The 121,896-nt window shown below is 41.6% G+C and overlaps 2 protein-coding genes across 6 annotated transcripts in view; both read left to right on the plus strand.

Annotated features, from left to right (window-relative positions):
- The window catches only part of KIF5C (kinesin family member 5C), a 68,761-nt gene extending 17,331 nt beyond the window's left edge, over nucleotides 1-51,430 (plus strand). The window contains exons 3-25 of the mRNA XM_083706632.1: nucleotides 5,569-5,642; nucleotides 13,749-13,853; nucleotides 17,963-18,011; nucleotides 20,283-20,338; nucleotides 22,453-22,540; nucleotides 24,852-24,976; nucleotides 25,473-25,577; nucleotides 25,878-26,026; nucleotides 27,311-27,459; nucleotides 31,961-32,136; nucleotides 33,096-33,164; nucleotides 35,327-35,533; nucleotides 37,378-37,524; nucleotides 39,290-39,478; nucleotides 39,603-39,720; nucleotides 41,964-42,040; nucleotides 43,477-43,586; nucleotides 46,234-46,335; nucleotides 47,327-47,387; nucleotides 48,168-48,239; nucleotides 49,436-49,540; nucleotides 50,642-50,858; nucleotides 51,329-51,430. Coding sequence (XP_083562758.1) covers nucleotides 5,569-5,642; nucleotides 13,749-13,853; nucleotides 17,963-18,011; nucleotides 20,283-20,338; nucleotides 22,453-22,540; nucleotides 24,852-24,976; nucleotides 25,473-25,577; nucleotides 25,878-26,026; nucleotides 27,311-27,459; nucleotides 31,961-32,136; nucleotides 33,096-33,164; nucleotides 35,327-35,533; nucleotides 37,378-37,524; nucleotides 39,290-39,478; nucleotides 39,603-39,720; nucleotides 41,964-42,040; nucleotides 43,477-43,586; nucleotides 46,234-46,335; nucleotides 47,327-47,387; nucleotides 48,168-48,239; nucleotides 49,436-49,540; nucleotides 50,642-50,858; nucleotides 51,329-51,423 — 2,645 coding nt within the window. The 3' untranslated portion in view covers nucleotides 51,424-51,430. The remainder of the gene's footprint in view (nucleotides 1-5,568; nucleotides 5,643-13,748; nucleotides 13,854-17,962; nucleotides 18,012-20,282; nucleotides 20,339-22,452; nucleotides 22,541-24,851; nucleotides 24,977-25,472; nucleotides 25,578-25,877; nucleotides 26,027-27,310; nucleotides 27,460-31,960; nucleotides 32,137-33,095; nucleotides 33,165-35,326; nucleotides 35,534-37,377; nucleotides 37,525-39,289; nucleotides 39,479-39,602; nucleotides 39,721-41,963; nucleotides 42,041-43,476; nucleotides 43,587-46,233; nucleotides 46,336-47,326; nucleotides 47,388-48,167; nucleotides 48,240-49,435; nucleotides 49,541-50,641; nucleotides 50,859-51,328) is intronic.
- Nucleotides 51,431-61,030: 9,600 nt separating this feature from the next.
- On the plus strand, nucleotides 61,031-121,687 carry LYPD6B (LY6/PLAUR domain containing 6B). Of its 5 annotated transcripts, XM_083715376.1 has the most exons (7): nucleotides 61,315-61,573; nucleotides 92,852-92,935; nucleotides 114,662-114,762; nucleotides 115,380-115,531; nucleotides 116,412-116,510; nucleotides 117,436-117,566; nucleotides 119,752-121,687. In XM_083715376.1, the coding sequence occupies exons 4-7, from the start codon at nucleotides 115,417-115,419 to the stop codon at nucleotides 119,914-119,916; spliced, it is 510 nt and encodes a 169-aa protein (XP_083571502.1). In that variant the 5' UTR covers nucleotides 61,315-61,573; nucleotides 92,852-92,935; nucleotides 114,662-114,762; nucleotides 115,380-115,416; the 3' UTR covers nucleotides 119,917-121,687. The 5 variants fall into 5 exon arrangements, with proteins under 5 accessions (XP_083571503.1, XP_083571501.1, XP_083571502.1 ...); XM_083715377.1 differs by lacking the exon at nucleotides 92,852-92,935 and having other exon boundaries at nucleotides 61,031-61,573; nucleotides 114,662-114,766; XM_083715375.1 differs by lacking the exon at nucleotides 92,852-92,935 and having other exon boundaries at nucleotides 61,031-61,573.
- The last annotated feature ends 209 nt before the right edge of the window (nucleotides 121,688-121,896 follow it).

Here is a 121,896-nt window from a genome sequence, read left to right on the forward strand (position 1 = left end):
TGGAGTGCGTAGGAATAAGAAATGGCCAATATACACAAACTGGTGGTCATTTGTCTTTTTTACTGTGGCTGTTCACAAGGGACATCTGGAGCCTTGGATAAAGGCAAAATGATATTTTAATGATTTTCTTCAAATAATTGCTTACTGAGACATCCTCAGTCCACAGTGAATAAACTATTGACCGACTCCTTTGGGTTATATTATTGCATGACCATTGAATAATAAAGTGCAGGTATATCTATTTTGTAAAATGTAGAGGGAGGTGTGTGTGTGTGTAATTTTGAACTGAACTTGTGTTACAGGAGTAATATGGTTGCTATTTTATCAGTGTAGAAATTCATGAACAGAAAAGAGCAGGAACATGTGGAGTCTGTCCTTGATTTTGTTTCTCCTGTGTGAATTCTGCATTCCTGTGTTATGATTAGCATGAAATGGAAACATGGCATAAGAATCTGCCCTAGTCTGTATCAGGGATTTCCAAACTTTCTTTGCAGGAGACCATTTGAAAACTGCTGAGAGTCTGGGCTTTATGGTTTTTCTGAATGTTGTATTAATTGTCATACACTGTGCTAAATGCTGTATGATGTTTAATTGTATTTTTTATTATCTTTTGTTTTTCCTATATGTGATAGTTTATGGTTTGACAATTAAAATTCCAAATTGTAATACAATAAATACAATATAAGAAATACAGTGGTGCCCCGCAAGACGAATGCCTCGCTAAACGAAAAACCCGCAAGACGAAAGGGTTTTCCGATTTTTTAGCAGCTTCGCAAGATGAATTTCCCTATGGGCTTGCTTCGCAAGACGAAAGCCCATAGGGAAATCTCCGGGGACAGCGGGGAAGTGCAGCGTGCCTTCTCCTCTGTTCCCGGACCTGTCCTAAGGCTTGCGGTGGGAGGTCCGGGAACAGAGGACAAGGCGCGAAGGGCTTCTCCTCTGTTCCCGGGGCTTGCGGTGGGAGGAGGGTTTTTCCTCCCCACCGCCAACATTCAGAACAGCATTCTGAATGTTGGCGGTGGGGAGGAAAGCCCTCCTCCCACCGCAAGCCTTCAGGACAGGTCCGGGAACAGAGGGGAAGGTGCGCAGCGCTTCTCCTCTGTTCCCGGGGCTTGCGGTGGGAGGAGGGTTTTTCCTCCCCACCGCCAACATTCAGAACAGCATTCTGAATGTTGGCGGTGGGGAGGAAAGCCCTCCTCCCACTGCAAGCCTTCAGGACAGGTCCGGGAACAAAGGGGAAGGTGTGCAGCGCTTCTCCTCTGTTCCCGGACCTGTCTTGAAGACTTGCGGTGGGAGGAAGGTTTTCCTCCCCACCGCCAACATTCAGAAGGCTGTTCTGAATGCTGGCGGTGGGAAGAAAAGCCCTTCTCCCCCGCCAGCCTTCAGAGGAGTTCCCGCCTAGGCTGCAGGGCTCCCCAAGCTGCGAATGTCTGCCCCGCGCGAGGGGCGCTCTGCTTAAGAGCGCCCCTCGCGCGGGGCAGCAGGCTGCTATCCGCAGCTTGGAGAGCCCTCTGGACCTCTTCTGAAGGCGGGCGGGGGGCAAAAGTCTTTGTCCCCCCTGCCTGCCTTCCCGGGGGCTTTTAAATCGCCCCGGGACAGCGGAGAATTCATCCGCTGTCCCGGGGCGATTTTAAAATGCTGGCGGGCGGCAGCGCTGCTGCCCGCCAGCATTTTAAGATCGCCCCGGACAGCGGAGAAGTCCTCCACTGTCCCGGGGTTTTTAAAATGCTGGCGGGCGGCAGCGAAGGCTTTGCTGCCGCCCGCCAGCATTTTAAAATTGCCCCGGGACAGCGGAGAAGTCTCCGCTGTCCCGGGAAGGCAGGCGGGGGGAAGCAAAGACTTTCGCCCCCCCGTCGGCCTTCAGAAGAGGTCGGGGGACAGACTGTCCCCGGACCTGGTGTGAAGGCGGTTTCCATAGGAACGCATTGATTGATTTTCAATGCATTCCTATGGGAAACCGTGCTTCGCAAGACGAAAAACTCGCAAGACGAAAAGACTTGCGGAACGAATTAATTTCGTCTTGCGAGGCACCACTGTATAAGAAACAATGAAAATGCAATTACAAATCAACATGAATATTTATTGCGATGGATGTGCTGTGTCTGGTCTTCAGCCACATATCCGCAGACATGTCATAGACCACCTGAATGAAGCTTTTGGACCACAGTTTAGGTAGCCCTGGTCTATATATAAAGAAATTCTTCAGTTTGGAAGAAGACAACACTCCAGGATATTGATGTAGGTTTCGACAGTGCCTTTTTAGTACACAGCCATCAGCACTATTCCTCTGGACAGCTCCGTGGGTGTGATAGAACTCAGGAGGTTTTTGATGGTTTCTTCCTGAACTGCCAGCTTTGATTGTAAACCTAACAATCAGCCATTCCAAATTCTGCACAAACATCTTAAGTTTCATTTCAGAAAAGAGCAACAATTTTACTGATTACCTCAAAGCATATTGACCTAGTAGATTAGCAAATCTGCATTAAAACATACAAGTCAGGACATTGTCTAATTTTTGGAAAAACTGATTCTTAATATCTTTGTCATTTACCTTGTTTATTTGCCCTAAGTTTTTTTTTAAAAAAAAAACAACCAGAGCTAAATTAAATGTTAATTTTCAGCCTAAGTGGTTTCTTTTGAGTGAAATACAGTGCATGGATGGTTAAAAATCTGGTTCATAATTATCTATTTGAAACCACAACTGATTGCTCTACCAAAGAAAGCTGCTGTCTCAATAATATGCAAGTCTTGTTTCATTGAACTGAAAATCAATATGATGTTGCTTTTAGGAAGGCATTCAGAATGAGACTTTGCAATTCCACAAGCTTGTAATTCCTCCAGCTGTTTAGGGACCCCTTTGCTAAGAGCAAGAGGCTGGCCAGAAACATAAATTATTGTGTTTAAAGGCTAAACCTTTGGTTCAGTCCCCCCCCCCCATTTTGTGAGATCAGTGCTGTCAGCCTTGCAGTAGGAAAGGAACAAGGTTTATTATTATCAGTAATGTGGTTCTGTTTTTATGTTTGTGATGCAGAAGGACAGGGAAAAATTTCTGTGTCCTAGTATTCATTGTTTATCTATGCCAGTATTTCTTTGTTGCTCTTCAGTGTTTTTGCATAGTAGCATGGTGATTTAAGGTTCCTAGTAAGCTAAAGAGAAAACTGAAGCTTTGAAATGGGGTTAAGAAGGAAAGAGTCACTGGATTTGTATGATTTCTTCCCCTGGGATGGTAACTGCTTATAGAAAACTGTAGACGAATTAATAATTCCACAGTCACTGTGTCTCTCCCCACGCTTTTCAGATACATATAAGCTTCTTCTCCAAACAATGATTAGTTATTCTAGTATTTTCTCTCTCTGCCTTTAGCATTCTGTAGGATTTGAAGCTCACATAAAAAATACCTTTCCTGTTTTCTCTTTCAAATTTATATACTTCTGCATACCCAGGAAATCCTCTGAGCATATAGAAATATGTTTTGGGGTGACCCAGTTTTACTTCCAACCTGATAAGCACTTCCAACCTGATAAGCACCCTTGTTTGCTATTAAAAGCATGCTGGTTTGTTTTTTTACAAGTTGCTTTGAGGCTTTTATAGTCCACCTCAACCTCCATCAGTAAAAGTTGTTGTAACACCATCTTCTTTAAGAGGGGTATTTATTTATTCTCACTACCCTACTGACTGTCACTTGACTATACCAGCAGCTTAGGTAGCCCAGTTCAACAAACCCTAGTGAGCCAAGAGCTATGCGATAGTAGCCTGATGAAAAAAGGAGGGCACGGTTCCTGCACTTTTAACAGTTGTGCAGAGGAGGGAATTTTATCAGACATAGCTTGTATGACAATACACTGCTGCTTTTAGCCAGTATGTCTCCAGTTGCTGAGAAACACAGATGCAGGAGTATGTTCTTCTGCTCAGGTCTTGCCCATGGGCATCTGGTTGGTCACTGTTGAACAGGATGTTGGACTAGATAAACCTTTGTCCTGACCCAGCAGTTTGCTCTTAGGTTTTCACACAACTATTAAAAGGTTCAGGAGCCCTTCTCTCTTTTCCACCTGGCAATTCCAAAATGCATTCAAGTCCAGTCATTCTGTTTCTTGAATGGACAGCTCCCTTTGTGGAACTGAGAGTAGGTACCTGGAATTTCTGCAACAGTTGTAGGGATTTTGGGGTGGGTGGGGTGGGACATGGTTTCTCTTGTCACAAATCCTTGAAGCTATTTGTGCTACAGGGTAGACTCTTAACAGCAGAAGTTGTGCCAGGTGAAGAAGAGTGTGTGTCAACCTCACAACATGTTGTGTGGGAACAATGTGGTCTTACTGGCTGTTAATTACATTTCCCCCCTGTATTCCTAACATCCTTGTTTGGTGAATTTTTGGGTGGTATTCAGTGTGGTACTGTGGTAGACATCCCGGCAGTGCAAGCATTACAGCTTTCTTTATGGAGTGATTCTGTCCCCTCCTCCCCCTGCATGCTGCTCTGGGTGTTCTCCTGACTCCGTGAGCCAATTTTGGGGAGCACTGTGGGAAAAGCGGGAGGGAAAGCCCTGATGTGCATGCAGAAGCCCTTGTGCAGGGCTTGCACTGAGAGAACTCGTCAGGTGAATCCAACTGCTTATATTTTACAAGCCAAAGTAACTTTCAAGAATTTGGCAGGGGGAGGGAAACATAATATTTTGTGTTCTTTATTATAACTTTTATTCCTTCTGATCTTGAGAGTCATTTCCTTCCTAAAATAAGTATGCGCTGAAAGTAACTTTCTGTTCCAGCCTAATTTCTTTCGCCATATGAGCTCTAAGATATAATATTCTGTCCTCAGTCTTCACTAGGTTACTTCCGCCCATGTAACAGGGTTTCTCCTTCCTCTTCTTTCCCCTACAGCTTCCCCATATGCTCCAGTGAATCCCTCAATCCTCCAGAGCAGATTTTATTGGGGTGCAGGTTGGAAAGAGAGGAAGGGAAAGTCTCTTTGCTTGAGTGGAAGACCATTCTGGTGGCAGACGGACACCACTGGATGTCCCCCATAATGTGGGAAGGAGGAACTCATTGTGCCAAATTTACTCTGGGAAGTATTCTAGGCTCCATATCTTTTCAAGAGAGTAGGCATTGGAATCAACTTTCTTACACCTTTCCCATTAAATAACAAGAAAAAATGAATATAAAACAATCCTATGTTGAGAAGAAGCAGTAGGCACATCTTAAAACGGCCATTGTTCCCTTTCCTATGGAACCAGCATAGCTCATGATTCATATAATTATCTTCTTTCCTTATCTTCCTCAATTAGTAAACTGGACAGTAACCAGTATCCAAATGATATTTATTCGGGGAAGCAGTAGGAAGTCACAACAGATGCTATTTTCTAAATTTGATCTAGCTGGGAAGAAATCTGGTTTCTTTATGTTATCCTGCACGGTACATCTGTACATTTTCCTGCCAGATACCTCCTTCTAATTTCCTAGTTCCTCCCCCCTACCTCCCCCCTATCTTCTGACTAAATGTTGGCTAATGGCATCTTCCTTGATGAATTATAGTATCCTATATAAAAAAAACCAAATTCATTCTTTCTCCTTTCAGATGTTCTTGAGGGATACAATGGTACAATTTTTGCTTATGGTCAAACATCTTCAGGAAAAACGCATACCATGGAGGTAAGAGTGATTTTTCAAATATAGATTTATTTACAATATGCTTATTAGACAAGAACAACAGCTTGAAATCGCTGAAGTGGATTTTGCTACTAATAGAGAAAGAGTTGGTTGTGTCAAATTATGTCCGTCTTTGATCCTGCAGAGGCTCCCATGAATGGAAGGGGAGATGAGGTATCTGTGGATTTTCTCTCTGTTACTCTATAACACCTTCCTCTAATCTGCTTCAGAGAGTTGGTGAACTCCCAGGAACATGTAGGTGGTACTGCAGAGGGCTGCAGGGGAAAAGGGGCATTTTGCAAAAACCTCTCCCTCCCACCTTTTATGCGTGTAACACTTTGCTAGAGTATAAAGCTTTCCACAATTTGAAGGATACAACCGGTAGACTCCACTAAAATTAAACTGCATTTTTAGAAGGGTAAACTTTCATGGTAAGGTTTTTTTTTTAAAAAAAACCACAAGCAAACAACTGTGTTGTATGTATAATATAATATATTGCATGTGCATGTTTATGTGTATGCATGCACACATCCATTTTGAAATTTACCCAACTCAAATGTTCTAGTCTGGGCATAAATATGTGTGGTTGTTTCTTAGCATATATTTGACTCTCTGCTTTTAGTAAACCAGTTGCATCTAGAAAGCTAGAATCTCTCTCTGTGTCTTAAGCCGACACAGAATAGGAAAGTGTTCTGTAGGTTAAAAGCATCCTACACTAAATAAATGGGGCTTCTTCTCCAGCTGAGGTCCTTTTGCCATGCTACATATATACTGGGTAGAATTTGATCATGCATGGCAAGGGCATTGCAAGGTTGGCTTATCAGAAGGTAACTTTACTCTTCTCCTAAGCAATAGCACATTCTTCAGTCAAATCTGATAACATAATCAGAGTTTTGTAACTGTATTTTGGGTTTCCTTCTATTCTTATTAGGGTTCCCTCAGTTAGAAAATTGATAACAGCCAAGGATCCGCAAGCTGTAACTGGGCTTGTTAGCCAACAATAGTTTCTACTGGCAGCCAATTTCTTAGATTGCCTCTGTAGAACAGAGTGAATCCTTTTTATACCTTTATAGGAGAGGAGTAGTATGTAGCAACCTCTAGTGCAGTGTTTCCCAACCTTGTGCCTCCAGATGTTTTTGGCCTACAACTCCCATCATCCCTAGCTAGCAAGACCAGTGGTCAGGGATGATGGGAGTTGTAGGCCAAAAACATCTGGAGGCACAAGGTTGGGAAACACTGCTCTAGTGACATACAGGAGCATAGGAAGCTTCCTTATACTGAGCCATACCATTGGCAAAGGTAAAGGGTAAAGGGACCCCTGACCATTAGGTCCAGTCTTGGCCGACTCTGGGGTTGCGGTCCTCATCTCGCTTTATTGGCCGAGGGAGCAGGCATACAGCTTCCAGGTCATGTGGCCAGCATCACTAAGCTGCTTCTGGTGAACCAGAGCAGCACACGGAAACGCCGTTTACCTTCCTGCCAGAGTGTTACCTTTTTATCTACTTGCACTTTGATGTGCTTTTGAACTGCTAGGTTGGCAGGAGCAGGGACCGAGCAACGGGAGCTCACCCCATTCGAACTGCCGACCTTCTGATCAGCAAGTACTAGGCTCTGTGGTTTAACCCACAGCGCCACCTGCGTCCCTATACCATTGGTAGCCAGATACAATTTACACTTTGCCAGTTCATTTCTGGGCCCAATTCAAGGTGCTCGTATTCATGTTTAAAGCCTTGAATGACTCAGGTCCCAGATACCTAAAAGACTGCTTCCTTCCATACAGACCCTATCAGGTGCTGAGATTGACAGAGAAGGCCCTTTTGGTAGTTCCTCAGAGGCTTGTGGGGTGATAGCCCAGGAAAAGGCATTCTGTGTTGTGGCCCCTAAGCTATGAAACTTCCTTGCCACTGAGATGCATCTGGCCCCTTCAGTGTACAGCTTTTAGAGAATGATGGGGATGAGCCTCTTTATCCCAGCTTTTGACACCTGAGGTGTATGTATTTGGGACCTCCCCCCACTTGTTTTATGGTTGTGGGTTGTTTCCCCCCCCAAAAAAAAAGTAATGTTGTTTTTATTGTTATAACCCTCCCTGGGAAGGGTGGGAAACAAACAACTGGCAGAAGCTTAGGCAGCAATTACAGGCATATTTTTCTGACTTGTACCCAGAAAATTGCAGGCTTCCAACTGAATGTCTCCCCTCCTTCTCTACAGCCCATCTGCTGCCCCCCAAACCCAGTGCCTGAACTCCTCTCCAGTCCACAACACTTCTGAGATGGAGCATTGCAATCAGCCTGATGCCACACATTTTGTGTCTTTAGTTTGCCTATTGGCTTTAACAAAACGAATATTTTGTTGCACTTGTAGTAGAGGTACTGCAAGCTTATCCTCCATTCTAGTCACCATGGATGTGAGCCCCTGGCAGTGGCAGATAAGCCCCTCTGCTCTCTTTGTAAATGAACGTGCAGCTCAAACTAAAGAAGAGAATAACATGCTGCAGGGAGGACATGCTAGCAGTAGACTGCAAAATAACTCTACCAGTATTTAATAATGCACAGTTCAGCTTTTAGTGTGCATTAAATGTGCATTATTTAACATACTTGAATGTGGTTGTGGTGGCACATTTGCCTGGTCTAGAAGCAGCCTTATCTGTCACACAGTTGCCTATTTTCCTTCCAAATGCACATCTGTCAAAAACGACTGACTGGCTTCCTGCTGTGCTGATTTTCTAGGTGGTTTATAACCCTCATGAGTCCTATAGAAAGCTCCGAGCTGCTGCTGCTGATTCTTGTTAGCCAAGGACACGATGACCATTTCTTATGCAGTAAAGTAGTGTAGTGTTCCAAAAAAACATATTCCTGCTTCCTTCCATTGTTCCCTTGGTGTTTTTTTCCCCTGAGGAGCCTCTCTCTCCCCAGCTGCATTAAATAAGGCTAAAGGCCACATGTTCTCCATTCCCAGGTGGTTAAAGGACTGCTCCACACATTATGTGAAACATTCATGTGGTTTGAAAAATGCAGAAAAATAGCAGCAAGCTCTAATCAAATTGCTGGTTCCCTGCTCTATGTAAATCTCTTGTAGGTCAGTGTTAAATTAATACCTTCCAAAACCTGTGATTGGCCTTCTTACATGTTGTAGCATGTAAGGTGGAGGCCTTACGGGCACACATAGTATTTATACAAGTTTGAATATTAATGTGTGTTTACTTACCTAGAATGCCACTTAATTTGAGGCTATCACATTGTCTGATTCGCCAAGAACATCTTGGTCTATGGATGTGTAGAGAGGCCATCTTGGTCGCTGCTCTGCCAATATGGAATTCTTTCCATTTCATCAGAAATGGAACACTTTCTACAAGTGCTTCAAGGCTCCTCTTTTTAGATGTGATATGGCTGACTGTATTTGGTGTTTTAATTTTTAGATGAAATAGTAATAATTGTGTGGAATTCCTTGAGCCACTGGAGGTTGGATGTGGTGAGAATCCAAGTGACTGTGTAGTCTGTCATAAGAAGGGAAGTGAGAATTAGCTTTTTGCTTCTTATAAAATAACCAGTTCCCTCCGCAGCTCCCACTCCTCCCCCTTTTAAGTTTAATGATGGAATAAAATGCCACCTCTGCTTTAGTTAAGTCTTTACCGCCTTTTTAGAGAACAGGTTCGGGGGTGGAGCAGGCAAGGGGAATCACTCACTTGTTGTGTGCAGATGGTGGAATGACAGAGTAATCCACCAGCTTAGAATTTAATTAAATCAAAATGTCTGTGGTGCTTGAGCTGGTGGATGGAAAAAAATATATTTGAAAGCCAATTTGCATTCAGAGTTACAGGCTCAGATTATTGTAGGAAAAGATGGGAATGTTTGCTACCCATTGTTAAATCATGCTTTTTATGATGCTTTAAATGCAGCTCCAGGCCTTTACTAAGTTTTATTTTAATCCTCTTTTTAAGCCCTCTTATAGTACTATTCGCCTGCCAACCTAGCAGTTCGAAAGCACCTCCGGGTGCAAGTAGATAAATAGGGACCGCTTACCAGCGGGAAGGTAAACGGCGTTTCCGTGTGCAGCTCTGGCTCGCCAGATGCAGCTTTGTCACGCTGGCCACGTGACCCGGAAGTGTCTCCGGACAGCGCTGGCCCCTGGCCTCTTGAGTGAGATGGGCGCACAACCCCAGAGTCTGTCAAGACTGGCCCGTACGGGCAGGGGTACCTTTACCTTTACCTTTATAGTACTATTAAGAATATGTCTTTATTGGGGGAGGGGAGTTGATGTAGAGAGGAGGAGTCATTAATTCCTGGAAGTAAACATTTTAAATGCTTCAGATTTGAAAATACTTTGCTAAAAGACAATAATCTTTTTACAGTTTGCCACTCTTTTCATAATCCGCAGTAAACTTATTCCTTTTGTCCCCACATCCCATTTCTCATGGCCCTTGGGGATTGCAAGTTGTATATGTATAGACAACCCTTCCACAATTTAGTGGCCTCCAGATATTTTTGACTACAACTCCTATTATTTTTTACCATTGGCCATACTCACTGGGGATGATGGGAGGTGCAGTCCAAACTACAGGATTGAGAAGGATGAGATAGACTTGTCCATTTAATCACAGTGTTCCTCTTGATGCATCTTTCTCATCTCCTGCTTGAATGTAGGAAGTTGGGAAGTTTTAGTGGGCACAGTTCTTCACCCACTCAATATATTCTAAGTATTCAGGTGCTGAAGTTGGGAGCAGGACTGTAGACAGAATGTGCTCTGCAGAAGTTCAGGATTTGGTTAAAGAAGAATACATAATTTTATTGCATTATATATATGAATGTGACATGGGTCAAACATGAAGACTTTGAAATGTCAATGAAACATGTTTCAATGAAGTACATATGCAGGATACGTCATCTTCTAAATCTTGGACCTTCAAAGTATTCCTGAATGTATATAGTCAGTAGCCAGTCATCTGTCAGATATTTGCAAAGATCAATTAATTTTTGCCATTATTGTGGCATAATATGTGATCCAAGTATAGCCAAGTGGTTCTTTGTTAGGGATGCCTTCTGAATATCATCCTTCTCACAGCTTTCTTTCTCATTTCTGCCTCCTGAATAGCACTGGTAATTGGAGGATGGAAAACTTTGAAGAGAACCCTTGAGTCAGGCAGCTATATATAGTCTGCTGGCTTTTCATTTTTCATTTCCTTCTGACTGGCTTAAATGTTTAAACTGGCTGCCATTCCACCAGTTCTGTTGTGGCGTAGTACAGCACATTATGCCCAAAGGGAGATGCAGCTGAGAATTGTGATGAAAACTGACTGGATTTGCCAGTTTCCTTGTTTGTGAAGTGGCACAGCGAGGCAAAAAATAGATGGGCTGTAAACATATTATTATTTACTTTGATTAAAATTATTTATAGACCACCCTTCATTAAAAAAAAAAGATTAAAGGGCCTTTCGCTGTAATATAGGCCTGGGGAGCCTTTGGACTGCAACTTCCAACAGTCCCATCCATCATGGAATAATTATGAGGGATGAGGGATGGGCCAAAGGTTCCCCAGCTTTGCAAAAATCCAGATGTAGCAGCAGGTCATTCTAGATTGAATGCTGGGCTTCCAGTGGGTAGAGAAGTGGTATCCTCCCTCATTTTCCTGTTAATTCTACTTTCCCAGTACTTTTGATCCTCACCAGTATGGTGCTATACGGTCAGAAAATAATGGCATAAGGCCTACGAATCCATCCAAGGCAGCGTCTTGGATTGTGTCAGGGGACTGCCATCGGAACAGGGGAGGGAGGCAGAGCCTCCAATGCTTCTGAGGAGCAGTTCCTCTTCCAGTGAGGGGAAAAGCCACGCCTCCAATGGAGAAGAGAGGGAAGGGGCCAGCCAAGGTGGGATAGGGCTTGAAGATGCTGCTGAGAGCCCCAGCGCCTCACCTAACTGGGCTGTGCAGGAGTACACACAATAGACTGATATGTCCCTGGTAATGCAGAAGCAGGCTTCATGTATTCTGGCTTTTCAGTTCATATGTGTTGTGAAACTGTGAATTGGTCTCCCTCGGGAGGTTGTGGACCTTTTCTGTGGAGCTTTTTAAGCAGAGGCTGGATGGTCATCTGTCATGGATGCTTTAGCTAAGATTGCATTGCAGGGGGTTGGACCCCATAAACTGTGGGGTCCCTTCCAGCTCTATAATTCTATGGTTCTATGATCCTTTCAGGAGTGTCCTGAGGTTCATAAAACCTTGCCTTCTTTAAGAGCACATGCACCGCAAGACCTTTGTTATGAAACCCTTTGCTGTTCTTCAGAACCATTGCAACCCTTCACATCAACATCCCTGGGTAATGCTTTCAGAGCAATAGCTTTACATTTCAGGCAGGGTGACCACAATGTGGCCCTCCTCAGTCACAAAGTATTGGTTGAAAGGGCAGGTTGAATGTTTCATATTCATAATTAATCAGAAGGACCACAAGTCCACTTGCATTATGTTGCACCTAACAAAAAGGAAAGTGAAGGGGGATGCTGGTTCATTATTGTGGCGCTGACTAATTTTTGTTTCCAGAGGAAAAGTGAAAAATGACATGCCGTCAGGAAAAATGTTCTTCTCTTTCATCTTCAGAGCTCCCGAATAAAGCAAAGGAAGCTGACTGTGCAAGCTACCAGCAGTGCTGGCAAAGCAGCATTTGTTGGCATTAGGCCCAGCAGAACAATCTGCAGACTTATTACAGGCTCATCTCCCCCTCTTCCATCTTGCAATAATTTCCATCTATGTGGTAGCTCAGTCGCTGGTGCATAAGCTAGAAACTGCCTTCCAAGTATTAGAAACTGTGTTCTGGAGACATTTGCTCTGCATTCCCCAAAAGAGATTTGTTTTGATGTTAAATGGCCATAAAGAGCTATTTGTTTCTATAGAGAATCCCAAGAAGGACAATTAAATTGAGGAATGAGCATACCTTAGTGATAAAGTGTATGCTTTGAATGTGGAAGGTGACCATCCCAGAGTCAAGTCTCAGGCATCTCCTGTTCAAAAAAATAGAAAAGCAAAAATGATCAGGTAGGAGGTGATATGGAAGTCCACTTCATGAGACTCGAGAGCCATTGCCAGTCGAGGAGATAATACTGAGCTAGATGGACATACAGCTTGATTTGGCAAAAGGCAGCTTCTTACGTACCTAATTTAGTACAGTATTACAGAGGATGTTGAGGTGTAGAGTTGGGGCTATGCTGCATAGTCACATGATGACAAGTGTTTATATCCCTGCTGGCTAAGCACTTTGCAAGGATATAAGTATAAATAGTCTTTTCTGCAGGCCTGCACAGTAGAAGAAGAGGTGAGGACGAGAAAAGGGGTCAGCAGGGAACTGGGTAAAGAGATGTACATTCAGCAACTTCTCTAAAAATGGTTGTGGTTTGGGCAAGTTCTAGGATAAAGCGGGGGGAAGCTAATAATAATTAACAGTATGATAAATCATGGTTGTAGTAATAATACATAACAAATACAAGCATTTGTATATTGCTTTTGAGTGTTGAAAGCATTGCACATGGACTATCCTGCTCTTGCCTACCTTACAGGGCCCACTGTATATTCCAGGGGTGTGTCCCTGAGACAGAAAGCTTGTGGCTTGGCTAAGGCCACCTAGTAAGTTCATGGCAAAGGTGATCTACCTGATTTATATCTCAGTCTCTTAACTACCCTGCTGCACTATTGACAAACAGTACATTGTGGGGGCAGAAGTAAGCTGAGAGTTGGAGTCAGATCTGAGTCCATGTCCCACCCTCTACCATCAACTACAGGGAATAAGACATATGGTGGGGCTATAACCATAGTGTGCAAAATAGGCAATTAAAAAAACATACTATTACTTATTTACAGCATTTGCCACATAGCAGGTACATACATTGGTATCCCATCTTGCAGGACTGTTGTGGAGAGAAAAACATAGTAAAGTTTGTGAACCTGACAAATTGAAAAGGAGCACTATATGAATTATTAATACTTGCAATTGTGTACGTATCTAGAAAATTACTGGAAAGCAGTCAGCTTATGTTTGTTACGTGAACATGCATTTTGTGAAGATTTGCCACATGTATGCACATGTTGAACAGTCTTCTGCAATTTACTTCTTACCTTTTGTGTCTTCAGGGGAAGCTACATGACCCACAGCTAATGGGTATAATTCCAAGAATTGCACATGACATCTTCGATCACATCTATTCCATGGATGAAAACCTAGAATTTCACATAAAGGTAAATGCAAAATGACATGTCATGGTCAGATAAAAAGAAGCTGAGCGAGGTGCCAAACCTCAAAGTTTGCACTTTTCCCTTAAATGAAAACCTCAGAATAAATTTGGGTCTGCAATATTTCACTTTCACAAATGTTGCTTGTCAAGATTTCAGTATCTCAGATAAAATTAGCCTTTCTTTTTTTATTTGAAATAACTTCTATTTCTACATACAGGTCTTTATGAGCTCTTATGTGCCTGCATTTATTTATTTTTCTTATGAATTGAGAGTGGGAGCAAATAACTGAATCAAATGTGATTTGGAGAAATGTGAACCAAGTAGTGAGCTAAAAGTACATATAGGGTTGCATGGTTTGGGGGTGGGGGAAGGTTGTAAAATCCTATAAAACACATCCCTTTGAGGCACAGTGACCAGACACAATCCTATTTTGTGCTGGATTCAGTCTGCATTTTGCTGTGGAAAGAAAGTTGTTATATGTCACTCTTAATGATATGATCAAGATTTAAGAGCTTAGCACATCTTAACACCGGCTGTATTTAAAAGCTTTAAGTGGCTCCTGGATAATCCTGGAGTGAGCTATTGAGCCAAATATCGCACTTACGGCAGGATTAGTTGTGTACCAGGCTGATAGCTTTTTCTTCAATTGGCAAAGTTTTGAGTTAATCAGATGTGGCACCCAACTGAAATATTGTATAGTTGTAAGCATTTAAAGGGATTAAAAATGCTACTTGTAGACTAGCATTTCTTAAGAAGCTCCCACTATTTTTGTTGCTTTGCTGGAAAATTAAGTGTTCTTGTTACTGACTGACAGATTAGAAATGATTCACAGATCCTTGCATGCCGTAGTGACTATGTAAGGTGCTGCATTTGAAAAGATCTACATATTTACACCTACTGTAGGTGCTGTCAAGCTTTGTTTTTTGGGGGGTGGGGTGGGGGTAGGGACCGGATACCTTGATTTAATTATCACACCCCCAATGGGTGATTTGCCTGATACACCAGTCTTGGTGCACACAACTTGGGTGTTGGTTAAACTCACATATCCGGAGGCATCTTTTACCTCTCCCATTCCATTTGACAAAGCTGGCAGTGTCAACCTTCTTTTAAGGATGTGGTTAGGAGATTTGGTGTGTGCTCCCTGCCCTCGCCCTTTCCTCATTAACTGCAACATTATGTTCATGTTTACTATAGTTAATGCTAAACAAAGTTTGCTTTTCAACCAGGGCTGGAAGTTGGTTTGCAAACCCTGATTAATGCTAACAACACCCAGCTTGTTAGCATACCAGACTCCATCTGTTCCAAGCTATAGATTCTTGCAGACGCAGGTGATGCACATCACTGCTGCTTGCAAAGATCTTGCATGCACCTACCACTCAACAGTTGGCACCATCACTCCCCAGGTGCTGCATATAGCGTTGTGTTGTCGTTTTAAATCACCACATTGGTCATATTCTTCTCTCTCTATAATGACACAGAGCTTTACTTGTTTATGTGGATAGTCATTCTTGGATTGAGGTGATTGACTAGAGTTTAGATCTCTTTTGGAATTTAAAAAAACCCTGCAATTTGAATATAAGATCTCTTCAGTCATTGTCTAACGTTAGACATGTAAGGAAATAGTTTTCCTTCCCTTCGTGAGTGCACAAAAAAAGGAGAAGATGAATACTTAAAATTAGCCTACTCAACTACTGTTTTGTACTGCTGTGACAGCAAATGTATTTGAATGGCATTGAACAAATTGTGCAAGCTGATTACGCAAGAGAGGTGCTGTTTGGAAATGGCAGGCATTCTGGACATGGAGAGGGGAATTCCATCAAACAGCCACATGGCTTTCTGATAAAATATTGCTACTGTCAAAGCTTGCTCAAGCATTAGAATGTTTTTATTAAAATGTTGAGTCTTGCAGAGACATGCTTATTTTTAACTGAGACGTGGGTGAAATGCACTCCACATACACAACAGAGAGAGAGGGGGGATTTTTTAAATTCAGCACATGTTGAACATTGGAGGTAAATATAATGATGATTATAGGTTTAGCTCTAGCATTCAGTATGCCCCATATTTGGGTGTCTTTTCTCCCACTGTTTCCTTGTGGAAGTATGTCCTGAGTACCCTCTCAGGAGAAACAAAATAAGCAAAGTATCTTATTTTACTTACTATTATTTTTGTAAGAATAGTGATTTTTTTTAAGGGAAAGGTTTGATTTGTAGCTCTGGTATGAATGTAAATGGAGTGTTATTCAGAGTTATGTGAGGATGATTTAGGTCAGGTGGTACTTTATTCAAAAAGCGCCCTTCCTTCTTTAATTACTTGAATAAAAATCCCGGTTGATTTCAGACTCTGCAGAGTGAGTTCCCTCTAAGTCAAGCTATCAGGGCTGCCAAGAAGGGGAAATAAGCTATGTTTTATATCAACAAACATCTGAATCAATGTAAATCTAGAATACAGTTGTAAAATTCAAAAGGATAGTGGAGCATCTTCATATAGAAATGCTCAGCTTTCATATCAATAGTGGGGTGTTTGTGTGTGTGTGTGTGAGAGAGAGAGAGAGAGAGAGAGAGAGAGAGAGAGAGAGAACCTTTGATTTCAGTAATTTATCACCTTTGTACTCCTGGTATACTCCTGGTGGCAGAAAAAAGAAGAAGAAATGAATGAAGTGCAAGCAAAATGGTCATGCTGCACCAGGGGTGATTAAAAAATTTGTTAACACTTCAAATGTACCCAGTCCTCAGCCCCTCTCCTCAATTAAAACTGGGTTAGCTTAGAAGTTAGTCACTATGGTGCTTGTCAGTATTGGTAAGCATGGTTTTTTTTTCTTTTTTCTTTTAATGCAATAAGGCTACTTTGTAGTCTGGCTTCAGTGAGCAGTGAGAACTAGTCAATTAAAGCCATCATTACATCAATAGCAAAAGTGTTCTGCCTGAGTAGCTCATGTTCTGAGAGTCTAGCATAAAATATTTAATATTTAATGATGGAAACAAGCAAACAAAAGCTCTCAGATGGACTGTAGCTTAATACCCAGTCAAACATTAAGATGGAGCATGTTTGTATTTAGTTTAATAAGCATAAGTGACTGATTCATGTTATGGTTGCTTGGGAAACAAATGCGAAGTTGTACATATTTGTTCCTTAGCAAGCTGCGAAAGTAAGACAAAACGTAACTAGACTGCAGTACAGTCTTGGATGCTTCTCATTCATGGACAGAAACAAAAATATAGGAGTCTAAACTTGAGGCATTGTGCATTTATCTCAATCAGTGCCATTTGCTCACAAGAAAACAGCTATCCATTGTTTTTGCCATATTAGAAAAAGATGAGAAGGGAAAGAAATATGTATGAGGAGACATATAAGAAGATCCAGTTAGAGATAATGCGTTGTGGCATGCAGTGGAATGGCTATATTAGTTTACAAGTTTCATGACACTGAAATTAGAGTCCTGCGTGATGAATTTTTACAAGTAAGTTCAATAGCTCTTCTGGACTATATAAGCATGCTAGTAGGGAAGCCACCTTTTCATGCATTGCCTGAAGGAAATTCTTTTAGAACTGAATCAAGTGAATTTTCAGCCCTACGAAGTTTTTTTTTTATTTTAACCCCATCAGTCCACTTTTAAGGTATAAACACTCTGTTCTAATAATGTGCCACTCATGGAGTCTGTTTTAATCAACCTGTGTTTTCGCCCTACCGTTAGTGATCCTAAATACCTTTCATTTCCATTGAAATTACTGGGATTGATTTATTTCCTTAGTCTGTTATTCTTTGATATATCCTCTCAGTATCCTTGGATTTTACTTTCTTAATTCCTTGCTCCGCCCCAAATAATTAGAAGTGGTTTCAGTAGTTCTTCAAGTAATCCTTTTACCCCCCCCCCCCATTTAGCTAGCCTGTGGATTGTGCAAATATTCTTTGACTGACTCTTGTTTCAGCCTTTACACAATACAAATAAAAATGTAATATGTAAATCCAACCCTGGCAGAGAATACGCAACAAAAGTAGTATGCATAGACAGCATAAAATGGTTGTTTGCAACAGATTCAATCTTTTTGCAAGAACCCAAATTGATAGAGGTTTTTGAAAACTTGTTAAATTTGTGTGTTTCATTTCTTTAGGTTTCCTACTTTGAGATTTACTTGGACAAAATAAGGGATTTGCTGGATGGTAAGTAAAGCAGCATCTCTCTCTCTTTTTTTTTACTGTAGTTGTAATTACCATAATTAGTATATGTTATCTTTAAAAATAAAATGGTTTTCAGGTCAAGGACTGAACCCTGGACATTTGGATGTGTGCATTTCCTGGAGTAATATTCATACAGTGCAGACATTAAGGCCTGATAAGACTGTTTTCACATAAAATTTGGGTTAATAGACTATATCACCCTTTTAAAGTGGAGGGTGTGGAACTAAACCTTTGGTGCTCCAAAGGTTGCTGCCTACAAATTCTATAAAAGAAGAAGAGTTTGGATTTGATATCCCGCTTTCTCACTACCCTAAGGAGTCTCCAAGCGGCTAACAATCTCCTTTCCCTTCCTCCCCCACAACAAACACTCTGTGAGGTGAGTGAGGCTGAGAGGCTGCAGAGAAGTGTGACTAGCCCAAGGTCACCCAGCAGCTGCATGTGGAGGAGTGGGGAATCGAACCCGGTTCACCAGATTACGAGTCCACCGCTCTTAACCACTACACCTTATTAGCCCTGGCCATTGAACATTCTGGCTGGAACTAATAGGAGTTGTAGTTCTTCAGATGCAATGTTGGACCATCTTGAGCCAACATGGTGCAGTGGTCGGAAATGATAGGACTTGCAGTTGGGCAACATCTGGAGGGCTGCAGGCTAGCCATTTTTATGTAGTTCATTAAGGCATCCCTGATTAAAATATAAACTGTACTATAGAAGTACCTCCAGAAGTACATCCAGAAGCAAAGGCTGGTTGGGTTGTCCATATCCAGTTTTTGAAATGTCCAGAGACTGTAGTCAATTGCCCAATATTTAGACTTCTGTAAACAAAGCACTACTTACAGGAAGAGAACGGGGGCAGATAACATATAACAGACCGGAGAGCAAAATGTCAAGTTTGTGTTTGCATCCATGTCCCCTTCCCACCAGACTTCCTGGGCTTTCAAGGGTTGTTGGGTTCCTTTTTCCTGGTCTTTATGGTGGTTGAAGCAATAATCTTCCACTATTTTTCATACTTAAAAAAAAAAATTTGCTGGGAATACTCTTAATGTTTTGTTTTCGTTTTTAAAAAAGGTATCTTATGAATTGAGAATCATGTTATACGTGTATATTTAACAAGCCTGAGAGCTTTGAAAAATAAAAGAGCTGAAACAGTTGAATCATCCTTAATATTTTGGTTTGAAGTACTTTGTACAGTAAAGCCTAGTGCATGTGGTCCAAAAAATTATAGTTTGTTGGACTGGGAGCAAACAACAATCTCATGCTGTCATGAGCTTTCTTTGCCATGACACTTTTATTTATTTCACATTCTCCAAGCAATTTACAAAATAACAAATACAGTATGTATATGTAACAAACAAAACTGAAAACCTACAGCACAATACAATGCAATACAAAATAATAATAATAATAATAATAATAATAATAATAATAATAATAATAATAATAATAAATAATAATAATAATATAAACACAATGGAAACACACCTGAACTGGGAACATACAAGTTGACCATTTTCTACAAACCAGGATTGCAAACCATGACTATATACTGTTGCTTGGTTTCAGAGTCATGGTGAGCTTTGGTTTAAGAATTTATTTATTAATTAAAATTTGTATACCACCCTTCATCCAAAGATTACAGGGTGGGTGGTCCCCAACATAAAAATACAGAATGAAAACACAAAATGTATAATAAAACAAAAACAAACCAGCAACCCCGCTTCCACAAACACATTTAAAAGGCCATAGAACAAACAAGAAGTCTTCTACAAAGCATATGATGATGGGAACGTAGTTTGCTGGAATGAAAATGTGACCTGTGAACTGGGCTGAAGTGGCACCATTATCACTTTGGTTCTGAATCTGGTCACTTCTAATTTTTAAGACGATTTTGTGCATTGACCAAGTAGTTTTTATCTTGGTAAATTCATTTGGGAGAAATTGCACTGCAGACATATATCAAAGCTCCCAACTTTTTTGTAATGTATGTTTTTCATGAGCAAGTCAGAGTAAAGTATGTGTGTCAGCATTGCTTTTTGGGGGAGTTTAGTTGAGTATCATGTCTTGTCATTTAATGTAGAACTAAGCAATGGCATTGTATGCTCTAAGTACATCATGTGGCTAACTCTTGTGTAGATTAAATTGCTGCTTTTCTCCATGGATGGATCTGCTTGTGTTATTCAGATTATTCTTGTTGCTCATCAAATTTGTGCACTTTCTTCATCAGTGATTCTTGATGACTTTTCCTCCTTTTAGTTTCAAAGACAAACCTTGCAGTTCATGAAGACAAGAATAGAGTTCCATATGTCAAGGTAAAAAACATTCCTTTAGATACAGAAAAACCTTTAGAAATTGTTCTGGTCTAATGATTGAAAATGGTTTGTGTGATCACATGAATGTGCTTTATTTTTAAAATTTGCATGCCACCTTTTTTCAGACACCATCAAGATAGCTTGACAAAAACTGTGGATAGCACTAAATAAAAAAATTACAGAATACATACAGGTGAAACTTGGAAAATTAGAATATTGTGGAACAGTGGCGTAGCGTGGGTTGTCAGCACCTGGGGCAAGGCAAGTAATTTGTGCCCCCTAACCCGTGGATTTGTGCTCCCTAACCCATGGATTTGTGCCCCCTAACCCTAACAACCAGATGTTGCGCCTGGTGCGTCCGGGGCCCCCTGCACCCCCCACGCTACGCCACTGTTGTGGGAAAGTTCATTTATTTCAGTAACCTGGTTCAATGCCCATGGGATTACTGTGCTTGATTGGCCGGCAAACTTGCCTGACCTGAACCCCATAGAGAATCTATGGGTCATTGCCAAGAGAAAGATGAGAGACATGAGACCGAGCAATGCAGAAGAACTCAAGGCTGCTATTGAAGCTTCCTGGTCTTCCATAACACCTCAGCAGTGCCACAGGCTGATAGCATCCATGCCACACCACATTGAGGCAATAATTGATGAAAAAGAGGCCCAAACCAAGTACTGAGTACATATGCATGCTTCTACTTCTCAGAGGTCCAATATTGCTCTATATGCAGTCTTTGTTTTGCTGATTTCATTTCATATTCTAATTTTCTGAGATTGCTAATTTGGGGTTTTCATCAGCTGTACGCCATGATCATCACAATTATAAATAAAGGCTTGACATATCTCGCTTTGCATGTCATGAGTCTATCTCATATATTAGCTTCACCTTTTAAGTTGAATTACTGAAATAAATGAACTTTTCCACGATATTCTAATTTTCCGAGTTTCACCTGTAGATAATTCCAAGCAGCTTTCTCTGCTCTTCCTGCACCCCTCTCTTGCCAGATCTGCTCCAGAGAATTCCCCAACCCTTTGGAGCAGATTCTGAGGGTGCATGGGGTGAGCTTAGGAGATGAGTTCTGTCATGCAAGTGAAAGTCTGCTATGTGAGTGGAGCAGCAACTTGGGGCACAACCCCATGTATAGAATTGAGGCCATAAAAGCAGTCATACCATTATTTAACTACTGGAGCCAACAAAACATACATATTACCAAAAAGAAAATCAGTGGGTAAGAAATTCTAGGTGGTATCCAGCTAAGTCATGACTTACTTAATTAGTTTATTGGTCTGTTCAGAATGTGACTCATTCAAATACCAGCCACCTAAATGAACCCTTCAAAATATGGTAAAATAAAAAAGACTGCAATCATTTATGTTCCCAGTGGATTTTTTTTATTTCCTGAGAAAAGACCTTGTGTAGGTAAATTTTGACAACTTTCCTCATACACATACATACAAACAAACAAACACACACACATCCCCCAAGCAATTGTCACAAAATAATTTGCTGGTTTTTTGTTGTGCAGTGGATATTCAGATTCAATTACTTAGAAACATTTTTTCCTTGTGCTGCTCTGAATGTTATCTTTAACAGTACTTCAGTAAGCCTCTCTTACACTAAAGAATGGAAGGGAATAATTTCTCATCAACCGAGAATTCTAACCGTAAAAATTCAAGCAATGCTTTTCTGAAATATTAATGGACTTTTCCTCCTTTTTAAATGGTTTCGTTTTGTTAGTCATCCTATTGAAATGAAACATTTGCATTTAATATTAATATTTAATAAATATGGAAGACACTAGAAGGAAGTATTTTATTCTCAATATTCATAGAAGGGAATGGTGTTTTTAGGTTCATGTTCCAGGGAAGTAAAGGTCTTTTTCAATCTTTATTATTCAGAACTCGGTCTGTTAGCCTTCTGGAACTGCGTATTAAATTGCACTGTAGAAACTGCTCTTCTGTTGTTATCTGGTATGTTTTCTATGGTTGTGTCCAACATAAATTTGAGGACAGAATTTTGGCCTTGATTTGGGCCAAGTATATTGACTATTGGTACAAGTTCCTTACCTCTCCCGAATTCTCTTTATCTGACAAGTGCTGAATTTGAATTTCTAGGGCTGCACAGAAAGGTTTGTCTCTAGTCCTGAAGAAGTTATGGATGTAATTGATGAGGGGAAAACAAACCGCCATGTAGCTGTTACAAGTAAGCATTTATGTACTGCTAACCCTGTAATTAGGTTTTAACTAACTGCAACCAACACCATGCTAAAGTCCAGTCAATGTTGTTGCATCACTGCCTGCTATAATGCAAAAAAGGTACAATTAATATGTGATTAGTCTCTTTGATTTTACTCCGCTTTCTTATGCTGGAGTTCCTAATGTATAATGGTAAAATATATTACTATTTTTGCAACTTGAAAGGCATTTTGAAAATTATGATTAACATTTTCACGAGAGATAATATTTTAGGTCTTTAAATTTACAATATACCGAATGAATTCCTACCTTGTTGTTGATAAATGATAGTTTAAAAAATAAAAAAATAAAAATCCTGTAACTTTGTGTTATTTAGCAACCATGAGTATTCACATTTATAACTTGTGTAAAATGTAGCCAAACTCAAGTGTTTGCAAATATGTGGCAGTTGTTTTTGTGAACTATAAGGCAAACAATGTTGCTCAGATTTAATGCAAAGAGCAACAATTATGTTGCCTAGCATAGTCATAAAGTCTCTAGTACAATGAGTGAAATTTAGCCACCATTAAACTTTGTGGGTTTTTTTCCCCTTTAAATGTGCTCAGTGTAATGGGAGATAGCCTCATCATTCTGATGACTGCACAGCTTTGTGCCTTAATTAGTGTAGAATGGGGTTTTTTGATACACAAGTGTTTGTAGAACCATTTGTGGTTCACTATCAGTAGAACAGAGAAGACTTAATTTCACAAGGTTTCCACGTTATTATTTTTTCTAAAGTTAGCTTTCAGGACTTTAAGCCTCCACTTGTTACTTTCTTTGATTTGCATTATGTTTTTCTTTCTGGTTGCAATCTATTTTGATATCTTGTCACCCATGGTCTAAATTGTTTTTAGTTTGTCCTCCAAAAAGGGTGAATAAGCTGTGATCTGCTTTAAATGTCTCATGGACATACAGTGCTACCTCAGGTTACATACGCTTCAGGTTACATTCGCTTCAGGTTACAGACTCCGCTAACCCAGAAATAGTACCTCGTGTTAAGAACTTTGCTTCAGGATGAGAACAGAAATCGTGCAGCAGCGGTGCAGCGGCAGCAGGAGGCCCCATTAGCTAAAGTACTGCTTCAGGTTAAGAACAGTTTCAGGTTAAGAATGGACCTCTGGAACGAATTAAGTTCTTAACCCGAGGTACCACTGTACTTCCCACTGCAGAAAAGCCTTTAGTTTATTCAAAATGGTCTTACAATATCTCACACTTGGTTGTTGTGACCGGACCCAGGAATAAAAAGGCAAGACGCAAGTGATGACTTGAACTAGGGTCACATTTTCCATATAATATTTGCAGGGGGAATTAGAAGAATGGGAAACTAGCTTAGGTTCATCCTTGGGCAAACCCAACCCTGCCAATTCCAAGGCCTTGCTGCCCCATCCCCTGCTGGGCCCCACAACTCTGGGCAGGTGAACTTCAAGAATATTCCATATCCAGGCTGAGGGCCCCACAACTCAGAGCGGTTGAGCTCTGGAAATGCTCTTCACCTTCAAAAGTGCCTAAGGGTGCTCAGTTATTACCTTATCTGACCTTAACCTTTCCAGCAGCTCCCTGTTGACAGTGCCAAGTTAACCACAAAACCAAGTCATTCTATTTAACAGCACTGACCCCTAAACTCCCCGAAATCCAATACAGAGTAGGTGAAGGGACCTGCTTGACTAAGTTGCAGGCAGGCAAAAAATTACTACAGTCAGACCTTGAGTAACAGACGTTTCAGGTTGCATTATTTTGGGTTACGGACCCGCCGAAACCCGGAAGTACCGGAACTGGTTACTTCTGGGTTTTGGTGGTTGTGCAGGTGCAGATGCGCCGCTGTGGGTTTTGAACACTGCGGGTTGTGAACGTGCATCCCATTCGCAACCCAAGCATCCACTGTACTCAGGTCTGAAGTGCCTGGTGAGCCTATACTGGGATAGAGGGGTGGGCCAGAAGATGGCCAAAGAGTCTGTCAAGGGCATGGCCAAGGCTTATAACCGTGGGTGACTATGCTCCTCAGATACTGGTGCTGTGTGTGGGTATCTCCAAGCAGTTAGGTTCCCCCGCCCACATCATGGACTGGCCACAACAACGTTCCCATATGTAGCACAGTTTGGCTGGTGGGAGCAGACTTTTGTTTACTTTCTCTTGTGGTCACAAGTTGTTTTAACTTGGAGGGCTTCTTGTTGGCTTGTCTTAGCCCGTTAGTTATTAATAACAACCCTCACGACAAAAGAGGTTTTTGAAGAGATGCATAATATTTTATATAACTCCTCACTGAATTTTCTTTTTCGTAGACATGAATGAACACAGTTCTAGAAGTCATAGCATCTTCCTAATTAATATCAAACAAGAGAATGTTGAAACTGAAAAAAAACTCAGTGGGAAGCTTTATTTGGTAGACTTGGCTGGGAGTGAAAAGGTAACAGAAGTACCTTATTACTCTACATAACGTTATTGATTTGTTAGTGGTGCATGATGGTGGTAGCTTTATTTCAACTCCTAACTAGTCCTTTTAAAGTCACTGCATGACTGTCTTGTATACAAGAGGGGCCAGAGAATGATCTGGAAGTAGAGGACACCATTCTGTTGCAGCTAAGCAAATCTGCCTCTATAAAGGGCCAGAAAGGTCACTGAGATTTCATATGAAAGCTGCCTTAAGGTCTACAAGGGAAATTTGAATATAAGTGAAATAAAGTTTTTTTATTATTAAAAAACCCCACTTGTGTGTTGTGTTTATATATGGTTAGCAAAGAAAATAACTGTTACAAGTGTTATGAAAATTTTGTAGCTTTGCAAACTGATAACTTCTCTGGCTCAGGCAGGATGGGGTAAAGCTACTTTCAAGTATTTAACCTTTTTCTTATTTTGCAATGATCAGAATTTGAGCTCACTGAGCAATATCTGCTCTCTGGCAGGTCAGCAAAACGGGTGCAGAAGGCTCTGTTCTTGATGAAGCCAAAAATATTAACAAGTCTTTGTCTGCTTTGGGCAACGTGATCTCAGCACTAGCAGAAGGAACTGTAAGTAATTCATACTTTTTAAAAATAGTGACCGTTTGATGGCTTGGTACTTTCCCAGTTCTCTACCTCTTGGTGCAAATTAATAATAGATCTTCACCTTAAACTCAGAGGAGAAAAGGTATCTATCCCCTTCCCACCCACCCCCACTTTGCCAGCTGGCAATCTGTTAGAAATTATATGAACCTGCCTTAGCAATATGAAAACAGTTTTACATATTCTAGGTTGACTTACTTTTTACTTATTGTCATCCCTTTTAAGCAATTGTGTGTATTCTGATCCTGTATCATCCTTCTTAATTAGAAAACACATGTCCCCTATCGAGACAGCAAGATGACCAGGATTCTTCAGGACTCCTTAGGTGGAAACTGTAGAACCACCATTGTTATCTGTTGCTCCCCATCCATCTTCAATGAAGCAGAAACCAAGTCTACGCTAATGTTTGGGCAGAGGTGAGCAGGTGCACCTGTCTCTTGGGAGAGATTATGGGTTGGATCCAGTTGTGTCCCTCCTCTGACACAGGCTCTTTAATCTAGCAAATGTGTTCATTAGAAGAATGGGAGCTGAGTTATGGGCAGAAGTGAGGCCAGCCAATTATGGCTGGATAAGAAAACATTGCTGGGGTTGGACTTGGCATCTTCTGTCAGCAGACAACAATGATATTGCAGTAGTTCCATGATAAGGCACTCAAGAATAAAATTGCATATGCAGCAAAAGAACTTGCTTTGTGCTTAATTTTCTGCATCGGTGCTTTGCTGGCTCATAGCCTGATGTGGCTCTATTGATCTTCCAGTGACTGCGTTGATGTGGATAATGTGCATAGCTTTCCTCACAGTAAATGTGCAGATCAGATAAGTGAATGTAACTGGACATATTAAAAAAGCCTTTCAGAAGGCTTCACTTCTGATCTTTAAACCCCAGTAGTGCTACTGGAAGCTTAGTAGTATTTGTATCCAAAGGTTTTGGTATAGGGCAGGGGGGAAAGATTGTTGTAAAAAGCTTGGATGTGACAGATTATTGCTCAGATGCAATAATTCAGGCGGCCTAGTCTCCATCACACTTGTCTTTTCTTGTTTGTTGACTGGGTCCTTTTCTGCATTAGCATTTATTTATTTTTAATAAAAAGGATGGGATTTTCATTTGGAAGTCATATCCATTTTGCAGCAGACTGAGCCAACATAGTGTGGTATAGCCTTGGCTAATGAGAGCTATGATAGATGCTACATAAATAATGAATTCAGGGATGTGTGTAAGCCATAAAACTGGAATCAAATGAGTACATTAAAGTCTTGCTATGCTGGGGTTGTTTAAGGGGGCGGGGGGAGAAAAAAGAAAAACAGTGCAATTTGGTATCAGCGGAACAGAGTCTGTCATTTCTCTTATTAAAAACAGAAATGCCAGCCGAGACTGGTCGGAAAAGAGAGACTCTGAGGAAAACTTCAAAAAGGAAGTACAAGCCAGTTATCCAGAAATAAAGACTTATGTGGCTCACCCTGCTGTAAAGGATGCAAAAGAAATATTAATATTTCATTTTCCAGGAGAAAGATTCTACATTTGCTGCTGTTTGTATTTATTCTTTTGCAGTGCAAGCCTGTACATATCTACCCAGAAGTATGTTCCATTCAGTGGAATTTACTTCCAGCTAAGTGTGTATAGTATTACAACTTTCAGACCACAGAGAAGTTAATAAGATTAATGTCAGTGCTTGTTTGGTGTGTTGTTGTATTTCTGTACAGAGCAAAGACCATTAAGAATACAGTCTCTGTGAATCTTGAGCTGACTGCTGAAGAATGGAAGAAAAAATATGAGAAGGAGAAGGAAAAAAACAAGACATTGAAGAATGTTATCCAGCATCTGGAGATGGAACTGAACAGGTGGAGAAATGGTGAGAAATAACTCTGTTGTCAATTATTAGGCAGCTGTTAAGGTATTAAATTAAAGAAGCCAAATAGTTGCAATAAAATAAATTATGATATACTTTACTGTCCGTTAAGGCTCTGTTACAATGATGAATCATGTTCTTCTGTTATTTGCACAGACCTATTCAACTTCAGTTCATCCCTAAACACAGTCCTGGTTCAGGACGTCACAATGCTGGCTTCCTAAACCATGGTTTATAAAGCTGAGAACCAACATTAGGCCCACACAGTCCTCCCCTGTGGTCTGCCCTCTCCTCCTCCTCTTGTATAGCTTTGGTGTGGAGAATCCTGGCTTGCTTCTCTTGTTGTCTGAAAAAGGAAGCTCTGGTTTAACCAACTAGAATATTAACAGAATGTCTCTATTTTCAGGCAGAATGTTGGAGGGTATGGGATGTAAGTAGGAAATATTTACAATTTATGCCCTGTTTCCTTAGGCCACTAGCTGTCACACCCAACTTTAAAATGATAATGTGTACGTGTTGCAGGGATGGGATTATTCACAGAGATTGCTCATCAATAGACTTGCAATTGAGAGGAAGGAAAATTGCAAATGGAACATTGTGCTGTTGCATTCTTAACTTAAAATGCTGAAACTATTAATTGAGAAGTAAGTCCTATTGAAAACAGATGAATCTGAGTAACCTTAACATGCTTGTCTGCTCATTAATTCTATTGAAATGAGTGGGACTTACTCCCTGGTAAGTGGAGTTAGGATAGCAATCTAACCAAGAAATGAAATGAGAGTCCACAAAATGGTTAAATAATGCCACAATTCCATGCAGGTATGATAACATATGGTTCAGGTTTTAATGAATGAACTCCATTTGTAGGAATTTAAAAACTTGGGGTGATATCCAACTGAATGGTACCACTAGCTCAAGAACTTTAAGCTTTGCATTGGAACTTCATCTCCTCACACGACAACCCCAAATCTGAGGGCAGGGAAACTCTATTGTGTAGCTTGAAGTCCTTGCACTTTTTTTACTTGGATACTTCCCTTGATGAGTTTTATTTTATTCACCACCATGTCGTCATTCTGCTTATATGTTTTTCTCTGTCGGACAGAAAACTATTGGACCTACAGATTGATAATATAGAAGAAGTAAATGCTTCACTACTTAAAAGAGCAATACCAGTCTGAGCAACAATAAGTCTGAAATCACAACTTTCCCCCTAAAAGCATTGTTTGTATGTTGTAAATATTATAGATACATTATTATTTTTATTTTGTCTGATGTTGTTAGCCTCCTTAGTAGCATACAATGTGTTGTTGAGGGGGAAGGGCTTCAATTGCAAAAGAGTTCTTCCCCCCCCTATAACCCAGATACGTGAATATTGGTTGTATGTTACTCAGTTGTGAAGGGGGATAAAGAATATTCTTTTTGTTTTATTATACCCGCCCATCTGGCTGGGTTTTCCCAGCCACTGTGCTGCCATATGACAGGCAAGAGAAACATATGGGGTGGGTTCCTCATATATTGTTAGTTTAAAAAATAAATATAACAAAAATGAAATTACATATACCAGGAGCTAAGATTAATTTTGCCAGGACAATGTAGCAGTAAATTATTTTCAAGCATGAACAGGGAGTTTTCCCCCTCACTGCTGAGTAGCCACCACCACCTGCACACATCTTGGATAGGCAGGGAAAGCTTAAAGGGCAAAAGATAATGACATTTGCAAATATATACCAGAGATGGGGAATGTATGGGTCTCCAAAATTTGTTTTGATATTATTCCCAACAGCCCTGGCCATGGTGGCTGGGACTAATGGGAGCTACAGCCCCTGACATCAATATTATTATTATTATTATTATTATTATTATTATTATTATTATTATTATTATTATTTTATTATAATACCACCACAGGGACACAGCTTTGCTTTACACTTCTGCCATTTAAAAAACTAACATTGGGAGCAGCCATTCCCCCCCCCCCCCGCCCAAGGCATTCTACCGATTGCCACTGTATACACTTGTGAAAATGATAAGCAGCTTATTTTCTTTAGTAGCAGAAAGCACACACTAGAACAAATTCTGAGATTGTTTGTGCTTAATTAAACCTGATTCTCCTCTTTCATTTGAAAGCATTTGTATCCAAGACACTTGCAGTGACACAGACATGCCACTCTAACTTTTCTGGTGCTTTCAAAAATAGCAACATAGCCTCCAGAACTGCTGCTCAACTGTAAAGAGACAGGCATTCTTCTCTAGTGTGACACCAGAACTGCCTGTAAGTGAAATATTGCAGAAGAAACCTTGGAAATAGACCAACTTATTTCAGTTGGCCTAGCAGAAAGTGGTTCACATGATTGTGGTAGGGTTTTCTGCCCAATGTGTAAGAAGAAGAAAAAATAGCATATAGGAAAAGAGACAGCAAGCAATAAAGGATCTTAAATAAATCAGGATTGGCTAAATAATATTTTTTTTGCTTTTTTGAGGCTGCCCATATAATTATGCAGCGGCATATTGGATAATGTGGAGTGCAAAGTACTATCACCTTTCTAATTGCATTTAAGGTTAGAATTGGCAGAAGGAAGGGCTGTGCTTTCCCCACCACCTTGGCCTTTTTCTGTTTGCAGCCTGCACTTTTTGTATCTGTGGGTTGGTTCATGCAAGGCTTCAACTGTGTTACTTGAGGTTTCCCACAGGCATCTGGACTGCCATTGTGAGAACAGGATGCTGGACTAGATGGGCCATTGGCCTGATCCAGCAGTGTTCTTATGTTCCCATAGTAGTGAGGGCATGGCATTGTACCTCCCTACCAAGTCTTCTCAAAATTGTTGGTATGTGCTAAATGGATTGGCCATGAACATTTTTTCCTCCCATTCCAACGTTCCATTCAACGTGTGAACATCAGGCTGAATAGGCATGGCCAGTGGGAATGTGTGAGAATCTTCCTCACCACACACTCATTTTCTCTGTGTGAATCAGCCCTTGATCTTGGGTAGTTGGAGCATCAGAGTGAGAGAATATTGCCAAGACTTCAGCATTTCCAGAATGAAAATAAGCATTCTGTTTTACATTTTCCTGGGGTGTGTACTGTGAAGTAGTGGCTATTTCTTAGGTAGGATTTTAACATTTAGGTTTAAATGAGAATGTTTAAATGAGAGCCAGTGTGGTGTAATGGTTAAGAGCGGTAGTCTCATAATCTGGGGAACTGGGTTTGTGTCTCCGCTCCTCCACATGCAGCTGCTGGGTGACCTTGGGCTAGTCACACTTCTTTGAAGTCTCTCAGCCCCACTCACCTCACAGAGTGTTTGTTGTGGGGGAGGAAGGGAAAGGAGAATGATAGCCACTTTGAGACTCCTTAAAGGGAGTGAAAGGCGGGATATCAAATCCAAACTACTCTTCTTCTTCTTCTTCTTCTTCTTCTTCTTCTTCTTCTTCTTCTTCTTCTATCCTTCACTACAGGCTGCAGCCCACAATATTTCCAACTCACAATTTCCCCCCCTGATAGAACTTCAATACATAGGGAACAGCAATTCTGTTGCTAATAGTAACATAAAGAGCAATTATTGCTGTGCACTCTGGATAAGAGGAAAATAAGGTAATTTTGGGGGTGGTGATCATGTCAGACTTCAGTGAGCTAATGCTAACGGATTCACTCCCTGCCCCCCTTATTCCAGATGGCTGCAAAGAATTTCATTTTTAATTATGAAATGCAGAGAGGGCTGTAGAGGATTTTTTTTAAAAAAAATAATAATTTTAAATACCTATAAAAAGTATTGAAAATTTTGTTTCATAATCATAGGTCCCTTAAAAACCACCTTCAGTTCTGTTTCTAGATCTTTTCAGTGAGTCAATACTCTAAAGCTTAATTATATTCATTACTTAAGCAAACACAAAATTCTTAGTTGTAGTATGCACTTGTGATTTAGCACTTGACTTAAAATATTGGATTTTTGAACACAAGTATGCTCTCTTTCCAAGTGAGTTGCCAGTCATCATAATCGGGCATGTTTGCTACTGCAGTTATTTTTTTGTGCTGCCCCTGTTTGTATGATGGTGGGGCAGAGACTTTAGTACGGAGAAAAGGTTTCACCATGAGACTTTTTGAATATACTCAATGTTAATTTTGCAGAGTAGATGACTGTTTTTAAGAGCTTTTGTCACTACCTTGATATAGCTCATAGTAACCAGATGTATAGGTTCTTTGGAGGAATAATGAAATGTGGTCTGAAACATGGGGCTGGCAGGATGGCTGCCTCATGTTGTTCTGCTATTTCTGTATATCTACTCCATCGTAGTTCTGATCACTACTTCTGACAACGTAGTTATGATCCTTAAGGTAAACTGATTTGTTTTTCATTTCAGCTGGTTCTGAGAGACCACTAGGCATGGAGGCCTGGAATTATAAGGACTGTAGATTTAAGTCACCAAAGGACATTGAAGATTAAATATTGATTCCTTGCTTTTTTGGACTTTTTGTATTATCACTGATTGTATTGAGATGTGTCTGCAGGAGAGGCTGTTCCTGAGGATGAACAGATCAGTGCTAAGGACCAAAAGAATTTGGAGCCATGTGACAATACACCCATCATCGATAATATTGCACCTGTTGTTGCCAGTATCACAACTGAGGAGAAGAGGAAATATGATGAAGAGATTACTAGTCTCTACAGACAATTGGATGATAAGGTTTAGATATTATTTCCTTTCAACTTAATTATGTCTTGACGACTACTGTAGATTTTGTTTAAAGAGTGTTTTTTATTCATCAAAACCACCACATGCTTCGAAGTGTGCAAAATAGAAAACTGGTGGTGTAAAATCTCACACGTTTTGTGGTCATTACAGTTGAAAAATGTTAACCGAACTCCATTCCTGTCACTTTCGAACAACTACTAATGTATTGTCCCTGCCATATGTACAGTTATGCGATTTGGAGGTTCCAGTCCCCTCTTGAATCCCTGGGTCCATCAGTTGTTAAAAATGTAAGCCAGGCTAACTTCCTATGTTGGGTTAATCACCTAAGTGATGGGCCATTAAGAGTACAATAGAAAGGTGATGGGCCATTAAGAGAGCAAAGGAGAGGGGGTGATTTTGTTGGCAGTGGCGCAGGTATAATTATATATTGCACTGAACACACTGAAGTTCTTTATTGATTTTGGATAAATGTTCAGGAATCTACGGGAAGCATATGCTTCTCTTTATCTCTGCAAAAGCAAGAGCTTCTGCTAAGGAGGGGGAAACAATTTGTTTTAAACAGCAAACAACAAAGGAAAATAATATATGTCATACCCTATATGAAACAACTTGGGTGCTTTACACTATCAGCAGTTTTATTGCATGAATTCTCACTTAATAAAGTAAGGGAATTTTTTGTTATAAATCTGTAGTGTATTTATATAAAATGGCACTGTTACTAGAAGCAGATTCCAATTTCAAGCAATGTTTACAACCACATTATGCAGGTGATTTAAAGAAAGCAGGATGAAGCCACTTACAGTTTTGTGTCTGCTTTGAAGGATATTTCTTTCTTCTGTGGAATATTTATTTCACTCCAATATTGCATCCATTTTGTGTTGGTTTCAAGCTTTAACGAATGTAGAAAAAGGGGAAGAAGCTCCTGATAGTTTTTTTTCCACCTATTGCAGGATGATGAAATCAATCAACAGAGTCAATTGGCAGAGAAGCTAAAGCAGCAGATGTTGGATCAAGATGAGGTAAATATTAGCCCAAAACATATTATTGTGATATAATTATTATGACCTTTTAAAATGGGCATTTCCCTATATCTTCTCCCTGCCCCACCATCCTAACCCTCACTTTAAACCTAATTCAACTGATGTTTCATTTGCTATTCATGGTTATGTTTGCTATTAGGCAGAAGCTCACCCTTTCCTCAGTTCACCTTGCTCTGCGACTGGGAAGATTTTTCTTGGTTTTTTTTGGTTTTTTTTTAAAAAGAAAATGATACCCATATTAATAAAGTGCTACTAGGTTTAAAAATAGGAGGCAGTAACACTGGAGACCCCTTGGTCAAATCCAGACCCCACTGAGAAATTCCAAATGTAGCCTTCTGGTTGCTAACCTAGAGACATCAGTGCTTCAGTGGGTGGAAATTAATGCACTAGACCAGGGTTAGAAACCCTGTTCCCTTCCATATGTACTCCCACCAGCCCCAGCCAGCATGACCAGTAGTCAGGGATGATGGGACTTGTAGTCCAACCACATCAGGTGGGCTCTCCATCATTATACTATGCTCCTCAAACAGTCTGCTAGGAAAACCAGCTGTTGACCAAAAGCATAAAACCTTTGCCATTAATTTTTGTAAGGTGGCACTCTGTTCTCTGCTTAGGGTTGGAGCGTGCTTTTGCTTAATTTTGTTCCCTGTTTACTGTATTCTCTAGTGCTTTCTGCCGTTCTTTCTGATGCGCTCAGTGATAGATGGGCTTCAGGGTATCTGCCTTAATGATGGCTTTCCTTAATTAGCCAGCACACTTATTTCTGGCTGATTAAGCTAGCAGATTCATTGCTAGCATAAGTGTTACAAAAAGGGGAACATGCTGTTCTAATATCTTTCACATTCTAGTCCCACTGATTAACTTTTTTGTGCATCACAAAATCATTTGCTGGGACTAAATAGACCGTATGTTGAATGTGAATGCCTTCATTTTAAAAATTGCTAAACCATGTGGGCTAAAGTTTTGTGTATATGTAGAAGCTAGATATAATGGATATGTTGATGTGGTCTGCTTTTTAGTCTTTTATGTTCACTTGGCGTGATCACAGTTCTAACCCTTATTTTGGACAGATATTTAACATTGTGCTGATTAATTCTTTTGATATCTTCCCGTTTTGCAAGGATAGCTTATTGAAACATTTTAAAGCTTTGTAACTGGAATACATGGCCTACTATCCCAGAAATGCCACTTTCTGTAAGTTCAGATAGGATTAATCCAAATTTGTAGTCTTATCTTTACCTCCTTCTGGCATAGCCCGTGGTCTAAATGCTCGTAGACTCCATGGCTTTCTATAACAAGTGTCTCATGTGTTGATGAGTAGGTAAAAATATAGGGGATATTGTGTTCACAGGTTAGATGCACATTCACAAAAATACATGGTTTGACACATAGTGAACTATTATGTCCAAAAGACCTTTTACAAACTTCTCCCATCTTTTTTATTGGACCATAACCTTTTGAATTATGGAGGAAGTGTTGGCTTTCCACAGGGGTGGGCAGGCTAAAAGCTTCTCATTGGGTGCTTCTAAAGTGCTGAAGATTGCTCTTAGTGTAGGGATGAATCAGAAGGGTGTGATCAGTTGGGAAGTGGGGAAAGTTGGATTTGGCTTAGTGGGGTTGATGGGAGTGTTGATGAACAATGTCTGGAGGGTATCACATTGAGTTGGTGGACGACCTATCTATTCTTATTGGTTTTTATGTATGCTGCCCAGAGAACCTGAGTTACGGGGCTGCAGAGAAATATAATTCGTAAATAAAAAGAATTTTTCAGCCCACTCTTGTACTGTTATGTGTGAGCAAGCAACATTCTTGCTTCTGTTGTTGCGGAGTATCATGCAGTATACTAGAATTCTTATAAAGCCAGAATTACAGTTTGCTACTCTTAAGCGTGTTATAATTTATTCTATTAATAATGGCCAAATGGAAGATTCAGAAGAGTTGGGGCAGTTAACAAGCCCTGCTTCTCTTCTGCTCTCACTGAGATGTTTCAGCGATTCCTTTCCACCCCCACAAACATCTCCTGTTTCCAATTCTATTTCCAATGTCTGGTTTATGCCGTTTTCACTCACATTGCTTATGTCATAATGGTCCTCCTTTTAACCCAAGAGTTACACAATCTTAATGTTTCCATCTCTTTGTAGCTTTTGGCTTCCACTAGGAGAGATTATGAGAAGATCCAAGAGGAACTCACTCGTCTCCAGATTGAAAATGAAGCTGCGAAAGAGGAAGTGAAAGAAGTTCTTCAGGCTCTGGAGGAACTGGCTGTTAATTATGACCAGAAGTCGCAGGAAGTGGAGGACAAGCTGAGAGCTAATGAACAGCTAGCTGATGAACTTGCACAGAAAACAGTAAGAACAATCCTCTTCTGTGTGTGTGCATGTGTGCGTGTGCATGTGCATGCATGCCTACATGTGCATCATTCTGGAAATCTGGAAATGCATTCTAGAATCAACAATGATATCTTCCTAATTTCAAGAGAAGCTGTGAATTTCTAAAACTAGCTGTTCAAACATAAGATGTGCAGCTTGATTTTATTAACGTTTACTCAGCAGTGCATATTACTGAGTGTAGTGGCCCCTATTGTTAGGTAAGTATGTGTAAGCTTTCACCCAGTTCATGTTCACTTTTGTCTGCACTTCATGCTGTTATATTCTGAGGTAGACTAAGGTAGAGTGCTATTGCCACCACAAAGTTCACTAAAATACCTTCAAGTCTTGATTTATATATATTTTTTAAATGCCTCTGTCTCTTTCCTTTGTATGCTGTTACATTGCTTCTTTAGCTTCTGGCAATCTTTTCACACCCACATCCAGAGCCAGCGCAGTAGTCCTATAAATTGTTGTGCTCATATTCCAGCTTGGCCAGAGACTCAATAGGCAATTAAGCCAGTGAGTCTCAAATCTTTGTTCCCCATTTAGGAAATGAGGAAAAAGGATTATAATAAATACGAATGAGATTATGAGGATTAGCTATACTTCAAAGTAGTGACCTGTTTCAGGGGCTAAGGGTAAAACCATATTTTTTAATTACTGTACATCTTTTGCAAACTTCTACTATTGATGGTGTTCAAGGTAGTGAACAACATATCGGAGAATGTCATAGAAACACATATTGTATGCAGTTGCAGAATTAAGAGTAGGGAAATCATCATCATCATCATCATCAAAACATGGGTGCATCCATTTTTACATTTTGTTCATTTATGTATATTCTGCCATGACAGATATATGAGAAGGCAGAGTACCATTCCTCTGTGTATGGGCACCGGGGAGCAGTTAATTTGTGCAGAACATTAGCTGAAACAGGGTGGATAGGCGAATGGAAGAGGGAAGTTTTCCTGCTACCATTGAATGGTTTTTGCTGAAAGAATACAATCTCAAGAGAAATTAAGAGTAGCTTGCTTACACTGTTATTAAAAAGAAAGAAAGTTCAATTCCTGGTCTTCATGATGTAGCTGTGAAAGGGAGACCAATGGCATGTCACTCAGCAGTGAAGATGTAGGGTGGAGTCTGAGATGGAAAGAGCAATCTTGTTGCTATAATACACACTGCAGTTCTTCCAGTTTATTTGTGTTCATGACATTCTAAAAAGCTCTCTTGGTTGCTGCTTCTTGTTTTCTGTAAGGATTTTGCCACCAACCCTTAACTTAGACTAAATATAAGCAATGATTTACCCTCACCCACCTCCAACTCGGTCCATTCTGATTTATCTCTAGTGATTTTACTTCTAGCTACTACTTAGAAGCCAGCAGGGGCATGTTCTGATTTGAGTAGTTTTCACAGTAAGTCGGGTTTAAGGGAAACCTGGGATATTTGAACTGGGAAATGCTGAGGCTGTGTGTAAACAGACATTTTGTGTACTAAGACATATTCTTGTGTAGAGTCCACATGTTCAAATTCTAGTGTACAATTCCCTATCGAATCTCTGGATTGGTACTTAATGGGATTTGGAACAGACTACATGCAGAACCATACAGGAATTTCTGGTGATACCAGTATAAAGTATTTTAGTGTGTGTGTTTAATTCATTATTGAGGGTGGCACAGCTACATAGATTGGCTGTGATTCCTTCGTTTTTATCCTTGGGTGTTCAGGAACACAAACTTTTAATGCAGCAAACACCAGCTTAACCTCAGAAATGTACAATTGCTGCAACAAGGGTGAAGTCTTCATTGTTGTTCATTATTTTGCAGTCTGCCCTGACAACTACACAGAGAGAGTTGGGACAGTTGCAAGAACTCAGTAACCATCAGAAGAAGAGAGCTACTGAGATCTTGAATTTACTGCTTAAGGACCTTGGCGAGATTGGAGGAATCATTGGTACTAATGACGTTAAAACGGTAAGTTGAATATTATCTAACTTCATTGGCAGGCTGGACTGCAAAGCTTGTTTCTCTTACTATGTTCATGAAACTCATGAACAAGTGAGCTTTCCCCAATTCATTTTGCCAGCCAGTTTGTGTATCCAAAGGGCTGGAATTGCTGATAGGTCCTTTCATTTAAAAGTTGAACCCATAAACATATGAAATACTTGGAGGTTCATGGGGAAACTACTGTGAGCTGAGAAGCTTCTGCATGGCAAGTCCAAGCATTTCTGGATGGGATTTCTAGATTTTGAATATTATCTACATTGATCTAAATAAAAAGCAGGGTATCCAGCAATCTATTATAATTCCTATTGTTAAGGGGAGCTGGTGGCGCTGTGGTCTAAACCACTGAGCCTCTTGGGCTTCCTGATTGGAAAGTTGGCGGTTCAAATCTGTGCAGTGGGGTGAGCTTCCGTTGCTCTATCCCACCTTCTGCCAACCTAGCAGTTCGAAAGCACATCAGTGCAAGTAGATAAATAGGTACCGCTCTGGCGTGAAGGTAAATGGCATTTCTGTGCGCTCTGGCACTCGTCACGGTGTCCCGTTGCACCAGAAGTGGTTTAATCATGCTGGCCACATGACCCGGAAAGCTGTCTATGGACAAATACCAACTCCCTCGGCCTGAAGCGAGATGAACACTGCACCCCATAGTCGCCTTTGACTTGACCTAACCGTCCAGGGGTCTTTTACCATTATCTTTACCATAATACCTATTGCGTCTTCTGGTAAATGAAGTATTTATTTATCAACACTATCTATATACCACTTTTCAGTCAAACCTCACAAAGCAGTTTATTAAACAATAAGTACTGTACACAAAGTACTGTATACAATAAGTAAGTACACAAAGCAGATTATTAAACAATAAGTACTGATTTTTTTTGGGGGGGGGAGAAGCTACAATGTAATAGAAAAGGCAACTTGTGTCTTTAGGACAAGCTGTTACTGCTTCTCAGTCCCCTGAGGGCAAAATGGTCCTTCAGATGTTCCTGTGATGGCAGTTGGGGGACAGAGGGGCCTCTATGGGAGCTGGATGGTGAAAATTCCCCAAGCGCCTTTCTTTCCAACTTTAAAACTTTAGAATATATATAATGCTTCAAAACAACAACAACTCCTCTGCTGGTTGCCATTTAAAATACATAATAGATTTTAATACCTTAAATTTGGCATCTAGAAGTGAGCAAGGTGAGCCTCTATTGGGAAGTCATTCCAGAACTTCAGCTTCATTGGCGGTAAGGGAAGACCAGTACAAATTGGGCTGATTTCCATTGCCTAATGCAAACAGATGGGACGTGGGTGGCGCTGTGGGTTAAACCACAGAGCCTAGGACCTGCCGATCGAAAGGTCGGCGGTTCAAATCCCCGCAGCGGGGTGAGCTCCCGTAGTTCGGTCCCAGCTCCTGCCTACCTAGCAGTTCGAAAGCACCCCTAAGTTCAAGTAGATAAATAGGGACCGCTTTCTAGCGGGAAGGTAAACAGTGTTTCCATGTGCTGCGCTAGTGCTGGCTCGCCAGAGCAGCTTTGTCACGCTGGCCACGTAACCCGGAAGTGTCTTCAGACAGCGCTGGCTCCCGGCCTCTTAAGTGAGATGAGCGCACAACCCTAGAGTCGGACACGACTGGCCCTGATGGGCAGGGGTACCTTTACCTTTACCTAATGCAAACAGAGTTGAGCATCTCAGTAGTTACAAATTGAATTTACTGGTACATGTTCACCATGCAACTGTTTTGGCTGTTCAGTTAGCAGATGTGAATGGAGTGATTGAGGAGGAGTTCACCATGGCAAGGCTCTACATCAGTAAGATGAAGTCCGAGGTGAAATCTCTGGTGAACCGTAGCAAGCAGCTGGAGAGTGCCCAGATAGACTCCAACAGGAAGATGAATGCCAGCGAGAGGGAACTTGCCGCTTGTCAACTCCTTATCTCTCAGGTTATTAGAGTGCTTTTTCATTTTATCCCCCCCTTCCTCCACCCGCTAACCAGTCCAATTAATTTGCCTCACGTTTTCTGTGTATATTAAATATATATTTTTTCCTTGCTTACATCTTTCAAAGCATGAAGCAAAGATAAAGTCTCTCACAGACTACATGCAGAACATGGAGCATAAACGAAGGCAGCTAGAAGAGTCACAGGATTCACTTAATGAGGAGTTGGCCAAATTGCGTGCTCAAGGTACAATATTTTCAAGCATTCCCAGTTTTATGTTTTGCCTCTTCTGAGCTGAAAACAGCCCTCTTGGGTCACATCTGCACCATACATTTAAAGTTTTCTTTCACCACTTAAACTGTCATGGCTTCCCTCTCCCCCCAAAAAACACCAATCCTAGGAAATGCAGCTTGTTAATGGAACTGGGAAATGTAGCTCTGTGAGGGGTTTCCTAGCAACTCTAAGCACCCTTAACAAACTGCAGTTCCTAGGATTATTTGGAGGAAGCCATAACAGTGAATGTGGTACCACAGTGCTTTAAATGTCTGTGACCTTGGGCTTTCTTCTGCTTTTCTCAGGAGGTGCTGAATTTTGGTGAGGCTTTTTCTATTGCAGTTACCTTCTTTCCTACCACTGTAATGAGCCCTACAGCTCCACTGGGATTGGACATGGATTGGCAGGCTCGGTTGGATGAGGAAGAAGCAGGAGGATGGGAATGCGGGATGTAGGTTCTCCCCTTTCCGCCTATCCTGTGGAGTAGAGAACATCAACCGGCTGCTGAGGATGGCTGAGAGGGAGATGAATGAAGGAGTCAGAAGGCGAGATGCGGCATTGAGGACCAGGCATGGCCTCCATAAATGGGAATAGATTCACCCGTCCAGATGGGATGTGCCCCTACGAAGTAGACACATCTGTGAGGCAAGAGGGTCTCATGCGTAAGATCACCATGCCTCATCTTTAAAAGCCTGGCTGGAGTGATGTGGAGACATCTCTGTTGCTTCCATCTATTCCTGAACTTCCTGCCTAGCTCCTGAACTCTTGAGTCCTACACTGCACCTGCTTCAGAGCCTGTACAGTTAACTTCCCTGAATAAAGATATCTATCTGACTTGCAAGGGAAGAGTCTCTATTATCATGTTTTGGGCAGGAATCAGGACAACCACCCTCCTCATTGTTGAGGACTCAAATAACATTTCAAACTGGTTAAGGCTAATGATATGTCTGATCTGGGTGCAGCAGTGCTTCTTCAAGGCATTTGCAATGTCTTATTTGATCTGATTTTTTTTTTAAAAAAATTGCGGTGCAGAATAAATGTGCTGCATAAGCATCCTTTATCATCTGATTCAACATGTGAGAATCTTGTGTGGTTTGTGCAGTGTAGCGTGATTAAAAACTCAACCTTCTCCTGGTAGCTTTGTGGGGCTGCCAGAGGCTGAGTAGATCTCTAAGATTCACAGCATTTTTCGCTCTATAAGACACACCAGACCATAAGACACACCTAGTTTTTGGAGGAGGAAAACAAAAATATATATATATTCTGAATCCCAGAAGCCAGAACAGCAAGAGGGATTGCTGCGCAGCGATCCCTCTCACTGTTCTGGCTTCTGGGATAGCTGCGCAAAGCCTCTTCAGGGCAGGGGGAGCCTTCATCCTGCTGCCCTGAAGAGGCTGTGCGCAGCTAAGCCAGAAGCTAGAACAGCAAGAGGGAGTGCTGCGCAGCGATCCCTCCTGCTGTTCTAGCTTCTGGGATAGCTGCGCAGCCTGCATTCACTCCATAAGACGCACACACATGTCCCCTTCTTAGGAGGGAAAAAGTGTGTCTTATAGAGTGAAAAATACGGTATATTAGGAGTGTGGAACCCGTGGCTCTCCATATATTGTTATAGACTTGAACCTCAATCAGCCCCCCCCCCCAAAGCATGGCCAATGTTCAGGGGTGATGGAAGTTGTAGGCCAGCAACATCTGGAAAGTCACAGGCTTCCCACCCCTGATTTTTATCTTATCCTCCAGTGCTGATTTGCATTCATGTGCTGAAATCTCCATGGATCTGCAACTAAATAATATTCCTGGCGTTTTGAATTAGTCTTGGAAATTGGCCCTTAGGAAGGACTGCTATGCTCTGAATTATCAGTGGCTGGGATGAGCAGGCTGTAGCAAAAAAGAAAAAGAAAAAGGTCTTAGCACATACAATATGTTATTTTAGTAGACAGATGGGACTGGTATGGTGCCCATTCCCCCCACCCCAAAAGCACCTCTTGGAAATCATAGGCTAAATGTAGCTTGTTCCAATGAAGCAGCTGTTAATGCGGGAAATGGATTCCCTTAGGTTTTGTTGCCATTGTAAACAAGTCCAAATGCCAGGAGATAGAAGTATGTGAAGTGGTGTCTTCTGCTTGAAGAGGTAGATTGTTTAGGGCCCTGAATGCTGTCTTGTTTAAACTGCATAAAATTAAACAGGAGTTGCTCAGCTTTAATTTTTGTTTTAACAGAAAAAATGCATGAAGTCAGTTTCAAAGATAAAGAGAAGGAGCATTTAACCTTGCTGCAGGATGCAGAGGAGATGAAGGTAACATTGTACAATACAATTGTGAGATCAGTTTCTCACCAATAATACTTCTCAAAGTCATAACAAGGTGCACTTGTAATTCTGCTTTGTACTTTTGAACAACATGTCAAAGGCACACGTGTGCATTAAGAAATCTGTTTTGTTTGCTGTACGGTGGAAGAGCTTCCCTACCAAATGTGTGTTTTTTTAAACCATTGTATTATATTCTTGGTAGTTATTTGTACTAACCTTACCAGTTGCAGATTATTCTATGCTCACATAATTAAAAGGAAGGATAGGTTTGCTGCACAAGAGTGCAGAGGATAGATATGCTGAGGTTTACTTTATCTACTAGATGTTGTCCAGACATTGCTAACAGGGGAGCATACAACCAGCAAGCAAATGTGTGTATGTTTAAATCTCATTGATGTTCTTGAAATGGTAGCGAAGAAGCTGAGTGAGTTGTTTGATGCTGATGGAGCACAGCCAACAACAACTTAAAAAACCAAACTATATTGCATTTTTGTATGTAGGGGTTGGGTGGAATGGGACTTGTAGAGCTGTGAAGTCGCAGAAACTGTCCAATAAGTGCTCATTATATTTGTAACATACAGCTTGAGTATTTGAATAGTTCAATACCCCTGTAATGAAATGAAAAGAATATGGATCCCATCCAACAAATTATACTAGCTGAACATTCATTGCACTATAACCCAGGCCTTAAGTCGGGGATGGGGAACCTGTGGTCCTTCCAGGTGATGATCAACTAGAGTTCCTGTTGGCCCTAACTATCCTGACTGGGCTGATGGATTCCAACAACATCTGTAGGGCCACAAGTTAGCTATACCTGACTTAAGTTGCTAATTATCCTTTTTACAGCATGCTTCTAGAAACTATTATATTCCCTGGCACTTCATGTGTACACTACTGTTAATACCCAGTGCTGGTGTAAGCAAACAGGTAATCTATTTACCTTAAGGGCCTAAGGGGTGGGAAACAGATTGTTCTCTAGAAGTTGCTGGACTACAACTCAAATTGTCCTTCACTTTTGGTCATGCTGTCTGGAGCTGATGGGAGTTGGGGTCCAACAACAAATGGAGGGCAACAGATTGGCCACCCAGGCAAACACAAAGGACAACATGTTGGTACAGCATTAGTGCTGGAATTAGTTGCACCCCTGTGTATTCTAAGTGGAGTTTTGATCCATAGGTGTGACCATGGTTGGCACAAATACATGCTAGCCATAGCTGTTGGTGTATGCATGTGGGAGTTTTTACTAAAGAAGGCAGAATCAATTTGTATCAAGCAAGTTAATATTCACAGTTGCTTTTTAAAAAAGCAAAGAGCAATCCATGGGAAATATATGCAGTTCTGAGCTACTTCAGAAATACTGGACAAAGCCACGGTCAAAAAGGCAAAGTTGTGTAATTTTATTCACCTCTCTCTTTTATGAACAGAAGACACTAGAGCAACAGATGGAGAGTCATAGGGAAGCTCACCAGAAGCAGCTGTCCAGGCTGCGAGATGAGATTGAGGAGAAGCAGAAAACCATTGATGAGATCAGAGAGTAAGATCATGCTTTCCTTTCCTGTTGGCTTTCAATTCCATATCTCTCTCTCTCTCTCTCTCTCTCTCTCTCTCTCTCTCTCTGCACACACAACTGCAAACTGCTGATGATTTATTCTTATCTAGTTTTATTGGCAAACATCTCATTAGGACCCCAAAGGCCTATTGCTATGGATGTATCTGTTCAGGGTTTTCTCCTCCTCCTGCTAATGATATCGAGTAAAGAAAGTGCAGAAAACTGCATTTAATGAATTTCAAAGACCTGAAAGCTAGAAATATTTTCAATTATTTTGCTTTATAAATCACATGGTATAATAAATGTTTGAGCAGACTTAAGACTGCTTCAGAAGCTGCTACTGAGAAACTATATCAAAATGACTGGGGATGATACAGCTTTGACTTTGGCAAAGCTAGATGATGGAAATGAAGAAGAGTAGGAGGAAAAGCTTGAAATGGCGGTGGATGCTTAATAGGAAAGGGGCAGGGCTGTTCTATATAACTCTGTAGGGAAGCAGAGACCAAGAAAGACAGAAGGCTTATAACTAGGAAGTGAAAAAGTGGAAGAAACCCTTACTGAATTCAGTGATGCAGGAAAAAAAGCAGTGGTAAATTTGGAGGAGAGGGTGATGAATACCTGATCATGACCAGTCAGCTGTTTACATGCAAGCTATGTTAAATAGAAAAATGAATATAATATTACTAAAACCAGCATCCAGTCATAGATTTGCTTCCCCACCCCATCCCCCATTACAATTTTTTAGCATGAAGATTATGTAAAACAGTGAATGGGAAAGGAACATTTTCAAGCTAAGTGCACTTCCTGCCTCTTTGTACTGCCCTTGAGGTTGGTCTGGAAGCTGCAGCTAAGGCAGAATTCAGCAGCTAGGTTTCTTATGGAGGCAGACTAGTGCCAGCATATATCACCTTACTGGCTGCCAATCTGCTCTGAGCCAAGGTGTTGGTACTAGCCTATAAGACCCTATGCATCTCAGGACCAACTTACCTGCCTTATCCTTTAAATGCCAAGTAGGTCACTGGGGTCTATGGAAGATTTTCTCCTGAAGGTTCCAAGGCAACCAGAAGCCCTGTAACTTGGAGAAGGGCTTTTAGTGTCGTTGTCCACGTTCTGTGGAACAGCTTTCCTGTTGAAATGCAACAGGTGCCCACTATCTCTGCTTTCCAGAAACAAACTGGAGACATTTCTGTCACGAGAAGCTTTCCTGGCTGGATGAGCAAGACTTTGCCATGGGCGCCTCTTTTGATCATTTTCCAGTTCATTTGCTTACATTTTCTGTGTTCTTTTAAAGTGCATCTTAGCTGTTTTTTTTTTCTTATATTGTGTACATCACCTTGAGAAATACATGTGGAAGGTGATTAGTAAGTAACAAAAATAATAGAAGTCATGGTGGTTTGAAATAAAAGCATTCTAACATCATGAAGGGACGCGGATGGGTTAAACCACAGAGCCTAGGACTTGCTGATCAGAAGGTTGGTGGTTCGAATCCCCACAACGGGGTAGGCTCCCGTTGCTTGGTCCCTGCTCCTGCCAACCTAACAGTTCGAAAGCATGTCAAAGTGCAAGTAGATAAATAGGTACCGCTCCGGCGGGAAGGTAAATGGTGTTTCCGTGTGCTGCTCTGGTTTGCCAGAAGCAGCTTAGTCATGCTGGCCACATGACCCGAAAGCTGTACACCGGCTTCCTCGGCCAATAAAGCGAGATGATACCTGCAACCCCAGAGTCGGCCACAACTGGACCTAATGGTCAGGGGTCCCTTTACGTTTACCTTAACATCATGAAATGACGGAATACCAAGACTGAATCACAATGGCCAAATTAATTCTGCAAAGCTTGGTGAAACAAATGTTTTTGGCAGGTGATGAAGCACCAAGTTTGTAGGTGCTTGCCTGATTTCAATAGGAGCATCCTTCCAAATTACTAGTGCCACTATGCTAGATGCCTTAGTTCACAAACAAATATGGGATGGCCAGAAGGGATTCTCCAGGTGATCCCAGTAATCTGGCAGATGTATAAAGTGGTCTTTCGGGTAACCTAAGTCTTAGGCAGCTTAGGACTTTATAACAACAATATCTTGAATTTAACTTAGTAATGTATTGGCTGCTAGTGCAGAGCTTTTCAGCTTCAGCATATGTTGATATGGAGTGGCTCCAGCTAAAAGCTGGGCTGCAGCATTCTGTACTAGCTGCAATTTCAAAACCAGCCGCAAGGGTCTCTCCACAGCACCTCCCAGCATCCCTGACCTTTAGCCATACTGGTTGCGGATGACAAAAGTTGGGAGTCCAACAATATTTGGAGGGCTGCAGGCTTTTCATCCCCAATCTAGGCTTTTTGACTTTTGAAATAGTTAGCATTAAGTTCACACTTATAGAGAGGTATTGCCATTTTATGTTTTGGATGCATGTCAATAAGCTGAGAGAGAATCAGTAAGAAGGTAAGTATTGTGTTGTGTTGTCTGATGTGTATAAAGGGAAATTCTCTAAAGAAGCAAGATGTCTTATCAATAAAATTTCCCAGAGAGTTATTGTGTAGAGTCTTTCTGTGATGATTAAATGTATAAGCGTTGACTAACTTTAAGGCTTCTTGAACAGAAGGTTTCTTTTCATTCCTTTTTCCTTTTCTTTTGTCTCAGTATGAATCAGAAGCTGCAGCTGGAACAAGAAAAACTGAGTTTGGACTATGAAAGATTGAAAGCAGAAGATCAAGAACGGGAAAAGAAACTGGAGAAGCTAATGTAAGTTTGCAGGGCAATCTATTCTTATTATTCTTTAATATTTTGCTTTCCAATAATGTTGCATCCAACCAATCCTGGCTCCCTGTGATAACACAGTACTCCAGGACAGAAACATAAGGAAAATGGATCTTTATTTTACGTAACAAAATTTATGTACTACTTGATGGTAATAGAACCTCTGATCAGTTTTACAAAAACAAAACATTAAAATTACCCATAAAGAGCAGTTAAACACACACACAAGTACTTGAAACATTCGTAATTTGATTGAAACCAACAGTAAGCTAAAAAAACACAAATCTACTTCTACATGTCTGGATAGTCTTACCTAAACAGAAATGTTTTAAACCGGCCGTGAAAAGATTGCAGCCAGATATCAACAGATAGAGAGTTCCATAGTGAACATAGGTGCTGCTAAACTGAAAGAGAGATTTCTAACAAGTGCAGAATGAGTATTATCCAGCACCTGCAACAGTGCTAATTCTGCTGGGTGTTCTGTTTGCGCCAGACCTCCCACCACCACCCCATGTAAAAATGCATGGAAAATGCTTCTCTATTTATTCTTGAAATGGGCTAGTCCTGTGGCTGCATATAATATATGGCTGCCATCACAGACAGTTATGCTTCAGTAGCTGTTTTTGTTGTAGTATCCACAACTGCCTGCCCTGCCTCCCTCTGGGCAGGAAAGACACTGCGCTCCCTTGGTACTCCAGATGGAGGAGTGCTGCTGTTTGTCCTTGCTGCTTTGATTGCCCACCTTGCAGACACTGCAACATATAGGGAAGCAGCATCTTCTCGAGTTCCTTCTGTGATGCAGCTTTTTAAAATGCAGGAGTTCTGGAATGCTTGGTAGGAGATAGGCACAGGTGTTGGTTTCTAGGTTGAGGAAAGCATAAGGAGGCTGAGATGAGCATGTTTGTTTCATTCGCTTGGAAACTTTACATTATTCCAATTAATTTTTTGAGTTGAGCAGTGTCTTTTCTCTGCCTAGACTGCTTAACGATAAAAGGGAACAAGCAAGAGAAGATCTTAAGGGGCTGGAAGAAACTGTGGTATGTATTAAATCTACAGTGTCTCTCTTTAAAAAAGAAAAAAGAGGTCACTAGGGATGATGTTACTTATTTCACATTTGAAATAAGTTAGTTTGTTTTGTGCCTTTTGAAAACATGTGGTTCAGTCTGCATACCTTGGTTTCTTAAAATGAAAAACAGGAGCTCATATAGATGGCCTGTTCATGTGGGTCATGTGTCATAATGGTGAACTTCCCTCCTGTTTTGAGTATCGTGGAGGAAGAAAGCAAGGGACTCATTTGACTAGTGCATCAAACCAGAGTCATATAACACCCATTCTCCCAGCTCTGTACTGGCTGCCTGTATGTTGCTGGGCTCAATTCAAGGTCTAGATGCTGAATTTGTAAAGCCCTGAACAACTCGGGGCAAATTTAACTGATTAAAGAAATCATAGTTCGCCATACAAAATTCATTCACAGTTAAATTTGCATATGTTCACAAAAAGAAAAAATACAGTTCTGAAGCAAAAACACATGACAGCCCTAGTTTTTATTGTGCTTATTTATTATTAGATACAGCCTGCATTAACGTACAATCAATGTATAAGGAACTAAGAGATTTAATTTAGCACATGCTGAGGAATATCAACTACTAAATGGAGCATTAATGTCAATTTCTTTTTTCTTCTTCTTGGCCACCACAGTGTCCCAATAATTTATTTGAAATATTCCCATCTGTAAGACCTGGCATAAATGTTTGCTTTGTGTTTCTTATTTCAAATAGGTCATTGTTAAGCTAATGCTTTCTTAAACTTGTTCACAGGCTAGAGAGCTTCAGACCCTCCATAACTTGCGCAGACTCTTTGTTCAAGACCTCACCACCAGAGTGAAAAAAGTAAGTTGAGATATTGTGGGAGGGAATAATTGTGCAAAAATCTTCTTTTCTTAGGCTTACATATGTATGTACGTATGTATGTACACACTTAGCACTCTAGCAGTAATATATGCACCTTGCAGTGTAGTGCCTGTGTAGCTTGGCTGTGTTTAAATACTTGCAAACAGACATACAGCTATATTAATGGGCTATGCCAGGGGTTCCCAAACTACAGTTCTAACAACCACCAGTGGCCTTCATTTAAGGGGTCCATGGCATAAGTGTAATCATACAATTACAAATCATATAGCATTGATATGTGTGTACATTACATTTGCCACAACAAGCTGAAGTGGTCTGCCAAGACCCTCGGCAATTTTCTCAGGGTGTGTATGTGGAGTTAGGGAACTATTGGATATTGCCATTAACAATCCATTCCAAAGGCTGCACCGGGAAGCCTCACTGGGCAGATCAGTAGTAGAAACCATGATATTTATAGCAGCATTTCAGCCAGTTATGATGATATAAATCAGTTATGCCTAATCTGCCTTCCAAAGACTATCAGAGGCCCATATCATGCTTTTGAGTAATTTTGGATGTTATGATGAAAATAAGAAAAGGCATTTCTAGGGTAAACTGTGATGAACATTGAAATTTCTCTTCTTTTGAGGGGTAAAGGCGAATGGTTGTCACATAAAGGAGGGGGTGCCCTTGTTTGTTGCTGGAGAGCAGTGGCGTAGCGTGGGGGGTGCAGGGGGGGCCCGGCCGCACTGGGCACAACATCTGGGGGTTAGGGTTAGGGTGTGCAAATCCACGGGTTAGGGGGTGCAAATTACTTGCCTTGCCCCGGGTGCTGACAACCCACTGCTGGAGAGGCCTCCTGCAAGGGCTCACAGAGGCATGACCCAAGCACAATTATCTCATCACTTTCATTTTAATATTTGGGGACTGTGGTTTGTTGTTGTGTCACCTTAAACCATGGTTGTTTATAACTTAACAATGTTTAGTTTTTGTGTGTTTCAAAATCTCTGTTAATAAGCCAGTCAACTGAAATGCATTTTTTCAGCTTTAGCTTCAATACCAGGCACGCTGTTGAAGTTCATATTGGTCTCTAATGCTTTCTGGGAAGGACTTGTGTACAGTTCCAGAGGTTTTCAGTCACTATTTATTCATGTTATTCAGAGGCTTGGTTCTAATTTGGCTTTTTGTCTTCACAGAGTGTTGAACTGGACAGTGATGATGGAGGTGGAAGTGCTGCTCAGAAGCAGAAAATCTCCTTTCTGGAAAACAACCTGGAACAACTTACAAAGGTTCACAAGCAGGTGAGATAATTGTGGTGTTGTTTATTACCATTCTTACCCCAACCTCCAAGCCTGGGGGCAGGGGGAAAGGAAAACATTACCCAGTCAACTTTGTGGGCTTCCTGTGGGCTTGTCTGACCATAGAATACAGCTCCTCTGACCGATAAAACAAAAAACCATGTGATGATTATGTATTAAAAAGTAAACTTTGAAACATAATATATGAAAGATCACATAGTGACTGACAATATCCATGCATCATGGCAAGCCACAGTTAATCGTTTACTGAAAATGCACCAGCTGTTCCCACTTCCTCCCTCCCTGCTAGCATGATGGTGGTGGGGAGAAACCACAACCCATGGCTTAGTGTTACATCCAAACTCCAAATTGTGATCAGTAAGCCAAGAACAGACCTTAGCTGCAGATCATGGTTTGTTTGGAGCCATGATCTCCAATTCAGAATTTTTTTCCTGGAAAAAATCTCAACTTGGTAAGAGACCTTGGCTTTTGCAGAACCATGTACACTTACTAGGAGTAAGCCCTACTGAATGCACAAGGACTTGCTATTGTGTAAATAAGCATGGGTATTGGACTATTGCACTCTTTCACATGGAAAAAATAACCACTAAACTGTGTTGTACTGAGTTTACTTGAACATGGGATCTTCCTAATCCTCAACATCTCAGTTCAAAATGGGCTTTAATGGGGGGGGGGCAGGGAGATGTTGCCTTTAGTTAAACATAGTATGCAGCAGTTCACACCCTTACCTTTCTCATGTGGATGAGAAGCTGTGGCAGAAGGTGGTATATGGCAAAGATTTCTCCCCAGAAAGTACCATCTGTACAGGCTGTGTCAGTGGCGTAGCGTGGGGGGTGCAGGGGGGGCCGGCCGCACCGGGCGCAACATCTGGGGGTTAGGGTTAGGGTGTGCAAATCCATGGGTTAGGGGGCACCAATCCACGGGTTAGGGGGTGCAAATTACTTGCCTTGCCCCGGGTGCTGACAACCCACGCTACGCCACTGGGCTGTGTGACTTTCTCTATATCTTTTAATTTAAAAATATCAGTGACTATTTAGTACTGCATACTATCCATAATCAGATCTCTGTGTTAATCTTTCACAGCTGGTACGTGATAATGCAGATCTTCGTTGTGAGCTTCCTAAGCTGGAAAAACGACTCCGAGCTACGGCAGAGAGAGTTAAGGCCTTGGAGAGTGCTCTGAAGGAAGCCAAGGAGAATGCCATGCGAGACCGGAAACGATACCAGCAGGAAGTGGACCGCATTAAAGAGGCTGTAAGAGCCAAGAACATGGCGAGGAGAGCACACTCTGCTCAGATTGGTATGTATTCTGGCTCAAGAGAATTAGAGATAAAGAGTTATTTGAATATTGCAGTGCCTCTAGTGGAGGTTGTGGATTTCTTGTCTTCTTCCCCATTTTTAGAACCGTGTGTACAGTGGTACCTCGGTTTACAAACTTAATCCATTCCAGAAGTCCGTTCTTAAGCCAAAACCGTTCTTAAACCGAGGCGCGCTTTCCCTGATGAGGCCTCCCACCGCCAGGGCCCTTCCACCGTTCGGATTCCGTTCTTAGACTGAGGTAAAGTTCGCAAACTGGGACACTACTTCTGGTTTTGCGGAGTTTGTAAACCAAATTGTTCGTAAACAGGGCTGTTCTTAAACCCAGGGACCACTGTATTAGATATTGCTCTCTCTGTGTTAGCCATTTTGGCTTTCCACAGAACACAAAAACACACGAAGCTCGTATAAAGCCTGTTTTTCACCCCCTTGCTTTGATTTGCCTCTTTGCAGCCAAGCCTATACGCCCTGGCCATTATCCAGCATCTTCTCCAACAGCCATCCATGCCATTCGAGGAGGAGGAGGGTATTACCAGAACATGAAATAAACACCAGGTGAGCTCATGGTGATCGGCTTGTAAGTTTTCAACATGTGATTATTTGTGAGGTGCTCACTCTGCCGGATTGCAAATTCTCACCAGCAGAAAAATTGAGGTGGGCCAGGTTGGGTCTTTTGTGTAGGTTGGTAGCTGATGTCACCATATTGAAAATGCTTGGATTTTAAAAACATGGTCGTTTCTGTTGTATGAAGAAAGATCAGTAAAGCAACAGTGTAAGTCCTGAGATGCAGGAAGAGGAAACCTTTAACCTTCCAGATATTGCACTACAAATCTCATGATTTGTGGACTGCCCTGAGATTTTATGATGAAGGACAATATATGTCTAATAATAAATAATAGTAATAATGATGATGATGATGATCAATGGTCAGGACTGATTCTTCTCCTGGCTCAGAAACTTTCCTTTGGTTTAATTTGCATGTAGTGTTTCTGTGATAATGCCTATAGGAAAACATATATGAGTGCTGTTTCATGCTAGCTGGTATTATAACTGATAATGGATGTAGTGCATTTTTCTTTTTGGCTCCTGTTCTCTAATAATTTTACTATTAGATTCAGCACCCTACCCGCAGTAACAGGAATCTAGCAATTCAAGTTTAGGGAAGCTTTTAACGTTTAATAGATTATTGTATTTTAATATTCGGTTGGAAGACGCCCAGAGTGGCTGGGGAAACCCAGCCAGATGGATAGGATATAAATAAATAAATAAATAAATAATAATAAATAATAATAATAATAATATATTTATTATATTTATTTATTTATTTATTTATTCATTCATTCATTCATTCATTCAAGTAAACATACTTGAAGCAACAGGATTTTCCTTCTAAAATCTATATATTCTCCTTGATAGCATGGACATCTTTTTTGTAAACAGTTTAACCCCTCTCCCTGCATGGTATGATTTTTTTTTAAAAAAACAGGATGAAGTTCCTAAATATCAGTTATATCACATTTCATTCCTCAATGTTTTTAACATTTCCTTAGGTAAGCAGCTAAATATAAAAGGATTCTGGAAAGTAATGGCAACTTGCCAGCTTTTTCCAACCATTCCCCCTCCCCATGTGTTTATTTTCTGAATCTTCCTCGTGAACAGCTGCATGGTTCTATCACATAATCTGAAAGGGACTCTGGCTGAAGACCAGCTGTATATGGGTATATTTAAAGGCTTTGTTTCTTTAGGCATCAAATATTCATGGATAAAGTGCCACTTTTGTTGAGCAGATTGCATGTCATACCTGTTGCAAACCATCTGCTATATCAAATTTTGGCTTTATTCCCCATGGCCTTTTTTTTTTGCTGCTGGTGTTTCCTTTGATAGATGTAGAGCTCTTTTCCCTTCCATGGACAAATAATGCAGCAGTTTTTCATGTGGTCTAAGGATAGGATTGTGGGTTTTTTTTGTCTTACCAATAATTTAACCTGAACTTGTTCTGCGCTCTGAGAAACAAAAAGAAGCATATACAATAGAATCTGCAATAAAAGCTTTGCAAGCAGTCCAACAAGAATCACTGCAAGAGCCTTTCAAGGTGAAAGAAAATGAACGTATGTGTGTTTTGTACACCTTTAAAGAGACATTGTGTTTGGAAGTAAGAACTCACAGGCATATCTTCAGAGCAAGAACAGAAACCTCAAAGCAAAAAAATGATGATGATAGTCCTGACTGTATTGAATTAAAGCTGAAAGACATAGAAGAAAACCACACAGTAGCCAACAATAGTAGTAAAAGACACAAAACAAATGCAGATGTTTTACATGTGACAAGCTACGAAGATACTTGGACAGTAGCCTTTAGCACTCTTTGAATAATAATAATAATAAAGGCTTTCTTCTAAATCCTCTTTGAAATCAATGCACATGAAGTATGCATGCTGAAGGAGATTCCATAATATGGAAGAGAAAGATGATCCAAACAAACAAGCTGGTGTTAACAATTGGTGCTCTGCTTCTTGGAACACCCAAAATGCCACAAAAGAGCCTTGTTCAAATAGCACTGATAGGAGGAGGGACTGGTAGTGATCTTTTACATCTGTATTCTCACCTTCCAGGTAGCAAGGCAGAGACAATTATTTTTCCAAGGCTGCCAAGGAGTATCATTATTGAGTAGTGGATTTGCACCCAAACTTGTACCAGTTCCAAGAGTCTAATATACTCTTCGCCACACTAGTGTGCCTGTCGGTTTCTGAGCACAATCCAAAATACCTTCACAGTGTGAAATAGTTTAGGATCCAGTAGATTCTTAAGCTGTTGCTTTCTCCCATAAAGCCTTAAGTAAATCTTGCTCCACACGTTGTCTTCTCCGTGGTGCCATAACTTTTGTGAAATCCTCTCTGCAAAAAGTTCAGCCAGATGTAGTCTATGGAATTTCTCCTAAAAGTAATAAAAGTGTACTTGCTCTGCCCAGCCTTTGCCCGAACTCTGCCCAGCCTTTGCCTGTTGATGGGGTCTTTTGTTTAATTCTTTTCCAGCTGCCTAGCTTGTGGCTGAACTTATATTGAAATATTAGATTGTCTGATAGTGTGGTGCTCGCCCTGTGGAACACCCTCTCATCAGATGTCAGAACAGATAGACAACTACATAACTTTCCAAAGGCATCTGAAGGCTGTCTTGTATCAGGAAGTTGTGTGTGTGTGTGTGTGTGTGTGTGTGTGTGTGTGGTGTTTTGCTGTGTTTTTATTATGTTGGAAGCCACCCAGAGTGGCTGGGGCAACCCACTCAGATGGGTGGGGTATAAGATGATGATGATGATGATGATAAGGATAAGGTATCCATTTGATGTTCATGGAAGGGTGATGTCTCTGCAAATAGCAGAACTGGATATATGATTTTTGCTGATTTCCGTCTCTTCCATTAGTGGGAGTGTCCATTGGATCAAAAGCCCTTTCGTGACTACAAAGGAACCAACTGGGTTCTATCCATAGAGCAGGGTTCAGCTAAAGAGTCCCATCAGTGGAATCCTGTGCAAACAAGTTTTCCCCATTCTCCTCCCCTTGCATGCCCCTCAACAACTCTGAAATTGACAGAGGGGGATTGGGAGAACCCCTGGAATAGTGCATGGAAGAAGAGGAGATTTTTGGGTGTGTGTTTTTAATAAATAATAATAATAGAGAACTATGAAAAGGCAATTCATTCACTACCTCACTTTTGACTCTTTCTGATGCTTTTGATTTCAGATTAACCTAAGCACTGTTTATGTTATGCAGCATTGCACCATTGAGATGTGTATCCTGTATATTATTTTAAGTGTTCCTAATGAAAGTTCATCATGTGATGTTGCTTTTGTTAGGATATACGACTAACAAATGTCGGCATGTTTCTCTTGCAGATAAAATTGCAGGCTCCACTTCGCACGTGAAAAATCATCAGCAGTTCACTAGTTCCTTTCCCTTTTGGACTGGATCTGTACTTCTGTTCATTGTACGCATTCTATAGCCTTCTGCAGTGCACCGGTTTCAAATATTTTTCAGCTTTGTAGAATCTCCATGTGTACAGAAGTGTGACCAACCTGGCTTTTCTTCTGAAACCATGTACAGTGTATCTAACACACGCACTTAAGCTAACGGTAGGAGTTTGCTGCTCAATCTCTTTCACTGACTGACTGCATTTCTGACCCTGTTGAGCCAGTTACTTCAGGGCTTTCATGCTGGCACTGATGCTTTTTTTGTTCTGTTTCAAGTACTTTGGTGCATCACTAAAATGCTGGTACCTGGCATCAAAGAATTAACAATTCAACAACCAAGTGCCATCAAAAGCAGGTGATTGTGCTCCATCTTTCTGATTTCCTGTAAAATATGCATATTATTTTATATTTTTAGAAGATGACAGTGTGCAGTTATATGGTTTGTTTTTTTTTTCTTTTTAACCTAACATGCTTTCAAAAAGTACAGCTCTGCAATTTAGCATTTTTAATATCGTGGTGAAATCTTTAAACTTGTAATTAAAATGGGAGAGAACACAGAATCATTAGTACACTTATTCAGTAGAGATCAAACTCTGAGGATGTAGAGCAGCCATGGGCAAACTCCGGCCCTCCAGATGTTTGGGACTACAATTCCCATCGTCCCTGACCACTGGTCCTGTTAGCTAGGGATGACGGGAATTGTAGTCCCAAACATCTGGAGGGCCGGAGTTTGCCTATGCCTGATGTAGAGATATGTGTTAGTGTAGCTCTAGAATCTCTTGAAATTCAGTGGTCACATGGGCACATCATACACTCAAAATGTCGCATTAGATCTGCCTTGTTATAACACATAGATCAGGTTTTATGACAGCCATGTGAAAGCATGGTTCTGGTTATAATGAAATTGAAAGATGCATTTACAAAAGCAGCTGAAACCATTGCCATCCTCTTCCTAACTCAATTTCTTCATGGTTTTGAGAAGCCAGAAATAAGAGATAAATTATCTGCTGTACTGAAAGGAAGATTCTCTTCAGGGTGTTGAGGGAGAATAGGTTTGCATGCTTAGTGTGCAGTGCAACAAAAAAGAAAAATGATGGAAGATGATCTTTTTGTTTAAAATGAAATAAGATGAAATAAGATAACAGTATATGCTGGAAATGAACAATATGCAAGTCTGCCTAGGGATAGTATAGTTTTATAGCTTACTCACCATTAGTGAGATAGACTTCTTTTTTCAATTCTTTCTTAATGATATATGTAGGGTGTCAGCTTTTATTTCTAGTGGAAATCAGACATAGCCATAGGAAATGTTAGATAGGCAGACAGGTGTTAAATCTGTAGCTTAATATGTCTGTTGTGTTTCTTTCATGTAGTATGTGTGTATACTACATGTAGTATGTATGTATACACACACACACACACACACACACACACACACACAAAATACATCTACAACCATGCACATTAAAATGTATTGTCCTGAAAGACTATTTCAAAATGACTGAATTAGGAGTTTGCATTCATTCAGTCCTGTCTGCTCCTGTGGCATTATTGTTATTTTTTAATTAAGGGTAAGTTTGGGGGCTTCTGAATGTTTTTGGCTTATAGACATATTTTAAAAAGCTAACTCATTAAAACCCTAAAGCCTTTGGAAAGACGTTTTGTCCTGATGTTGCTTTAGAAGCTCTCAAACTTAGCAAAGATATTCAGGTTTTGCTTAATTTATTAAGGGTTGCACTATTTGTGTGGGAGAGACTTTTTGTAACATATTTAATGAAATGTTGAATCTTTTGCATTTGTTTAATTTATTTTGTTACATTTTTTTAAATATAAAAAACTCTTTGTTTCCAAATACACATGTATTAAGCACTGCCAACAAACTGAAAGATACAAGTTGCCATATCCGAACCCTATTTCTGGGAGTAATGTGGCCAAGATGTTTATATATAATTGAACTCTGTATTCCAAATAAAGTTACCAAGAAGTCTACTGCTATTTCTGTTGTTTAAACTAACTGCCAGTCCATATGCCATAACTCCAAGAAGGATGCTTGAAGCAGTTTCTGAATGGCAACTACTCCAGAAGGTGGTGATAATATTTACTAAGGTTTTACCTGGTGAATCAGGTTTTATTTGTGGCCCTCTGGATGATAGTCTAGCCATAGGGTCCCCATCCCTGCTATATGCAGTGGGAATGATCCACATGGGAAATGGCTCAAAATAATATGAGTAGCATTTGCCATTCAGATACTTTCTCAAGCAGTGTGTGGGCTATCATATCATATCATGTACATCGTTTACGATTTTTTTTTTAATGTGTAGCTTTTGTGGACCTGAACTGCCCCCCCTTGATTGTTAACATACAGTTTTGTGTAAGTAAAAGTTCATTCTTATCATGAATGTAATCCATTGAGCATTATACCTGTGCAATCACCATTAGAATTAATGAGAATTGTGTGCAGTGTGTACCCAAGCACTTTCATAACAGAGGGCTTTAGCTGTTCTGCACAAGTGTGTGTCTATCTTGAGCACCATGGAAAAGTAACTTTTGATGCCTTTATAAGGACAGTGTTCCTGATATACTTAGGAACAGCTAGTTGCTGATCAGCCAGTCAGTTCATCTAGCATAAACCCCTTAATGGAGGCATCAGAACTAACTTCCATTCTGATTCAGAGACGGCAGATTATCCTCTGAAATGCTAAAAAGGCACATCTTAGAGTTGACTTCTTAAAGTGTCCACAAATTTTCATCTTGTTTCTGTGGCACTGCAATTTTATTTTGCTGCTAGAGTTACTTTTTTGCTGAAGAGTTAATAGATCTAGTTTTGGTACCTATTAGTAGGTCATATAGAATAATTTTTACTATATTTTTGGGCAGCAACATTGACATTTCATCACTGATAGTCATTTGTGTTTGCTTTTTTTGTTTTCAGATTCAAAATCGTTTCTTTCAGCTTATTTAAATAAGTATTGCATCTAATACTTGACATGTTATAAACCATACAATATGGAATTTCTTTGTTACTGATTTCAATTGTACCTCTTTCTACTGTCAAATTTCTCATTTTCCTAAGCAGTTGTTTTCAAATGCACTTTGTATTTTATTTAGTCCTAACCTTTTTAACCTCGCTGAGACAAATAAGAAAGCTCGTGATGATATTTGCTAAGTGTGTATTCTGCCAAGCAAAGGTGAGAGTGGATTATTCTGAATCTAGTAGAAATCAGAAGCATTTAAGCTATACTAGTATCTTAAATGCAGCTGAGTTTTTGGAAACATTTCTGTATACATACCTCTGTGAGTGGAAAAACTACTTTAAAATGTAAAACGACAACTTGATCTCTAGAAACACTTACTTAAAAAAAAAAACACACACACACACGTGAAAACTCAACCACAGAATGTTGTATATGAAATGGACCATACTACTACTACTACTACTACTACTACTACTACTACTACTAAAATTTATTTATACCCTGGCCATCTGGCTGGGTCTCCCCAGGCCTTGGTCTTGGGAATGTATCACCCATGACTGTTCCCATTTCTGAAGGTTCTATCTGTGTGTGTTGCCCATGCAAGCCATGTTGAATAAGAGATTATACAGCAACTGTGTGCAATCTGTTGCCGATGGATTGAACACTATGTCATTGTACACTTTGGAGGCAAGCGGAATACAAAAATGTTTTTTTATTCAGTAAACCATTCTCATCAGAATTGTGCAACAACACTTACAAGGATGATTAATTTGCTCCGTTGTGTTGGTAATTAGAGCTTTATTTAATGCCTTTATGAAGTTCAAAAAACATTGGACAAATGTCTGTTTTAAACACCCATACAAAAGGATTGTCAGCTTCCAAGTTCACGTCTTACTCCTAAATACTTCTCTCTCTCTCATTTCTGAAACACTTTAAATAGTGGAAGATGTGAAAGAACAATAGGGATCCAGGCATTCTGTAGAAGTATACATGTCTAGTTTGTAAAGTGTGTAATGTGTACTCCAGATGTGTATTCTCTGGGATCTATGTATCTGTACAGTAGCTTGTTTTAGGGGGGGGGAAGTGAAATGTGGATACTTTTCTGATTACAATCCAGGGGGGGGGGGGGGAGGGAATTGCCACTATTATAAAATTCGCTGTAATGACTCAAGCTCTGTAACAGCAGACCTGAATCTCCCCAACCATTCCCATAGATAAGTCTTTTGATCTTGGTTCTAAAAATACTATCTATTAAAATGTATGGATACACTGGCAGACTGCATGATGTATCATCCAAAAACTGTTTAAAAGTGGAAATAAAATTGAAGTAAACTTTATCTTGCAAGTAGCATTTGTGGCCTGTATTTATCTGTGGTTGCGATTTCGCCCTGTTCTGTGTTTACAGACGGTTTTTCCGAGGTCAGATCTTTTCGCTACATTAATTAATTAATTAATTAATGTATATTAATTAAATATATAATTATAATTATATTTATTATATAAAGATATATTTATAATATAATTAAATTAATAAAGCTGTGGGAGCAAACCTGTTTACCAGTCCAAGCTGCAAGCCTACTGATTGATAAGCCCAGCCGAGCTTGTAACTTAAAGGTTTTGGGTGTGCATTGCAGATTTCATGCCTGTTAGGACCAACCACACTTCAACTCTGAAGACAGGCCGCTGGAGAGAGAGAGAGTTTGGACCCTGCACAGAGCCCCTATTTTCAGCAAAAGCCCTTTGTGTTGGGGGGCAACGACTAACCAGATGAGATCTGTCTCCCCAAGAGGAGATAATTGAATGCAGCCCATTTGCTTTCAGCAAATACGTTTGGTATTTATTATTATTATTTGTCGTCCCTCGTAGCATGACGACTTCTCAGTCAGCAAGGCACACACAGTTCCCTTCCAGTCCTTCTCTTTTGATCAGAACAGAGTACTAAACTGTGTTTGCACAAAGGGTTGGGGTTTATAAAGATGTTAGAAACAAGGAGACCTGTGTTTGGCAAGTTGCAGACTCAACCACAATCCCCTTCCCCTTTATGAAGCTCCCCCTTTTTAAGGAGTCAACCATTGGCCCGTCCAGCCCAGTTCTTTCTACCATGACTGGAAGCAAGCCTCCAAGCTCTCAGGTGGAGGGAGGCCTTTTCTATACAAACTCAGATAGGGGTGGTTGAAGAGCCTGTGTTTCCTCTGGAAAACTCCCTTGCAGAGGAGCCCTCCTATTGATTTATGAATTGTTATATTACTATTGGAACAGTGCTTTGCTACTTAGGCAAGGCCACTTAACTTCCACTAGGTGGCAGTGTTTGCAGACAATCTTGTGCCGTACTGTATTTAACTTTTCTGATAGGGAAAAGATCAACTTGGGTAAAAAGAGAGTGGGAGAAAGTCCATATAAATCACTGTGGCTCTAATGAGGTTGCTGATTATAAATTGGTGTCTTGTCACTGTCATTTTTAAAGAAGTATTTGCAGTGATGACCTGAAAATTATTGTTAAGAGCTCGAGGGAGTGGGCTGGGGAAAGAGGGAATGCGAGAACATTTTACAACATGCATACATCCGGCTTCCATTCATATATACAACCATCTTCCTAGCTATCTTAAATAAGAACTAAAATGAAATTGGCCCATTTTTTCTTGCTTTCCTGCATTCATTTCCCTTTTATGCAATTGCATATGAATATGTAACATTGCAGGATGTAGGTTATTGTGTGTAACTATACAGATACAAAGGGTTGTTGTTGTTTTTCCATATCGGCAATCAGTTTGAAGGAGCAAGGGCTGTGCCCGAGTTCCTTGCTGCCTCGGGTGACAAGGGGTTAATGACTGGGGTCATCGAGTCGCTCGGCTGCTCCCCGTGCGCACGCGCGCAGGTGGGAGGCGTGCGAGAGCTGCCAACGCTGGACTCCTAGAATTCTAGGGTGGGAAGGGACCCCCAAGGGGCATCTAGTCCAACCCCCTGCGAGCGCCGCTAAAGAATCTCTGACAAGTGGCCACCCAAAACCCTCCTCCTGCGAAGTCCGACGTTCCCCAAGATGCAACAAGTCCAAACGGAGGAGGAGCCTGCCAGGCACCCCAGCAGTTGCTGGGGAAGAAGAGCCGCTTCCCAATCCGCGCCGGCGCTTCGGTCGCTCTCTCGCTCATCCCAACTGCGCGTCTCCACAGCGCCGCCTACCGGCTGTCGTGCGGCTACACTTTCCCTCGGCCCCCGCCGAGCTTACAGGTGTTGCACAACTCCGCATCCTCCACGTCCCGCCTCCCGAAAGCAACTTCTTTGAGGCGGCGGGAGAGAGTGGCGCCGAGGGAACAACTTTCCGAGGAGCTCCTCGTTCCCTGAGGAAACTGGGAGTCCCGGAGCGCGAGGCGTGGCTCTTGCCCGTGGCACGGGAAGGAAGGGTGTGTGTGTGTGTGTGAGAGAGAGAGTGTGTGAGTGTGAGGTGTCTTCTCGCGTGCCTCCTCCAGCCCTTTCCCAAGCCTCAACCTTTCCTCCTCCCGCCCCCTCGCCCCCCGCCTCTCAGCATGAGGGGCGCGAGCCGAACCCCCTGGCGAGCGGGCGGGCGCCCACCTGGCAGCCCCACCCCGGCAGCAGGTAAAGCCCCGCCCCTCGGGTGTGTGAGGCGACGGCAGGCAAGTGGCGACGGCGCTCCTCTTCTTCTTCCTCGGGCTCCCGGCGCTCGCTCTGCCCTGAACGAAGCCTCGCCTCGGCTCCGCGCACCTTCTTCGGGGGAGGAAGAGAGAGACGACCACTCGAGCGCGGGGTGAGTGAGGCAGGGTGGCAGCGTCGCCTCCTCCTCCTCCTCGGGAACTGCCTCAGATAGCGAGTCAGGCGATTGGTCCATCCGGGAGGGTCTGCCCCTGCCTAGCCTCCAGCTGATGCCCTCCAGATGGTTGGGCCTGCCAGCTCCCTCCCTCTCTGCTAGGCCTGGTGGGAGTTGGGGGGTGTTTGGGTGTGTTCAGCCCCACCTAGAGAGGATCGGGTTAGAGGGCAGGGGCAAGCCAGTGGGGTGTAAGCAGGAAGCCAGAAATGATGGGCAACAACTCCCACCATGGGCCTAGCCAGTGGGGGCAACGAAATAAATATATTTAACTGACCAAATGCATCACAGATAATTTGGTTGTTCCCACTACCACCACCACATAAGGACTGCCCCCCCAAATAAATCCTAGCTATACCCATGACTCCCAGCATGACCAGTTGCCAGGCTTTAAGCAAAACAGCTTGTCCACAGCTATTGTTTTGCTCCCCTGGGATGCCTGGGATGTGAGGAGACAGGGAAGGTGGTCTTTGGGAACTGGCCATCACACTCCAGGGTTTCAGACAAGAGGCCCTGCAGGGAGGTGCCAAAGATCAAACATGGAAACTTTTGCATGCAAAGCGTGGCTTCTGCACACGTGTCAAGGTGTGGGATAAGGAAGTGGCTTTGAACACGCGCTCCTTGGATTCTGAGGCATTTGTATTTTTTCAGGCTGAAGAATGTGTCAGAATAGTTTCTGTTGCACTCTGCTAGCCTGTGTGTCCTCACCCCTTGGTCTCTCTGACTCTTGCTCTGTGCTAGGTTAGATCTAGCCTGCAGCCACTAGAGACAGGTGATGTCCATCTCTAGAAGGCTGCAAGTATTGCCGTGCAGATTCTGATCGATGTCCACCTAGTCCAGCGATGTCCACCTAGTGCCAGCCAGACACCTCCAGGAAGTTCACAAGCAAAATCCCCCCCCCCCAATTTTAGTTTTATGTTTGTTTTGCTTATAGACAATCCCTTCACCAAATGGTCATGGGCCAGTTACAAAACCATCGCAGTTCAAATAAGTGCAATATACAGGTCTTAAAAATAAAAATAAAGGACCAATATCAGAATAACAAAACCACAGCACAGAACAACAGTGTGTAGCAACGCAGGAGGCAGGAAGACATCCACTCAACTAAAGGCTCAAGTAAAGAGGTGTGTCTTAGCCAATCACCAAGAAGCATACAATGGTGGCACAGGACACACTTGGAAGGCCATTTGATAACCTGGGGACCACCTCAGCTAATGCGGATTACAATTCCCATGAGCCCAAGCCAGCACAGTCAGGGATGTTGGGAGGTGTAGTCTGACAACCTCTTGAGGTCACTGGGTTGGCGAAGGTTGTTCTGTTTGTTCCCCGGGAGTGCTGTTTCTTGCTCATGGCAAATAGCCCTTACTATGACTATTCAGAGCAAGGTTTGCCTGTGCATTTAACACTTTGCACAGTGGGCAGGAATTCAGTAGGGAGAACGGTTCCCAGGACTGTGGCTTCGTTGGGGCTGAAAGGCTAAGCTGTTGAAGGATGCGCGTCATGCAAGTGTTAGAAATAGAGGAACCTTGTGAAGAAGAGGAGGAGGGGACCTGGCAACCCTTGTTCAAAGAGTGTCCCCTTTGAACAGGGTGGGTTCAAGTTCAGAACTCATCTCTTTTTTTCCAGCTGGGTTGCAACAACTTCTTTTTATAGGGAAAAAAAAATCTAATTTCTTTTATTTGTTTTCTTCACACTAGTATATTTCCTATGGGCTTTTAAAGACAAATATTGCTGTGTTTCAGTTTGTCCATGTATTTTGGGGCCTTCTGGTGTTCACCTAAATGTATAGATATAGGGACCTGCACCAAATACATAATTTGAGCTACAAGGGAGTTATTCGCTTTTTTTGGCCAAATTTTATATGCCTTAAGTTACATTAAACATGACTAGTCTTCCTTATCAGTACCATTCATCAAGTAAACTGAGAAATCAAAAATACTTAGATCAGCTGTGTTTGGGTGTGTGGTCTAAAAATAAATTGAATACAAACAAAAGCACATTACACACTGGCTTGTATTTGAGTCAAGCAGCTATAATTACAATTGGGGCTGTAAATTCAAATCTCAGTTTTACTTGAACAAACAAGCTAGACTGATTCACAAACATGAGTCCTGTTTGGTTCCAGCTTGCTATTAACTTTGTTTTCTTTTCTTGTCATTTTCCTCTGCTCTCCAACTATGGAGCCGCATTTTCTCTTATAATTGGTAGGTTATACTATATTTGTTTCCATAAAGCTTTGCTGGACCAACAATTGTGGTGACTCTCTCTGAGAGTGCAGACCTGCAAATGTCAATAATTGCACACCTGAGCTATTCAGTCGACAGTTTTTATTTATATTTCATATGGACTCTCTTTCATATGGACAGAATACTGGGTGACTTTGTTTTATGAGGGAATAGACTCCAAAGTCTACCCCTTTGCTTTGTAGTGTGTTTTGCACAAAGAAGGGGGCAGTTTTGAGGAAAGTACCATGGCCAACTTCCACTTGCAAAAGCCCTTGGTGAGGAAATTCTGTCCTTGCCCCTACCATCTGTTGAACTCAGCTGGGATGGACTTTAGGCATGCACGGATTTCCAACATTTGTGGTGCTGTGCCCACGGCTAACTTTGGCTGAATTCATTGCTTGTGCACATGCTGCTCCCAACAACATTACACAGCTTGGTTTTAAAATTTTTGAAGGCTGACAGCATCGCATGAACCGGATCTTGCATGGAAGGAAACGTGGGAGTTGGTCTGCAGCATCTATTTTACGAATTTATCTGAAGTCATAACAACACCAAATTTTGTGATATGGGAGTTGGTGGCTTGATGGGGGTCACACTCCTAATGATGGAGTGGTTTGCCACCAGGGCTGTTCAGAGACAGTAGGTGATATTTCTGATCTGCAGTGCTTTCTGTCTGTTACACTTCATCGACAGCCACACACTTACCAACAAATGGGGGATCTTTTCAGCTGTAATTGTATGGCTTTGTAATTGCACATAGTGACTGCTGCAGCGAGTACCATGAGATATTCAGCAGTGTAGGCTTTATAGGTTACCTGTGCTACCCCAAGAGCACTGCTTAGTTACCGAGTGATGGCCATTGCCTACAAAGTCCTAAAGTTGCTAAGTTTGGTATTCCTTGGGAATACCTCTATCCCATCGAAACGCTCCACCTTGAGAGATCTGATTGTGAGCTGGTTTTGGTAACACTCAGAAGCAGAGTAGTCATGACAAAGTTGTGGAATATTCTCGCTGAAGAGGCGTGTCGTAGTCTGACCCTGTAATGTTTTCCACAGATATTTCCAGGCTCTTGATCAGGTATTGGTTCACCTGGAGCTGATCCACCTTGCCAATTCTCCGTTTGGTTAGCATTTTGAGCCTTACTGAAAAACAGCATAAAGACTATCTAATGCAGTGCTTCTGCAAGAGTGCAGAAGGGACAATCCCTGCCATTTCTTCCCTACTGGAGTCCCACCTAAAAGCCTCCACTGACAATCAGGAAAACCTTATAGCTTTTCAGGGCTGTAGTGGGGAAGAGGAGAAAGAAATTGCCCTCGCACAAGCACTGCATTGTAGTTACCCCATAACAGAATTCTGCTGAATCACTGGAAAATTTGGCAATACTACCAAACCTTCAAATACTTGGCTCATCGCTCATGTCTTTCCTTATCAGCTTGTAACAGACACCATAACAAGAGGTAAAAACATTGAGGATCAGTACTGATTTGTTGTGTGCCCTAACTACTAGAATTCCTGGAATTATTTGGCTTTTGACCTCCTTTTCTTCATTATGTTTTAAGGCATATGTGTTTGTGGTATAATCCTTTACAGATGTCGATCCATTAGTCTCTCAACTTCAGTGTTGCATTTTAAATAAATAGGCTCTACAGTAGCATCTGCTGCGCATAAATCAAGGCAGGAGTTACTTCAAAGTGACAGATTAGATGTAAATCTTCCTGGTTGATGAAAAGGAAATGTTAACATTCCTTTTGGGAGAGGGAGAATGAAAACCCGCAAGGGACTGGCTTCATCCGTGTTCAGGATTGAACTCATGAAATCTGAACTTGAGCCTTGTCAGTTTAGGCTTGCAGTAGGGAACAACTGTCTGCATTTGATAGAGACTTGTGATCGTTAACAGGATCGCTGTATTTTGAAACAAAGAGTCCTCAGGGCATGCTGTTCATCAGATATGATGAAAAGTCAAGGTAGCATCTGGGTTTTGGGGAAGCATTTCAAGCATCTGCTTACAGGAAAAAATATTATCTCTATGCCATTCATTCTGAGAACAGCCTTCTTATTTGCATGAGGAAACAGGATCACCCAAACTGGTGTGCATGTTCTTTAAGAGAAAGATTTGGGGGTTGGGGGTTGGGGTAGGTATTCAAAGTACTATGTTTCTACATGCCTTAGCTGTTATTCAGACAGTAGCCACTTTTCTGCCTGTGACACAGGGAAATCTGCTTTTGAAATGGAGGGGGATTTCAAAAATAAATTGTGACATGGCATGGCGTGTGTGTGATGTCAGCTGCTCAAATAAAAAATGATTAAAATTTTCCCCAAGGCACATGAAAGCCTTTAGGTGTGCCAGAAGTAGCTGTCTGGACTCCCAAGTCTTTGCTTACAGTATGATTTAACTTTCGGGTGTATCCCTGCTGCTGAGGTTTGTAATTATTATTAATGATAATTTAGATAGGACTATTTATAAATGTATAGCTCTGTTTTTGACGAGGCTGTCAAACAAAAAGGCCCTGTGGGGAGCTTATCACGCTCTTTAATGAGATCCTGGTGCGGCCTATGAAAGGGGTGGGGAGATTTCAGGCTTAGGAGCTCTACAATGTTGGTGTTTGGTTTTTGCTAGAACCCCCAAGATCTATCAGCCAGAGCCCTGTGCAAAAGGCATAGAATTAAAGAACAATGTGCCTCAGAGCACATTCTCAGCCCAGGAATTTGTTATCAGTATCAGAACTATTGTTCCATAACATCCGAATCAGGAGAGGCTGCAAAAGCTTTTTGGTTCAGTGTCTGGATGTAGTTGTAGACTGGATGAGGGCCAGTAAGCTGTGTTCGAATCCTGGGAAGACCGAGGCTCTTTGGGTCGGTGGTTCCCATGTTCAGGAAGTTAGCAATTTATCTGTTCTGGATGGGGTTGCACTCCGTCTGAAGGAGCAGGTGCTTATATTGGGGATACATCTCTGTCAATAGAAGCCCAAGTGCCCTCTATGCTAGGAGTGCCTTTTACCAGCTTTGTCTGCTTTGCCAGCTATAGCTGTTCCTAGCTTGACCACTGTAGCCTTTGCATTGGTAACCTTGAGACTAGATTACAGTAATGCGCTCTGGGTCTGGTTTAGAAGATCCAGCTGGTGCAGAATGCTGCGACCAGGTTGTTGATGGAAGCTTCTGGTTGAGAACATGTGACATCAAAACAGCTTCACTGGCTGCCCATCTGCCACCGAGCCAGGTTCAAGGTCCTTGCATTGATCTGAAGAACTTGGGTCCAGGGCACCTCAGGGATTGCCTGAACCCTTATATCCCAGCTCGATCACTGAGATCATCTGCAAGAGCATCTCTGGTCATTCCCCAAGTTGATGAGGATAATTTGACAACAACAGGAAACTGAGACTTTAGTGTTATCGGTCCTCTGTAACATCCTGCCAATGGAGATTCAGTTGGTGACTTCAGCACCAGCTGTTAAACACCTGCTGAAAACTTTCCTCTTCTGCCAGTCTATGCAGGAAAATAATAGTACACACCATGTCTGCTGATGTTTGTTTTTGTTTTGCTTTTAACTTTTAAAAAAAACTTTTAGGATTTTACTGTCTGGTTTTATGTTTTTATATTGTTGTAAACTGCAGTTATAGATTTTTTATAGAGTAGTATATAATTATCTTGTTAAATAAATAAGTGAATAAATGAAATGAACTCATTCTTTTCAGGTAAAAATCTACTGCAGATTAGCTTTCCTCATTTCAGCAGCCTAATTTAAAAAGTTGTTTTGTTGTTTGTGTTGCTAAAACAACTGGAAACCAGAAACACTTGCAAATCACCCAGAGATCTATCTACCTGTAGATCCCAATCTACCTTCTGACCATCCCTTGCCTGTGGCACCTGCCATATTATTAAACCATCTCCAGGGTTGGTCTGGATTTAGGGTGAATACTTCCACATCCATTTTGATAAGTGATGGATGGAAAAGGACTATTTTCTTCTGGGATTTTCAGGATACAGCAAGGTCAAGTTTATCTTCTATTTGTTTGATTTATTTAATTCTAAGAAATGTATACCCCATTTTTTATTAATAAAAATAATCCACAAGGTTAATATAGTACAACAGTAAGATAGACTAAAGCTAAAATAAAGCAACTGCATAATAAAACCAGCAACATGTAAGGTAGTATGAAAATATTATTAATTTACACATATGTAGTTAAAAAACCCAACTTTTTGTTTTATCATATTCAAGCTACACATTTTTGAAAGATTTTTCTGGGGCTTCAGGACAGTTTTATACTTTGAATTTAGCTTCTCATTATGTTGGTTTCTTAATTGGGTGTCAGATTCAGGTGGGATTTTTTTAAAGTAAAAATATATAGATATGGTTCCTGGACATTTGGTGAATAGTATGTCTGGCCCTATATTTTTTTTTGTATGGAGACTAATTTGCTCAAAAATGAAGCCAGATATATGCTGAAATTTTCACATGCATTCAAGTAACTCTCACTTTCTCTAGTATTGTTTGCAGTGTGAGGGGGTTATTCGAACATTATGCTGTCCATCAAGAAAATAGCACACTATTGTTCAAAAAAAGAGTAGGAGTAAGTAATAGGCATAGGTGGTTGACTACTGTTAACTCTTCACTTCTTGCAGATTTAAGTCAGTGTGTCCTATAGCTTACCCTAACAGGTTCCTATTTGAACATTTTTGCACATTTTATTTACATATGCCCTAGGATAATAAGTCAAAGGAATTTGCACATTGGTAGTAAAAATACTTGTGCATTGAGGACTTAGTTATAGACAAGGACTCTTGAGTTTTATCCAGTCTTCTACAAGTGCAGCACCCAAATGAATCTCCATAGGGCTGCTTCCTCCTCTTCCTCTCTCCACAACATGTATACTCAAGGCACTCACAATGCCAGGCCCTTATGGGAATTAGGAGTGAGGCCTATGTGTACCTCCCATTCAGAAGCCTATAGTGTCTGCACATGCCCATGGGTGCATACCAAAGCAGGAGAGAGGGGAGAAAGGGGCATACCATCAATGGTGTAACTGAGCCCATGATATTTCATTCTTATCCACATGGGTTTTATGTAAAATCAAGCATTTTGCACCAGTTTCCCCAAGGTTTTCTGTATCTTTAGAGATAATTGGGAGGGAGGGAATATAACCATTATTATCTAATAAGTAGCTTCTGTTTACGCATTGAAATGTTCAATCGAAAATAAATGTGTTGCATATAATCCATTGCAAATTGCATATGCAGTCATATCAAGATGTGCGTGTGTGTGTGTGTGTGTGTGTAAAAAATATCCCTTTCAAGCAGTACATCTAGTTCAGTTGCTCCTTTATCACTCCTCTCTATCTTTGATGAACCCTTTCAGTTCCCTGATACATCCCAGTACAGTAATACTTCGGGTTGAAGTTGCTTCAGGTTGAGTGCTTTCGGGTTGCACTCCGCAGAATGCGTTACTTCCGTTTCTCCACTCGCACATGCACAGATGGTCAAAATGACATCACATACTTTCGCGGAAGCGGCAAATTGTGTCCCGCGCACATGCAGACGCGGGTTGATTTCGCTTCTGGATGCGAACGGGGCTCCGGAACGGATCTCGTTCGTATCCAGAGGTAGCACTGTAATTGTGTAACTTGCTGTGCAATTCTTTACACACCTACTAAAAGCTAAATTCTGTTGACTTTGGTAAATCTTACTCCCTATACGTGAATATAGGGATGCAAGCTTTACTAGACTGAAAAAAATCCTGGAATTCTTTTAATTGCCATATCTATGTAATGCAAAATAAGTTATTCTGGATATTTATATCCAAAAAGTCACAATCTGGGGAATTTACATACCCTTTCATTATTATTTTTTTAAAAATTACCCTCTGGTTGTATCCAACTCTTACTCCTTGTTCCCCTCATACTGTTCAGACCTGTAAGATCCTGCCTGTTTACATTGTATAAAAAAGCAGACATATTTGTACAATTGGAGGTATTTCCCTGTCAGCTAGATGTAAGACTTGATCAGAATGTGCTATTCACTGGTAAGGATCTTTTTTTTAAAAGGCCTTGCATGCTGTGTAAAAGCAAATATTTAATCATATGACAGATAACAAAGGATGAAAGAGAGATTCTTTGAATCTAAGGTATACCTTGCAACCATGTATGTACTTAGGACAGAGTAGGAAACGGGCCACTGTGCTAAGAAAATGAAAGATGTTGAGGTGCAATTGCAAGATACCTGTTAAAAGGAGTCTTGTTCCTTGTCTGTGTTGAGGAGCCTAAAGAGACTACAATCCTATACCTGTTTACTTGTAAGTAGCCTCATTAACACAGTGAGACATTACACATGTATAGGATTGCACTGTGAATCATTCAGATCTGTGTTTTGCACACAGGCACCTCTACAATTTAGGGACATTGTTAACTTCTGCGTTAGAGAGAATGAGAAGAACCACTTTCCCCTTTTTGTGTTCTGTTTCCATCCTTTTGCTTCTTGAATTATAATGCTGGTGATATTTCCATGCATCCCAACTCTATGCAGGTTTTTCTTTTGCACCTAATTTTGGTGGCATTCCCCTTGGAGTTGCCAGGATGATGGAGGTTTCCCAGATGGTACTCATTAGCACAGCTTTGCTAGAGCTGTATCCCCAATAATGGCTGTGTTGTGCTATATCCATGTCATGTTAGCAACTAGAGTGAAGTAAATCTGGTGATCAGCTTATGTCAGATGAGCCCTGCCTAGTGTGCTGATCCTTGGACCGCTTCTGATTATTTCAATCCTCCGCCAAGGGACCAGATGCCATAAAGGTTATTGCTATTGTTGCTTTCAGGAATTTGTAAAAGAAAGCTGTGCTAAAAGAGTGCAAGGCACTTTATGAACTGGGAGAAAATATTAAGGACATTTGAAAAGCCTGCTGGATTAGGCCAGTCGCTCATCTAGCCCACCACTCTCCCCTTCTGTGGTTTCCAGCAACAGGTGTTCAAAAGCATTACTGCTTCCATTCTTCAGTAATATGTGAATGATTGACTTGTGCAAGCTTGAAAATAGCCACTGCCTTAGTTCTTTTGGATGAGTAAGTCACATGACTTCCACAGTCCCGAAAGACGCATGTCCTGGTTTCCTCTGGGACTTGTTGGTGGTTTTTGTAGTATGCATCCCAGAAGGTCTACACTCCAGAGCAGAACCTTGGTAGATGAAGGGAATGCAGTGGATGTAGCCTACCTTGATTTCAGCAAGGCATTTGACAAGGTGCCCCATGATATTCTTGTAAAGAAGCTGGTAAAATGCAGTCTTGACTATGCTACCACTCAGTGGATTTGTAACTGGCTGACTGACCGAACCCAAAGGGTGCTCATCAATGGTTCCTCTTCATCCTGGAGAAGAGTGACTAGTGGGTTGCCACAGGGTTCTGTCTTGGGCCCGGTCTTATTCAACATCTTTATCAACGACTTGGATGATGGACTCAAGGGCATCCTGATCAAATTTGCAGATGACACCAAACTGGGAGGGGTGGCTAACACCCCAGAGGACAGGATCACACTTCAAAACGACCTTGACAGATTAGAGAGCTGGGCCAAAACAAACAAGATGAATTTTAACAGGGAGAAATGTAAAGTATTGCACTTGGGCAAAAAAAATGAGAGACACAAATACAAGATGGGTGACACCTGGCTTGAGAACAGTACATGTGAAAAGGATCTAGGAGTCTTGGTTGACCACAAACTTGACATGAGCCAACAGTGTGACGCGGCAGCTAAAAAAGCCAATGCAATTCTGGGCTGCATCAATAGGAGTATAGCATCTAGATCAAGGGAAGTAATAGTGCCACTGTATTCTGCTCTGGTCAGACCTCACCTGGAGTACTGTGTCCAGTTCTGGGCACCACAGTTCAAGAAGGACACTGACAAACTGGAACGTGTCCAGAGGAGGGCAACCAAAATGGTCAAAGGCCTGGAAACGATGCCTTATGAGGAACGGCTAAGGGAGCTGGGCATGTTTAGCCTAGAGAAGAGGAGGTTAAGGGGTGATATGATAGCCATGTTCAAATATATAAAAGGATGTCACATAGAGGAGGGAGAAAGGTTGTTTTCTGCTGCTCCAGAGAAGTGGACACGGAGCAATGGATCCAAACTACAAGAAAGAAGATTCCACCTAAACATTAGGAAGAACTTCCTGACAGTAAGAGCTGTTCGACAGTGGAATTTGCTGCCAAGGAGTGTGGTGGAGTCTCCTTCTTTGGAGGTCTTTAAGCAGAGGCTTGACAACCATATGTCAGGAGTGCTCTGATGGTGTTTCCTGCTTGGCAGGGGGTTGGACTCGATGGCCCTTGTGGTCTCTTCCAACTCTATGATTCTATGATTCTAAGTGGGGAACCTTTGGTGCTCCAGATGTTGCCTAACTACAGCTCCTGTCAGCCCTAGCAAGCATGGCCAGGGATGATGGGAGTTGGAGTTCTGGAGGGACAGAGGTTCCCCATACTTGCTGTGCAGGCAATGCGTAGGACTGCTTCTTCCTTTCTGTGTATTTCAGATGACTACTATTTATCAAGGTTCACATTTAAAAATCAAGCAAGATGCCATGTGCATGTTATTCGATGCCACAATTACAAGAGGCCAACTGAAACACTCAAATATTTTCAATGTTTAAAGCATGGGTAGGCAAACTAAGGCCCGCAGGCCAGATCAGCCCCAATTGCCTTCTGAATCTGGCCCGCGGATGGTCCAGGAATCACCACATAGATTGGCAGCGTTCACGTTCTTTCTCTCTCTCTTCCACGGCAACGGCACCTCCTTCCTCCCTCCTCCTGGCTTCTCCCCGCCCTGCCTAGAGGAGGAAGGGGGGGCTGGGCTTTACTGGTGCCAGCAGCAGCAGGAGCACTTGAGCGGCCGCCATTTTAAGCAGCCCCTCTCTGGAGCCCTTTCGTGTGCCACTCATTGTCCTCCTGCTGCTGCTGCAAGCCCCTACCGCTCGCAAGACACAGGTAAGCAGCATCGGGGCTTGTGGTGCTCTTGCATCATTCCCCCCCCCAACTAAAGTCCCAGCCCCCCACAAGGTCTGAGGGACAGTGGACTGGGCCCCTGCTGAAAACGTTTGCTGACCCCAGTTTAAAGCTTTCTTTCTTATGAGGCACATTTTAGCTTGTGGATTAGCTTCTTACAAAACTCTCTTTCACCTAACAAACAGTGTTGTCACTGGGTGTGTAGAGGCAGTTTTGGCTCATGATTTCTGCTTGGCAGCATCTCTGGACAAAATTGCCTATGAAGATGATGCTTGGCTTAGCCAAAACTATTAAAGTCTGATCATTCATATACAGTAAAATAGGCAAGTAATATATAGAAGGTAAATAGTGACTGTGTGAAGTAACTTGGTTTTTAATTGGCTTGGCTATTGTGGAGCCCTGTGGTCATGACTGCGATACTCATTCTCTCTGGGTTATACTTCCAGCTTCATTGTGTTGTGTAGAAGAAACCGTGATATAAAGAGGTGGCCACATCATTTTTTTAGAAATCATTATAACTAAAGGTATCCTCTTCATGAAACTTACTCTGGAAAAAAAATATATTATTGCCTGAAAGTGTTTTTGGCCTGTACTACTTGGAACAAGAATGAAAAAGTTTATATTTTTAATCAAATGATATTCTAAGGCTGTAGCCCTCTGCACTATTCTTTTTAAGTTCTCAGTGAATCTAAGGGCCCAACACTTAAATTATATTTTAAAGTTGTACGTGTCTTGTCTTACACCTTAAAATACTGTGTGAAAGGTATACAGACCCAGGTTTGCAAATGTCTACCATATGGCTCAAGGTGTTGTGATGGGCTGCCATTTTTTACTGGATGCTTGCCTGGTGGCATACTCTGGTTTGCCTCTGGGTAAGATGTGAAATGTGCCTCATTTTAAAAATAAACATGAAAATAATTGGATGCAAGAAAATTCTCTTTAAAGCCTTCCGTGTACTCCCTGTGCACACACATATACATAACATATTTGGTTCGCTTCTAAATTAGTCTGAAAAGTGAAACCCATTGTAGGAGCAATACACCTTTGCTTTTATCCAGGGTTTTAATATAATGGTTTACCTACAATTGCTGTAATTGGTAAGCCTGTCATAAAAACATAATAGAGAGTGCCTCTGTAAATTAGGATTAATGTTGTTCAGTTCTTTTGTGGTGGATTAACAGTGATTGACATCAGTTGAGAGCCTGGATTCGGTTAATAGTGTCATGCCAAGAGTAATCAGTGAAGTTCTGTGTGTTTGTCTTACCTTTAAGTCCCCTGGAAGCTTACTTTGGAGGCAAGGAACTGTAATGTTTATTCTGAAAATGTGTGGCCCTTGGAAATGTTGCGACATTTTTCCTGTAGCAGACCACACAGAGGACTTTGGTCTTGAACCTGCCTTGGGAAGTAGCTAGTTGAGGTTTCAGAGCAGACTGCTAATTCTACACCAACCAGTATAGATGAAGGATATGAATACCTTTATCAGTCTCATGGACATAGAAGTATGTTCTGAAATGTAGTAAAGAGTACGATGATCAGATATAAACTTTATGAAGGGCGAATTATCCAGATACCTAGCTCTTTTAATGCAACTGCTGTTGTAGTTTTTGATTTGACAGCTTCAATTTTAAAATTTGTTGCATTCATTTATTAAATTTCTACACCACTTGAAGATCACAGGGCACTCACTTTACAATATAAAAACACAAAAATACATCTGCAGTGGCAACTAATGCAGGAGTTACTAAAGCATTTCCTGCAGGGCATGATCCTGTGGTTTGTCCACCAAGAAAAACTAGTAATTCCAAAAGCTTTAAGAGCTTCTTAAACAGAGCATCAATACATAGAGATTAATGCTTTCTTTGCATAAACTAAGGCTGCATTTGCATGGCAGTTTCCCTGTTTGTTTCCACATTATATATTTGAGCTTTCACATAACATAAGGTCATGTGGAATCTAGTGGAAATTTAGTGCTCATTTCCATGTTAATTGCTTCTGGGGTGGGGTGGGGTATGGGGAACCCCATTCTCAGTGCTGTTAACCTAGAAAACCACTAGAGTAAAGAGATGAAATTTGGGGTATTATACTGACATGCAGTTTTCATGGGGGAATATGCAAGTGCAGGAAGCATGCATGTGCAGGAAGGTTGGAGAATGTCCAATGACATTCATTTTTGTGTAAAACACGCACACATTCCATTAATGTGAATGAAATTTTGCATGACTTGATCAGTAAAAAAGTCATAGTACCATAATGCAACAAGTAAAGGTAAAGGTTAAAGGACCCCTGACAATTAATTCCAGTTGCGAACGGCTCTGGGGTTGCTGCGCTCATCTCGCTTTACAGGCCGAGGGAGCTGGTGTTTGTCCACTTCTGCAGACAGTTTTTCTGGGTCATGTGGCCAGCATGACTAAGCCGCTTCTGGGGAAACCAGAGCAGCGCACGGAAACGCTGTTTACCTTCCCATCGGAGCGCTACCTATTTATCTACTTGCACTGCGTGCTTTCGAACTGCTAGGTTGGCAGGAGCTGGGACCGAACAACGGCAGTTCACCCCATCGCGGGTCTCAAACCGCTGACCTTCCGATTGGCAAGTCCAAGCAGCACAGTGGTTTAAACCACAGCGCCACCTGCGTCCCAATGTAACAGGTACTGCAGTGCAAAAAGAACATTAGAAAACAGCACAGAAGCACTTGAATTATAATCAAGAAAACTAATGTAATATTCTCCATATCTGAATGCACCTTAAAAGAGTTTCCTTTAAAAGGAAGTCTAGATTGGGAACCAAGAAGTGAATTCTTATTGTGAAGGAGAAAAGGATAAATGAGGAGGACAGAGCCACCCAACACCTGAGTGAACAATTACTCCCTTTTAGACAAATGGGTGTTATCTGAATTCATCTGCCAACTGACAAGCAGTTCTTAAGGTAACCTAGCAATAAGCTACTGGAAGTTCACAACTAAAGTATTTGTTAACAACTGTATGCCTGAATGCAGAGTATAATCTTTCTGGAGGATGCCTAAATTCTGCTGTCAGGGACTAAAAGGTTCGTGCTAAAAGATAATAAAAAAAAATCTGTAGCAATAACTTCCCCAGGCAATGTTGGTAAAGCATGAGCCACAGAGCTTCACTGGAAAGAATGAAGGGCTTACTTAGAACAGGTGCAGAAATTTGAATGCTTTTCTACTCCTTTGCAGATTTATTGCAGTCTGGAATCAAGCAGATGACAAAAGTTACTGTTGGGAACATAGAAAACTGTCATATACCTCTATATAAGAGTCAGGCCATTGGTCCATATAGCTTAGTGTTGTCCATACTGACTGTAGAGAAGCTGCTCTGCAGGGTTTCAGATACGATACTCTCCCAGGCATACCTAGAGATGCCAAAGATTGAACTTTCCTCATGCAAAATGTGTGCTGTGCTCTCCCACTGAGCTACAGCCTTTCTCTTAATTGCTTCCCAACTTCAAAGGTGATGGTGAAAGTTACCATTATGGTAAACCCTAAGAAAGACTTTGCAACCATTTACAGCCATGCCTGAAAAGCCTTACAAAGGATCTGAGAGTATATTATTCTAAAGCTCAAAAGAGTCTGGTTGTTTGTCTGATGCTAACATTTCCTAACATGCCTCAAGTTTTTCTCAGCTCGATTATAGACATAGCTTAAGACGTAGCTCACTTGCTTTTTAGTACCCCGTGTTCTTTGGAAGATTATGAAGTGCAAGCCGTGTAATTCTGTACCAATTTGCAGAGATGCCCCAGTGTTGTTTGTGCCGGTATAACAGTGGATATGTGGGAAAGTTTCTCAAGCGACAACTGGGTGCAGATTTGTTCTGATTTTGGGTAATTACCTCCTCTTTTTCTTCTTCCATGAGTGTGTCTGCAATGTTGCAGCCACCTGTAATGTTTTCTGGAATTCCAGAAGGAGGGTGTGTCCTTCTGAACTGTGCGTCTGAAAGCATTGATATGAAACTTGCTAATTAAGTTGGACCCATGAGACCTCCCAGTCACTCTATTAGCCTGTTTTTATCAGAATTTCTGATAGTGCTTTGGTTGGAAGTGGACTCTCCACTTCTCCCTACCCAGTCTCTGCAGCTTTGTTTGCTGCATAGATTTCCATTGAGGGCCAATGTGCAATCTTCATTATGGGTAGTGGGTACTTTGTGCTCTGGTGTCTGGGACCAGTAGTCTGAGCCCCTTTTTCAGGTGATGAGGTTGAGGACTCTTAACCAGAAGAGGAAGCACACACAAGGCTAGCTGCAGAAGCACTTCTACCATATGACTTCATTGCAGAAGACCTAGTGTGAAACTAGAGGCTGTCCTACTCCTTCATAGTCGGATGATGATGATGATTAAAATTTGTATAATGCCCTATACCCTTAGATCTCAGGGCAGTTCACAACATAAATGGGCAGGTCTCATTAGGCTCATCTGGTGGAAGTGCTGGAGAGGGCTGGGACCCTTTAATCAAATAAATGCCTTCCAGTGTAGATGGGGCTAACAATCAGAAATCAACTGCTGCTACTATACTGTATAGGGCTCCATGTAAGTTTGTTTTTTTGCAAAGAGTTCTGTGGTTTTAGAGGTAAGCTGGAACCTTGTATCCAGTCTGAGCACTGCAGCCAGCATAGACTCTTTCTTGTTTTTCCATCTAGCCTGAAGCTCACCCTGCCTTTCATCAGAGTGGGATAATAGCAGCAAATATTTTTCATTTAGTGTAGGGTGAGGAATATCTATATTTTTGTCCTGAGGACCATATTCACCCATGACCAGCTTTCTAGGGCCTATAAGCCCATGGTGGGCATGGCCCACTGTGAGTGGGGCCACCCACATTCTTACATGCCAACTAAACCTCTCCATCCAACCCATCACCAAGATAGGAATGAAATCACTCCTTTCTCACTTGTGCCTGCATGCTTTTTATTTCAGTGAAGGCACCGCTAGGTTGGGAGATAGCAGGCCACTTGGTAAAATTTGGCAGGCCAATCCAGGCCTTTGGGTTTGCTGTTCTTTTCATCTGATTTAGGGTTTTTACCAGTGCATGGAAAAGTGGTAGTAATTTCAGGCAGAGCACTGTGCGGCTTTGATTTTATGCTGGAACTGGTGACATTTTGCTGATTGCTGGCCTTATAATAAAGAATACAGTATTGTGATGTAGATTTTTTCAATTTCGTTGTTCTGTATGGGACAATGACAATAAAGATTATCGTATCGTATTGATTATTCTAAATTGCTGAAATTGCCATGGCTGTTCCTCTGCTGTTAAGGTGAGGTATTTTCAAAGGAGAAGTAGGAAAATGCAAAGGCATTGTGATGTCTCAGAACTGCTTGCGAGAAGTCTCACAATAATTCCTACAAGTATATATCTGGGGTAGAGAGTGTGGTCCTATGCAGTGATTCAAAGCTGAACACAATAGTTTTTAACCTTGTAGGCTAGAATAAAACTTCTGTATATTTCAGAGAAGATTCCCAAACTGCCCTTTCTAGATGACTCATACGTCCCACTTGTTTTCTGTTCCCAGGAAATCCTTCTCATCATTTGGATTAGTTGCCCTGTCTACCTACAGGAGAATACCATTCCTATTTGTAATAACTTGCTTGGGGCAGGGACAACTTGGAGGGAGAAGTATCTGCTGGTACTGATGAAACCACTTTTTCATCTCCACCCACTGAATTAAGGAAAACTTATCCATGTGGCATTCCATGGAGCATGTATTTAGGTTAATTATTATTTTGCTGGTATGGAGAACAGCTTTAGCAGAGACAATATCCTAAATTAGAAGCCTGATCCTGTAAATGTTACTGTAGACCAGGCTTCCTCAACCTCAGCCTTCCAGATGTTTTTGGCCTACAACTCCCATGATCCCTAGCTAGCAGGACCAGTGGTCAGGGATGCTGGGAACTGTAGTCTCAAAACATCTGGAGGGCCGAGGTTGAGGAAGCCTGCTGTAGACGTTAAGGACCAAACATCATGTTGCATTGAAGCTCCTGATGTAGGTTTCATTTTTCCCCCTCAGTCCATTTTTGGGGAGAGGAGGTCAAATCTAATCTTCATGGTGAAGCTGATAATCCCAGAAGCAGTGAAATGGTATGAAAACAAGTTCTGGTCAAGAAAACTTGAGGTTATGCTTTGAGTTGGCCTGAATGTTGGCTTTAAAGACAGAAATGTCTCTTGTCTGCCTAGGCCCTTGCTGGAACACAAGACACAGAAGGCTGGGCAATGCTTTAGTCAAGCTAAGTTCATGTGGAAAGAAGATACAAGGTGTGATGCTCCCTATGGACTGCAGTGACCCATTGTCTGTTTTGGTGTTGATGTAAGCTGCCCCGTGAGGGTTTTGCTCTGAAAAAGGTGGCTTATAAATCTTTGATATTAAATAAAGAAATAGTAAACATTGTTCTTTCTTGAATAAGACGACTGAAATTTTTAAACTCCAAATATTTAGAAAATTGTAAATACTGGCAAAGACGAATGGATCCCCCCCCCAATTGCTTGAGAACATGGGGAATTTAGAATGGCATGAGCTTGACATCTCATACCCTTGAGGTGGAGGTGACATGACCTTCCAGTTCCTCTATGAAAGAACCAGGTTGGGTGGCTAATAATTATTGTGCAGCCGGATACTGGGTGGTGGGGGTGGGGGAAGTGTCAAGTGAGCCAGGTTTTCTACTTCATTAGTTTGACAAAATGAATGAGCTGGTATGTCGAGGTGAGAGACGTGACTTGTTGGCCAAAACTGGGAGCAAGGTTGGGGCAGAAATTTGATCAGGCCATACAATGGATGCTTTCCAGTTTACCTCGCCAGCTCCTGTAACGGGTAATTTCATGTTTGATTATAAATTCCTCTGAGGTAAAAGAAACATGCACCTCCTGGTAAGCCATTTTAAGCAAAGCCTGCTGTCACCATAGTTACAAATGTCAAAACAGTCGTGCAGAAGTCAAAAGGCAATAAATGCAGCCCCCAATCTGCTAAAGGGGCGAGGGACAACCCTGGGAGATGTGTGACTGCAAACAGAGTGAGGAGGTCACTACAGAGAAGCCTCAATTTTGCCACAGAGGAGAGGATAGTAAGACTCGTTCCTGGACTGTGAGTGGTGCTTCTGTCATAGAAGGCGGCACCAGCTACTACTACTCCAAAAGGAAAATGTGGCTCATGGAGCAACTGCATCCTTGCAAACTGTGTACGTCTCTGACATTCAGCTGTGTATGAGAATTGTTGCAGGATCCACTGCTTAGTTCAGGCCCTCTCAGAGGTCCAGAGAGCCCTGGACTGGTTCAAGACTCCCTAGCCATAATAAAATTAATTTAAAAAGAATGACACACACAAAGAAAACAAGGCACAATCTAAAATTATTATTGTTATTGTTATCAGTATTATTATAATTATTAAGCAAATGATTGTTGAGCCTTATTTTGTGCAACTGTGGTAGTGTGTGTCTTTTATCAAACTGCATCTCTTATTTCCTTAAATTTGCAACTCTAAGCTATGAGGATATTTATGTCAGTTTGTGCTCCTGCATCCAGGACTCATATCTGACACCAATGTTAGCAACATCCTGGTAATTTGACTTTGGTTAGGTCCTTTGCAGCAGAGCCATAGCTACGGGGTTGGGGGTGGGGGTGGGCTAGCCAGATTTTTTGTCACTAGTGAAGCCTCCAGAGCAGTGCCATTGAGGCTCCCAGCCTGTGTGTGTGTGTGTGTGTGTGAACGCAAATGTGTGGTGTGTGTGTGTGTGTGTGTGTGCCAAACCAGATCTTTGACCTGGGTGAAATAATGCCTAGTTTTGACCTTGCCTTGCTGGAGCAGTAGGGTTCGCAGCACTTCAAACAAAAGCTGTCTACAGTTGGCCGTATGAAACCATTAAGAACTACTTGAAGGGTAGGCGAGCCCTTTGATTGTCACATTGCATGTATTCCTGCTTGAACTTGCATAGGCAAACCAGAATGAGTCTTGCCTGTGATACTTATAAGAGGGAGCATGAAAATAGTCTCCTTGCTAACTTTTGAGATGTTCCACAAAAATTAAATCTGTTGAATGAGACAAAACAATCAAATTAAAGCACCCTTCTACTTGCTTGTATCTTGCCCTGTCTGGAGATTGGCTCTAACAGGGCTGGCCTATATTTATGGCCCTGAGGGCGGCATCTCCACCAGGTTTGTGGGCTGCATGCCAGTGTGCTCAGAAAGTGGATGTGGCCAACCCATCCCTGGCAGGTGCAGGCATATACCACACATATTGCAAACACACCAGGATAAATGCACACATCACATGGGCATACAATATACACAGAGTTAAAACATTGCCCCATTGCCCTGTTTTTTTAGATTGATCATCTGATGAGAGAATAATGGAGTGGTTTTCATTCTCATCGTGGAATGTTTGGATGGTATACCGGCACTTTACCTGTGACACACTATACCAGGAGCGGTGAAATTATGTCTCTCCAGATGCTATGGACAGCCAAATGGCCTGGCAGGCTGCTTTTTATCCTTGTTCTGGGCCTGGAGCCAAGTGCCGCCATTGGGCACTTGATGCCACACCCAAGGGAACGTCCCAAAGGCCTTGCCGCCATTGGTCAATTTGGTCAGTTTGGCGATAGGGAGATGATCCGGCCTGTCACTGTTCACAAGAGCAGCTCGGGGCCCATCCTCAAAGCTGTCCACCCCACAAGGGTGAACAGACCTCTCATAATCTCATTGGCAATGCTGGCGGGGGCTGATGGGAGTTTTAATCCAACTATATCTAGCAGGTTCCCCACCCTTGCACTGCGCTGCATCCTTTTAATCTATGTGTCTGTTGGTGACCAGTGGGAACTGTGTTTGTTTGTTTTCTAAAAAAGAAAAGAAAAGAAAAAGCGCTGAGGCATTGCTCAGCTACCTGAATGCGTTTGAATGTTTCAAACAGTGAGTTATTTGAAAACTGTAGTGATGGCCACCAAATTGGATGTCTTTGAAAGAGGATTAGACAAATTTCAGGGTTGCCATGTTTTATTTTTCCCTCCTCCCTCCCAATCATTTTTCCTTTTATGTCATGTAATTTTAAATTGTAAACTTGAGGGAAGGAACTCTCTTATCCACTGAGATTTGTAAACAGCTCTGGGAGCCTTATTTGGCTACAGAGCAGCATAAAAAATGCTCCAGATAAATAAATACGATTCAGCTGCATGATGAATTATTTTTATCTGATGCTTAGTTTGTCTTTGTGCTTAGCCATTGGAACAGTCACTCAAAGCAGGTGTAATGTGGTTCTTTTTCTTAAATAGGTTTCTATTAGTACGGGTGCACAACACTTCCAGTCTTTGCATATCTATTACTTTGCTTTTAACAACAGCATTTGCCTCAGAATCTCTGGAAATGACTTTATCTGCACAAATTTAGTTTTAAATTCTAAGCACATTCATATCCAGCGCTTGATGTGGTTAACCACTTTTAAAAGATAAGATCCCAACCTCATTTTAATTAGATCCTATTTCTGTGCTTTGTTTGTGTAGTCCTTTTCTTCCCTCTCTTACATGTCTGTGGTGAATTTTTTATTAGGATTTACAGCTTGTTGCGGCTGAAAAGCAGATAGCAAGATATATTCAGCAACTGATATGCTGTAATCTTGTCTTATATAAATGGGCTCTTGGCTCACTATCATTCAGCTATGTGAAGCCCTCTTGCTATTACTGCAGGAGGGTTAGAACGAGCTGAAGTAAATGGCATGTCTGGATTCCTGCAAAATATTTAATGTATCTTGAGAGTTACTGTTCAAAACAAACAGATTGTGATGGTAACACATCTTTCTTAATTCCTTGTCCAAATAACAATTCCTTGTCCAAATAAAGAACTGGTCGGGATTCAACTCTTTTCCTGCTAGCATAAGCCTGTGGGAGGATTTCTGCTAGTGCATCGGGACTTCCTTCCCTCTCCTTAACCCAAGCCCCTCAGAATTGGGTGGAGGTTGATGGAAAACCCAGAACAGGGCACAAGAGATGAAGAGGAGGAGGAGCCAAAAAGCTTGCACTGATTGAAAGATTGTCACAGTGTGCTACGTTGAATTCCTCCTGCTATATTTTGCCATTCTGCTTTAAAAATAGAATGCATTGAAGCACTGTTGTTGCTTGTATATTTACATGAAAGATCATCTATTCCAATCTCACATTTTTAGGACTTCCCATTTGGTCATAAATCATGTGGGCAGCTGTGGCCCACTGTGATGATCTGTTTTCCATCGTAGGGTTGTTGAGGCAAAAACTACTAAACGTCTTGTAGCACCTTAGACCAAGTCAGTTGAAGGATAACACCTCTTGCATCTGATGAAGTACACTTCAGTCTAGTCCACAAAAGCTTATGCCATAATAATTATGTTTTGTTGTTTGTACTGTTGTATTCTTGTGTTGCCAGATGCATGCCTAGGTTAACCACATTCTGAAAAACCATGCTGCTGAGATAATTTTTGTTTTTTTTATAACCTTTTAATTGTTTTTGTATATTTTTAATTGCATTATTTCATGACTGGTTTGTTTGCTGCCCTGGGCTCCTTTGGGAGGAAGTGTGGAATATAAATTTAATACACAAATAAGAATTTCACATTAATTGGGGCAGAGTTATGTCTTTGACCCTCCAGTCGTACCTAACAGCAGGGGAAGGGTGGTTTGAGGAGCACGATGAGAATGGAAAGTGGAGATGGCTGGGGGAGAGGAAGAGATGGGTAAAAAAAAAAGGGTTCAGGAGCTTCGACCTATTGTCTGGTTTTCCACTAGAACTCGCTTATTCAGCCCACTGCTGTTCTGCAGTGACCTGGGTTTGCAGACGTTGCTCAACTGCTGTCACATGTACCTTTTGATAATTCTGCACTCCCCACATGAGTACTGTTATGGCTAACTACTTCTGAAATTATGAGCTCTTTGAAAACTAATTTGCAATGCTCCTTCAAATGCATGCCTGTACATGCATGCATGTGCATGTTGATGTTCAGAGAGCAGAACTCAAAAGCTACCAGGCACGCACAAGGCCTTCGACATTCCTGAAATAGCTATCTCTGTATGTATTATACTGTTGCTTCCTGCTGCTGTACTTGTTGTGTGGTCATTTGCTGCCTCTGTTTTCGGCATACAGCTCCTGCTGTCCCCTGTGATTCCGTGATGTCAATGAGAGCTGGATGGCACTACATTACGCAAAGGCCATGCTGCTACAATAAAAAAAAAAAATCAGTGTGAAAATATATGCTATGGCAGCCTGGCCCTAGGGCTGGTAAGGATTTTGATGGGCCAAATTCCAAGTTGACAGGAATTTGTATACAAAAATTAAGTGGCTAGTATATAAAGACACAGTTTAGCTGACTGTGCTGTGTATATCTTTACTACTGCATTTTGTGAATAGTTTTACACCCACAGGTATATACCGGTATATATTCCTGCCATCTGATGGCAACACCTCACGCATCTAATCAACTGGACTCAAGTCCACAAGAAGGAGTCACCTTTTTGGCTTCACCAGAAGGCACCCGTTTGTCAGCTTCTCCTACCTCTTCAGTACTCATTGATTTAATTTAAGAGGCTTTCTGTTATAAGATATCTGTTTAACTAAGTTGGCCCACCAGTGTTAGGGACTTGGGTGTGGATCTTGATTTATTTTCCGCCTGTTTACCTTTTCACGTATCTTATCTTTCATCCTTTCAGCTTCCATTTCAATTGTTTTATTCAGTGCTTTTTTCTAAAAAATGTTTAGGGGTACTCTCATTTTGGCTCAAGAAAATCACCATTTTATAGTTCAAATCAGGAAAACTAAATGCAGTAAATGGACAAAAGTACAAATAACATGCATTACCTCATATTACACAGCTGCCCATCCATCACAGTAACTTCCACATTGGCATGAGGTTGTATGCACTAGCATCTTCCCGATTCCCCTGCTTGCTGTTGGTGTTCATCGTCAGATGTTGTCCTTTCAAAAACCATGAATTTACATACACCAATTCCTACTTCACACATTAAACCCTTGCTTCTGTCTGAGATTCAGGAAACACTGTGACAGGAAATGAGGCCGCCATTGGGGGTAGCAACGAAACTGACAATTCACCGTGTTAGAGAAGAAACTAAAAATTATAAAATCCTCTTCCGTTAGATTCACAAAATGTTTAGGGGTACATGTACCCCTGCGTCCCCCCCAGAAAAAGCACTGGTTTTCTTCCTTTTGTCAACTGTCCTGAGAATAGAACTGAACAACTGCAGTGTTTAGACGTAGTTTATGTCATAATTATGCCAGTCTCTTGTTCTGTTTTGACAGGAAAATAACAAATGTTTATTAAGTATAAACAAAAGTACAGAATGAAGATGGGCAAACTGCCACCTAACAAAATATTATCAGCAATATTCGCTCAGTGCATTTGTTAGTCTTTTAAGTGGTACAGAACTTTGTTGTTTTTGCTAAAACAGACTTGCGTGACTACTTGTTTGGAAGCTGACTTTTTGTTTGTGAATCTCATTGTTAGTGTGTTTCTCTGTGTGTTTGGGTTCGTATCCTTTGGCTTCATGCCAACTCAAGTATGCTCCAGGGGGAAAATCATTCATTTTCATACAGGGGAAATTTGGCATGTAACCAGCATTACCGTGAATGGGCCTTGTCTGTCCAAATCACAACAGAAGAGATTTTAGTACTCAGCATGATGGTGGGTGTGGCAGAGAGTAACAACGGTAGCAACAAGAGGATGAAAGCAAGGATTGCCTCTCAAAATGGCAGCTAGTCAAAGAGCTAGGATCTGACACACAAAGAGCCGGGAAAACCCCTACCAAACAAGCACTGCAGTGCCTGTAAAACCATAATGTCTACCTGAGTTAATTTATCACTCAAGAAAAAGCCGGGTCATATGTTCTCAGTGTAATATGTATTTATTGGGTGTAGAGACAGCCGCATCTTCAAAGTGGTTTTGAGGAAGTCCTTTCAGAAATGTTTGTAATATCTGTAATTTGTGTGAATAGGCCTACAGCAAAAATAGCTCAAAGAACACACAACTAAATTTATGTACCAGGATAAATATTTATATGTAAACCTAAGTGTGACTGTGTAAGATGCAGAAAAGACCTCCAGTAGACAGATATGGAAGTTCTTGTGCAGCTTAATTACATATGGTTTGGATCTGATAGCATTTCTGAAGCCTTTGGCTCATGTTGGGGAGCCCTCAGCTCTAAGCTTTGGATTAAGGTGCCTTTTTTTTTTTTACATTGAGGGATTCATGTTATAATGGGTGGGAAAGAAAGTGAGAGATGGTGACTGCTGGCCATATATTTTGTAAGTTGACCTGTTTCTTGGGCCAGGACTTTTTGTGTGTGTGGCAGTAAAGAGTACCCTTTTTTGCTGCCTATTTTGTGCTGGCACCTATGACACTTCTGTCAATATATGACTACAAACACCTCATTGTTGTTATTATTTTGGTTAAAAACAACCCCACACTGGCCCTGGCTTTGTCATCTGCTGACCAAACAATGGTGTCAGATTGAAAGGAAATCAACACAGGTGTGGGATCCTGGGACAATCAGGATTCTCCTTTGCTTGGAAGAGCCTTACGCACATACATCTCATTCAGACCGATGCAAAAGCCACAGCTAACAGACTGGTGGCTATAACTAGAAGGTGCAATCTCATACTCCATTCACATGTTTCTGAAGATGTGAGACGGGATTTGCTGGCGCTACCTGAACCTGAACATTCTGTGTCCCAGGTGGTAAACCTGCTTGATTATTTTGACAGGGATAAATGTCAAGTTTCCTGTTCCAGTAGCCAATGATTCCTTAATCTCAAATGTGGAAATCATCATCTACAGTAGGTCTTTTTATAAGAGAGTTGTTATGGAAAGGTATGAGGCTCAGGTGGATGCAGCCAATGCTGCGTGGAAGGCGACAGCTTATCCTTCCACAACAAATGTTATGTCATTCCATCATGATCAACGTTTCGTAATGCAACAAATATTCTGCGATTCTGACATGATCAATATTTCGTATCTAAGCAAGGGCTTGTATCGGAGTTGTGGGGTTCTGGGAATGACAATAAATTCTGCAAATGCATACGTTCAGTGAAGTATTCCGATTTTTATTAAAGCTCTAACACACTTGTTGCACTGTGACTCATCCTGGTCTCTTGTGCTGCGCCGGTTAACCTGTCATGGTACTGTGATCAGTGGCTTAGAGAACCTCCTGGATTTCCCAAATAAGTTTTAACTGAAGTGGCTTTGGCAGCGTATTCATTTCCTGTGGGTGTTCATTTCCTGCAGCACAAAGACCAACTATGTATCTGACATGCAAGGGCAGTTCCTTGAGGCCACAGTTATAATGGCATTCTAAACACTTGCACTGAGCAAATAAATCTTTCTCTTTGCCTGAGATGTATGTGGCATGCCACCTATTTATGTGGGTTTCCTGCGTTTTGATCTCCTCAGCATGCAACAGCTCAGACAAAAGCAAATCATCTGATCATGTTTCATACTATTTCATGCTTATTTCCCTGGTTTCTGTTTTATTTCTTCCAGTCCAGCCATCCATAGCAACCTAACCTCCATAAACACATCTTTGTGTACCTTGATAAGACAGTAACTTTTTGGCTTACAATCACAGGGTACATTCTACAGTAGGTGCTCCTTCCCCCGCCTCCCAGAATGGCGGCTCTGCAGGGTTCCTGGGAGAATGCCATGACTGACCGTTTCAGATTCATAGTGTAGATAGTAAGTCCCTTGAAGGATTATCTAAGGACTGGTGTGCACATGCAGCAGATTAAGGTGGTGCGGCTCAGCTTTCTACTTGCAGGACTTAAAAATAAATAAATCAGGATTAGTCAGTTCCCAAAATATGAGGCCCAAGCTGCTAGCTGAACTGGTACAGTGGGAGGGGGGTGTCTATTGCTTTGGGAGGAACTTTGGTTTAGGAAAGTCACAAAAAATGAGGAAAAACCACTGAAAAGCCAGTGTAAAGAAGAGAATCAGAGAGAACAAAACCCACCATCCACTAAAAGCCTGGGCCAAGGTGGGGACAGGGAACGAATATAGCCTGGCTTCTACAAAATAAAGGTGATGCAGATTTTATATATATATATATATATATATATATATATATATATATATATGCTTTCGTAGATTTTCACGGGTACAGGAATGCAGGTTTTGGTGTCCTCGGGTGTCTTCCCGTGTAAAAGTTGGGGTGTCTAGGCGACGTTTCGACGAGGTCTCACTCGTCATCTTCAGGCTGGTGCTTTCGGCTTCTTGTTACTGGAACAGAGCGGGATCTCAATGTTTGAGTTCCTATAAATACTGTAGAGGGGGTGTGGTGTCTAGCCTCCAATGTTCTGGGCAGAGAGGAAGTTCCCAGGCTAGTGTGCCTTTTCTTCTTTTGTTCCTTAATTACTTGAGAGATACCTTGAGTGATTTCTTGAGTGATATCCTGAGTACCACTTAGGTGGGTCATTAGGTGTGGATTAGTTGCTAAAGTCTTTGTGTCTTGACCTCTTGAACTTTGTGAAGAGTTTTCCTGAGAAGATGGCTGTATTGCACTTAGTTGTGCTTTGGCTTGGCTTCGTGTATAGGGGCGAGCTGTGGTTTTGTGGCTTCTGACACCATCCAGTAGCCAATCCATGGTGGCACCTCCAGATGCTGCACCCCCCTGCAATCCCTACACAGATCTGGCTGACACAAGCCACAAAACCACAGCTCGCCCCTATACACGAAGCCAAGCCAAAGCACAACTAAGTGCAATACAGCCATCTTCTCAGGAAAACTCTTCACAAAGTTCAAGAGGTCAAGACACAAAGACTTTAGCAACTAATCCACACCTAATGACCCACCTAAGTGGTACTCAGGATATCACTCAAGAAATCACTCAAGGTATCTCTCAAGTAATTAAGGAACAAAAGAAGAAAAGGCACACTAGCCTGGGAACTTCCTCTCTGCCCAGAACATTGGAGGCTAGACACCACACCCCCTCTACAGTATTTATAGGAACTCAAACATTGAGATCCCGCTCTGTTCCAGTAACAAGAAGCCGAAAGCACCAGCCTGAAGATGACGAGTGAGACCTCGTCGAAACGTCGCCTAGACACCCCAACTTTTACACGGGAAGACACCCGAGGACACCAAAACCTGCATATATATATTTTCTATATATATGTCTAGAAAGGAATGTCCTAATCAAGGCATCACTATGGTTGTTTGAGTAATTTGATCTTGGTGGTTTCTGATTTGAACTTACCTGATTTGCAGTTCCCACAGTACTGTGCAGTCCATTATCCTTATTAGATTTTGCTCTTCTCCAGATTTTGGTATGCTGTTCTCAGCTTGTAAAAGTGCCAAAATGCATTTAGAAATGCATATTTAGGGATAAAATACAGTAAAACAAATATTATTTAAATGCAATTTTGGGGAGATTTTTTTTTAATTTGTAATTTTAATGTGGAATTGAGATTGAATAGACTTATGAATGAACACATGTGAAAGTAACATGGACTGGTCTGTCCATCCCTTGGCACTGCTATAGGGAAGGTCCCTATTCCTCAGCACATTACCAATGAAGGCAGGTTCAAAAATGTTATATTAAATAATGGACATATTTACAATATTAATCCATAGCAGAAGACACACACAAGAGACTCAGCAAGTCAAGAACATGCAAGGCCGAAACTCCAGGACATTTTGAGAGTCCATCACAGCTATCTTTTTTGGCATGAATCTTGAGCTAATCTCCTGTGGTTCCCCACCCCTATACCCCTTTGTGTGTGGTTAACACATTGACTAAGCTTCAGAATGAAAGATGAACCACTAGCTTTGTTACCAAGGTTTTGGCTTTCTGCCACCAGTCAAGGCTAGGCACAATAACCTTCACTTCAATTAAATAAAAGTTAGATGGATAGTCATTACCTTCTCATTCTTCTTTCATCACTGGCACCCTAATCACAGAAGCTCAAAAACTGGAATTATAAAATTGCAGGGCTCGTGGTGATTTGAAGGTCATCCAGTTAAGTGGTGTTGGGTGTGTGCTTTACCCTGGTATGACTCAAACATGCATGACATCCTGGAGGCCCGTGTTCCTCAAACTGGCCACCTCCAGATTACAATTCTGATCATTCCTGACCATGGGAGTTGCAATCTGGTAGCATCTGGAAGGCCCCAGGCCGGGGAAGGTAGTTGCTGGCGAAGATGAAAAATCTCAAGGCCACCAGGTTATCTCACTTATGGTACTCAAGCAATTGGGTAGATGAGCAAGGCCAAACTGCGGCCCATGATAGAACTTGGATGTTTAAGAAAAGTGAAGGGACCTAGAATTGTATGAGAGATGTTTCTCGTGAGTTTGTGTCCTGCTGCATTAGAGGTCATAACTGAAGGGAAAAATAGCAAGGATCTGACCAGAGGAGGAAGGCAAATAGGAGCCCCCGCTTGAGGTGGGCAACATGGTGGGGAAGGCAATGGTAGGTCTAGAGAGGGAGAACCTGTAGTGAGGAAACAGTCGTGTTGAGTATTATTAGAGAGGCATGCCCCCAAAATTGGCCCTATGGAGGTTGTGAGGGCTCCCAAAACAGTGTGCAGTAGGTAGAGTGGTGGGGAGTCATTCCACCTGAAATGTTTGCACAGATGGAACAACTGGAAGAGCACAGTGTTGAATTCAACCTGGTGTTATTCCTACAATCAAGTTGAATTAGCTTCCAAAAAAAGTTCACAAAGTACAGAAACATTAGGAGTTAAAATTACAGTAAATTTTTTTGAAAGTACAAAAATGTTTCAACTGTTGAAAAATACCCTAGTTGGCTAAAATGAGCCATTGTGTTTCTGTAAGGATTTTTAGCAATCTCTTGTCAATAGTAACAATTGATTATCGGATTGCTGCAAACACATCCCTTGCTGTGTGCACACAGCAGGATATCTTCATAAAAGATCATTGCACTCTGTGTCTTTCACAGGACCGGCCCACCCATGAGGCAAGTTGAGGCAGCAGGATCCATAGGGGCAGCAGACCCCGATGTACATCTTTATTCACCTGATGAATATCTTCCCTCACCCCTTCTCCCCTGGTGGAGAGTGGGGTGCCATTTTGTCTCAGGTGCCTAAATGTCTTGGAAAAGCCCTGCTCTTTTATATGAGTTGAGTTTCACATTCATTCCTGTATGGAAAGCTATGAATCACATCATTGCATTTTTTAAAATATTGAATAGTAAATTGTGTGTGCTGTCAGGGCAATGCCCTCGATGCTCCAGAGTTTTTACCATGGGTCTGGACCCTACAGTTCTTTTAGCATGCTACTTCCATCCTTAGCAAACAAGCAGAAGCCATGCCTTGCGTGTCTTTGTGTTGATTTTCTCCTGCCTGTAAATACCAATCCTCTGTGCTTCTCCCTCCCCCCACAAAGAAACATGAATACTGTTTTTGTTGCCTTTTGTAGCTTGATTTCTGTAACTGGATCTTGCTCTCTGGAGTCTCTATTATGCCTGCTGCTAAACTGCTCCTTTGATGGGAGAGGCTTCCAGTTACCAAATTCCCCAAAACCTTCACTGAGATGTGAACATCTATATATATAGGCCTCCCAACTTTATTTTGGAAGGCAGGCTGTTAAAGATGTTACACTGGCTCTGCCTTCTGCCGCTGCAACATTTCTCTACATCCATGGAAAGTTACCAAATACTCTCGTGCTAACAGACAACAGGGAGATGCAGGTAGCTGAGCAAAAGAGGGACCAGGTATAGAGTCCAGCAACAGCAGGGAACAGAAACCTATTGGATTTGCGATGAAAACCATATATGTAAGTAGCAGTAATGTTGAGAACATATTAAAAAAAATGCTTTGTGGCAGCAAAGGTTGGCACTGCTGTCGAAAGAAGATACAGGGGGAAAGAAGCTTCTTAGTCCAATAAGTTTGGATAGATGATTATAAGCCACCAAGTTAGACTGGGGTGCACAGAAGAGGAATGTTTTCATATTTCCAAAGCCGACTCTGAGAATTCATGTCAGAGGCAGTATAATGAAATCAGATTAGCCTACCCTCTTGCCTTGCCTTTTTAATGCGATGAGGAGATAAACAAGCATGGAGTACTCATCCTGAGTGAATCAGAGAGGGTCCTCTGCTACCTCTTGATTGTTAACAGGTGGCATTGGGCAGGTAAGATCCTTGGAGGGAATTGCTTTCTGTTTAGGTGCTTCTAACGTGAACCTCTCAGCACAAGCTTTCCATTTCTAAAATTCCATCACCCTCCTTAACTTGGCTTCTTCATGCTCCGCTCCATCACTAGGTCATGCATCAGTGTGCTCTGTGTGAAAACGACTTCACTGCCAGCCACCTGCCATATAAACCTGTGCCTATGTTTGCAAATGATCTCTCTCACCTTTTGGAAGTGCATCTTTCACTTGATGAATAATTCATACATATTTGAAATGCAGCATTCAGCTCCTTTGCAAATGTTCTTCAGCTTGAATTGTAGAACTGTTTTGAGTTTCAAAGGCAGGTTTGTCTCAAAACTAGCTACACGGTTTTACTCAAAACGTTAACATTCTTTGCCTCTCACTGTCTACCAGCTCTTCATATATGCTTTGCAGAATTTTGAGCTGCGTGACAGCCTCGGATATAGGCTGCTGAGCCTGGTTTGATGATCTGTCCTCTTTATCTCTTTATCTTTATCTCTTTTATTATAAATCCATCTAGTAACTGCCTTTTCATTTTGACAACTTTTAGCATGTGCTGAAAACAACTGTTTTAATACCATATACTTTTTGCATGCATTGGTTAACTATTTGGTAGAACTGAAAGCATTTAGGAATTGATAAATATGTATCAGCCAGACAATAAAAGGGCTCATTTGAAGAAGAAACTAATGTAAATTATGATATAATTTCACTCCATTGCATTTATAGTTTTCTACCCCCCTCACCTTCACCACTACATTGCCAATGAGAAAGCTCAGCCTCTTTGATCTATTTTTAGGGGATTGTGGCATAGGATTTTGTTCCTAAAGTTTTAATGTGAGATTCTGCAAACCCTTGGGTTACCCTAAGCATGCTGATACCCTGGTCTTCTTTCTCAGTGGTCTCATTTTGACTACAATCCTGTTTGGCACCTCTCAGGTGTGCGCCATTGCCATTATAAGAGAACAAAGAAGGCGTTCATGGTGAGTTCTGGCACCTTTTTTTCTAGAAAAATAGAGCTGGGTGTGGGTATTAAGTGGCAACTGTAGAAGTTCCAATTCTGCCTATCAAAGTGGTCAAGTGCACACATATAATGGGGTAAGGCGATCTCATAGGCAAGTTGTTAATGGGTTTATCTACTAATAGCAACACCTTGAACTCAGCCCAGTTGCAAATCGACAGCCAGTTCAGACCTCTTGAGCGGATTGCATGGGGTTGCAGTGTGAGTTTGCTGTTTGGAATGCATGGTTCTCTTAGGCTAGGTGGCACTGGTAGCATTCAACAGGCACCACTAGACAAATATGGTTTGAGAGTTCTTGGAATTTTTATAAACTTGCAGCAGATGACTGGTTCGCAGTTCTCTCTTCTTCTGCTGCTGCTTGCTGTTGTTGTTTCTGGGGGAAGTGTAGAAGAATGGGGGTTAATCACTGTGTGCGTGGCAAGTTCGTGCCACATTTGAGATGAAAGGGGGATGACAGAAAGCAGCAAACCTGGATATAATTTAAATATAAATGAGTGTTTATCCTGCCTTAGTGTTTAGAGGCACAATTATGTCAACAAATAGTGCTGGGTGGTGTGTCATTTTGGGAAACCAGCACAGCTGCAACCCTCTGCAATGTCTATAATTTGACATAATTAAGCCAGCCTCAGCTTAATTAGTTCGGTGTCCCCGGTATTATAAATATTGCATTATTATTATTATTATTATCCCCCCCAGGCAATTTCTTTTCTAACTTGGAAACTTTCTCTCTCCCTGCTCCTGCCCTCAACAGTTTTCCTAATGCTAGCAGAGGGACTTAGAAATGACTGGAGAACAGTGCTGCAGTCACTGTGCCTCTGGATGGCTGCCACCGTGAGTGAACAAAGCCCAGGATTTCTCAGGGAATGCAGGCACTGATACCTTTATCATTTCTGTTGGACCTATTAACACTAGAATGCAGGCGTCTCGTTTTCTGTCAGGTGTGCACAAAGACCGTTTGTTGTTGGAGGGGCTGAGCTAGAAACTTGGCCCGGCTTTGCTAACTTCCAGGGACCAGAAGAAGAAATCTGCCATCTCATTACGGTTGACCCAGTTCCTACCTTTCCTTGTAATAATGTTACAGTAGTGTTTAGAGATTTTATGCAAACATACTCTTAAAGTGCTGTCAAGAAAACTCTGGGTTAAGTGGTGACAGGTGCTATTGCATGTATGGGTGTGCTAGCATGTCCCCTTCCCCCCTTCCATTCCCTTATTCAGTATGAGCCCATTAATGCAGCTTTTTCAAATAAAGTGTTTATATATATGAGAGAGAGGGAGAGAGGAGAGATTCTATTGACTTTTCAGGTTTCTGTCCTGCTCCAGGGAACCAAATGAACGTGACATGTGCTGCCAGAGACATGTAGAACAGCTGATCTGGGTGAACCCTGATGTTGGTGACCAGATCCCATAGCCTCCAACATTTCTCCAATGAAAATAGAGACATCCTATTCAACAACAACAACAACAACAACAAATTTTATTATTTATACCCCACCCATCTGACTGGCTGTCCCAGCTACTCTGGGCAGCTTCCAACATATATAGAAACATAATAAAACATTAAACGTTAAACAGCTCACATAACGCCAACATCTCCATTGAAAATAGGAACATCCCACCATGTTGTTGTTTAGTCGTTTAGTCGTGTCCGACTCATCGTGACCCCATGGACCAGAGAACGCCAGGCACCTCTGTCCTCCACTGCCTCCCGCAGTTTGGTCAAACTCATGCTGGTAACCTCGAAAACACTATCCAACCATCTTGTCCTCTGCCGTCCCCTTCTCCTTGTGCCCTCCATCTTTCCCAACATCAGGGTCTTCTCCAGGGAGTCTTCTCTTCTCATGAGGTGGCCAAAGTACTGGAGCCTCAGCTTCACAATCTGTCCTTCCAGTGAGCACTCAGGGTTGATTTCCTTCAGTATGGAGAGGTTTGATCTTCTTGCAGTCCATGGGACTTTCAAGAGTCTCCTCCAGCACCATAATTCAAAAGCATCAATTCTTCGGCGATCAGCCTTCTTTATGGTCCAGCTCTCACTTCCATACATCACTACTGGGAAAACCATAGCTTTAACTATACGAAAACCATAGCTTTAACTATACATCCCACCACACCCTCCAGCATTTCCCCAATGAAATAGGGACATCCTAAGGAAAAGCAGGGCATTCTGGGATCAAATCAGAAACCCAGACAGCTTCTGTAAATCTGAGACTGTCCCTGGAAAATAGGGACACTTGGAGGATCTGAGATACTCAGTCCCAGAGTGCCTTCCTCTCTTTGCTGAACGTCAGCCATGACAGAGATAGAAATGCTGCAGGTAATAGCCCAATACTGAATTCACCTCTAATACTACAAGCCAGCTTGCTGACTGCTGAACATTTGACCGAGAGTCTGCTGTGTGGAACACAGACCCAAGGAAAGCAGCTATTAAGGTGTTCTGGAAGTCTGGAAATACAATATAAGAAACCTGGAAATTAAGGGGAAATTGAAGATTAATGGGACCTAAGTAGCCATTAGTCCCCAGTTGAAAATAAAGCAGTGGCCAATGTGTGAGAGTGGCAGGGTATATACTTTATTCACCCTGGTATTCTTTAAAGGCTGTATCAAAGTGTATCACTGGTCTGGCAAATAGCAAGTTCACTTTATGATGAATTGGGAAAGGTACAAGAAAGGATAATTGTGCCGGAGTGCTGTCATGTGGAGAAAGAAAGAGTTGGGCCTCTTGGGGAATTGTAGAATAATGAGGAATTGTGCCCCAGTCATACAACATGGCCGTTGCTGCTTGGCTGTTTCCTAGCAGGGGTGGAATTTGTCAAGATAGCAAAGCCCTCGAAACTTGTGTTCAGCATTTTTCAGAGCAAAGTACTACACTCTTAAGTGGACCATCCTGCCAGCAGGCATGCCTTTGTCAATAAAGATAGCACTAAAAACACACACTGTTGAGTTTTCTATTATCTAGCAAACCCTGAAACACCACGTGGAGCTTTTTTTTTTTTTTAAAAAAAATGCTCCCTGTTAGGCAAACCTTTCAGAACAGTGTTTCAAGAGGAGGTTTCAGAAGGAGCACATGGAAATAATTAAAATAAAAAGGATCACTCTTGCATATAACATTAAAAAAATGAGGAATTCGGCAAACTTCCAACTAATTATTTATTACTGGAGATGCTGATCTTTTTTGGGGGGGCATAGGAAGAGTATAGCTATTATGTTCATGTTTTGATTCAGTGGACATCATCACCATCTGTGTTCAGGAAACTACTGTAAAGACAAGGGTAAGCTAGAAACTGGGTTATAGCAGCAGTCCCTCAAATTAAACCAATAACAAGGCTATGGTATCTGTTTCATCACTCCTAGGGGTCATTTACTCAAAGGTCTACAAGACTTTTCTTAAAAGCCTGATATATATTCAATGCATCATTTCACTTCCCTATCCCTATATACGGGGCTGGTTTGCACATCATGGTGTGCCGTGATTTATAGCTTTCTGTAAAAAAAAAAAAAAAAAAAGCAGTGTGTTAGTGCTGGGAGCAATAAGCCACAATCCTTGGTTTAGCATTGAGTGTGAGAACCAGGGCTCAGTATATGTTTCTCTCCAATATTCCAATAAATGGAAGCCAAGGTTTGTTCTTGGCTTGCCGCTTGTTAGTTTGGGAGAAGCAAACCCTGAGCACTGGTTCACATGTAATACTAAGCCAGATAAGGACTCATTTTTCATCCTGGGAGATAATTGTGTGTGGAAATAAGCAAAGGGCAACATAATTAATTTTTACTTTGCTTAGGTATATTGATTAGTTTGGTTAACCAATCTACTGAGCAGTCTCTTGTACATAAATCAGAGTAGCTCTAGGTATCTAAATGAAGTCATTAACATTTTTAAAAAGGCACCTCTCCCACATACACTCCACAGTAGAACCAGATTTTTCCCATAATTGTTTTTATTACAGCTTTTCTATGATAGAAAGTAAAAAGAAAGAAAGAAAGCACTTGTGATTCTTCATCTTTCAGTTATATAAAAAGAATTATTCAAACATTCATTCCACAGTAACATCCAACTATTCCACTTTTCATAATCCAGTGTTTTCCCAATCTTTAAACCCAAATATTGTGTGTTCATCTTCCTTTTCACACAAAAAAATCCAAAAGGGGCTCCCAATTAATGATATTGATAAATGTCAACAGTAGTTCTAATGGTAGAACCAGACTAATGTTTGGGTCACGTAAGGCCTTGTTCTGTATACACACAGCATGCATGGGAGCATTCCCCCATTGTGCATGGACCCTTGTAATGTGAACCCAGGGAATAAACATGTTAAGTGCCTAAGCAAGCAATTTCTGTGTGATCTGCACCCCTTTCCTATAATAGATGGTTCACACAAATGGGACCTACTCATCCAGGCATTTAAACACCTCATGTTTAAGAGGAGAGGCATAATGTGCACAGGAGCCAAGTATGTATCAGTCTTTATGCCTTGTAATGCTATATGACAGTTGCAGGCATAGGCAAACTCTGGCCCTCCAGATGTTTGGGACTACAATTCCCATCACCCCTAGCTAACCGGACCAGTGGTCAGGGATGATGGGAATTGTAGTCCCAAACATCTGGAGGGCTGGAGTTTGCCTATGCCTGGTTTAAGGGGGAGGGGAGCAGAAGCCCCCATTTCTCTTCTCTAAGTTTTCTTCGGCATGGTTCTGAAGATAGTTTACAAACTGCTTGTCTCAATGGAATGAATGGCGGTTGTTCAGCAGCAGTCTCTTGTGCAGCAGCGGTTTGCACTTCTGGTTTCTCCTGTGGTGCTTTCTGATAACACCAGGAAAGTTGTTGCTGTAGCATTCTCTTGTCTCTTACAAGTGGCCCATCACTGGTACAGAAGGAATGCCTCCTAGACATTCTTCTCCCTCTCTCTTATCAAAGGGAGATACGGGATGAAGACTGCAGGCTGATTAAGGTGCCTCGGAGTGTGGGAGGGATAGTGTGGAAGTATAGCAAACAGTTCCCAAAATTCTTGTCCTTATAATTATTTTGGCTATGTGGCTATGTGTCAAAAGTTATCTGTTACTTGACTATCTTAATACGCTTCTCACTAAACCAAGGCTGTTAATCTACCGTACATGGATTACTTTTACCCCTTCCTGTCTTCAGTAAAACTACAGCGAATTCAGTTTTCTACTCTTATAAAACTTTCTTTGACAAGTGGAAGCAATTTCCACTAAGGCAAAAACACTATTAGATGCAGCTCCTAGAGAGAATTTGCACTGAACACAACAGAGCATTGTGCAAGCCAGGATGGTAGCTTTTCCAGCAGTGAAACCGAAAATCATGTGAAGATGTGCCTTTGTATAGTCAGCTAGTTTCTACATACACTTACATCTGGACAAATAAGAGGCATTATAAGAGTTCAGCGGCACATTCCAACCAACCAAAAATACTCAAGGAGTACAAAGCAGGGCTATTGAGGGCTGTAGCCTAAGGAGAAGGTGGTGGCTTAAGTAGCCTGAGGGCCTGACAGGCAGTGTGCAATTCCACATTTTGCTCTGGAGTGGGCAAGCCATTAGTTTTATTTTGTGATCAACCCATCAGGTATTTTCTACATTATTCTCTGAAGTCTCATGATCAAGTATTTCCATAAAATTCTAAACCTTGAGCTGTGTGCAGCCAACCTAGTGCACACATTTGGACTCCTCGTGTTAATTCTGTGCTCCCTATGGTACCCACTGTTGCTAATCCGATGAGGGATATTTGAACTAATTTCTACCATGAGCTAAGAGGAGTAATAAATGGAAATTCAAACAATGTCTATCTAACTCAGCTTGACAAATTTACCTTTGCTTTGTTTTCAATAGATATCATTTGGCAGGTGGTAAATCTTCTGTACTATGTGCAAAGTTAAACAAGAAACACTGGTTGAAACTGAAATGGCCAGATTGCAGACCTTTGAGTATTGACAGGGAGGGCTGACAGGGTGAATTAAACATCCAGGAAGCATTGTGATATTAGCTAACCTGAGGCAACAAAGAAAAGAAAATATGGATGAATATTCTATGTTGAACTTAATGAACTTAACTTATTATCAAACTAGTTGTTATCTCATTTCCTGGTTTGGAAAATCACTCTTTTGCTCATTGTGATTTAACAATTTGAAATAAATCTTGCTACTGTACTGTGGTCTTCCAGAATGTTTCACTTTTGGCATCTTTGGTGCCCTGGAGCTGTATGTTGCAAGCCAAGGGCTTGAATCTTTGCTTACTAATGGGAGAGCTACTTGTGAATAAGGTGGGAATACATTTTATCACTTTTCTTTCCCAGAAAGACCTCGTGGGGTCAGTCCCGTGGCATGCCTTTCTCAGCTACTTTGTGCTGACATGCTTCCACTGTGGCATGCGGTTGGCTTCCCAAGTAGCTTCTGCTTAGCCTTGAATGGTGAAAGAAGGCATTAGAAGGAGTATATGTTGCAAACAGTTTTATGCCTGTCTGTAAAACGCATATTGGGCATATTAGGGCTAAAGTTAAAACTCAATTAAAATCTGTGGAGCTCTGGAGCTGACTGCGTGGCCTGCCGCTATCTTGACCGGAAGCTACCAGAAGCTAGAACTGATTGCAAAAACTTGGGTCAGTCATGCCAAGAGGAACTGCAAAGAATATTCCCCTCTCCTCCATTACAAGAAGTGCTTATACATAATACATGAACACATATGGAAGACTCTGGAATCTAGACATTTGGTAGTAAGAAAAAAGGGGGTCTAGGTGTGGATAAGAGTTTGAACTGAGGTGGGGGAGGGATCTTAGATTCTAAACAATTGCCTCTGACAGCAAAGGGAGGTAGAATGCTGACATATATATATATTAATACGTATACTAAAGCTTTTTTTTTTCAGTAGAAGACATCTCATGAATTCTGTGTGACAGGTATAATGAGGTGAATCCCTGAAATTCTATCAGTCTTCTTAACTCAACACTTAAGATCTATATTTTTATGATCCACCTCCAGTCTTGCAACTGTAATTTGTGTTAAACTTTTTAGAACAGTGCACTTTTCAATTTTTTAATCCACTCTTGGACCTTATGGTGAAGGGCAGCTAACTAATTCATTAAATAATAGCAGCAAATTTCAATAATTTTTCCATTTTAGTCAAGGTTTTCCAAGAGGTTACAACTACTCAACAGATGAAATATATTTCTTTAACAACTTTGGGTAGTTGGTTACATTGAAACCAATGCTTGACACTCTTCCCAATCTTCCAAGCTGCTTTTGTTACCAAAAATGTCTTGTAGACCTGCACAGTTTGGGTCATAAAAACTTGCATACCCAGCTACTATCTGACTTCATTGCCTATCCTGTCAGGTCTCGGTTTTCAAGTACATGTTACAAAAGCAGTAGAACAGCAGTAAAGCAAGCTTAGTATTTCTCTTGCATTTACATCGTCACCATCACATTAGTGTTCCTGCCACTGGTTATTAATTGTTGAGTTTGTTTTGAGAGTATGGACTGTTATCTGCACGGCTTTATTATGCTCCTAGCTTTATGCTTATCTCTTGTTATCTTTCGTGCAGTGGCTAAAGCAAGCAAACACCTCTGCTCTTAAGAAGCAGAATTGCAAGCCCTTCTTGCAAAATCATTACAAAGCAGTGCTGTGTTCTTCACCTGAACCGACATAATTTAGGGCATTTAACCTCTGACCTGATACTGTGATAACCATACTCTGGGGGAGTGAGCAACTTATCCTTTTATGGTTGCCTGTAGAGAAAAGTGAGTTACGGAACTCACTTGGAATGTGCTTTAGGCATAAATAATACCTGCCCGGGTAACCCTAGATGAACATACAGGATTGGCGCAGATGCAGAATAAGTGTAGTCAGTATTGTCTCCATAATATCAGTGTACTGGAAGAAGCAAAGATCACCAGTGCTGAAGCAATGATTCTTCAACATCAGCTTCGTTGGACTGGTCATGTTGTGCAGATGCCTGATGATCGTCTTCCAAAGCAACTACTCTATTCCGAACTTAAAAATGGAAAGCATAATACCAGTGGTCAACAAAAGAGGCTTAAAGACTGTCTCAAGGCAAATCTAAAAAAATGTAGTATAAACACTGACAACTGGGAAACACTGGCCTGCGAGCGCTCCAGTTGGAGAACAGCCTTTACCAAAGGTGTCATGGACTTTGAAGACACTCAAACTCAGGACACAAGGGAGAAGTGTGCTAAGAGGAAGACATGCTTGGCAAATCCACACCGTGATCAACTCCTGCCTGGAAAACAATGTCCCCACTGTGGAAGGACATGTGGGTCCAGAATTGGCCTCCACAGTCACTTATGGACTCATTGTTAAAACCGTGTTTATGGAAGACAATCTTACTCGGCTACGAGTGATCGCCAAAGAAGAAGGAGGAGGAGAAGAAGAAGAATTGTCTCCATTGGCTGGCAGTGGTTCTCCAGGGTTTCAGGCAGGGAGATGACACAGCAAGCATGAGGCCTGAAATGCTTTTGCTTTTGCTTTACATTTACAAGCTAAAACTGGAAATCTCAACTAAGAGTTCATGGATGCACCTTAAGGATTTAACAAATTGAATGTGGCATAGGTTTTCTTTGTTTTGTTTTTCTACATTGGATGAAGTGGAGTATTATAAAAAGATAACATTGTACTGGGTATAAACTTTTGTATATCTTTGAATAAGTAACAATGCAAATAGAAACAGTTGTTCCTTGGTTCTCAAATGCCTTGGCACTCAAAACAACTTGGAACCCAAACACTGCAAATCCGGAAGTAAGTGTTCTGGTTTGCGAACATTTTTCGGAAGCTGAACATGCTCCGTTTTGAGTGTTACGCTACCGTTTTGAGTGCCACACTTCCGTTTTGAGTGTTACACTGAGGTCTGTCTGATTTTGCTATTTATTTTGTGGTTTTGCTTTTGTGGCTCTTTTTGTTTTGCTTTTGTGACTGTGGAACGCAGTTCACCTACTGATTGATTGTGTGACTGCAGTACATTGTTTATTGCTTTCAATTTATGGATTAATGGTCTCCTTAGGTAGTAAAATTCATGTTAAATTGCTGTTTTAGACGTTGTTTTTAAAAGTTTGGAAGGGATTAATTCATTTTGCATTACTTTCTGTGGGAAAGCACGCCTTGGTTTTGGAATGCTTTGGTTTTGGAACAGACTTCCAGAATGAGTTAAGTTCGAGAACCAAGGTACCACTGTACTTTACCAGAGGAGGTGGAGTCTCGTCCATAAAAGCATATGCCACACTAAATTTGTTATTATTTAAGGTGGCACCAGATTCTTCGTTGCTTTTGCTGCCAGAGATTAGCATAGCTAACAATCTGGAAAGCTTCCAGGTTCAATTTCCACCCTGGTTTCTGTTATTCCCAAAATGACATACTCTTGGGTAGCTAAGTGGTTAAACTCAGTGTCCCCATTGCGTCTTGACCAATGATACAAACAGAACATTTCTCCATAATCAGACCTTTGGCTGATTAACATTCTATGGCTTTTAAAATGTTTTTGTGGGAGGGGAGTTATTAGTTTGTTTTCGTGTTATGTATTTTGTGTTCTCATTTTGTATTTTTGCATGTTGTGAACTACATTGTGCTCTTTGGATGAAGTGTGGTATGCAAATTAAATAAATAATCTAGTTGCAACTAACTCAAGTCCTGTGGTTCTTAATGGGACTAACCTTGGCTAGACTGAAGCCAATAAGACTTGTCTGACAGCATCACAGTGTAAATAGACCATAAGGGCACAGTCATTATGCAGAACGACATCTGCTGGATATTCTTCCTTAGCACAACGGAATATATGTTGGTAGCATTAATGCTGCAGAGTGCAGAGTACCTGGGAGCCAGGAGATTGCTTTATGTGTGTGGCCACTGATTTGTTAGGACAAGCTTTGCTAACTGCATACTTGAGAGCAATTTTAATATGTAAAGAAAAGAGATTTCCTCTCCCCCTCCACCCACAGTGCTATGAGCAAACAAGTACAAATGAAAGAAGAAGGAGCCACGTTTTCTGAGATGGTACTGCTAGTGGTGGTCTTTCCTCAACCTTAAAACTATGGAACATCAAAGAGGCATCCAGCAGCAGTGTCTAAATTGCAGGAAATTATACGTGCCTAATAACCAAGAATTAAATGCTCAGCCTGCTTTAAGTGCTAGTAATTTTACTCTGCTCTTTTTGGGCAAGCCAGCAGGGGTTTAGTATATGACAGGGGCTTGTACAATCGTTTTAGTCTTCTAACAGTTGTCCATGTTGGGAGGGGGGGTTGAAACAATAGGATCACACCCCTCCCAGAGTCTGGCACTTTCCTGTCTCCTTGATTTTACTGGAAGGGTAAAGCATGCACATAAATGTCTCTCACTTCAATAAAAGTGGTGCCAAATTGTGACTGGGGTTTACATGGACGTAAAAAACAAACAAAACTTGCTCTATGCCTGTATTCTATCCTTGACAAACGCTTATGAATCTTGAATTTTCACTCTTGCCACAGTAGTTTCTGTGACTCCATATAAGCCCTGAACTAGATTAGAATGTTGCTTTTTATTGGTGGCATTTGAACGCCATGATTCAGTTCATGATCAATATGTGCACATCAAGAAAAGAAGAATGACGTCCTGATTTCCAAAGGCTATTGTGAACAATTTGGTCTGCAATAAACTTGCTGGCTGCTGTTTTCTTTTCTTTTTCTCTCTTTTTGCTTTTTGGTTGCCAATTGACAATTGCCTGCCACCACCTGGTGTGTAAATCAGGGGCACAGAATTCATCAGGTTACACAGAGATCAAAGGGATCTATTGATTTATGGGCATAATGTAGATTTCCCTTTGTATACCCATATGGTAGTTTCATAGCAAAGGAATTCTTACTGATTTAATCTCTTTTGGGGGTTTGGACGTGGGGCTTTTTATGACTTTCTTTCTAACATATTTTTCAAAGCAGTAGTAATTAAGATGGTTTGTCAGTAGCTCCATTATATACCCCTCCCAGTTTTCAAGAGTGAAAGCTATAACTCACCTGTAAAAATTTGCCTCAGGCTGACAGTTGGCAGAAAAGTTTTTAGGAGCACAGGAGAATTTTGTGAATGGATTATATACACTCTTTCAACACAGCTGCTGTGCAGCTCTGTTGTGTCATCTTTTGTATAAAGCACACCCCAATTTCACCAGATGTGCAGCTTTGGGAGTCTTTACTCATGGTTGCAGACTGGGGTTTAAATTAGTAAAAGGATAGACCTCGGGGCTGTACCAAGACATTTTGGCCCCCCAGGGGTAACTACAAAATGGCACCTCTCTTTCCCTCCGGGGAAGAAGGAGTGAGGATCTGCATTAGGAACAAGGGGGTGGGAAAATAAAGAGCTGCATTGGGATCTGCTGCTTCTGTAGATCCTGCCACTTGTGGCATTTGCCTGACCTTGCCTCATGGGTGGGCCAGCCCTGGCATAGACTTTAGAACAAACTAGCAAAACTATAGACAAAACACTATTTGTAGAGTCTCATTATCTTAGCACAAATCCATGTATGTTATGCTTCTGTCCTGCTGTTCAGTGGGATTAAATGTGCATAAATTTGCAGCCTTAAAAACATGTTAAGCATTCTTAGGTGGTATTCAGCTAACTTCTTGTGCCAGTGCAAGCGGATTCCCCCCCCCCTTGTGTGGCTTTGCACCATCCCCACATCTGGAGAGGGGGGATGGAGAGGGGGAAGGAAGAACAGTCTGTTTTGCAAAAAGAAATTTTTGCAATGGTGGAATGCTAACCTTAGCTTCAGTGCCCCTGTTTTTAAAAAGTATGCTTTAAAAAGGCCACTTCTCATTTATGAGAGGAGCTGACTCATTTCAATGAGATAATTCTTACTTTACATTTTGCGTTCAACACAAGTGCCATGCCATGTCAGATGTGATGTATAATATGTGCGAAAAATAAAATAAAATAAACCTGCACAGTCTTCTTATCTGACACAGCACAATTTTGTACTCTGAAGCAAATCTGGACTTGTTGAAGTGTAATATAAACATCTGTGTAATTGGCAGCTAAGGCTATTGAAGTATTGTCTCAAATCAACATCATAGTGCTGAAGTAGTTTCATGGGATGCCTCAAAGCCCCAAGGAATTTAGTCCGTTTTACTGTATAGAACAGGCTTCCTCAACCTCAGCCCTCCAGATGTTTTGAGACTACAATTCCCATCATCCCTGACCACTAGGCCTGCTAACTAGGGATTATGGGAGTTGTAGGCCAAAAACATCTGGAGGGCCGATGTTGAGCAAGCCTGGTATAGAACACTAAGGAAACCTTTACTCAGCAAAGACACTCAGCATCTCCTCAAGTTTAAGATTAGCAGGACTTGACACCACCATGATATATTGCCTGTCTAGCTTTATTTTCATATTGGCCACAGGACATAACAGAAATACAAAAACCTAATGATGACTGCAAAACTCATATCTTATATAAAGGGATGGAGTTCCATTTTAATGCAAATTTGCATGTCCCAAAACAATGTGCAAACCCGAAACATAGCTATTCTTCAAAATGTGCACTACTCTGAATTTTGCAGTGTGGTTCTCCAACCAAATAACGTGTTCAGTGTGTGCGTATTAGGGGAACATGTGTATAGAAGTGCAGTGGGGGAGGGAATGTTTGTTGCTGTTGTTATTTTCTGCTTATAGATGTTAGTTTATCCTTGTTGTGTCATTTACCTCTGTATACTCATTGCATTACTTATCTGCACTGGATATTAGTTACCTATATACAGCATATGAAAGGTAAATAAAATGGGTTTTCTTAAAAGAATAATAAGAAGAAACCAATGCCTATATTGCTGGAAATAGCATACCAAAACATATATATTACAGGAAAGTGCTTGCAAAAATATGCATATTAGGAGAAATGTGACCTAACATCCTGATAAATTCTTGTGAGGATTTTTTTAAAAAAAATTCAGACTCTCGTGAAAATGTGGGAAACTGAACTTGAGATTGGAAAAATGAGAAACTGAAATTGCAAGATTTGCCCATTCCTACTCATATGCTATCAGGGTGGACAAGAGGTAGGTTAATCAAGATTGTTCCTGGTTATTCATCTATCTTACCTTTTCGTCACTAAGCATTACCTTGTTGAAACCGTCCTAATTTAAGGTTGCTTTTGCTGAAATCAGGGATCAGTTTTTCAAATACCAGTGCTGAATTACTGTGTGCAGAACCACACAGAGCTGGAATTTTAATCGTTTTGAGACACTGTAGTGTCCCCACCTGCTTTTCTCTTCCTTTCCTTTTATGCTCCTGATTTATATCTGAGTGAAAGGTATGCAGGTTGCGGGTAAAAACTCCAGGTACATTTTATTAACATGAGTGTGCAGCATACCACACTGGAGGGAACACCCACCTACACACACACACACACACACATTACCTTGAGGCATCTCTACTTTATTGTTTTCAGGCATGAAGTAAGTGAAGCATGTTGCCCTCTTTTTAGGAAGTTCTTATTAACCGACTTCAGTTGATCTGTTGGTTTAGTTTAGTTTCCCTTTAATCAGATCAATCTTAATGAAGCCTCTGGAGACAGCAGGGCTGAATGAGGCCATACAGTGGAATTGTGACAGAGCAAGAAAAATGAGTGCTTGTGGGGGTACTAGGGGGTGCAACACTGCATGTGAACTACCAAGGACAGGATTGTGAAGAGAACCCTTGCAGAAAATAGTGTGATGTTCAGATGACCTGCCCTTCATACACATCCCATAAAACTTTCTACAAAATCCCACATTCTCTAGCAGCCTCCTCTAACTCGAGGTCGTCACATATTGATGGACTACAACCTGCATCATCCATGATCATTAGCTGTGGTGGCTTGGAATGACGGGGACCCAGTATATGGAGACCCAAGGTTGGGGAAAGGTTGGTCTGCAGGAAGCGTTGATACACATGGGTTGATGCCTGGGTGTGAGTTGCTTTATTTGTAGTTGGATTGGATTAGCTTCAGAGGAAGTACACAATCTGCTGCACTGTTCTTGGAGCTAAACCCAAGCATCCCCCAGTAGACAAGTGTCTTGCCCCTTTCCATCTCCCAATCACTCAACGTATGTGATTGCTTGAAGGAAAGGCACTCTTCCCATACAAGTTGCAGTTTAATAATAAAATTAAACAAGCCTGAAGTCTTAAGCATACCTACTGGATAATTCCATCAAAGTTAACGGGACCTGAATGGATGGGAGTGCCAATGTGAAATACACTGTTGTTTCTTTTTCAGAAAACTTAACGTGGTGGATAGTGCTTGCCCGCCCCAGAAATGTACTTTGCCTCCCCCCTCCTTCAGCACATTTTCTGTCGCCACCACTGACTCTCTTTCCCTGAACCCAAACCACCTGTATCTCTTTCCCTCTGCCTGTCCACCACAGTATATGGGATGAGGTGGCAGAATGGCTTATATCACTTCAAACTTCAGTCGGGGCAATACCAATGCTCCCCCACTTAAATCTCCTTACCAATATAGGGAGAGAGAGAGAGAGAGAGAGGTTGTATCTCAGCCTTCTGTCTTCAGTTCCAGGCCAGAGCCTCTTCTTCCATTGATCTGCTCCTTGGAAGGTGCAGGTAGGAGAGAAGACATTGCACTTAGCAAGGGAGAGGGGAGGGACTTCTCTGTCATTTCCTGCTTTTTTAAGCAGGTCACTGCCTTTTTACATAATCCTGTTGCTAGTCAAGAGATGCAGGATGCTGAACCCCTCATTTTGGGAGCCCTTCTTAGCCCTTGGTCCCTGTTATTTCACAAAGCATCGTCGTCATCATTTATTAAATTTACATACTGCCCTTCATCAAGAGACCACAGGTTGCTTTACAGTTGTAATCATGCTTTACAACACCATGTTAAGATTTACTCTTTCTTTACCATCGGTGTTGAACTGGTCTTCTGTTAGCAGAGAGCAGGAGCGCGTTCTGGTAAGGACACGTTCAATGGCTCTCCCAGTGGGAAAGTGTGCAGTCAGAAAGGGAACATTCAGACACATGCAGGGGAATGCTGCCTCTGTGGGTTGCAGTGCTGAAGTCCTGAGAGGTATAGTGAGCTCATTGCAAATGCTGCCCTGCAGTCCTTTACCAGCAGTCTGTGTTCCTTTGAAGCTGGGGATCAGACTGGACTTTCAGTTAAGTGTAAGTACAAACATGCCTAACCCAAACGAGGCTCTGCTGTAGTGCAGACAAGCGAGTGATACTTTAAAAAGAAGTGAACTTGAACTGCAGCTGTTTATACACATTCCTCCCTCCCCCTTTGCGTCACCAATGTCTGAAGAATGAGCTGTTAATGAAACGTCAGGGTTCAGTTCAATTCAGAGATGCATGGCATGTTGGTTATAGACAGGGAGATTGCCATATTTTATTGGACATAACCACAGTTGTCACATATTAGACGCCTCCCCCACAACCCTGTTTTGTTGCAAAAGGAGAAACCAGAGGCAGTAAAAAAAGGGAACAAGCTTGAAGAAAGTAAAGCAAGGGAGAGAGGACAGCAGTGGAATGAGAGAGAACAAAGACGCCTTTCTGAAGCACAGGTGTGCCACCTAAAATGGTAAAGAAAGCAGGGGAGAAGACTTGCATTCACTTGTTATCCACACATAAAGTGGTTTTATCCTGCTTAGGAAAACAAAATCCCCTGTCAATCATTCAACCCTTCATTTAAATTTTAATCTGGTTTAATATGAACCAAAAATTCAAAATCTTGGTTCAAGTACTTACATTCCCCCTTGCTCTCTCAGTCATACATAAGGTGTGTAATGTATGGGATCTAATTTGGCATATAGCAGGGATGGGAAATGTCCAGCCCATAGAGGCAGCACCCCCATTTGACCACACCCACCGGCCCTACATCTGACGTCAGGTATGGGGAAGGAAAGATGTGGCTGCGACAAAGGGGCTTTGTAGGCACTGTCAACCAGCTGGTTGGCAGCAATTGCAAAGCCCTGTGTACAGCGCTTTGCCAGTGCCAACAATCAGCTGATTGGTGGGGCTTACACAACTGGGGTGGGGGAGATAAGGATGTAGGAAGGATGGAAAATTTGTGGCCCTCCAGATATTTTTGGATCCCCAACTCCTATCATCCTTGACCATTGTTCAGGCAACATCTAGAGGAACCCAAGTTCTCCACCCATGACATAAATGTTCTGATGCTGAAACAGTACATAGAAACAAAACATACAGCAATAGAAAAGCTTGATTTTGGGTAAGCTCAGTGTACCGAAACTGTACATGGGTTCCACTTCTGTTCAGTTTATATTATTTATATTTAATGGAGCAGGATGTCACGCATAAAGTTTTGTGCCAGAATAAATAAATTAATCTCTAAGGTAAGGTAAAGTAAAGGTAAAGGGACACCTGACCATTAGGTCCAGTCGTGACCAACTCTGGGGTTGTGGCGCTCATCTCACTTTACTGGCCGAGGGAGCCGGCATACAGCTTCCAGGTCATGTGGCCAGCATGACTAAGCTGCTTGTGGTGAACCAGAGTAGCGCACGGAAACGCCGTTTACCTTCCCACCGGAGCAGTGCCTATTTAGCTACTTGCACTTTGACGTGCTTTCGAACTACTATGTTGGCAGGAGCAGGGACCGAGCAACAGGAGCTCACCCGGTCACGGGGATTCGAACCACCGACCTTTTGATCAGCAAGTCCTAGGCTCTGTGGTTTAACCCACAGCGCCACCCGCGTCCCTGCTGAAACAGTACATAGAAACAAAACATACAGCTTTAGAAAGGCTTGATTTTGGGTAAGCTCAGTGTACTGAAACTGTACATGGGTTCCACTTCTGTTCAGTTTATATTATTTATATTTAATGGAGCAGGACGTCACTTGTAAAGTTTCGTGCCAGAATAAATAAATTAATCTTTGAGGTACCACACTACTATTTATCTTCCCCTTTAAAGAAAAAAGGTGGGATGTATATTGCATTAGGTAATGATAAAGAGATTGCGTTTCATTAAAAACAAAACCTACACGTTGAAATACTACATTCCAACACATTAACACCAGTTGCTTCTGTTTTATGCTCTTATCAGTCTTTTACAAGACTTAAACAAGACCGTAGTTTTTCACAGTTGGTGACTCCATTTAGGTTTTTAATTACAAGTAGCAGCTGAAATGGCTTGGATTGTTACAATTTTCAGTTGCAAAAAAAGATAGCTTCCAGGAACAACTGGTAAAAAACAAACCCTAAACAGTGCATTTGTTCAGTTCGCATTGTAGTAGCAGATACTTTCACAGGCTGCTGCACACCATTTGCCGTGCAAAAACAATTTGATTAATGAAGTCGTGGATGGTGGGCAGAAATCTCTGGAAATATCCAGGCTGGTTCCCTTTGGGGTAGTGGCAGTGTAAATGTTTGAGATACAGAGACTTTATTGACCGAAGGATTTATTAACTCGGCTGGCTTTTAATATGTAACCTGGGGTGGGCAGATTTAAATTAAGAACTCGGTGTGTAGAGGAAAAATAGCTATACATTCCACATTTAGAGTATTTAGGTTGGAGGGCAGAAAAATTCTGATAAAAATAGACAATTCCAAAATTGAGTAATTACAACATCACCTGGGTGTACACACACGGGGGAGGGGTTTAATCATTGAGCTCTCCAGATTTCTGTGCCTAGCTTTTGTTTTATTTTTAAAAATGAAGAAGAGAAAGAATATTACATCCAAAGTTTGGTCAAATTTAGGCAATTCTCTTTCAGAGGGGTTCTCAAACTGTGGCTGCAACAGGCAGAAAAATCATTTAGTGGTCCCACCAAGGCTCTCAGCATTTTTCAAGTGGTCCATTTGAGGGGCTGAGGAGAGTTTTGAGAATCACTTCTCTGATAGTAAACCCAGACAGTCAAGCAGTAGTGAGTCTGGAAACGAAATGGGCGCACTCAAAAATGAGTCAGTGGTTTCCACATACTCGGGGGACACCCTAAGTGTGTTGATGTATGCAAGTTTGTAAATCAACAGAAAAAATATATACAGTGGTACCTCGGGTTAAGTACTTAACTTGTTCCGGAGATCCGTTCTTAACCTGAAACTGTTCTTAACCTGAAGCACCACTTTAGCTAATGGGGCCTCCTGCTGCTGCTGCACCACCGGAGCACAATTTCTGTTCTCATCCTAAAGCAAAGTTCTTAACCCAGGGTACTATTTCTGGGTTAGCGGAGTCTGTAACCTGAAGCATCTGTAACCTGAAGCGTATGCAAACGGAGGTACTACTGTGTGAAGAAACTCTAAGCAACCAAGCAAGGACCCATGGGATTCCAGGATATACAAAATGTTAAGACATTAGTCTGAGAAGGAGGGAAGGAGATAACAAGATGGAGGCAGAGAAGAGAGAATAGGCTTGTTCAGGCCAGTGGCACCTTATAATAAGCATCCCAAATGAGGGATTGGGATTGCAGGAAAACATGCCATGAGTTAGTTAGTTAGTTAGTTAGTTAGTTAGTTAGTTAGTTTTTAAACTGTACAGGGATTTTTCAGAGTGGAGAATATCTATGCTGGCTGGGGCTGTTGAGAATTACTCCAAATTCTCAGCAGGTAGCAGGTAGGCGAAGGCTGGTCTTAGCTTGCATTGTTTGTTTTCCTCATAGTGGCTCATACTGAAGCAACAAGGTCTAGAGTGAAATGTTTGTTTGGTGGTGCAGGTGCAGTTTTGTGTTTTAAGGTGAGTGTTGGCTGTCAGAAGCTTGCTCCCATAAAAGCTGGTTGCTTTTCTGCGACAGATAAGCCCTGCATTGAAGGGTATCAGTGCCCCACCCTCACAGAGCAAACATTAAGTGAGCTATTCAGAAATAAAGCTTTGTCTATATTACCACTTAATTCAGCTCCAGCACACTTGCACCACTGTTGGTGGAAGCTGAGTACACATGACACTAGCCACAATCCATAGGAAACCAGTTCAGGCAATCATTGCGCATGTGCAGATTACAGCGCATGTGCAGATTACAGCTTCAGTGAACTGGAGTTTGGTGCGCTGAAACAAATAAGGTAATGGGCATTGGTGAAGTGACTTAAAATGTAGCAGTGGAAAACGACTTTGCTGGACTCCAAGCTGCTAATGTGTACATACCCTATATCATGGCCCAAGATTCTTTGGCTAGTTTGGTGTTTGAAGAGTACAGAACAAGATACTTAAAGAGAGAACAGAAACAATAGTTTCAAGGACTGGGAGAAACAAAGTTCTCTGTGTTGCAACACTGTGTATGGTCAAAGCTTTAGAATACAGTGGACCCTCTAGTTACGTACCGCTCTGGATATGTAACTTTTGGATTACGAACACAGCAAACCCGGAAGTGTATACTTCTGAATTTTGCTGCGTGCCTCTGCCTACGAACGTTTCGGATTGCGGACGGACCCCCGGAATGAATTTAATTTGTATCCGGAGGGTCCACTGTACAATCATACCTCGGTCTAAGAACAGTCCTGTTAATGAACGATTCGGGCAACGTACTCCGCAAAACTGGAAGTAGGTGTCCTGGCTAGTGAGCTTTGCCCTGGAAGATGAACGGAAGACAAACCAGCACTGGCAATGGGAAGCCTCATTGGGGAAAGCGTGCCTCAGTTTAAGAACGCTTTCAGTGTAAGAATGGACTTCTGGAACGAATTAAGTTCGTAAACGGAGGTACCACTGTATTTCAAGGATGAGTCTACTCTTGTTACCACTCTTCAGTTGTGCATCAGGCATAAATAGTTGTCAACTCAAATGGAAATAAAGCAAAAATAATGCATGGTTCTAAGCAGACAAGATTGAAGATAATATTTTTAAAAAACGGTGTGTGCCTCCTTATACTGGTCTGCAGCAAACATAGGAACCAAGTCCTAGGGGCCAAGGGGGCTTCGGCCCCCACAATAAAATATTTAAGGGGGCTGAGCCCCCACAAAGTTGATGGGCAGTCCTCTTAAAGTGGTATGTGGGCACTGCATCATGTGATCGACTATGCGTGGCAGGGCTTACCTTGGGCCCCCACAATATTTTATTCAAGTTGGCACCCCTGGCAGCAAGGAAAATCAGCATCCTTTGGGGGGCGGGAGCACTTTCTACTTGGTATTGGTGGCTGGAATTATTCTAGAGCTATAACATAATAACTTTGCTAACAAATTGGACTTGTTTTTGTGTGACAGTATATTCTCTGGGCATGTTTGCACGTCACAGTAAGTCAGCATTGCTTCCATGGGGCAGGATTCAACTAATATGTCCTGTCAGCAGAAGCCCTGTGCAATGACTTTTTCTTGTGCAATGGGGCTTTCCCCCATCTCCTCCCCCTGTGCCCACCGACATTGGCTTGGGGGTAGATCAGAAGAACCCATGGAAAAGCGCATGGTGGTGGGGAGAAGAGGAGGCATCATTCTGTGTGGCAAGCCAAAATGCTTGCACTGATAGAATGATTAGTGCAACATTGAATTCCTCTCATGATTTATCAGGAATAAGCAGATAGATTCTACTGTGCTCTTCCCTTATCATGCACAGGGAAAGGCAAAGCAAGAAACCAAAGTCTGAGATTTTCAGACCCAAGTTCATTGTTTGCTTCTTCTTAAGTAGCCAGGAATCTTTAGTCAACAAACCATGCTTTTATGGCTAGTAATTCTGGTTTGCCAGGGAGCAACAGCACACAATCCATGACATCTCAAGAAGCCAAGTTTAGTATCAATTTCCTGATTTATTTGTCTCACGTGCACCAGGGAAGGAGGAGCTCAGCAGGAGCAATTAACCAGCACGCAGCTAGTTTCCAATAAACCGTGGTATGTTAGAAACCCTGAAGTATGGGCATGGCCTGGTGTGTTGGGATGTTCGTATGGGTATTGTTTCATTCATTTGGTGACCAGATGGAGATAAACGTATCATACACAAGAATGTGTGTGTCCTAGGAAGAATTGGGGATTAATTTGGCCTGCTAAACATGGAACATTCTTCTGGAAATAATCTATGATAAACTGTAATACCCAGTCACCTTCACATGTTTGCAATGGCCATTGGTTATTAGCCAATGAAACCTGACTTAACTTGTGCACGTTGAGTGAGAGAAGAAGCACAGGCTGGTTCCCAGCACTTTAACTGGCTGCAGTTCAGATCCCAGGGTCCAAAAAGGGGTTTGGAAACTCTGCTGATCTCATCTTATCTTATGCCATCTAGTGGTGATTCTGAATAGCAGTCGTATACAGTCCACTAATATCTGACACGTCCATGTTGTGTTTGGGCAATATTCAGAAGTGCCAACAATGTTCCTGCATGACAACATTAACTGTGTGCATGCTTGTAAGCTTTGACACATGTGCATTCTGTTGTAAATCGTGTCATTCATGGCAAAATACTTTGTGATATTGATGATACATTTTGTGGAAGGACTGTAGTTCAACTTCCAGCATTTCCAGGGAGAGATGGACAAGAGTCCTGTCTGAAACTCAGGACAGCCTCTGTCAGACAGTGTTACTGAGTTCAATGCACCAGTGGCCTGACCCACAGCTTTCTATGTCGCATATTAATATTTTCACCAAACCTTTGGATTAAATCCATCCTCGGTTTGAATGTATGACTGCACTTATTAAGTTCTTTTGTCCTTTATGTAACCAGTATCAAATCCCCCCTCCCATTTCGGTAAATGAGTCTTTGTGACTTGGAAAAGTTCTTTAATGTTTATCCATGAAGACTTTTTCTTTAAATGTGACCTTTAGAGGGAGAAATCACACTGAATGCTTTTTTATTTCTCATTAGCATCTGCAGATCTGCGTGTGGAATTCTGATACCTTCGAACTGAGCATTGATACTTGCTGATTTGATGGCATTGTGCAAGATGAGAGATGCAAAATAGGCAAGTAGGTAATTCTATTGGAGCAACTACTTTTTGAATATGCATGCTACCTGTTAAAGATAGATAGGCATTAATTAAGAAATTTAAAATGCATGCAGTAATGACGATGTGTGAGCTTGTTTTGCATTCAGCAGAAAATGGACAGCCTAGAAATCATAGTGTTGTAAATTCTGACCAGAGTCTTGAAAGCCCTCTTTAAAAAAATAAACCCAAGGCCTGTATGCTTCTGCAGTTCAGATTCCCAGTGGCCACTGCAACCTGCACTCATCTTTCTTTCTAAAAAAGCTTCATTTTATCCTTTCAAGCTTGTTAATGGATTTTCTCCCCTAACCTCCTCTGCTCTATCACAACCGCTGCACTTATGAATGGCCTTTTGCTGTAACATGTAGCAGTGCTGTGATGTACATTACAACCAGGCCAGCAGAAGGCAGTGCCAGCTTAGCTTTGTGGAGCTGATGTCACCTTTAATTCATGTATGCCCCCTAGGCCATTGCTGGGACTAAAAGTGCTGGCAGAGGTGGATGTAAGTAACGTATTGTACAGAGTGTGCCAGACATAAAATCAGTTCTCAGGCTTTTTATTTTGGTAATGATACATTGTTTCTCCCCTTCTTCCTCTCAGATATAAGAACCTTATGCTTTGATGTGCAACAAGCAGCATGCCGTTTCTCTATCAAATGTTGGCTGCAGCTTTTGTTCAGCTCTTCATAGTCTCCAATAGTTGGATTCTAGCCAAGAACATCAACTTCCATAATGTGAGACTTCCAGTAGACCGTAAGTAGCCAGTTACAGTTATGTTACAGTTTTGTTGGCTATGCCAGTGCATATGCTTTCAACTCTTTGGGCATTTTCTATTTGAAATGCCTTCTATCATCATCATCATCATCATCCTGAATTCACAATGCATTTCTAATAGACCTAAAAGCTAAACATCAGTTTGATTGTCTCTGGTAGTTGTTAATTTTTTGGTTGAACCCTTGATTAAAGCACACCTGCATGTTCCTCTTTTTATTACTTTTGCTACATCTTTCTCCTACTGTTGTTTAGGACACATACTGCTGAGATTTTGCATCTGTAATTGAACATAGCAGTTTTCCATGTGTTGCCTTGCTCTTTGGATGTTGTATCACAAGAAACCAGGGGCTGGATGGGCTCCTCGTTTAAAGTCTGTCTGTGCCACTGTATTGTAGTTAGTGCTGATCTGTTTTATTTAATCTGGTGCAGTGGGTACCCCACAATGGGCTATGCTGCCACCGAGGGCTCTTGAGATGAAGAATAAAATCAAGAAAGCATCCAAAAGACAAAATCCACTTTGAGTATCTTTGTTGGGTGTGAGAGACAGGATATAAATGATTAATGGTTGCATGCAGAGAAAACTGAGCAAAACTCCACTGATGCAATGGGGCTTTCCTAGCTCCTCCCCGCATGGCAGCCCCCTGCACACACCTGAAACCCACTCTTAAATCAATAGGCCCATAGTGAGTATACTTAGGATTGTGATGCAATTCAACAAGGCTCATTGCTGTTTGGTTCCCCTCTCTCCGGAACCTAACTGGGGAAGAACTGAATTTGGGGTTATGACATTTGGACATTTGGGATTCTGAAACGATTTACTTCTTTTCATTTCTTTATTTTTATTTTTTTAATTTCAAAGCTACTCCATTTCCAAGCAGCTTCAAGTGTTTTACATGTGACAATGTGGTTGACAATTACAACTGTAACAGATGGGCTGAAGACAAATGGTGTCCTCAGAGTAAGTACATGGGGAACAGTAAGATATTTAATGCTTTTTGTTCTGGCTTTTGCATCTGAACACACCATATTTTAGATATCAAAGTGGCTAAGAAGGTATTTAACACTATTGGCTTTAGAGTACACTGCCTTACTTGCCATGCTTCTTATTTGTCACAGAGCCAATCACATGTATATCTGACTTTGGTGTCCTTCATACGGCTTATCAGTAACTTCATTTTATGTTGTTGCTGTAAGGCTCTTTCCCATAGGACTGTTTCCATCCGCAGCTTGTCATCCACTGCACAGAAAGCACCCACAAGACCGAACCCACCAATGGGATGCCAAGACTTTAACATGTCACAAATCAGCAGTTCCTCTGTAATATATGAAGGGCACCTTTGGAACATGTTATTGGAAAACAAAATGGTGACTTGGTAGTGGAAAGGTGGTGGTCACTCCTTTAGTTTTTGTCTAGGTAACACCCACACCCCCAATCTCTATGTGTGCTGCAGATTGCATTTAGATGCAAGCAGTGCTGTCTTGCCTTTTGTGGGGGAAAATGTGCTGGTCAAAGGAATGGGTGCAGGGTGGGTTGTGCTAGTATCCTGGCCACCTCCTCCAGTACCTTGGGAAAACCTGCACCCAGTGGAATGCAGGAGCGTAAGTTAATATGTAGGGATTTCCCATCTAAGGAAGAACAGGACCAGAAAGTGTATGGCCCAAGTTCAGAGCCAATAGAACAAACTTTTAAAATATTCTGAAGCAAGGAGAGATGTGTATGTGGTCAAACCAGGTGATGCAGGGCAGTGGGGGCAGAAAAAGAATGCCTTATTTATGAAAAACTCCAGACATCTTGAGTTCTGGTCAGAAAGTCCAGACTCTGATTTGAATCTCACTGCATCAACTCTCTTACTGATTTTCTCTTCTTCCTTTTGGTTGCTTAGACACAGAGTACTGCTTGACAGTCCATCACTTCACCAGTCATGGAAGGAGCACCTCTGTCACTAAAAAATGTGCTACCAGAGAAGAGTGCCGTTTTGTTGGATGTCGCCACCACAGGGAAACTAGTCACACTGTGAGCATTGCCTTTTTGTGTACAGGAAAGTACTTTAGAACATGGTGCCCTCTCTGTCCTCCACACCCAAGGCATAAATTAGGCAATCATTACACTCAGAAGACAACAGTAATGCCTGCATTGGTGATGATGGTGATGATGTACAGTGGTACCTCTGGATGCAAATGGGATCCGTTCTGGAACCCCGTTTGCATCCTGAAGTGAACGCAACCCGCGTCTGCACATGCGTGGGTCACGATTTGCTGCTTCTGCGCATGCGCATGATGTCATTTTGAGCGTCTGCGCATGTGCGAGCAGCAAAACCCAGAAGTAACACGCTCTGTTACTTCTGGGTCACTGCGGAGCACAACCCAAAAGGCTTAACCTGAAGTGACTGCAACCCAAGGTATGACTGTATTAAGTTTCTATACCGCCCTTCGTCCAAGGATCATAGGGCAGTTTACAACACAAAAACACACAACATAGTAACAAACAAAAAGAGTACCCTCCCCAGTTTAAAAGGCCATGGTGTATATTATTAATTATTAAATTTATTTTAGTCACTCACCAGGAGCAGCTTATTATGCACATATTAGCGTTCCAGAAGAAGCTGATTACATTGCACAGAACATACAAATAATTTTTGCTTGGTTCGTGTTTGTTTATGTAGGTTGCAGAACATCAGTCAACTTTACCTAGAATTTTGTTTTTTTTTTAATTTTTAAAGGACACAATCCTGTCCTAGAGGCTGGAAAAAGCAAGGTTTCCTTGGCCCTTGTGTTCTTGCTGACAGCCGAGGTCCCAGACTGTCAGACATCTGTGATCAGGCTGCTAAGGGAATATCTTGTATGTGGGTTAATACATTTTGACCTAGATATTGCAAGCATGTAGTAGACAAAATGATGGGTGTTTATATGTAGCTGAATCACTGACTGAGGTCTTCACTATTGGGAATTGGTGTGGCCTATTGACAGAAGTCCCATGCTTGGACATTGGCCGAAGTATCAGCTCAGTTACAGAACTCACTGGGTGCTTTTGGCATCTCATTCAGGCTGAATCTCAGTCTCACAACCATAAAATGGGGACAATGGGCATTATTCTCACAGAGCTGATGTAGAGGAGAAAAACCATGATAATTATGAAACAGGGGGAAGCCAGAACATTCCACAATGCTGGCCACAGATGAAGGACGTTTCCTTTGCACTCACATGGTTTACCATTCTGTTGCTGGCAATGGGAATCTGCAAGTGTACATTCTTCTAGGTTGCACATTACATGTCAAAAGCATTACATAAATTATTAACCTTCCGTTTAAAAGCACACATTTAGCAGGGATTCAGCCCTTTATTATGCATTTAACAGTTACATAAAAATGTCAAGTTTCCGTTAATTAATTATGGTAAAGAAACTGCTGCCATATGAGGCTGTGACATTTAGGTTGCTTCCACTGTAATTAGCTATTTTCTCAGGAATTACTGTTGTTCGTTCACTCATTTCTTACAGAGGATCCAGACAATGCCATTGCCAAATTGTTATATCCCAGGAGTCCCCGTCCCTCCCCGCTGGGCTCGATTTGTGGCATTTGTTTTCTATTTCTTGCTGCATGACACAAATGCAACGTAGACAGGCAAAGCATTGCTGGGCATTGCAACTTTTACTTCTGTAGAAACATTGCGGCTGCTGTTTCTCCGCTTTCAGTTCAGTTGAAGGATAATAATGAACTGCCATTTAGCTCCTGTTCTGTTCAAGAGCAGTGGGTTCCTTTCTGCCTCCTTGACACAGAGGCAGAGACAGTACATTTGGGTAACATAGTGCCATATTACTGCTCTGTGGAACTTCCTTTCCAGTTAAGTGTAAGGAACTTGGTGTGGAAGCAACTTTAATTGTTATCAAATGAATGATTTTAAAAACTTTTAATTTTAAACAAATCTTTCCAATAAATCAGGAAACAGATCGCTTGCTTATTTGTAATGCAGGTACTTGCGAAACAAAACACCAACCCACAGATGCCAGGTACCACCATAAAAGAGGCATCCCTCTACCATAGTGTATTGATGGGATGCCTTTTCTTAAGTTGAGCCTATTATAGCAAAACAAAAAATGCTCCTTCAGAATGTTTATTTTTCTTCACTTGCCACTTTTTGCAGATTTAATTCATTGATTAATTAAATTAAAAAAATCATATGTTGTCTTTTAAAACTTACAGGAATGCACCTCTTGCTGTGAAGGGATGATCTGCAATGTAGACATACCAACAAATCATACTAATGCAGTATTTGCAGTTGTCCATGCTCGGAGGACGTCGGGCAGCAGCGGACAGGCTGCTAGTATCCTGTTGCTGGTTTCAATCACCGCCATTTTTGTTTTGTGACATGACTCTTTCTGTCAAGCAGACTTAACTTGTCACTTGGAGCTATATGAAGACCGTCTCTCAGATGGTGACCAGTGCTACTTTTCTAGAAAAAGAGGTGCCAGAACTCACCTTGAATGCCTCCCTCGTCCTCTTATAAGGGCAATGGCACCCACATGAGATGGTAACAAAGAAGAAGAATCCTCTGACATCTACTAAACAAAGAAAAAATATAGAATGGTGCTGTGTTCTGTTGTTTTTGAAGAGTGCTGCTTTTACGGTGAAGACACCAGCAGATGCTTGTTCAAAGTATTAAAAAGACCAAACACGATGACCAAATGTTGTATTGACTTGGCTAGTTACTGGAATTCTAGTAAGTGGAAGAGTTTCTGGTTAATAGGAGAATTTATACATTTTGCATATTATCTTAATAAGGAATTGTTGATGCTTAACGGATGCTTAAGGAATGCTTAACGGAGGTTAAGCATTGAACCCTCATGTCTATTTCACTCCCTAATATCACTTTTAAGAATAAATAGTCAATTTGATGAAGATGAGTCTTTAAAACGGATGGAACAGTGTGGCATCTGCTAAAACATCCTATTTATTGGGACATCAAGCCATACCACAGCAATAAAATGTGAATTACATGGTTTTTCTCTTGCTACATCAGTTCTTCAATAATAAACTATGGAAAATTCATGGAGGAATCTATGTAATTACAGAAAGGTATCAGTGCTCAATACAAACGTCTCTGTGTGAGGCAGGAAAAGACTCTTGTCCGAAATCTCAGAGAGCAGTTGCTGATCAGTGTAGACAGTTACTGAGCTAGATGGACCAAGGTCTGACTCAGTTTACTAGGTTTCTTCTTGCAACTATGGTTTGGAAATTCAGATATCATAGTCGGCACAAACCTTGGTTTTACAAGCCTATTTCTAATTATAGTTTGCTAACTAATTACAACCCATGGCATCTCTAATTTTCTTTCGTGGATCAGTGTCTTTCACCATGATGCCTGAATTATAAAGTGGGGTGTTTTTCGGGTGGGGACAGGTGCCTGAGTCTAAGGCAGTGTGTGGAAATTCTGGACCCCTTCACAGCCCAGAAAAAAGCACCTAAAGCCTTTAGTTTAGATCCTGCCACTAGTTCAGCACAATAGTCAAGAAGAAGACAAAGGGGAAACTCTAGTGTATGCGTGGAAACAGTTTGCATATGGCCAATGAACCCACACTAGATGGAGGCCACCAGTATCCATTAGCATTACAAATAGTGTATGAATTACTTGGAAACCTATACAGCTCGTGAGAAAGCGTTTAATACACCTGAAATTTTGTAGCTTAGCAAAACCTGTTGTGCTCTTCCCCCTACCCCCAATTGTTTTCAATGTGTGTAACTTGTCTGGATTTTGTTCATCATGACCTTACAGAAAATAATTAGCAATATTATACAGTGGAAACCAAACAAAACCCCGAGGTCCTGTAGGTCATTCCTCATCAGTGCACAATAGTTTCCTCTTGTAAAATTTGCCTTCGTGGTTCCCCCCCCTTCTCCTTTTGGAGGGGGCGGCTTTATTCAGTCACCCTGTGGATTTTGAATGTGTTCTTAGCGGCCATCCAATATCTATAGGCAGATGAAATGTTGCAGTTAGGAATCCAGCCTTCAAATCCCTGCTCAGCTACTGACTTGCAGGCAGGTCAGTTTGTGGGAACATCCTTTCCCTACATAACAAATACATCCTACCTCACAGGGTTGTTGTGAGGATGAGAAAAATAAAGACATGATTTGGTCTTTCTTGGAATGAATTCTTTTACACGTGGAGATCTTTGCATGTATAAGGGGATTCTTCCCTCCCCTGTACCAAAAACTGCACAGATGTGCAGGTCTGCATGTATACCTTGGTGTTCTCAGGGAGGGGCTAGATCACACCCCACACCCCCGGGTATTAAATGTATTGTACATATGATGACAAAATACTGCAACTTGGAACGATCATGTCTAGAT

Source organism: Podarcis gaigeae (assembly GCF_964106915.1).
Source record: "Podarcis gaigeae genome assembly, chromosome: 1".
Taxonomy (NCBI): Eukaryota; Metazoa; Chordata; class Lepidosauria; order Squamata; family Lacertidae; genus Podarcis; species Podarcis gaigeae.

Excerpts from the sequence above, each read along its gene's own strand:
- LYPD6B (XM_083715377.1), top strand. The coding sequence starts at position 115,417 with ATGCCGTTTCTCTATCAAATGTTGGCTGCAGCTTTTGTTCAGCTCTTC. Across the intron at positions 115,532-116,411 it reads TGTGAGACTTCCAGTAGACC|CTACTCCATTTCCAAGCAGC; the intron begins GTAAGTAGCCAG and ends TTAATTTCAAAG. Across the intron at positions 116,511-117,435 it reads AGACAAATGGTGTCCTCAGA|ACACAGAGTACTGCTTGACA; the intron begins GTAAGTACATGG and ends TTGGTTGCTTAG.